The 144179-nt window shown below is 42.5% G+C and overlaps 1 protein-coding gene, 3 long non-coding RNA genes and 1 pseudogene across 5 annotated transcripts; 2 read left to right on the forward strand and 3 right to left on the reverse strand.

Moving 5' to 3' along the window:
- Positions 1-1859: 1859 nt before the first annotated feature.
- Positions 1860-6447, reverse strand: LOC119864717. The gene is made up of 3 exons (XR_005368254.1): positions 6236-6447; positions 4197-4366; positions 1860-4096 (listed from the first exon to the last, which is right to left on the reverse strand). It is a non-coding gene; the product is annotated as an uncharacterized LOC119864717 (long non-coding RNA).
- A 46873-nt stretch (positions 6448-53320) lies between these two features.
- Positions 53321-89899, reverse strand: YWHAZ (tyrosine 3-monooxygenase/tryptophan 5-monooxygenase activation protein zeta). 2 transcript variants are annotated; one of them, XM_038555215.1, is made up of 7 exons: positions 89771-89899; positions 88907-89090; positions 85654-85958; positions 58520-58643; positions 57471-57634; positions 57293-57388; positions 53321-55415 (listed from the first exon to the last, which is right to left on the reverse strand). In XM_038555215.1, the coding sequence occupies exons 3-7, from the start codon at positions 85945-85947 to the stop codon at positions 55356-55358; spliced, it is 738 nt and encodes a 245-aa protein (XP_038411143.1). In that variant the 5' UTR covers positions 85948-85958; positions 88907-89090; positions 89771-89899; the 3' UTR covers positions 53321-55355. The 2 variants fall into 2 exon arrangements, with proteins under 2 accessions (XP_038411143.1, XP_038411142.1); XM_038555214.1 differs by lacking the exon at positions 89771-89899 and adding an exon at positions 89410-89540.
- LOC102154179 lies at positions 65226-69258 on the reverse strand (annotated as a pseudogene).
- Positions 89900-89935: 36 nt separating the features above from the next.
- On the forward strand, positions 89936-107639 carry LOC111098493. Its single transcript, XR_005368440.1, has 3 exons — positions 89936-91328; positions 106131-106225; positions 107583-107639. It is a non-coding gene; the product is annotated as an uncharacterized LOC111098493 (long non-coding RNA).
- A 31802-nt stretch (positions 107640-139441) lies between these two features.
- LOC119874429 lies at positions 139442-140490 on the forward strand. Its single transcript, XR_005368439.1, has 3 exons — positions 139442-139535; positions 139972-140123; positions 140374-140490. It is a non-coding gene; the product is annotated as an uncharacterized LOC119874429 (long non-coding RNA).
- Positions 140491-144179: the final 3689 nt, after the last annotated feature.

The following is a 144179-nucleotide window of genomic DNA, read 5'->3' on the forward strand; positions in this document are numbered from 1 at the left end:
CACCTGCCCCCCATCTGCTGGGGGACCAGGGAACCCCACAGCCAGCAAATGCCACAGAATTCTCTCCAGACTCCTATACATATTGTCAAGGCATCTCACCAATCTGTTTTCTATGGTACTTTCCTTTTTTTTTTTTTTTTTTTTTAAGATTTTGCCTATTTATTCATGAGAGACACAGAGAGAGGGGCAGAGACATAGGCAGAGGGAGAAGCAGGCTCCCTGCAGGGAGCTCGATGTGGGACTCGATCCTGGGACCCCAGGATCATGACCTGAGCCAAAGGCAGGTGCTCAACTGCTGAGCCACCGAAGCATCCTCTCTATGGTGCTTTCCTGCACGTGTCTGTCTGCCAGCTTGGACAGACACTCCCGGAGGGTACAGACTGCTCCTGTTCATCTTTGCAGCCCCTACAGCACCACGTCCAGTGCTTTCTATGAAGGTATATAGTGGATGTCTGTTGCAGCCAATGCATGATCATGGATGATGTGAGAAGGCTGATGAAATTATTCACCACGGATGAGATTTTGAACCTTAAAAAAAATAGCTCAAGTCCTCCAATAACAGAAATCACCTTAAATGAATGCCCACCCCAATGGTTATTTGGAAGCTGATTTATGCAGCTCCTTAAAGCCTATCATTTCAGTGCAAGAGTTAAACGTGTGTACTGTATAGTAAGAATCCCTGGGGTGAACCTGAGCCCCAATATCTATTAGTTCTGTGACCTTGTGGCAGGAGACAGGTAATCTCTGGCTCAGTTATGAACAATCACAGTATTCATTCCATAGATTTGTGAAGATTCAGTAAGTTAATTTTCATCACCTGCTTCACATAGCTCCTGGCACACCGTCATGGCTCAATAATGGTTAAAAGCTGGGGACCAAAGTGACAATGCCTCCAGTTCAAACCCTTCTCTGTTTAATTTAGACAGGTTACATAAACTCTCCAGGCCTCAGTTCTCTAGTCTGTAAAGTGGGGATAATGCTACTTAGTTCATAGGGGGAATAAGTGACGTAAGCTACCAACCCACGTTAGCTAATATCAGCATCACACTTCAGTCCTTACAACATTAAGCAAACAGCTCGAGGACAGAGTGGTCAAGAGATCAGGCGTCGGTCATGACAACACATTCACAATATTGGCAACTCCTCATTTTTCTTTAACTCCTTACTTTTGTATGATTTTGTAAAGCAGTTTATATTTATTATTTTACTTGGATCCTAAAGCCCTTCTGGCTCATTTTAATCCAGAGGATGCTGATAATTAGTAAAACAAATGGTTTCAGGCTTCCTTGTTCCATCAGAGGACAAGGAAAGCCAAGAATGAAGGTAGTTGGGCAAAGGAGAGAAAGGAAGGAAGGAAGGAAGGAAGGAAGGAAGGAAGGAAGGAAGGAAGGAAGGAAGGAAGGAGAGGTGACGAGTCGTAAGCTCTATCCTTCAGCGGTGGCTCCTACCCTGTTCCAGTTGGTGGAATTGTTCATGGCTCTTTTGAAAACACAGTGGGAGCTGTGAATACTCACCCAGAAAACTATACATGAACACAACATTTTCACAGCATTTGCACAGGGTCAGACTGCGATCTGGTGCAAGCGATCATTTGCGTCCCTTTCCAATTAATTTCTTAACAAATGCTTATTTAATATTTACTACTAGTGGCAGAGAGAAGCTAATTTTGTATTCATAAAACTCATGCTTCTCTTTGTGCTTGAGATTAGAATTTATCACATACGCACAGTTTTCTGAACCTCTGAACTTCTTTTTTTTTTTTTGTAAGATTTATTTATTTATTCATGAGAGATACAGACTGACAGAGAGGCAGAAACACAGGCAGAGAGAGTAGCAGGCTCGTCCCAGGAGCCCGATGCGGGATTCGATCCCAGATCCTGGGATCACGACCTGGGCCGAAGACAGGCACCCAACTGCTGAGCCACCCAGGTGTCCCACCTCTGAACTTCTTTAAATGTTAAATAAGTGACGAATTTCTGGCAGTCAGCACAGCTCCATGAAATACGCCATTGGCTGTGAACATTAGGCAGCTGTCCCCTGGCTGGGCACCATGCAAAAATACTCAACAAAAAGGATTCCAATGAGGGATGTTCTCTTTGTTTGCTTGAGGCTGAGAGCAAGGGCAGCTCAAGTGTTTCCGCTCAGGCACCCTAGTTAGCAGGTACCATCTTTCTGATTTATCCTCATGCTGTCTGGGGGCACTTTACAGACGAACACCTCAGCACCGGCTCACCTACCCATCCTTTAATACAGAGTACGGTTCAGGGCCCAGGTGAAGACCCATGGGCTGAACAGTCAGGTTTAAACACCAAGGAGCTCAAGGAGCTCAAGGAGCTCTTCCTATATGCAAATGCCTCACTCCTCACCTGATGTTCAAGGTGATGGCATTAGGGGTGTGAGGGGGAAACAATAGGAAAATTGTGACTCTACCTGCAAGCCAAGGAGAGGGGATTCATTATGCCTCCATTGGAGGCTTTGAGAAGGCGACTCAGGTCTCAGCTGACTCAGGACAGCTGAGAAGCCGGCTGTTCCCGGGCTTCCACACTTTGCCTGCAGTGCTGACATCCCTGAACGCAGGTCTGAGCCACCCCCTCTGCCAGTCTGGGCAGTGTCTCTGGTTTAGATACTAGGTCGGGGCACAGGCTGTTTAGGGCCCAGGGAGAGCATGCTGGGGGAGCTGAGGGGCATACTTTTAAGTCACGTCTTGGGAGACGAGCACAGGAAGCAACTGGTAGACCTCGGGCCAGGCTGGAGAGGACAGTGGCGGGGAGGCAGGTTAGCTGAGAGAGCTGGGGTTGGGGTTGGGGGTGAGTTTTCTCATCAGCTTTCACAGCCAGGAATCCACAGGTCTAACATGACCAAGATTTGGTTCATCCCCAGCGCACAGGGTGCTGCTAGTCAGCAAGTTCACGCTGCAGTGAACGCTTTGTGTAGGCCATCAGATCAGCGTCAGAGGGCCGGGGCCTCCCGGCTGTCTGGCTTCGGGCGTCCAGGTGGTTTTGCTGATGCTGACCAACTCGGCGATGGGGCGGCCAGAAAAGAAGGGCCTCCAGGCTGCTCCCTGGCCGGGTGGGCAGCAGGATTTGTCTGTACTGGGACAGTGACACACCTCAGTGGAGAAGGCAATGCTCAGTAAAGCAGAGGCCCTCCCCGCAGGTACCTGCTTCGTCTGGGAACTTGCAAGAGATGCACATGCTCAGGCCCACGCAGGCGCACTGAAGCAGAAGCTCTGGGGTTGCGGCGTGGTGTACTAGTCCTCCCAGGGGATTCTGATGCACTCCAGTTTGGGAATCACTGAGATGGGCCCCACAGTCATGTCCTACCTAGCCTGCCTCCTCCATGTGCCTTGGGGGCTCCTGTGGGCAGGCAAGGATCTAGTTGTGCAATTGCAAGATTCCCCCCAAATCACACAGCTACCCAGCTTTCACTGTTGGGGATCAGCACAGGCCAAAAGGTTATCTCTTCACCCTGCCCTGCCCACAGCAGCCACGGGTGGTGGGACTCAGGAGTGTAAGTGGGAAGGCTGTGTGCCTGAGGCGTACGCTGGTCTCAGCTCCAGGAGCTGAGGAGACTGGGCGACCCTGCACTCGTCCAGGTCCTCAAGGAAGATGTGGCCAAGGGGCTTCTGGGCAGGAAGGTGGGGTTACAAATGCAGGCAGGAAAACCTGCTTCCCTCACCCCTTCCGGTGGCCCACTTAATCCGAGATAAAGGAACAGGGAAGGTGGCCTGACATTTCTGTGACTTCCTGGTGGCTGAGGCAGGATTAATGTTCCCTGCTAAAGACCCCAGGCTTTGACTAGCCATGGGGCACCCTGTGCTTTCGCCTAGAGCCAGGGGAGCAGTACAGGGGCAGAGCAGACTTTATCAGCTCCAAGACGCAGAAGCAGTCTGTCGGACTACACCCAGCAGAGGTGACTCAGCCCCCAGGAGTCCAAGAGCCTAGAGAGACAGAGGAGCACAGAGGTCGCACCTGCACCTCCTCCGGAGGGCCCACATCACTCAGAGGGCAGGACCTGCAGTCATGATGCTCCAGCAGAGGAACCAAATGAGCACAGAATGCAGAGTGTCTGAGCAGTTGGTCTTCATCCTGACCCTCTATTTACCGGAACAGATTCCTTAGCAGCATTTCCATCGGGAGAGTTCAAAATAAAAACAACCAGGAAAACAATTCCCAAAACAAAGTTCTACAGCTTACCAGTTTTCACTTTTAAGTGTCCATTTGGCTAGAGGGCAATACTGTCTTTGCAGAGTGGGATGGTGGAGCATCCAAACCCTGGAGTCAGGCTATCCGCGTTTGAAGCCCAGCTCTGCCATCCACCAGCGGCGAGACCTTAGTTCACTAACCTCTCTGGTCTGTTTCTCGCTCTGTAAAACAGGGTTGTTAATAATAGCCGCCCCCCAGGGGCATCATAAAAATGAAATGAGTAAATATTCATAAGATGCTTAGAAAAGTAGTGGGATCCCTGGGAGGCCCAGCAGTTTAGCGCCTGCCTTCGGCGGCCCAGGGCGTGATCCTGGGGTCCCAGGATGGAGTCCCGAGTCGGGATCCCCGCAGGGAGCCTGCTTCTCCCTCTGCCTCTCCTCTGCTTCTCCTCTGCCTCGGTCTCCCTGTGTTTCTCATGAATGAATAAATAAAATCTTTAAAAAAAGATGCTTAGAAAAGTAGCTGGCACATAGCGATGTGTGCGTGTTAGAGGACTGTTAAGCGCAGTATGTGAGTTTTAAGTAAGGTTTCAAGGGAGTCATGGTGGCCTTCCGACGCGTCCGCAAGGCTAGGCTGAACTACATTTCCCAGGACTTCCTTGGCTGCGGGCTCTGCTTAGAGCGGCCACGAGGGAGAGTCTGCAGCAAGGACCGGCGGGGGCGGGGGCTCGGCTCCCTGCGTGCGGCGCGGCGCGGCGCGGCTCGGCTCGGCTCGGCTCGGCTCGGCTCGGCTCGGCTCGGCTCGGCTCGGCTCGGCTCGGCTCGGCTCGGCTCGGCTCGGCTCGGCTCGGGAGTCCCGCCGGCTCCTCCGCGGGCTGAGCACCGCCGCAGGGCTGCAGCGCCCCGCCCCGCCCCGCCCCGCCCGGCCTCCCCCCGCCCCGCCCCGCCCCGCCTCTCCTCGCCCCGCCCCGCCCCCCGCCCCGCTTCGTCTCCCCCCGCCCCGCCGCCGCCGCCCCGGTCCGTGACCTCCCGACGCCTGCCTCGGGACTTCAGGCTGGTCGGGAAGTTCCCAAATCAGAGCGCTCGGAAAACAGGGCAGAAAGGGATCACGTGAGGAGAAATAATGTCCTCGGGCTGAAGGGCATAAATCGTCACAGCAGAATGTTCGTGATGCGCCAAGGACCGCTTCTGCCGGGCCAGTGCCGGGGGGGGAGGGGCGGTGGGGCAGCCCCGAGAAGGGCGGCCCGCCCGGCGGCGACAGCCAGGCCGGTTCGCGAACAGGGGACGAGCGCGCCACACCACGTGCTCCGTCCTCGCCCGGAAGAACCCGGGATTCCGCGGCCGCACGCGGGCCGAGCGCAGGCCCCGCCCCCGCCCCCGCCCCCGCCCCCCGGTCCCCGCCCCCCCGGGTCGCCGGGCCCGCGCCGCCAGACCAGCAGCCGCACCGGCCGCGGCGCGGGCAGCCACGCTCTGGGGGACGTGGCGGGAACGCGGACCCCGAGGCAGCGCGGCCGGCGGACCCGCCCCGCGGGGACCGTGTGACACGGTGAACGCCCACGCGAGGGGGAGACACGGCGGGAGGCCGCTGACCTTCCGACCTCCGGGCCGCAGCAGCCCCGGGGGCGACCCCGGGTAACCCGAGGGGGGCAGGGGCGAGGGGCGCCCGGCACGGTCGCGGGGAGCGCAGGGGGAGGCGCCGGGCGGCGGTGGCAGCGTCGGCTGCACCAAAGGTTTGAAGCTTTGACTCCGCGATTCCACCGCCGGAATCCACTCCGCAGAAGCGCTCGCAGCCTCGTCGTCCGCCAGGCGGGGGCCCGGGGCCGCAGCGGCTCCGACCCCCCACCCCCGGCGCTGCGGGAGGCCCACCCCACCCCACTCCACCCCCACCCCCACCTCCACCCCATCCCCACCCCACCTCCACCCCACCTCCACCCCATCCCCACCCCCACCTCCACCCCCACCCCACCGCCACCCCCACCCCCACCCCCGCCGCCGGCCGAGCCTCCGCGGACGCGGCCTTCCCTCCAGACGCCCGCCCCGGAATCGGGAGCTGCTTGCCTTCTCTTCCCAGGCTAGTCTACTTTTACATACAGTGTTCCTTTCAGAACAGGGCTCGGGCCCCCCGTCGAGCCCTTTTACTCCAGAGTGGACACCATCGGTTGCCTTAGCTCCCCCGGGACCGCGGCCAGACGCGGCCGCTCGGCTCCCCCGCGGCACTGCCCTCCGTCCCGGGAGAGCCGTCAGAGGGGTCAGCAGCCTCGGCTTTGGAGGACAAACATCCTCTGTGTACCAGCCTTAGTCATCTGAACTCGCCCACACTTGTCACTCTGTCACCCAAGTCAAAATAAAGCACTTCTAGTTCAAGTCGCCTCTTCCGGAGGGAGATGTCTATTTGATCCCCCAATGAGACCTGTGATTCAGCTGAGAGCCGACTCTGCTCTGTGAATGTTTCGTGTCACTCGGTGTTAGGCAGCCTGCCTCTCTCTCCTCCTTGGGATCCAGTGCCAAGTGTTGAAGATGTGGTCGCGTGCAGTTTTAATGTAGAGGGACAGGGTGGCAGCGTCACCTCCTCTTCCTGGCTCCCCTGGCCCAGGAGAAAGGGCAGGGCTAGCGCTGGCTTCCTAGGCCCGGAAACACGCTCTCGGTCCCAGGCTACGGCCTCCCGCCCCCCAGGCCTCTGGTCCAAGCTGCCTTGGGGTATTGCCCACCCATGAAGCTGCTTTCCTAAGTTTACTCATAGGAAGGGGAACCGGTGGGGGGAAAGGGCTCTTCATGGAACGCAGATCAAACGGAAGGGCCTGCAGAGCCTAGGTCTGCACACACCTTTCTATGGCTGATGGGGAGAATGTGGACACCTGCAATTCCTCTTCTCTGGTTATCTGTTGTTCACTGCAAGCTGCCCCTTCCTCTGACAAAGCATGTTCCTTAAGGGCACCTGGGTAGCTCAGGGCGTGATCCTGGGGTCCCGGGATCGAGTCCCACATCGGACTCCCTACATGGAGCCTGCTTCTCCCTCTGCCTGTGTCTCTGCTCCTCTCTCTGCATCTCTCATGAATAAATAAATTCATCTTTAAAAAAGATTTTAAAAATTAAAATCTTTAAAAGAATCAACATATTCCTTAATCAATGCCATGTGAACTGTGGCATTGACCCCAATCCCTGGTGCAGGACAAGTAGGATCAGGAAAGACACAGCCTGCTTGGCACTGCATGATGCCTGCAGTCACGAGAGCGGGCCTGCTAGCAGGGCAGGGCTTCCCGGGGTCGCACAGGGACTTGACAGCACCCAGCAACATGCAGGTGCACCGGGCCACGCAGCAGACAGTCCTACAGGTCTCTCCTCCTATGCCTGCTCCCCTCTGAAGGTCAGAAAGCAGATCTTATGACCCCTGATTTATACAGGGGCAGCCTGAGGTACAGAGGTTAAGTGCCTTATCCCGGGTCCTGGTCATTAAGCGATGAGACTGGGATTGAAATCCAAAGTTATCTGACTGTAAAGTCTTACTGCTTTATTCCATGTGCTCGCTGCCTTACTGAACAAATGTGGCCGGGCAACTACCAAGGATCCTTGACACCTTTTAAGGACTTCAAGGCTATGAGGAAGGAAAAAAGAGCCAAAAGGCGTTTCTTCTCAGAAAGCTGGGGGGAATATGCATGCCCTCTGGAGCTAGAAAATGAATGTGTGAGTGGGTATATGAATGTGCTCGCCGTATTACAAACAGAGCCACCCACCACTGCTTCCTCGTGAGTTTTCTCTTCCTTCCTACCCTGTGGCCCACCTCCGCCATCCCCATGGGGTGCCTGCTCCCTTTCTTGGGCAGCATGTTGAGGGAGCCCCGAAGTGCGCACCCTGAGTCCCAAGACAAGTCAGACCCTCAGGAGCTCCGGGTGCCTCTTCTCTAGGGGAATGAGAGGCACACGTCCAGAGGTGTTGTGAGGCCCAGAGGTCAGGCGCCTGCAAACAGCCTGGTGAGCATGCGGCGTGGCCTCCGGAGGATGACTTTGGGACGATTATGGTTTGTGGTTCTCCATCTCTCCACAGAGACCCGGCAGAGACCTGGCTCTGCCACAGGGACACTGGACGGACAGGCCTGGCCCCTGCCTCTCAGGTGTGAAAGCGCCCCACGGTGTGCGTCCCTTCTCTCCTGGTCACCCCTCCCATGCTGACGCTGCTAAATCACCCCCAGCAACGAGAATGTCACAGACAACTCCGAACTGCAAAAAGGGAAGTTTATTCTACTGAACATAACTTGGTTCATATCCTCATTTCTGGTCTGAGAGACCAATTCACCCCCACCTTAATGACGTTTTCCTCCCCACCAGCTAGTAGACATTGACCTCCATCCTCGGAGACAGGGAAGCTGCTCTTCAGCACCGCCCCCTTCCCCACATTTTCCTTACTCTGTGGTTTGTGCCAGGGCTTGGCATATTTTGTCTACAAAGGGCCAGATATGAAATACTGCTTTTGTGGAACATTCTGTCACTGTGGCAACTGCTTGACTCTGCTGCTGAAGGAGAGCAGTGCGTACGATGTGTAAATGAGTAGGAGCAGCTATGCTCCAATAAATTTATGTAGGTGGCAGGCTCTAGTTTGCCAACCCTTGGTTTATGGTATAAACCCTTTGACCTCAGTCTTGGAGACTTCAGCTTCTCCTACTTAGAACCAGGGTTTGGAATCCACAGGACCCTTGTCTCCCTCAAGCCCTGGTCCTCGCATCTTTAAGCCCAGGCTTTAAGGTTACTGCTTCTCTACTGGGATTTAAGAATGCCTCCTTAAAAATCAGAGGACAAGAATTTGGCGCCCGGTCCTGCCAGGATGTGCCCCATCTGCCCTGAATTCTGCTACCCTAGTGGGGCAGAGGGTCCCTGGCGTAAGGATGCATGCCGGGAGAGAACAATTCCTGGTCTCTCAGCTCTTAGCCCACTATTGCCCTGGTTCTCAAAGTGTGGTCCACAGACCAGCAGCAACAGCATCCCCTGGGGACTTGTTAGAAATGCAATCATTTCCTTCCCAACGCACACCTACTGATCAGAAGCTGCGTGGGGCTGGTGGTGAGCGATTCTCCACTCCCTCCAGGTAATCACGATGCACCGCGAGGTTTGTGAGCCCCGCACCACAGCTCTGCATCCTACACCTTGTTTTTTTCTTGCCTTTATAAATTTGTTCATGCTATTTCCTCCTCCCAGATGCTTCTCATGTGTCTCTGCCACCCTCCTTCGAACCATTCTACCTCTAAAATTCATCTAAATATTGTGTAGTGACTGTGATACGTCACAAAGTGTCTCCCTTGTTATTTACTTCTTTTCCTTTATACTTTATGCATGTTAATGCTTTGCCTTTGTAATGGACCAAGAAGCATCTTGCAAATAAAAATCGTATCTTAAACATCTTTGCAGCTCTCGCACTACCTAGGAAACTTCCTATCTCTGGTCAGTTTCCTAGAAAGTATTTTGAAAAAGGATTTCAGAGCTTCTGATTTATTTATTTTATTTATTTATTTATTTATTTTTGAGGCAGTGCCCTAAGGGAAAACATTGGGGAAGACAGGACACAGAGAAGGAAAAAGTACTAAGCAAGGATATGGTTCAGGTCAGTGCTAGCCATGATTTCGAGGAGCATAAACCATAGCCCATCGAAGTCAAGGGGCTGGTAACTTATATGCTTGACAGTCAGCCATGGATCATGGGCCACCCTGAGTGTGCCACTTCCTGGGTGATGAGGTGCCTGTTGGTCGAGGACACTTCTCCAGAGAGGGTGGCAGCTGTAAGCCATTTGCAGCCACCACACGTAGCTGCTGTGGGACGAGCACCTGGACCCAGGCAAGGGGGATATGGGCAGGACTATAATACTAGCCTTGTCTTCCGCAAAACAAATGTTCAATAAATGTTTGTGATGGATTGACCCCTTCTACATAAAAGAGACTACCACTGTAAAAGCTACCGCTGTGGAAGTTCTCTCACTCGTCCTCATAAAGCATTTTGTGGACATACGTTTTTGAGGAACACCAGACTCACTCTGTGAACTGGAACAGGAATGGCCCAGAGTCCATGCCTCCCTACAGACAGCGGTGAGTAGGGGCACAGGGGTGCGTAGAAAGAGCAAAGGGAGCATCTGGAACCATTGAGAGACAGGAGGAAAAGTTACAGCCCAAGTACCACAGCCCTTCTTGAATAAGTGCAATTTTTGTGTTTCATCTGGAGTATGAATCATTTCCCACTTTCTTCCCCTCAGCCTTCCGAAGTCCAAGTTAACCAGGATCTCCAGATGGCTCACCCACGATCAGGTCTCCTTTGATTGTTCTAGGAGGATTAATTAGTCACCACCATGAGTACCAAGTCCAAATCAAGAGGCAATATGGCAGAAAAAGAGAGAGGGAGGGAGATCTCGCCTGCCAATGAGAAGGCACAGAAGACTACAGAAGGCACGTGGATTACACAGATGGCGTTGCCATTCAGGAGCTCTTCTCAGAAATGCCAATGTAGGTTGGACCAGGTGTGCTGCACAGTCCAACCTGATGATTCATGGTCCTGGCCGCACCAGAACCACCTGTGGAGCCTTAAAACATACCGATGCCCAGGCCTTGCCTGGGACACTGATGTAAGTGGTGCATCAGACCTGATTTCAAGATTTCTTTTTTTTAAAGCTCCCTGGATGATTTCAGTGAGCACATAGTGCTGAAAAATGCTATTGTAGTGTCTATTTGTTCAAACTGCTGTCAAGATTTACAGCTTTTCCCCCAAGTATTTCTTATCATCTGCCCAGTCCTGTATTGGTCTCTACAAAAAAAAAAAAAACAAAGAAATATGAAACTGGAAGGAACAAAGGATCTAGGTAGTCAAACGGTTTGGGCCCAACTTTGCCACTTCCCAGCTGTGTGACTTTGGGGAAGTCACTTAAGTCCCTTGGCTCTCAGTTTCCACACCCCTAAAGAGCTAGGGAAAGGGCCCAGAGGTACGAAAATGAGAAAACCTGGGGTTTACTTGTTCCTCAGCTCTTAAACCATCTGAGCCCTCATCAAGAACTATGAACTATTTCCAGAATTTTCCTTCCTGTTGGAGCAGTGACATGCATTTATTTCTAAAGCTTCTCTTGATAATTCAGTGATTTACTAGAGTCTACTCCTGATAACTCCACAGCTCTGATTCTTCTTCCTCTGCCTCTTTGCTCATGTTATTATGCCCTCCTCATGGGACCTCCACCTTCCCAACCACTGCCCATCCCTTAAATGTCAAGGCAAGTCCCTCCTCCCCTAAACCAATTTTGGGGATTAAATCCTTTGTCTTTTTTAAGATTTTATTTATTTATTTGAGACAGAGAGAGAGAGAGTACAAGCAGGGGGTTGGGAAAGAGGGAGAGGGAGAAGCAGGCTCCCTGCTGAACAGGGAGCCCAAAGCAGGGGCTCCATCCCAGGACCCTGGGATCATGACCTGAGGTGAAGGCAGACGCTTAACTGATTAACCAGCTAAGCCACCCTGGCGCCCCTTGGGGATTAATTCCGATCACACCTACTTCCCCCTCATCTTAGTAGCTCATTGTCCCCCACTGCCACAAGTGTTATTTTCTCCTCTACACAGACTCCTTAAGGGTCCTAAGGACAGGTGTTCTCACCCTTCTATCACTCTCTGCCAATTATGGAACATGTCCAATGTGCTGGGCACTGGCTAGGTGCTTCATTTCTGTTATTTCTAATCCTCAGAGCAACCTGTAACAGAGGCTGTCCACACTGCACAAAGGAATGGAGGCTCTAGAAGACCACATAAGCTTATCTGAGGTCCTAGTGTAGGATCAGGGCTCAGCCCCAGATCTGTCTGGGTCCCAAACCCATACTTGCTCCACCACTTGATGCTGCCCCTGCAGTAGAACATTTCTCAAATGATGAAGATTTAAATATCCATGAGGAGGGGCACCTGGGCAGCTCAGTAGTTGAGCATCTGCCTTCGGCTCAGGGCATGATCCTGGGGTCCCGTGATGGAATCCTGCCTCAGGTTCCTTGCATGGAGCCCACTTCTCCCTCTGCCTGTGTCTCTGCCTCTCCGTGCGTGTGTGTCTCTCATGAGTAAATAAATAAAATCTTTAAAAATGAATAAGTAGGGCAGCTCAGGTGGCTCGGCGGTTTAGCGCAGCCTTCAGCCCAGGGCCTGATCCTGGAGACCCGGGATAGAGTCCCACGTCGGGCTCCCTGCATGGAGCCTGCTTCTCCCTCTGCCTAACACTCTCTTACTCTCTCTCTCTCTCTCGCTCATGAATAAATAAATAAAATCTTTTTAAAAAATTAAATAAATAAATAACCATGAGGAAATATAAGTAATACCTGTATACATGACAGCTTGAAGGAAAAACAGGGAAATCTCTTTGGTATCTCCTCTAAACAGGAGATTGTCACACCGACCCAGCGCCAGCCTGCACATTTGCCTGAGGTATTTGCCAATAAAGCTTTCAGATTATGTCCAGACTGACATAGCCACTGAGCTGACATAGAGATTCTAAGTTCCTTGAGGGGGTGGCATTACGAAGCAGCAAGAGAACAGGACTAAAATGAAGAGTCCTGGGTTCTAATCCCATCCACCTGTGCTATGAACTTGTGTGACCTTGAATAAATCCTACAACCTCTCCGGACTTCCATTTTCCTGAGGACAAAAGGAAGGGGTGAAGCTACATTAACAGTTTCAGACCTGGTTTTGAGAGGCAGAACCTTTGTGGTGGAGGCATCCTGATTGAAGGATGGGAAGACAAGGAGCCCCATATCCTTAGGGACCCCACTTCTCCTTCCAGGAAATCCCAGAGGTGACGCCAGGGACCTGTTTGAAATCCACTGCACTAGAAGATGTACCAGAAAGGCCTGCGGTCCTATCTCTCACTTGCTCCAGACAACCCCTTCAAGCAGTATTTTCTGCACTTGGGTGCTTACTGAATACTTTCAGTTGATAAATGGAAATTGCTCCTGGATAATGTCCACCAGGCACATTTTCCTCCTAAGTACACTGCTACTTCCTCCTCCCTGATTTCTCCCCGCATCCTGTCATTGATTAGTGCTACTTGGCAACTTTGTCTTAATTTCCAAACCTCTCTGCCAAATTCTTCTTTCCTCCTAGGATGAGCTGGCTTGAGGGCAATGATGCCTATGTCCATTGGGGATTCTAAAAAGAAGGGACTCCCAAAGTATACATTTTTGCGATTCCCATGACCCTTCTCTACCAGAAGCCCTTGGGCCACCTCCCTCAGCCCTGAAGTGGAAGAGTACTATTTACTCTATCAGTTAAGCCTGCTTCGAACCCCATTAAAGGAGGAGGAGACAAGTGTTTCCTGATCAATGATCCCTTTATTAAACTTTTATACCTTGCAAGCTGCTATGGGACCTAAATCAAAATCAGGAGGTTATGGCTACAGGGAGAAATAAAGGATTGTCTCCAACTCTTCTGTATCAGTTTGAGTCTTCTCAGAGGGAGATACCAAAATGGATTAGGGGTACCTGGGCCGCTCAGGTGGTTAAGTGTCTGCCTTCGGCTCAGGTCACAATCTCAGGGTCCTGGGATTGAGCTCCCTGCTCAGCAGGGAGTCTGTTTCTCCCCCTGCTCATGAGCGCTCTCTCTCTCTCTCTCTCTCTCTTTCTCTCAGATAAATAAATAAGGGTGCCTGGATAGCTCAGGTCATGATCCCAGAGTCCCTGGATCCAGCCCAGCTTTGGGCTCCCTGCTCTGTGGGGAGTCTGCTTCTCCTTCTCCCTCTGCTCCTCCTCCCCACCCTGCTCATGCTCTCTCTCATTCATTCTCTCTGAAATGAATAAATAAAATCTTTAAAAAAATAAACAAAATCTTTAAAAAATGAATACAATGGGATTAGATGCACCAGCAGCATATTACAGGAAATATCTGTAAAGGATAAAGGGGAGGGATAAGGAGTAAGCCGGGGAGGCTTCAGACCAGGCACAGGTCTGACACCTGAGAAAGCACAGCGGGAGGAAGAGTGGAGACACAATACCTTCAGACTGCAGTGCAGTCTTGGCCGGGCAATGAGGAGCTCCCAAGCAAGGTGGCCCTCTGGGCAGGCATGCCCAACTCCACAATCTCGGTCATGCTCATCACTACATGGGAACAGCCCTGTCAAAGTGTGCTCCTGGAGTGAGCACCATGGTGCTCAAGACAGGGCAGCTGGAAGCTATCAGTGATCTTAAGCACCTCACGGTTCTTTTGAAAGCAAAAGAGAGGGGAACACACTTGGCTGCCACACCCACACTCTTGATTCAATTGATTTCACCCAAATGACACCCCCCCCCAAATTATAGCACCCTTATCAAGGGGGATACAGACTCTGTTGGATGGTAGCCCATTTGCTGTCTCTGGGCATAGTCAGAGATGATTAGGTGGCAGGATCTGAGGACCTGGAAGTGTCCGATTCTCTCAAAACATCCCCAACCGTCACCAGATCTGCTCTTGGACCTTTAAGCCATCATGTTGGGTGAAGTCCCTTTTGCAGTGCGGATATAATGATAGCATCTCCCAAACTGAAGAGCACATTTCAACTTAAATCCCTTGAAATTTGATTGCACCAGGACAGCAGCTCTGGAAAAAGCCTAGGAAAGTATCATTGTATCATTTCTCCCTCTTATGGAGGGGAAATTGAGGCTCAGAAAGGCTGAAGTGACTGGCCCAAAGTCACAGAGTTAGTAAATGACAGAGGGCTGGATTAAGTGCAAAGTCCTGGCCCCCTTAACTCACTCAACAAATGTCTACTGAGCACTAAGAATACAGCTATGTCTTGTTGACAGATAACACTTCTGCCTTGGGGAAGCTTGTGCTGTTGTTGGGAGAGAGAGGCAATAAAAATATAAACCGATTCATCTCAGATAGATAAGTGATGAAGAAAATAGAGCAACGGGACTAAAAGGGACAGAGAAAGGAGAGAATTGCCCCAATAAGGGGCATTGGGGGAAACTTCTCTTAGAGAAGAGCATGGTTGTGGAGAGGATCATGCCCCATGGCAGGAACAGGCTGACCTGGGTATGGCAATGGGAGAGTGTGAAGATCTAGGGAACAGGGGCAGGAGATAGGCCAGGGAATTAGCAGGGACTTTGTAGGTCTTGATGAGTTTAGTTTTTATTCTAATTTCAGTGGAAGCCAATTTATGAGACATGCTAACACAGAGGGCAAATCCTGCTAGCTGTCATATTTTCAATAAGTTTCTGTACTGGAGGTGAGAACCCATCATCCAGGCCCCTCCAGCTATAAAGATGATCACTAACTTGTTAGGAAGTGAATCACTTCACCTAGAGGATCTGTTCCTGGGGAAAAGGGAGGAGAGAAGAACAATACTACTGTCCTTCCTCACTCTCCACCCTTGCCCTGCAGAGTACTCAGGCTCTCTCTCAAAATCATATTTCTTAACCTTGGCTCTCATTGGAATCATTTGGAGAGTTTGTGTGTGTGTGTGTGTGTGTGTGTGTGTGTGTGTGTGTGTGTTCAAGTAAGCCTGCTCTTAGCAATTCTGATTTAACTGGTCTGAGTTGAGAGACTCAAATACTAATGGACAACAGCCAGACCTTACACAGACAATAGAACTCTGACCTACCATCTTCAGCAACCAGCCAAGAAAACCAAACCACAACCTTTGTAGCAACTGGCCCCAAACACTCAGAACTTATTCAATGTCTGCCAACTTTCTTAATTTTAGCCCCTGCTTCCAACTTAAAATCAAACAGGGAAAGTCAAATATGTATCCCTAACCAATCGCATTGGATGCCCCACTTCTAGTTAGCCTACTTCCAGCTTCCCCACTTTAAAAACCCCAAACAGGGCATATCTGAAAGCCTTCCTTTTTCTCCACTCCTCCACCTGCCTTTGAGTCTCTAACAAATGAAAGTGATGGTAGTGTTTGATTCTCTTGCTGGTGCAAGCTCTGAATAAATAGCCTTTGACTTTATTTGATTGTTCTTCACTTACTTTCACAGGATGCAGCTCAGGAATCAGGGGTTTTTTAAAGTTCTGGGAGGCCTGGGTGGCTCAGTGGTTGAGCATCTGCCTTTTTTTTTTTTTTTTTGAGCATCTGCCTTTGGTTCAGGGCTTGATCCTGGGGTCTGGATCGAGTCCCACATCAGGTTCCCTGTGGGTAGCCTGCTTCTCCCTCTGCTTCTGTCTCTGCCTCACTTTCTCTGTGTGTGTCTTTCATGAATAAATAAATAATGTTTTTAAAAAAAGTTCTCCTAGCAGTTCTAATGTACAGCCAAGGTTGTGAACCATGGCTCTAAATAGGTGGTTCATTTTTTAAAAGATTGATTGATTGAAGATAAAGAGAGCGAGTGAGCACACGTGCATGTAAGCACTCATGCATGCAAGTGGGAGGGAGGGGCAGAGGAAGAGAGAGAGAAAGAATCCTCAAGCCGACTCCCTGGTGAACATGAAGCCAAATGCGGAGCTCCATCCCAAGACCCTGAGATGATCTGAGCTGAAATCAAGAGTCAGACACTCAATGGAAAAAGCCACCCAGGCAACCCTCTAAATAAGGTAGTTCCTAAAGTTTAGTCCCCAGCAAATCAGCATCACCTAATAACTTGCTACAAATACAAATCCTATATGGCTTTTATTATTTTCAGGCAATTTCCTTCTATTCTCAGTTTGTTGGGAGTTTTTATCAAGAAAGGGCACTGTATTCAAATACTTTTCCTGCATTTTTGAGATGATCATGTGATTTTTATCCTTCATCCTGTTAATGTGAAATGTAGTAGTTGATTTTCATATATTGAACCATTCATTGCATCCCAGGAGTAAATCCCACCTAATCCTGGTGCATGCTCTTTTTAATGTGCTGTTAAATTCACTTTGCTGGTATTTTATTGAGGATTTTTGCATATGTATCATCAAAGCTAATATCATACTCAATAGTGAAAAACTGAAAGCTTTTCCTCTAAGATAAGGAAACAAAGCAAAGACGCTTGCTAATTCTTGCTACTTCTATTCAACATAGCACTAGAATTTTTAGCAAGAGCAATTTGGCAAGTAAAAGATATCCAAATAGGAAATAGGAAAATGTCTGTTTGCAGATGACATGATATTATATATAGAAAACTCTAAAGACCACACACAGGGACACCTGAGTGACTTAGTGGTTGAGTGTCTGCCTTTGGCTCAGGCCATGATACTGAGGTCCTGGGATAGAGTCCCACATTGGGCTCCCTGCAGGGAGCCTACTTCTCCCTCTGCCTGTGTCCCTGCCTCTCTCTCTGTGTCTCTCATGAATAAATAAATAAAATTTTAAATAACTAACTAACTAACTAAATAAATAAATAAATAAATAAAGTGTATGTGTGTGCATATACACTCATATACATTAGAATTAATAAATGAATTCAGTAAAGTTGCAGGACATAAAATCAACATGCAAAAATACATTGCATTTTTGTACACTAATAATGAACAATCTGAAAAGGAGATTAGTAAAATAATCCCACTTATAAGAGCACTAAAAAGAATAAAATACTTAGGAATAAACAACTAAGGAGATAAAAGACTTCTTTTTTTTTTTTTTTTTTTGATAAAAGACTTCTATCTTGAAAACTACAAAACATTGATGACAGATATTAAAGAAGACACAAATAAATTAAAGACATCCTCTGTTCATGAACTGGAACAGTTTTAATATTGTTAAAACACCCATACTATCCAAAACAGTCTACAGATTCAATGCAATCCCTATCAAAATCCCAATGGTATTTTTTACAGAAATAAAAAATAATAATAAAATATTCATATGGAGCCACAAAGACCAAGAATAGCCAAAACAATCTTGATCAAGAAGAACAAAGCTGAAAGTATCACACTCTCTAATTTTGAAATATGTTACAATGCTACAGTAATAAAAAAAAAAGTATGGACTGGCATAAAGACAGGCATAGAAACAGAATAGAAAATACATACACAGTCAACTGATCTTTGACAAGGGTGCCAAGAATAGACAATGGGGAAATGATAGTTTCTTCAACAAACCATCAGGAACATGCAAATAAACCCACAATAGGGTATCAGCTCACACCTGTTAGGATTGCTATTAGTAAAAAAAAAAAAAAAAAAAAAAAAATGAAGAGGGGAGGGGCAAAAAGTTTTGGCCAAAAATATGAAAAAACTGGAACCCTGGACACTGCTGGTGCAATGCAAAACAGTGTAGCCACTATGGAAGACAGTATGGAGAGTTCTCAAAAAATTACAACTAGAACTACCATGTGACCCAGTAAGCCCACTTGTAAGTATTTATCCAAAAGAATTAAAATCAGAATCTCAAAAAGATATTAACTAGTACTCTAATGTTCATTGCAGCACTACCCACAATAGTGGATGTGGGAGTCACCTAAATGTCCACTGACGGATGAATGGATGGAGAGTATGTGGTATATACATACAATGAAATATTATTCAACCTTAAAAAGAAAGAAGGAAGTCCTGCAATTTGTGATAACATGGATGAACCTTGAGGACCTTATGCTAATTGAAATCAGCAGTAATAGAAAGATAAATATTGCATGATTCCACTAATATTAGGTATCTAAAATAGTCAAATTCATAGAACCAGAGAGTAGAATTGTGATTACAAAGGGCAGGGAAGAGAGAAATGGGGAGTTGCTAATCAATGGGCATAAAGCCTCCGTATACAAGATGGGTAAGTTCCAGAGATCTTCTGTACAATACTGTGTCTATAATTAACATGTAATGTTATATTGTACTATTATCATAATAAAATAATACTATATTATACACTTAAACATTTGTTAAGAGGGTAGATCTCATCTCATGTTAAGTGTTCTTACAACAATAAAATAACTAGGAATTTAAAAATAAGATAAAAAAGAAATTCAAATCCTAAGGCAATACAGGACCTACTGAATCAGACACTTTGGGGGTGAGGCCCAGCTGTTTTTAGAGCCTCCAGATGATTCTGGTGCCTGCCACAGGTTGCAAACCATTGCCTAAGTAAATTCAGATACTAAATAATATTTGAAGGGTCACCAAATCATTAGATTCCTTAGGGTACCCATGTGTCTTCATGTTGGAGGAATGTTATCTTTACCCATGAATAATAACTTATTGAGCACCTACTGTATGCTCAGCACTATTCTAAGTGCCTCACATACATTAAATTTTATAACAATCCTGTGAGGTAGAAACCATTATTGCTCCTATTATTCTTCCTATTCCTAGCAGGATCTGAGCCTAGGCAGTCTTGGCATAAAGTGTCCCCCTTCTGGCTCAAACTCTCGGGGAACATTTAGCCCACTGCCTGGCACAGTGTGTAATAAATTCTCATTAATTCAGAAAGTGAAATGTCAAAGATATGGGTCTTGAAAGGCCCTCATCTCAACTCTGGTTTTTCACTGTTCTTCCAGAGTGTATCTTGCGATTCAACTGAGCATTGCTTCCCAAGCCCGTCTCAGCACCGTGTGAGGTATGTCGAGCAGGACTTACTTGGGACTGATTCGCTCTTTAAAACAAATTAGAGCAGTTGGCGCCTTCACCGACCCTCCCTTGCATTCAAATACTCTCTTATGAGGAGGAAAGTGAGTCCTACTAAGGGAGCAGAGGTGGTTATGGCACTTATGAGCCATCCTGGTGCTCTATTGTGCCTACAATGCTTGTCTCAGGAGACCCAGTCTCAGAACTACTTAGCTCAATCAAGATTCTTAACCTTGAGGGGTCAAGGGACCCCTTGAGAATTCAGGGAAAGCTGCTGCCTCTGTCCTCATTAAAATGCACATTAAGGTGCAGGACTACATAAAATCCCATGTAGTTTGGGAAGGGCAGGGATCCCCTGAAGCCCATCCCTGAATCCCAAGTTAAGAAGCTCTGCCACAGAAGCTAGACCAGCCAGGTACTTTAATCATCCTTCCAAATTCAGGCTCAGCCTATTAATTTGTAATGTAACTCCTTACAGAGAGGATATTTCTCTGTAATACTGAAATTCATACCCTTTCTGATTATGCTCTGCCCTTGAGACACTTATGAAATTAGCTGTAGAGACTGATTTGGATGGGCAGGCACTATTTCTCACCTGACATGGGATTATATCAGGAGTATGCCCTGCCTGGGGTACAGACTAATGTATCTCTGAAAATTCAAGTTCAAGCCCTCATCCTGATTATAATGGAAACTCTGTTCTTATTAAAAGGTTGTCCTACCCCAAATAATTTCTGAAACCCCTGAGAAATGGTTACACAATCTACAATCAATCCTTCTAGCTGCTTTTTGGGCTTCAAAAAGCACCCCACCACCTTCTTGGACAGCTGTTGTGCTGGTCAATATATGAAGTGCTCCATATATAACTTATTCCACCTGAGTAAGTCAGCAGTTCAGTAAGGAGTTTCCGTAATTTGAAGAGTCACCGATATTATCCCACCCTGTGGTCATGGCTGCAGCGATGCATGGGGATCTTAATCATCATTTCCATTGATCAGTTCTTCCAGATAACACATTGCTTTATGTATTACTCAAGTGATAGATAGTAAAGACATTCCACCGAATCAGGATCTATGGAATAGAATTGCTCATAAGCTCACTATTCAGGAACATAAGTATATAAATACAATGTATTTACTTATGTATTAAACCATTCAAGTGATAAATGACCTGTAATGATTTCATGTCAGCATACATTACATACATTTCCTCCAGCTCTTCCCAGCAAGACAATTCTAGTCCACAGATTAAGGAGACAGGAGTAAGGGGTCATGATAGGAAGGGCTTGATCCAAACACATGTCCCTTCTATGCTTCCCCAGAGCCTGAGTTTAATAATTGCAGTACACATGTACCCTAGGGGAGGGTACCTAACTAGCTGGGTAATTGTCTCACTCTCTCTTGTGAATGTGTTTAACTAGACAGCTATCCTCCCAGAGGCTCACAGGTCATTCACAGCTGAGAGACTAGAAAGATTAATTGGAGGATTGAAAGGAAGCCCTAAGCAAAACTGGGAAACCATAGCAGCCCCTTGCTCAGGGCAGCCAGAGAGCAGTGAGTATCCGGGGACTGAGGCTCCCACCAGATGGGAATGATGGAGAAAGGAGAGAGACAGGATGTCTAAGACAAACTTCACCTTATCCATATTTAAGTCCAAGGCCATTATTTCTCTTTCCAGACTCACCCAAGATGTGCCTAAGCTAACAAAGGCCTATTTCTACAAGGGTCAGGTGAAACTTCTTTCCCCAGACCTTGATGTCATTCAGGTTCTGCCTGACATCTTCACATTGGACCTGTGATAAAATGCACATTTTCTAACTCATTCTACAATCCCTTGCAAAATAAATCACCCCAAACTTAGTGGTTAAACAACAATCATAGCTATCTTGAGTAACTTTTGAATTAGCTATTTGAACCATCTATTCTGAAGCTAGAGACAAAAATTATCTGTAAACATTGAACTCAAGTCGTTTTGCTTTTTTTTCTGCAGAGGTATGTATGGGTTAGCAATTTTGAAACTACTCTCTATATTCTAGGATTAAGAAAATAAGACAGGGGCACCTGGGTGGCTCATGGGCATCTACCTTTGGCTCAGGGTGTGATACCGGAGTCCTGGGATCGAGTCCTGCATCGGGCTCCCTGCAAGAAGTCTCTCTCTGCCTATGTGCCTCTCTTTGTGTGTCTCATGAATAAATAAATAAAATCTTTTAAAAAGAGATGAAAAGAAGACAATATATCATGTATGATAGGAGCCAGGTTTTTCACTATTGGAAAAGGAAGTCATAAATATGGAAAAAGAGAGAGTTAAAATGAAGCTCTGTGATGTTGGATTGGAATTAGAGATACCAATATAAACTTATGGTTTGAATTAATGGTTTTTAATACAGAGAGACAGTTATAAAATAAAGTGTGTATGTGTGTATGTACCTGTGTATACAGACAGATACTTCCAAGGTCTGTACAGCCAAAAAGCAATGACACTCCAATAAGCAATAGGCTTCCCTGGCACCCAGATCTTGGTTTCTAAATACCTTCCCCACTAAAAACAAACAGGGCAGGGCAGCCCGGGGGGTTCAGTGGTTTAGCGCCGCCTTCAGTCCAGGGCGTGATCCTGGAGACCTGGAATCAAGTCCCACGCCAGGCTCCCTGTATGGAGCTGCTTCTCCCTCTGCCTGTGTCTCTGCCTCTCTCTCTCTCTCTCTCTTTCTCTCTGTTTCTCATGAATAAATAAAGAAAATCTTTTTAAAAAATAAACAGGGCAGCTTAGGAAAATGGTTGATTCCAAGGCTGGGTGGAGCAGGAGCAATCAAACATGATAGCCCCCAAAGGCCAAATCTGGGACAATTTAAGCATCAGAATAATTCATGACAGTAATAGATTATTGATTCAAATAAAATTAATTTGTTAAAACTGATTAAATGGGGTAAAAGGAAAACTTACAGTAGAATATTATAAGGAATGATGAAAATTAGAATGTTAACATTTGGCAGTCATCATGGCAATAACTGGTTCATCAACTGAATCATCAATAGATACTAAAGCTAGTGTATCAGTGTCATGAGAAACAGGATATTCACGTGGTCTCAACATACCACTCTGTGAGGGCTACCTGGGTAGCTCAGTTGGTTAAGCATCTGCCTTGGGCTCAGGTCATGATCCCCAGGTCCTGGGATAGAGCCCTGCATCAGGTTCCCTGCTCAGCCAGAGGTCTCCCTCCTCCTCTGCCCCTCACACCTGCTGTGCTGTCTATCTCTCTCAAATAAATAAAATATTTTAAAAAAACAACAAACAAAACCCACAAACAAAACAAAACATACCATTATTAATTAGAAAGAAAACTATAGTACGTTTATATGGACAAAACCATCAGAACACCATCACAGCCACATTCAAATTTAACATCACCTGATCCCTTCTCTCATATTCCTGCCAAAAATGTATAGTCTGAAGGTAATGAGGAAACACCACATAAACCCAAATTGAAAGACATTCTACAGACGAACTGGCCAGTATGTATTCTTTGAACGTGTCAATCCCATGAAAAACAAAGAAAGGCAGAGGAACTGCCTGCCATACTCCGCCTCCTATACCATCCACACCCAAGGACTGAGCAATAAGAATGTGTGTTCTGAATAAGCAACCTTGGGCACCGTCCCACCTGTTTGTAAGAAACCTGTGGATTCGTTTGGTCGGCTGAGATGAACTCAGAGCTTGCCTGGGCGGGGGCCTTGTCTCAGGGAGCCCCCAGCCCAGTGAGCCTACAAAGGAGAGCACAGTCGCAGGCTGATGTAGGTAGTAATCTAAGGGCGAGTCAGCTATCACCGATTGCGTTATTGCCTGCATGTTCCCTGTATGAAAGCAAGAACGTATACATTTCCTGGAGAACTTTTTGCTAAAAGGTTAAATTTCTTTTTAAATCTCACCCAGAAAACCCAACCACTCCGAATATCTGCGCTCCCGTCTGGCCCCGCCCCCGTCTGGCCCGCCCCCGTCTGGCTCCGCCCCGCCTGGCCCCGCCCCCGTCTGGCTCCGCCCCGTCTGGCCCCGCCCCCGTCTGGCCCCGCCCCCGGAGCCCCTAGGCCCGGGCAGTGCTTAGGCACTGGGTCTGCCTCCCCGCCGCGCTCTCATTGGTTAATGTTCCCTTCTCTTCGTAATATCGCTTTCACCTGTAGGGTTTGTTCGGCCGGCCGCCAGCCCTCCTCCTGCCTCTTCTTACAAAAAGATCATTGCAGAGATTAAGAGAAAATAAGTGGTTGAGAAAATAAGTAGCCTTTCCCAAGAACACTGAAGACCTTTAAAATTGTGCGTAGCTATCTCCCCATTAGGTCACGCAGGCCTGGAAACTAGTGAGGGGTTTTAAATCTCTCCAAAGGGAACGAGAGTGGAAAATGTACAATTTAAACCAAAATAACCCCTCTTGCGCCCAAAGAGTTTGATGTGGTAGGAATGTGCCTTCAGCCCCACTGACATCCTTCCTAGGGAAAGTCGAAGCTAGGTGGGGAGCCACCGCGGAGGCGCTACACACCGGAGAGGGCTGTTTTTTGAGTGTCTCTGGCCTTACAGATTAGAGAACCGTGCTCTGTTTGGGTTATTGTTCCGGGGAAGGGGTGAAAACATAGGGAAGCAAAACAAACGTTGGAATAGAACTTGTGAGTTGTTTGAAATCATTATGTCTATTCACTTCACACAAATTGAATTTTTGTTTTTAAACTTAATACTTAAAAGAGTCCCTACTCCTTAAAAATAAACATGTGCAATGGTCTGAATGTTTGTGTCACTGCAAATTTCCTATGCTGAAATCTTAACCCCCAAAGCGATGGTGTTAGGAGGCAGAACCTGGGGAAGTACCTGGTTGGTGAGGGTGGAGCCCTCATGGGTGGGATCAGGGACCTTGAGAAAGAGAACAGAGAGCTTGCTTGCTCCTTCTGCCCTGAGAGGTTACAGTGACAAGACCACCGTCTCTGAGGAAACAAACCCTCAATAGACACTGAATCTGTTAGTGCCTTGATCTGGATGTGCAGCTTCCAGAACAGTGAGAACTAAATTTCCGTTGCTTATTCGCCACCTAGTCTATGGCATTTTGTTATAGCAGCCAGAAAACATGGAAATCCCAAAATGTGCGTGACTGATGACTCCTCAGTTAAAGTTGTCTCCCTGAGGCTGGAGGGCGCGAGTTAGACGCTTAGTGCTATGTGGCGCTGACTGGGCCCCTAGAAGGCCCTTCTCAGTGTGGCTCTGGCGTTCCCAATTCTGACTTGATCTTTTTCAATCCCCACATCACCCTCTGGAGGAACGGAGTGACATCACTGCTCCTCCAGTATGCCAGGTTCTCCTGTCTTTCTGGCAAGGAGGATTATGCTTCGTTGCCCCCTTGAAAGAAGGTTTGGCCACTTAACTTGCTTTGGCCAATGATATGTGAGTGAAAGGGACACATTTACTCCCATGCGAGCTCTGTCTTTTCTTCCTACAGAGATCTTGGAAGCAGTGCCTTAAGACCAAGGCACCTTGGAAAAATGAACCAACCCATGGAGAACAGCTTCCCTGGAAGATATCTCCACAGTAGACTTCTTTGCATGAGTAAGAAATGGACTCTAGGGGGATCCCTGGGTGGCTCAGTGGTTTGGCGCCTGCCTTCGGCCCAGGGTGTGATCCTGGAGTCCCGCGATCGAGTCCCACACAGGGCTCCCTGCATGGAGCCTGCTTCTCTCTCTGACCATGTCTCTGCCTCTCTCTCTCTCTCTATCTCTCTCTATCTCTATCTCTATCTCTCTCTTCTCTCTGTGTGTGTCTCTCATAATAAAATCTTAAAAAAAAAAGAAATGGACTCTAGTGATATTAAGCAACTGAGATTTCAGGGGACCTTGTTACTGTAGGGTATAATAAGCTTTGTTCAATATTACACGGTGGAAATGATCCAAATGCCAGTTCTTGTTCCAGTGCCTTGGATGGTCTGGCTTTTTCCACCTCCTGCCCCTTTGGAAGCTAGCCACCATGTAAGAAATGCAGCCTTGCTGAGACCACTGTGGGAAGTCAGCTACATGCACGGGCCCTAAAGGACGAGACACTACCTGGGAAGAGAGAAACCAAAGTGGGCCACACATTTGAGTAAAAAGTCCTTTTGGTAGTGAATCCTCCAGTGGCACCACATGACACCATATAGAACAGAGATAAACCATTCAGCCACACCATCCATGAAGTCCTGACTTGCAAAATAAATGGTTGTTTTAAACCATTCCGTGTCAGGCATTTTGTCTCCCAGCTGTAGATCACCAGAATACTGAATAACAAATATTTCACAGTGGACAACAATTATTGTTTAAATTGCCCTGTATTTGGGATATAAGTCACAGCTCAGGCTTCTATAGCCTATTAGTTCCAAATCAGATCAACATCAATGTCGAAATACAGTAGCTCTGAGCCCCCAGCCCCTTGATTGCAACTCTGTAGACCCTGTCATCATCCTTACTCCGATCAGTTCTCCCAAGTTACTTCAAGGAGCCCATAGGTGCCCTCAAACCAGTGTGTTAGTATCAGTCACCATGAGGTGTTCAATGTTACTTCTCTTGTGCTCTAAGTACCACTCATTCCCGTCTTCTGCCTGAGATACCACCAAAAACTGCTCACCACCACAGCCTCACTGGTCTTGTCACAGGGGCCATCTCTGGGTACTGTTGCTAGGGGCTGCTACACAATATGCAGCCACCCTACTGTTTCTCTCTCTACCATGTACAAACCAGCAGTGCCAGGGCAACCCGGGGGTGCAAAGGAGCCATCAGAGGAATGCCATGATCCTTCTCCCAGCTGCCTAGCCAAGATGCCCTGTTTGAACAATTCATAAGCATCTTACCAAAAAAAGCAACAAACAAAAACCTATATGTGTTCCTACACACAAAACCTTTTGCGCATGGTGGAGAACTAAAAGAATTCTTAAATACATCTTTCGTCTTAGACTTTTGCATCTATGTCCATGCTGGCCAGCAAGATACAGATGCGGAAAACTGCAAAAGCTAGAAGGTGTCCACACCAGATAACAGGAAGCAGCCTCAGAGAAAGAGTAGAAAAAGTAAATGCCCCCGAAGGCAGGGGCGCAAGGAGAAGGAGTGAAGGGGAAGGCATCCAGCCCGGAGCAGGATTCTCCAGCACTCAGGGGCAAGGCTGTAAGTGCCTGCTTAATAATGAATGGAACCAGTCAGCTCCCCGAGGAATCCCTGAAGCCTCTATTCCTGAGATAGTTGAATTATTGATGGAAAATATGCGATGTTGTGGCCTGAGCTGACAGCTGGAAGACAAGCCGACAGCAATTGAAATTGATTCTGGCCCCAATAAAGTGGAGGCCACTTTCTGATTTTCAGAGATGCTCAAGCCCCCGGGCAGAGATGGTGAGGGGGTCCTGGTTTTCCAAGGGTCCATAACTCTCCCTGAGGAGACATTGGCCAGAGCCTGGGCTTACCCAGTGCCATTTCTTACTTATGTGTGAGTCCCTGGGGACTCCTGTTAGTTCCTCCACGTATTTGAGCATTTCTCTACAGCTCCATGCCCCACTGGGGTCTGCTGGGTCTGGCTGACTTCTGGTTGGAGCTGGGGCTTCCATAACAAAGAACCACAACCTGGATGGCTCAAACAACAGAGCTCTATTGGTTCAATTCAGGAGGCTGGAAATCTGAGATCGAGGTGTCAGTAGGGTTGGTTCCCTCTGAGGGAGGTTCTGTTCCAAGGTTTTTTCTTCGACACTAATGGTTTGTTGGCAATCTTTGATATTTCTAGATGGGTACATGCCTTTCCCCTTCTCATAAGAACACAGTCATGTTGCACTAGGGCCCACTCCATGACCTCACCTTAACTTGGTCAAGTGTTTGATGATTCTGTTTTCAAATAATTGTCCAAATAAGAGTCCAAAAGATTCTACTCATTTTGCAATAGATATCAAATCAACACATTGTACACCTTAATTTTACACAATGTTATATGTCAATTATATCTCAACAAAGCTGGGGAAAAAGAGGCAGGAAAAAATAATGAACCCATTACCAAGGACAATCACATTTGTGGGACTGGGGGTGGTTAGGGCTTCAACATCTTTTGTGAGGATACAATTCAATCTGTAACCAAGCCCTTTATACCCGACCTGGCTTTGTTTTCTCTGCACTGACTCCTGGTCCCCATCAATGTAGAAGACTCTACATTCTACCTATCTCTTGGCCCCAAACCAGGGGCATCCTGGTCACTCCTGGAGCTCCATGCCTCATCTGTTCCCTGGCCCTGGCTTCATAATGCCCACTCAAGTGAGTGCTCCAACCCTGAAGGCCCAGGATCCTTGACAATATGGAACACCATGTCATTGTCATCAATCTTGCCAGCCTCTCAAGGACTCAGACCACTCCTGGATACATACTATGTGCAGGAACCAGCCCAGTCAAAATGCTGGACCTCACAGAAGGTCTAAAGGGTAACAGTCAACATCATGGAAGTGTATTTGCTACAATATGCATGTTGTCTCACAGGCTAGCAAAAAGTCCTGGATTTTCTCAGCCCCCGAGGTCACCACCAGAGCACAGAGCTAGCCCTCAAAGGACTTGTGTACTGATCCCAGCTCCCACTGATAATCATCTGAGTGACTTTGAGCAAATCACATAACCTCTCCGGAACTTCCTTCCCTCATCTACAAAACATGTGCACTGAACTAGGTATCTCTAAGCTCTTCAGCACTAAGAATTAGGACAGGCAGGCAGAAATCAAGCAGGAAGTATGTGTGATGCCTAGTGATATGTTTTCCCAAGGGGCAGGTCCAGCACACTGCCTAGAGTGTGAAAGATACCCAACTGATATTTGTTGACTAACTAGAAGGATCAATGAATTAATGAAAGTCATAGATGTTTGATAATGTTTTTCATAAGTTCCAAAGTTTTTACCTGGTCAATGACAAGTCTGAGGAGAAGGATTTCCTACGGTCGTGTTGACCACCCAAATAGACAGACTGGGGAACCTGAGGTTAGGGATCCTGGCCGGGAGATCTCCACCGAAGGCTTTCCTGAAACAAATTTTGTCTTCCCGTTCCTCTGCTACTCTTTTCCCAGCTACTGCTCACTTGTTTTTGTGTAGACACACCCGCTCTCTCTGGCATTGACTCAATGGCTAAAGCATGGGAAACTCTAGCATTTAACCATGGCCCCATCCCAGGAAAATTTCCCAAGAAAGGGGAAAAACACGGGAAGTGAGGGAAACACTGGGGCATGGCATCAGTGTACTTGTGTGTAAGGGGCAGAATTCAAGAGAACAAAAACATCCCCCAATGATTAAAAAAAAAAAAACCCTGAGATTTTCTTTCTCCTTCTACAACTTCTCTTTGTTGTGCCTCTCCCAGCTTCTAGAAGCAGCCCCCCTTCTGCCGCCCAGGGAGAGAAAAATGAGAAGGTGGGACAAGTACGGGAGAGATAGAGGCCGAGGAAAGGAATGGACTGGAGAATGATTAACAGAGTTCTGGAGAGTTTTTCCCCTTTACCAGGAAAGGGAGAAAATTATGTACAACTGGCATCTCTACAGAAGAGAACTGGAACACTCTAGCCTCTCCCTGCCCGGCCAAGCCCTTGCACAACTACCCTTTAGATGCTCCGCCTTTCAGAATTGCTTCACCCGGCCCTGGGTCCCAAGACCTCCCTCCTTCTCTGGATAAGTGCCTCGGGGCTGGCAGGGGATGGGGTACAACTTCACTGGGGGAAGCAGGTATTGGAAGCCAAGGGGCAGTGCAGTGCTGGTATTGGGGAGGCGAAGATGGGAAGGCAGGGTCTCCACCTGCCGGCAAGGCTGTCACAGAGACTCCACGGCCACTCTGGGACCCACAGAAATGAGCCTACATGGGAGCATCAGGAAGCTTTCACAAAGAAGTTGAGACTTGGAGAATAAATAGGTGTTCTCCAAGTAGAAAAACAAGGAGGACCTCCCGCCAAAGGACAGCACGTGCCAAGGAGCCCTGAACATTCTATCAACCAGAAGCAGTTCAGTGTGGCTGTGCTGCACGGCTCAAGGTGCGAAGGAGCAGGCAATGAGGTCAGGCTGAGAGCTTTGGACTGTTACTTGAGGAGGACTCAGTGAGGTTTGTAATCCAGGTGGAGCACTACTCAAAATGACGCAAGTGGAAAGACAAGGAGTCACTGAGTCTAAATGTTTGTGTCTCCCCCTTCTTCACCCCCAGATTCATGTGTTGCACCTTCATGCCCAATGTGATGGTATGTGGAGGTCCACAGGGCATGAGGGTGGAGCGCTCATGAGTGGGATTGGTGCAAAAGAGACCCTCAGAGCTCTCTTTCCCCTTCCACCAAGTAAAGCTCAATGGAGAAGTATACAACCTGGAAGAGGGCCCCTACCTGATCATGCTAGCACCCTGATCTAGGACTTCCAGCTTCCAGAACCATGAGAAATAAATTTCTGCTGTTTATAAGTTACCTGCCAGATGGTATTTCACCATAGCAACCCAGCTGGACTAAGATAGGAGCCAAGAAGAGAATGCAGCTGTAGAAATAGCATGATGAGGTGGCGGTCAGGGACTTGGTAGTACCTGGCCACTGGACAAGTTCCTGAATCTCTCTGGGTCTCTCCTGTGAAATGGGTATAACAGAATCTGCACTTCAAGGCATTGTGGTTATGAGAAATCATGCAGGTGCTTGGCTTAGAGGAGGCCCCTCTGTGCACAGAAGCCATGAGTAGCTGTACAGCGGAGACCTACTTAGTCACACTGAGATTGTGCTAATTCAATTATCTCTGATCACCATCCCCCCTCCAAGAAAAAAGTGAAGAGGAAAAAAGGATTCTATTTTACTTATTTTGGTGAATTATGGATGGCCACAAACTCTTTGACACTCCTCCCATAGGTAGGTGGGTTCTGTGTCCCCTTGGGCAGGCTCTGAATATCCACACAAAGGAATAGTATTTAGCCTATGGAGTGAAGCACTGATACATACTACACATGGATGAACCTTGAAAATCCCATTGGTAAGTGAAAGAAGCCAGACTCAAATGGTCACATCATCTATGATTCCGTGGACCTGCCGATTCCTTAGGCAAATCCACAAAGATAAAAAGCAGGTCGGTGGCCGCCAGGGGCTGGAGGGAGAGAGGAATGGAGAAAACTGCTTGATGGGTCTGGGATTTCCTTTTGGGGTGATAAAAATGTTGTGGAACTACATAGACGTAGCAGTTACATATCATTATAAATATCCTAAGTGCCGCTGAATTGTTCGCTTTAAACACCAAACTAGGGCCAGCCCCGGTGGTTCAGCGGTTTAGCGCCGCCTTCAGCCCAGGCTGTGATCCTGGAGACCCGGGATCCAGTCCCATGTCGGGCTCCCTGCATGGAGCCTGCTCCTCCCTCTGCCTGTGTCTCTGCCTCTCTCTCTGTGTTTCTCATAAATAAATAAAATCTTTTCTAAAAAAATAAACACCAAACTAATCACTTAAAAATGATTAATTTTATGTTATGCGAATTTCACATCAATAGAAAGAGTAAATGTAGTTGCTTTTGTGGAGCATAAAAAAGTACTAATCATAGTTTGGGGATCTTTTCTTCCCCGCTCACATAGGGCTTCCAGAAACATTTTACATTTGTCAAAAATGACACATGCTGGCCTGTCACGAGACTGAGGGCAGAATATGAGAATAAGCCATTTTCTTTGAGCAAAATGCTAAAATGATTTTTATCATATTAATTATTGGTATATACCCAGAATATTGGCCATATGTATATATATTCTGTCTCCACTAAATGTGAACACTTAAAATTTGGAGATTCCGCTTAGGATTCTGCAGAGAACTGTTTTCTCGTTAGGAGCGTGTTGATTAGAGGAAAACACTTTGAAGAAAAGACATCCCACATGTTAATGCTTGGGGGGGGGGTGGGGGGGAAGTGGCTAATAGGAGCAGGGAAGGAATGAAGTTTGCTTCTGTTGCATTCAGCATTCTCCGTGGTGCTGAGGAAGGTTGAGGTAGGTGGGAGTCACTGGGAATGCTTTGGCAATGAGCTTGGGGAGTTGAGGGGGAGTTCAGGGAATGGGGACACCACAGAGTTCTGAGGCCTGACACTCATGGTTTTGTGAGGGGTCATGGACCCAGGAGAGCACCAGGGAAACAAGCGCTGGTGCATACTTTGAGGACAGTGCTGCCCTCATTCCAGAGAGCCAATGTCCTTTAAAACTTTGCACTAGATTTGCTGATCCATCCCTAGAGTGAGATGAGGGCTCTCAGGGGTGGCACTAAAAGCTTTCTTCGAGGATTGCCTTGGTATTTTGGGGATCACACAACTTATTTCATAAAGGTGGAGGTAAATGCAAGGATACAGGAATACTCCGATTCAGGGTCAGGGGACCTGACTTACAGCCTAGTTATGTGACCAACTGGGCAGTGTCAGGCAAGTCACTGAATTTCTCCGCTGCCCACCTCTGTCAAGCGAGGGGCAGCCCCAAACATCTTCACCAGCAACCAATGTCACATTTGCATCGTTCTAAGAAACACACAGTTAGGCCGATCGGGTCATCTATAAGCTAGAAGCCTGGGGATGAGCATGTTTTATTTTTTATTTTTTTAATTTATTTTTTATTGGTGTTCAATTTACCAACATACAGAATAACCCCCAGTGCCCGTCACCCAATCACTCCCACCCCCCGCCCTCCTCCCCTTCCACCACCCCTAGTTCGTTTCCCAGAGTTAGCAGTCTTTACGTTCTGTCTCCCTTTCTGATATTGCCCACACATTTCTTCTCCCTTCCCTTATATTCCCTTTCACTATTATTTATATTCCCCACATGAATGAGAACATATAATGTTTGTCCTTCTCCGACTGACTTACTTCACTCAGCATAATACCCTCCAGTTCCATCCACGTGGAAGCAAATAGTGGGTATTTGTCGTTTCTAATGGCTGAGGAATATTCCATTGTATACACAGACCACATCTTCTTTATCCATTCATCTTTCGTTGGACACCGAGGCTCCTTCCACAGTTTGGCTATCGTGGACATTGCTGCTAGAAACATCGGAGTGCAGGTGTCCCGGCGTTTCATTGCATCTGTATCTTTGGGGTAAATCCCCAGCAGTGCAATTGCTGGGTCGTAGGGCAGGTCTAGTTTTAACTCTTTGAGGAACCTCCACACAGTTTTCCAGAGTGGCTGCACCAGGTCACATTCCCACCAACAGTGTAAGAGGGTTCCCTTTTCTCCGCATCCTCTCCAACATTTGTGGTTTCCTGCCTTGTTAATTTGTCCCATTCTCACTGGTGTGAGGTGGTATCTCATTGTGGTTTTGATTTGTATTTCCCTGATGGCAAGTGATGCAGAGCATTTTCTCATGTGCGTGTTGGCCATGTCTATGTCTTCCTCTGTGAGATTTCTCTTCATGTCTTTTGCCCATTTCATGATTGGATTGTTTGTTTCTTTGCTGTTGAGTTTAATAAGTTCTTTATAGATCTTGGAAACTAGCCCTTTATCGGATACGTCATTTGCAAATATCTTCTCCCATTCTGTAGGTTGTCTTTTAGTTTTGTTGACTGTATCCTTTGCTGTGCAAAAGCTTCTTATCTTGATGAAGTCCCAATAGTTAATTTTTGCTTTTGTTTCTTTTGCCTTCATGGCTGTATCTTGCAAGAAGTTACTGTGGCCGAGTTCAAAAAGGGTGTTGCCTGTGTTCTCCTCTAGGATTTTCATGGAATCTTGTCTCACATTTAGATCTTTCATCCATTTTGAGTTTATCTTTGTGTCTGGTGCAAGAGAGTGGTCTAGTTTCATTCTTCTGCATGTGGATGTGCAATTTTCCCAGCATCATTTATTGAAGAGACTGTCTTTCTTCCAATGGATAGTCATTCCTCCTTTATCGAATATTAGTTGACCATAAAGTTCAGGGTCCACTTCTGGATTCTCTATTCTGTTCCATTGATCTATGTGTCTGTTTTTGTGCCAGGACCACACTGTCTTGATGACCACAGCTTTGTGGTACAACCTGAAATCTGGCATTGTGATGCCCCCAGATATGGTTTTCTTTTTTAAAATTCCCCTGGCTATTCGGGGTCTTTCCTGATTCCACACAAATCTTAAAATAATTTGTTCTAACTCTCTGAAGAAAGTCCATGGTATTTTGATAGGGATTGCATTAAACGTGTACATTGCCCTGGGTAACGTTGACATTTTCACAATATTAATTCTGCCAGTCCATGAGCATGGAATATTTTTCCATCTCTTTGTGTCTTCCTCAATCTCTTTCAGAAGTGTTCTATAGTTTTGAGGGTATAGATCCTTTACATCTTTGGTGAGGTTTATTCCTAGGTATCTTATGCTTTTGGATGCAATTGTAAATGGGATTGACTCCTTAATTTCTCTTTCTTCAGTCTCATTGTTAGTGTATAGAAATGCCATTGATTTCTGGGCATTGATTTTGTATCCTGCCACGCTACTGAATTGCTGTATGAGTTCTAGCAATCTTGGGGTGGAGGCTTTTGGGTTTTCTATGTAGAGTATCATGTCATCGACGAAGAGGGAGAGTTTGACTTCTTCTTTGCCAATTTTAATGCCTTTAATGTCTTTTTGTTGTCTGATTGCTGAGGCTAGGACTTCCAGTACTATGTTGAACAGCAGTGGTGAGAGTGGACATCCCTGTCTTGTTCCTGATCTTAGGGGAAAGGCTCCCAGTGCTTCCCCATTGAGAATGATATTTGCTGTGGGCTTTTCGTAGATGGCTTTTAAGATGTCGAGGAATGTTCCCTCTATCCCTACACTCTGAAGAGTTTTGATCAGGAATGGATGCTGTATTTTGTCAAATGCTTTCTCTGCATCTAATGAGAGGATCATATGGTTCTTGGTTTTTCTCTTGCTGATGTGATGAATCACATTGATTGTTTTACGAGTGTTGAACCAGCCTTGTGTCCCAGGGATAAATCCTACTTGGTCATGGTGAATAATTTTCTTAGTGTATTGTTGGATCCTATTGACTAGTATCTTGTTGAGAATTTTTGCATCCATCCATGTTCATCGGGGATATGGGTCTGTAAATCTCCTTTTTGGTGGGGTATTTGTCTGGTTTTGGAATTAAGGTGATGCTGGCCTCATAGAAATTTGGAAGTACTCCATCTCTTTCTATCTTTCCGAATAGCTTTAGTAGAATAGGTATGGTTTCTTCTTTAAACATTTGATAGAATTCCCCTGGGAAGCCATCTGGCCCTGGACTCTTGTGTCTTGGGAGGTTTTTGATGACTGCTTCAATTTCCTCCCTGGTTATTGGCCTGTTCAGGTTTTCTATTTCTTCCTGTTCCAGTTTTGGTAGTTTGTGGCTTTCCAGGAATGCGTCCATTTCTTCTAGATTGCCTAATTTATTGGCGTATAGCTGTTCATAATATGCTTTTAAAATCGTTTGTATTTCCTTGGTGTTGGTAGTGATCTCTCCTTTCTCATTCATGATTTTATTAATTTGAGTCTTCTCTCTCTTCTTTTTAATAAGGCTGGCTAATGGTTTATCTATCTTATTAATTCTTTCAAAGAACCAACTCCTGGTTCTGTTGATCTGTTCCACAGTTCTTCTGGTCTCGATTTCGTTGAGTTCTGCTCAAATCTTTATTAACTCTCTTCTTCTGCTGGGTGTTGGATCTATCTGCTGTTTTTTCTCTAGCTCCTTTATGTGTAAGGTTAGCTTTTGTATTTGAGTTCTTTCCAGTTTTTGAATGGATGCTTGTATTGCGATGTATTTCCCCCTTAGGACTGCTTTTGCTGCATCCCAAAGATTTTGAACGGTTGTATCTTCATTCTCATTAGTTTCCATGAATCTTTTTAATTCTTCCTTAATTTCCTGGTTGACCCTTTCATCTTTTAGCAGGATGGTCCTTCACCTCCACGTGTTTGAGGTCCTTCCAAACTTCTTGTTGTGATTTAGTTCTAATTTCAAGGCATTATGGTCTGAGAATATGCAGGGGACGATCCCAATCTTCTGGTATCGGTTCAGACCCGATTTGTGACCCAGTAGGTGGTCTATTCTGGAGAAAGTTCCATGTGCACTTGAGAAGAATGTGTATTCAGTTGAGTTTGGATGTAAAGTTCTGTAGATATCTGTGAAATCCATCTGGTCCAGTGTATCATTTAAAGCTCTCGTTTCTTTGGAGATGTTGTGCTTAGAAGACCTATCGAGTATAGAAAGAGCTAGATTGAAGTCACCAAGTATAAGTGTATTATTATCTAAGTATTTCTTCACTTTGGTTAATAATTGATTTATATATTTGGCAGCTCCCACATTCGGGGCATATATATTGAGGATTGTTAAGTCCTCTTGTTGGATAGATCCTTTAAGTATGATATAGTGTCCCTCTTCATCTCTCACTACAGTCTTTGGGGTAAATTTTAGTTTATCTGATATAAGGATGGCTACCCCTGCTTTCTTTTGAGGACCATTCGAATGGTAAATGGTTCTCCAACCTTTTATTTTCAGGCTGTAGGTGTCCTTCTGTCTAAAATGAGTCTCTTGTAGACAGCAAATAGATGGGTCCTGCTTTTTTATCCAGTCTGAAACCCTGCGCCTTTTGATGGGGTCATTAAGCCCGTTCACATTCAGAGTTACTATTGAGAGATATGAATTTAGTGTCATCATGATAACTGTTCAGTCCTTGTTTTTGTGGACTGTTCCACTGAACTTCTTCTTAAAGGGGAATTTTAAGAGTCCCCCTTAAAATTTCTTGCAGAGCTGGTTTGGAGGTCACATATTCTTTCAGTTCCTGCCTGTCTTGGAAGCTCTTTATCTCTCCTTCCATTTTGAATGAGAGCCTTGCTGGATAAAGTATTCTTGGTTGCATGTTCTTCTCATTTAGGACCCTGAATATATCCTGCCAGCCCTTTCTGGCCTGCCAGGTCTCTGTGGAGAGGTCTGCTGTTACCCTAATACTCCTCCCCATAAAAGTCAGGCATTTCTTGTCTCTTGCTGCTTTAAGGATCTTCTCTTTATCTTTGGAATTTGCAAGCTTCACTATTAAATGTCGAGGTGTTGAACGGTTTTTATTGATTTTAGGGGGGGATCTCTCTATTTCCTGGATCTGAATGCCTGTTTCCCTTCCCAGATTAGGAAAGTTTTCAGCTAGAATTTGTTCAAATACATATTCTGACCCTCTGGCCCTTTCGGCGCCCTCGGGAACACCAATTAAACGTAGGTTTCTCTTCCTCAGGCTGTCGTTTATTTCCCTTAATCTATCTTCATGGTCTTTTGTTTGTTTCTTTTTTCCTCAGTTTCCCTCTTTGCCATCAACTTGTCTTCTATGTCACTCACTCGTTCTTCCACCTCGTTAACCCTCGTCGTTAGGACTTCTAGTTTGGATTGCATCTCATTCAATTGATTTTTAATTTCTGCCTGATTAGCTCTAAATTCTGCAGTGATGAAGTCTCTTGAGTCTTTATGCTTTTTTCTAGAGCCACCAGTATCTGTATAATAGTGCTTCTGAATTGGCTGACATTGAATTGTAATCCAGATTTTGTAACTCTGTGGGAGAGAGGACTGTTTCCGATTCTTTCTTTTGAGGGGAGGTTTTCCTTCTAGTCATTTTGCTCAGTGCAGAGTGGCCAAAAACAAGTTGTATTGGGAAAAGGAGAAAAAGGAGAGAAAGAAGGAAAGAAAAGAGAAAGAGAAAAAAAAAAAAGAAGAAGAAAAAAGAAAAAGAGAAAGAAAAAGAAAGAAAGGGGAAAAAAGGGTGGGGGAAGGAAACAAATCAAAAAGCAAAGCAAAACAAAACAAAAAAAAGAAAAAAGAAAAAGAAAAAAAGAACCACGGGGGAGTATCTTCTGCTTCTGTGTACTTTAAGTCCCTTGACTTCCCCCGGAACTGGTCCGTCCAGCTGGTCTTCTGGGGGAGGGGCCTGCTTGTGCTGATTTCAGGTGTTAGCACTTGGGGGAGCTGCTGTGCCCCTGCCTGGTGCAGGGCCCAGTGGGGGTTGTTCACCCCGTGAGGCCGCAGGAGGAACCACCACCGTGGCAGCGGCAGCTCTGGAGCCCTGGATTCAGCCCCCACAGTAACTCCGGAGCTCTCCGTCTGCAGGGCCTGGAGGCTCCGGGCGGGGCCGCTGATCTGCTCAGCTGGGGCAGGAGCGTCCTTGCTGTCCTGGGCCCTCCCGGCCTCTGCCTGTCCCGGGGGAGGCCGGATCCTGGGCTGTGTCCCCGCGCCCTGTGCTGCGGGGCCTGCGCTGTTGGATTTGCGCTCCCGGCCCGCAGCCCCCTCCGCGGAGCCGCCCCCGAGCCCCCCCGAGCTGCTCCCGCCCCGCAGCCCCCTCCGCGGAGCCGCCCCTGAGCCCCCCTGAGCTGCTCTGGGTCCCGCCGTGCGCTGCAGCCCTTAGGGAGCTCGGCGCACTGTCCCGGGGCGCAGGTGTCTGTTAGTGTCCCCGGGAGCCCGAGGGCATCTGCTCCCTCCTGGGTCCTGCTCTAACTCCCCGCGAGCCCCTTTCCTCCCGGGAAGGTCGGTGCAGCTCCTGCTCCTCCGGGACGGGGCTCTCCTGTCCTGGGGACACTCGCCCCGGCCTCAGCCCGGCTCCTCGCGGGGCCCCTCCCCCTTGGAGGCCTTTGTTTCTTTATTTCTTTTTCCCCGTCTTCCTACCTTGATAGAAGCACGAACTCTTCTCACTGCAGCATTCCAGCTGGTCTCTCTTTAATTCTCAGGCCGAATTCATAGATTTTCAGGATGATTTGAAGGTTTTCTAGGTAATTTGGTGGAGACAGGTGACTTGGGGACCCTACTCTTCCGCCATCCTGCCCCTCCTCAAGCATGTTTTATAAACTATAGAGAGTATGCAAAGGTAAGGAATTTTTACGGGAGCTTGAAAACGCAGGCACATTTAATTCTCTTGGTAAACAATCATGACTGAGGCAACAGATCTTCAGTGAGCTCTGTGCTGGGTGCTGGGGATACAGAGAAACTAGGATAAGCCCCTCCTTGGAGAGTCTGGAACTGGGAGAGGGAGAGCAGCACATGCCATGACAGCTGGGGGCCACGTTGGTGTTGCACTTGTGCAGAGCCTGGGACACTCATTCGGTCTGAGTCTCAAAGGATATATTCCAGCCAAGGCTCTTGTGGCTTCAAGCAGTAGAGTCTCTTCAAACTAGTTAAAGTGAAAAAGAAGCTTTTGCAGTGTTGAATGAGGAATCTCACGAACCCAAGCTCAGGAAATGAGCTATGCAGCCCTGGGTTGTTAAATTAGAACGAGTCCCTGAAAAGACTAGAAGCCCGGTACCTCCCCAACCCCCTTCCCCTCCTTCTTCTCCCCTCCTCTCTCTCTCTCATTTCTCATTCCCTCTGTGTCTCTTCCTTTTTCTGTAGATCAGCTTCTTCTGCTTGTTCATCAGCTTGTAAATAGTCCCAATACGGCTGCCATAGGCTTCAAGCCTAGAATCCAGATAAAGTTCTAGTTCCATTTTTTGTTTTGTTTTGCTTTGTCTTTGTTTGATCAGTACCTAGCCACAATTGACAGAATTAGTTCAAATGCTAGAAGGAAAGAGCAATCTGATTGATCCAGCTGAATTCTTCAATTCAGGACACCAAAGTCACTAGCCAGCCGGCAGTTAGCTATTTGGGGCTCAGGTGACCCACCTCTAGTCCCATCGCCAGAGAGATGGTATTTGGGACTCCCTCTTCCAAGGGCTATGGGCCAGGCAAGTTACCCAGGAGCGTTGGTGGAGTTGTTGTTTAATCTGGTAGGGAAGGGACAAGAAGAGAGATGGAACGGAAGGAGGGCACCCCTAGCAAGAGAGCCGCGCATGGGAAAGCCTGGAGGTGGAAGGCTCGAGGCTGCTGGGGGCTCCCGGGGAGGCTCGGGGAGGGCCGCCTTCCTGCCGAGGCACCGTCTGAACTAACTATACATCTGACAACCACCAGGGCACCAGCCAGGCAGAGCAAGCAACGGCTGTGAACAGCTGCGCGGCCGAAATGCCTGAAGGTCGGGCCTGCCTTTATTATAAAACGCGTCTGGTTGCTTCCTGTGTCTAGGGGTCTTGGTCTGGCTGAGGATGTTTAGAAGCTGCTCTTCCCTTTCTCAGGCTTTCTGAGAATTAAGAGAAGGAGGGAGCTGAGTGTCGGGGCCCCACTGGAGGCCACAGCGAGTTCTGCGTGAGTCAGTAACTCAAGCGTGGGAAGTTTCTGACAAAGCTTCTCAGCCTCTGGCCCTGGCTGTTCGTACAGATGACTCATCGGAGTTCCTCTCTGCCTCCTTGGGGGAAGCCAGCCTATCTGCAGCTGAGTGAGGAGGGGTGGGGGCCAGGGGAGTGGCAACTGGTACTTGCAGAGCATTTCCTATGTCCCAGGCACTGTTGCGAGCTGCCATGGACATCATCTTATTCAATCATCCCATATACCCGGTGAGGATTCTGTCCCAATGCTCTGGTTCCACAGCCCACATGCGGATCCACTACATGGACTTCCCATTCCTAACATCCTCAGAGCCCACCTAATTCATAGGAAGATCTGGGTACAGTCATAAAAACATCCAACACTTGGAAATAAGGCAGCTGAGGTGGATGGCTGCCTTTCAATCCTTTCAGTATCAGAGCAGGCAAAGACCCTCCGAGGATTGTCCAGAATGGTGCTGTCCAGTACCATTGCCATTAGCCAGCTGTGGCAGTTGAGCTCCAAAATGTGGATGGTCTGAATTGAGATGTGCTGTTGGTGAAAAATCTACATTGGATTTCAAAGACTTAGTATGGAAAAAAAATTGTAACCTATATGATAACTTATGTTGATTACACGTTGAAGTGATAATATTTTGAATATTCTGGGTGGAATAAGATACATTACTAAAATTAATTTCACCTGTTTCTTTTATTTCTTTTTTAAAATGCAGCAACTAGAAAATGTAAAGCTATAATGTGGTTTGCATCATATGTCTATTGGAAACATCGGTCCAGTACACTGTGGTGCATTTCATTTTTTTTCCAATTGATCAGCAGTTCCAGGCTTAGAGTGAGGTCACTTGCTAATTTGTATATTTTTGTCCAGTAGAGATGCAGGTAATTTCTGTTAACTAGAACAGAAAACCCCTTAGATTTATGGCCTGTGAAACATTAACTAGTTTTATATCTAACCAAGCAAATGTATCTTGATATTTTATTGTTAATTTGCCTACAAATAGCTTAGCTTTTCATATGTCCTTTGTACTGGTCATAATATCTTATTGGTTCCTTCATTAATGAATGAGTCTTCAAAAATTCTCAATCCATCTTCATTTTATATTTGTCTAAGATTTGTGATTGTTATCTTTTAAAATAGCACCAATAGAAACAGAATGTAAGCTACATGTGTAATTTAGAATTTTCTAGCAGTCACATTAAAAAGTTAAAATTAAAGTTGAAAGTCATAATTAATTTTAAGCCTGGGTGGCTCAGTGGTTGAATGTCTGCCTTTGGCTCAGGTCGTGATCCTGGGGTTCTGGGATCGAGTCCTGCATCAGGCTCCCCACAGGGAGCCTGCTTCTCCTTCTGCCTGTGTCTCTGCCTCTCTCTGTGTATCTTTCATGAATAAATAAAATATTTTTTTAAAAGTAAAATTAATTTTAAAAGTGTATGTTATCCAACTCGATATACCTCAAAGATGATCGTTTCTACATGTCAACAAGATTAAAACATCATCAATGAAATATTTTATATTCTTTTCCCAGCCTTCAAAAATATAGTACATCTCACTTTGGACTAGCTACATTACAAGTTCTTAATAGTTACACATGGTGGTGGCTGCTACCATATTAAACAGGGCAGTGACTCTCTCCTTAGAAGTAACAGAATATGGCCAACAAATAAAGGTAGCTTGAGACATCCAGGGTTCGTATGTGAGCTGGAAGGCTCTGCAAAGACAGCACAGGTCCAGGGGGAGCAGGGATGTACCTGGTACTCTAGTCCAGTCCTCAGGAAAGCCTTGACTCACCTTGCACTCTGCCCACCAGCTACATGGCCATGAGCCAGTCACTCCCATTCTTTGGTTCTGTTCCCTCATTTGTAAGATGAAGGGGTTGAAGATCCCTTGGAACACTTACGGCATTGATGTGAAAATTCTCTGAATGTACTTGGATAGTACATTCTGGGGAAGGAAGCTCTTGGAAGTTTCCAGGTACTTTCAAGAGTCTTCTTCCTACCCTTGGGTTTGCATTCCACGATCTGTACAGTGCGTGGTATGAGGAGGCTGGAAACCAGATCTAGAGCTGCCTGCACAACCAAGAAGTGGCTGCTCCCTTTGGGCAAGCGAAGAGATACGAGTTAAGACACGAAAGGTTTCAGGCCCGCAGGCTTCCAGTTATCTTCCTCTGTGGCCAAAGAGTGTATTTTGTGGAGCGAGGGCAGGGGGGGTCGCTTGCTTCGTGGAGTTCTATAGTTAATCTAAAGCAATAGAAGATAAAGGAAGTAAATCTCTTCTGAGGATCCACAAGGGAGTGTGAAGGAAATTAGAAGCGAGTGTATGACAAAGACCAAAGATAAACTGCATACTGATTGCTCATTTAAGGAGCTGTAACTAAAAAAAAAAAAGGAGCTGTAACTAAGTCTTGACTTCTGTAGGTAAAAGTCACTGGAGCCTTAGATTAAGACAAGGGATTAATCTGTGGATGTTCCTTTTAAATAAATCAATGAGGGGAAACCAAACTGGATATGCCTTCCCCAACCTAACAAAATGTATGTCACGATGGGACCCACAACTAAAGAGCAAAGAGAGCTTCCTCGATGTAATGTGAAACTGGCCCCAGCACACAAATGAATGGTAGAGAGACACAGAAGACAGAGCCCAGCTATGCCAGATGGTGGGCAGCAGCTCTAATAAGCAGGGGAACTTACCTACAAGGCTTGTCTTGGGTGGCTGCAAGAGGTGTAGATCTTGGGATGCCTGGGTGGCTCAGCGGTTGAGCGTCTGCCTTCAGCTCATGGTGTGATCCTGTGGTCCTGGGATCGAGTCCCACATCGGGCTCCCTGCATGGAGCCTGCTTCTCCCTCTGCCTGTGTCTCTGCCTCTCTTTCTGTGTGTCTCTCATGAATAAATAAATAAAATCTTAAGAAAAAAAATGAGTAGAGCTCCGCACCGGCCAGCTAAATCTTTTTTTTTTTTTTTTTTTTTTTTTAAGATTTTATTTATTCATGAGAGACACAGAGAGAGGGAAGCAGAGGGAGAAACAGGCTCCATGCAGGAAGCCCGATGTGGGACTCCATCCCAGGACCCCAGGATCACTCCCTGAGCCAAAGGCAGAGGCTCAACCGCTGAGCCACCCAGGCGTCCCCGGCCAGCCAAATCTTAAAAATGTATACAATGGCCTTAACTGGGCTCAGTCACGTAGACCTGTAAGGGTTCTCCACATCACAGCACTATCTTAAGACTGTGTCCTTGGAGCAGCCTCTGGGAGTGGGGAAGGCAAGAGGAGCCCACACTGCAAGGACACAGGAGGGAGTGAGGAGCCTCTGATGATTGGGGTCCAGCTCTCGGGTCAACCAGAGGCCTCTCCTCTCCAAGACCCCTCACAACAAGAGCGGTAGAAAATCAGTGGCATGCCTTGTGAGATGCTAGAGCAGTCACAAACTATCTCCCCCACCACTGCCTGAAATCCCATCGTTAGGGGTGCATTAAGCACTCCTTCGTGTCCTGAAGGATTGTCTAATTTTAGGAGTTCTCTGTCACGGTGCATATAAATCTGGGGGCACCAGCAGCCTCAGGCTCCTCAGTTCATGGATGGAAGCAGAGGGCAGCAGAAGCAGCTCACGCCTCAGGGCCCCAGTGCCTGAAATAAACAGCTCTTTCTCCCCCTGATGCTCCAGAACCAGCTCCCTGGTGCTAGAGGATATTTGTGACTCCCCAGGGGAACATCCAATGCCCTCTGCATTTTCTGGGGTCACTTCGTGTCTTCTGGGGTCCCTTCTCAGTCTGCCTCTCCATGCCCATTGCTTGCCCTCTGCTTCCATGCTGAAACCTTGATTTCTCCAGACATGCTTTCCACCTTCTCCTCCCTGTCTGTTCGTGCTTTCCCCTTCACCAGGCCTGCTCTCCCTTTGCAAATTCAGGCTCCAGCTCCATTTGGCCAGCTGGGATGTCTGATGTGGAGCAAGCCAATTAATTAATCTAAACAATTTTCTCTGTCAAGATGAAGAATTTATCAGCCGCATTAACCTCACAAGGTCGTAGTGAGAAGTTCCCGATTGTAAAACTGGTTTAAAATGTCCAAGTGCCACACAAACGTAAAGGATTACCATAATACTGGTGTTAAAGGACGAGCAAACACAGGCACATAAGGTAATCTTGAATATTTAAAGTCTGTTGTGATGTCTTAGAAGGAATTTGGTTCATGGGATTGCTAATTCTGTAAAATTGTGCCTGTGTGAAAGGTGTCCCATCACTTCCCCGCAAGGCAGATATGTTAAATGTGAGAAGGGGAGAAGAGCCTTTGGTACTTTTACCTTGTTCCATTTTTATCATGAAAATCTAATAATAGTTCCTCTGGACTTTGCTGGATAGACCCACAGTGGAGTTTTTCTTTCTTCCAGGCCAAGAGTCTTTGACATGGAAAACATTGTATCTGAAGTTCTAGAAAGATGATATGAATAAGCAATGACTTTTTTCTCTCTGTGTTTCTGTCTCCAGCTTGTACACCTGAAGGACAAGAGGCCCAAAGCAGTGAGAGCAAAAGCCATTAGTTGCTTGAGAACCCCCAGTCCTGTCTGTGGGGATCGCAGCTTCTTACAAATCCCGTTCCGCTTCTGGAAGGATGTCTGATCCCAAAGCCCATTGTTAGAATCCTTTTTTTTTTTTTTTTTTAAGGATTTTATTTATTTATTCATGAGAGAGAGAGAGACAGGCAGAGGGAGAAGCAGGCTCCAAGCAGGGAGCCCGACTCGATCCCAGGTCCGCAGGATCACGCCCCGGGCTGCAGGCGGCGCTAACCCGCGGCGCCACCGGGGCTGCCCTGTAGGAATCCTTTTAACACATGAGGAAACTGGGCTCACAGGAGAGTCGTCACTTGTGCAAACTCAGAAGCCAGCCGTGGGAGGTGGGACCGAGGCCTGATGGCCCCAGTGGCCTAGGAGGAACGCTGAACACCGCGTACTAGATTCTTTCAAAGGCTGTTTTATTCCCTTATAATCTAAACACAGGGGAGCTTCAAAGACTGCTGCCAGGGCCCGACCCCGACGCCGACCCCGACGCCGACGCCGACGCCGACGCCGCAGGGCTAGGGCTGCTGGGGCTTCCGACGGGCAGCCGAGTCCAGGAGCCCCGTTCCGGAGTTTTTATTTCTTAAGATTCGAGGACTCACGGTCAGTGTGGGAACAGCTGGGGACTGCTTCTCCCCCACCTGAAACTGCTTTTTCCGAATCAGAGCCGGCAAACCGCCGCTGGGTCTGCTGCGTCCTCTCCTCCGTCTCCGACCCCGTCTCGCTTTTATGCACACACGCCCGCGCGCGCATGCGCACGGGCACACAGACGCCGGCCCTAGAAGCTTCGTTTGCATCCGTGCCTTTCACCAGCTAAATGTGGCTCTAGTCCCAGGCTGATCAGGTCATACTTAGAGATGAGCTCTACATTCTCAACGAAGACTAAGTCGCAACAGAATCCTGAGACACAAACAAGCATCAGAACTATTGCAAGCATGTGAAGGTAGATACCGCATGACGGTTGTAGGTTAAATGAGCAAAATGTAGGTTAAATGTCCTCGTGGACATCAGGGAGCAGAGGGGGCCACAATTCTATGCCCCCCGGTGAACAAGAACAGGCCCCACCAACGAGAAGATGGACATTTACAATAAAACTGACCGTGGACTAGAAGCCAAGTGCATTTATCTTTAAAGTCCCTTCCAAATTAATAACTTGAAGGGCTATTAGTTATCAATATCCCTAAAAACATTTTTAAATATTAAAAACCAAATAGCTGTTAAAATACAAAATTATTCTGGAAATAGGGCCTTGGGAGCAGATTACCACATGAGATTCACTCTGTCCAACTCAACATTTTGTTAGCACCTATTCTAAGTCCTATGTTAGCTATTTACAAATTTTTATTTTTATTTTTTTAAAAGATTTTATTTATTCATAAGAGACACAGAGAGGGAGGCAGAGTCACAGGCAGAGGGAGAAGCAGGCTGCCTGCAGGGAACCCGATGCAAGCCTCCATCCCAGATCCGGGGATCACGCCTTTAGCCAAAGGCAGACGCTCAACCGCTGAGCCACCCAGGCATCCCATATTTACAAATTTTTTAAAAAGGGAAATCTTTTCTGTTAGCACACAGGGGGGTTGTGGTTTATTTACACTAAGTGTCTAGTCTGTGCCAGCTTCTATGCCGAGTGCTGAGAGCAGAATGATCAACAAAACAGGATCAAAAAGGACATAGTTGCTGCCTCTAGAAGCTTTGATTGCAGTCTGGACTAGAGACAGGACCTGGCTGGAGGGTCTGCAGAATGCCCCCCCTGCGGAGGCAGGGTGCACTTCATCGTGGGATCCTCTCGCACATGCAGGCTCTAGCTGCGGGCAGTTTTTGCCATCAGGAGTTCCTGCTGGCACAAGTGGTCTGCTGTTAACAAGGGGAGTGCGGTGGTCTAGCAGTTTTACGTGTATAATTTTAAGCCAATGAAAATGTTGAATAGATAATGTGTCCTCCATTTTCTTGAGAAGCTATTTTTCTTTAGTAGCATCAATAATGGAACAAAGAGATATCATGTGCCTCATTTTGCAATGCTCTAAGGACATCACTTCAGTAGCATTCCTGGGAAAAGTGCATAACCTGAAACTGGTCGGGGAAACATCAGGATAAAACAAAACAGGACAAAACAATGGGACGTTCTATAAATTAATTGGTCATGAAAGACAAAACTGAGGAATTGTTTCATATTAATGGAGACTAAGGAGACATAAACAATTATATGCAGCTAAAGATCCTAGACTGGACCTTAGACCCAGGGGAAGTTTTCTTTCTTCAGCCACGAAGGACACCAATAGGACAATCCCAGGTTTGAATAAGGTCTGTAGATTTTTTTTTTTTTTTAGATTTTATTTACTTACTCATGAGAGACAGAGAGAGAGGCAGGGACACAGGCAGAGGGAGAAGCAGGCTCCCTGCAGGAGCCCGATGTGGGATTCGATCCTGGTCTCCAGGATCATGCCCTGGGCCGAAGGCAGATGCTCAACCACTGAGCCACCCAGGCATTCCTGGTCTGTAGATTAGATACTAGTATTGCATCAGCGTAAACTTTCTGGTTTTGATAATTATATGGTTTTATATGAAACTATCTTGTTTTAAAGAAATAAACACTGAAGTATATAGAAGTAAAGAGGCCTCATATCTACAATTTACTCTCAAATGATTCAGGAAAAGATACTTGTATATAAACAGTAATAGGTTTTGATGTGGAAAATCTGGGTAAAGGGATATGTACACTTCTTTGTACTATTTCTGCAACTTTTCTGTAGGTCTAAAATGTTTTTAAATAAAAAAGAATATTAATATTTCCTATGATAGTTTAGAATACACAACCAAAGAAGGCCTTTAACTGCTAATCACCTAAAATTCCACAATTTTGAATATAACTTCCTTTGAAGAGGAGCCACTCTCAATCCATTATATGATCCAATCAAGTTACTTAAAATAAGATGCACAGACTATATTAAGATCTTAAAATATGAATTTTTGTTTCTTGGTAAGAGAATGAAAAGATTTCATTCTTTGAATATATATAATTCCTAATGGTTAGGGTTCTTTGAAAAACAAGCCAATCAACCAACAAGTAGGGAGTAGGAATATGTCTTAGTTTATAGAGCTGGATTTCAGTTCTAAATCGGACTACCTGCCATATTATTCAATTACCTAGTGTCATTTTGTTTTTGTTTTTTTCAGTGTCCTATTTTTTTTCATTTTGGCTTCCATTCTTTCTTTCATCCTCTTCATATCAGACGCATTTGTGTTACGGTTTCTTTCAGAGGACTCTTTCACTCAGTTCTCAGTGTACTAATCCTTCGGTTTATCATTTACAGACTGGCCATTGTCACTTTCCACCAGAGCTGAGCTTGTTGACAAGGGAGGATGGAAACCTAGGTGCCCTTCCTGTGCAACATCTCCTCCCTGTGTCCGGTGGCTGGGGGCTGTGGTCAGCTTCCTTCTCCACGGCCTCTTCCTCCTGCAGCGGCTGCTGCATGCTTCCACCCGAGTTGTATTCTGTGGGGACCAGAAAGGCCTAACTTGACTGGAAGGGAACTGGCCATTGTTCTCCTCTGCCCGGGACAGATATTAAAGCCTACTTTCTCAGTCACTCACTGATCCTTTGGAGGCCACTCACCAGTTATCTGACAGCTGCTGCTGGACTGTCCCTCAGACTCCAGCATGAGGATTCCGTCCAGGCATCCCTTTTAAGAAGTTTCTGGTCCTGCCCCTCGCTCACTAGAAACATGTCCGTCCACCTTTGCCTCCACAAACCTGGAGAGAGCAGGCCATTTCTAACAGTTACTTCTCCCCTCTGCAGTCAGCAAAGCCAGCTAGACACAATCTTTTGACTGGAGAATGTCCAATGAGCCGAGGTAGTGTCACTGTGTCACAGATTAGATTTCAGAATATTCTGTGAAGTGGCCCCATTGGAACACCCTCCCCTCCTTCACTGAGCAGTCAGGTGATGATGCAGAGGAATGCCTAGCACGCCAAAGCTTTCTCCAAATTTTTTCATTTCCAAATTTTTTGGCTCTTTAACTTCGACCCCTTACAAAGTTCTCTAAGAATGGAATAAGGTCTCTAAAAATTACTTTCTGGACAGCTCCCTTGCAAATCCTGGGAAAGAAAAAAAATAACAACCATATTATATTTTACCTAGTACTATTTAAGGATTATAAATTCTGTACTTTTGGGATCCCTGGGTGGCGCAGCGGTTTGGCGCCTGCCTTTGGCCCAGGGCGCGATCCTGGAGACCCGGGATCGAATCCCACGTCGGGCTCCCGGTGCATGGAGCCTGCTCCTCCCTCTGCCTGTGTCTCTGCCTCTCTCTCTCTCTCTCTCTCTGTGTGACTATCATAAATAAATAAAAATTCAAAAAAAAAATTCTGTACTTTTAAACTCTCATGGTCAGATTTTTCTTACAGAAAAATTCAGTTAGATTCCTGAATAGTCCCAGAGGAATATAAGAAACAAATAATGAAAATCTTAAGACTTGGCTATACATGAGGTGTGATAGATGTCTCAGGGATCCAGGACTAAATGCAGTGCATTTCCACTAAAGGTTAAAAAGTGCAGAACCTTCAGATAGTCTGAATTCGCTGAAGTGGTTTGGCTTGTAGGATAAAAAAATTCTTCAGGCCCCACAAGGATAGGCCATGTGCTACTAAAACTTCTTACAGGCTTTCCGGCCTTTCATTTTGGAGAGCTGTACTTTTCACTTTTTTCAGTGTTTCCTGATGAAGCCTTCCCAGCTGTCCTTCCTCTAGCCAAATCTCCAGTTCTTGCTTCCAGCTCCTCCAGAGTCAAATGGAAAGGACCGTAGGACAATTTTAGTGTGTAATGAACAGGACAGCAATTGACCATCTTGTGTGCTATTTCAATTAAACAAACTTGGTGACTATTTTTCATATTTTCTCTGCTAATCTCATTACCATCAACCCTTTGACTCCCGAATTTACTGGCCCACCGTTCCCCTTTAGTTCCTTTCTTTGTGACCTCTAGTGCCCTGAGCTGGATTAACATAATCCTTGTTTTATCCATTCTTCAACAGATTGCTTTCTAATGAGTATTTGTGAACTCACCACACCGTTCCCATGCTAACATTACCTAATAACTTACATTTACCAAGGTCCTGCCCTAGCCTGTCTCCCTGCTTCTCCATTAGTAACCTCTATTCTAAATTTTGTCTCACTCTTATCTATGGTAAAGTTTCATCACATATATGTATGCCTAAGCAAAGGATCTGCTCATTTTTGAGCTTTATAAGGGTACCATACCGTATGCTAAGTAGTTATTAAAATGTTAACAACTTGGCCATAATTGATTTTTTAAAACTTTATTAATGAGACACAGAAAGAGGCAGAGACATAGGCAGAGGGAGAAACAGGCTCACTGAGAAGCCTGATACAGAACTCGACCCCAGGATCCCAGGCTCACGACTTGAGCAGAAGTCAGATGCTAAACCACTGAGCCACCCAGGTGCCCCCAGTTGATTTTTCACTAATGAAGATTGTTATCATTGGGTAAAATAACTTTGTTCAATGGAGACTTGGATTTTCATTGTTTTGCTTATTCAAATAGTGCAGCTGTGAATTTCCGGGTGTACATACCCAAGTGTTCTAGGAGATACACCCAGGAGAGAATTGCTGAACTATAAGGATGTGTATGTCAACTTTACGAGATAATGCCAAATTATTTTCTAAACTCCCATCCCTTCCAAAAGGATATACTAATTAAACTCCCATCTCAAAAACAAAAACAAAAATTTGGTATGACCAGACTTCCAAATTATACTAATTGGGGGGTAAAATGGTGCTGTGGTCCTGTTTGCATTTTCCTGGTTAAACCTTTCATGTATTTACTAGTCATATATTTCCTAGTCATGTATTTCCTCTTCCACAAAAATGCCTGTTCAAAATCTTTGCCCACTTTATATAGGCATATAGGTTACTTTTTACTTGCAGCTATCTAGTAAATTTTTATACAGTTAAATTTATATTAAGGTTCATCTGAGTCTGAGTTTACATATAATTTTCCTAGTTGAATTTTCTGCATCCATTTTGAGAGGTTTCCTCACGAACTTCCTCACGAAGTTATCACCTACATCTTAGAATATTCTTAACTCATTTTTCTGGATTTGATTTTGTACATGCCATGATTTACAAGCGCAAATGGCATTTTTTAAAAAAATACACAAAATCCTAAATTCTTTTTCTCGTCTTGATATAAAATACTGAAATAGTACCTGTTTTTTTTTTTTTTTTTTTTTTTCTTTTTAAGACTTTATTTTTATTCATGAGAAACAGAGGCAGAGACACAGGCAGGCTCCATGCAGGGAGCCCAAAGTGGGACTCCGGGATCATGCCCTGGGCCGAAGGTGGTGCTACACCACTGAGCCACCCAGGCTGCCCAATAGTACCTGCTTCCAAACTAAACCAGTCATTAATGTAGAGAACCTGTTAAAAAATAGGTAAACTTTATCCTTAATCGCCTTGCTTTGGGATTCATCTGCTGAGCAGATCCACAAACTTGTTTTCCAGACTGTAGTTTTAGAAATAGCCTTGACTCAAAATGTAGTCTCACACACCTTCCTTTTGCCAAATAGTGTTCCCCATTCCCATAGACTTCAGTAGTATGCACAATCACTACAGCACACGGGAGCCTATTCTTTCTACAGTCCCTCACTTGTGGGTGCGTGTAAGTGGTCTTTGAAGTTCTCATGACTTGATGCCTTCATACATGCTATAACCTTTGTCTGGATCCCATTCATTCTGCAAAAGCCTTGACTCAAACATAAATCAGAAAAGTGGCTGGCCCAAACCAACATCCAGTGACAAAAAAATCTCAAGCATAAAAAAAAAATCTCAAGCATCTTCCTTAAAATACTGATAGGTTCTAACGTCTGGAATTGGAACACTTGACTGGTTAAGCTTGGGCTTTAAGAAATTTGACAGAATGCGCTTAAATATGGAAAAAAAATAGTCATTATCAACTCAGTTTCTGGCATCATGAGATCAATAACAGCTTTGCCTAAATCTATCCACTTTCAATTTGTTTTCTATATCCAAAGGACACATAGGCTTGCTTGTCCAGGATGATGGTTAGACATTCTTATAAACTGAGTAACTATGGAAGTAATTTATGGTAATGATACAGGCCAGGCACAGAGGTCTTCCAAAAAGTTAGCATGCTGAGCCTTGATGTGTCGGTAACTTTCAAGTTCTGAAATACTTGGGGGTTGACAGTCATAAATAAAATAGACTAAAAAATTGAGGTTGAATAGCATGATCAGATTATGATGAACTCTACGAATTTTTCGGTTTTCAAGTTTTTAAAGCAGATCTATCATGATGAGACGTTCAATGTTTGTCAAGTACCGTTTTCCTAAGAGGCCTGTTGTGAAGTTTCTTAAAATATCTACACAGACCCAGCAGTACCTTATTTTTAGACATTTAGTCTCTTGAGGAGAGCTAGATTAACCAGTAGGACTGTAGCTGCTTTAAGTTGTACTATAGAGAACAGAAGAATATTTTATTGATATTAATTTCACATTTGGGAGAAGACTCAGTCTAGCCACCTTCCACCCCCAATTTCAGCCACCACTTTGAAACTGTAGATGTGGGCAGCCCAGGTGGCTCAGCGGTTTAGCGCCACCTTCAGCCCAGGGCGTGATCCTGGAGTCCCACAATTGAGTCCTGCATCGAGCTCCCTGCATGGAGCCTGCTTCTCCCTCTGCAAGGAGAGCTGCCTCTCTCTGTGTCTCTCATGAATAAATAAAATCTTATAAGAAAAAAAAAAAACAAAAAAAACAAAACTGTAGATGTTTCAATTCCACCACTTAGTTTCCTACATACAACAAAATAAAGCAATTTATGCTTCCTTGATCTTTCCCTACAGGAATGTGTCAGACTATCTCTGAGCACATAGCACTATTTAGAAAGTTCCTAACATATTGTAGGGTCTCATGCAGGGACTATGATGTACTTCCATTCAAATGAAGTGCCATTCTCCCCTAATGTAGATATGAAACTGTTTCAATGACGCGGCCACTACTGAAAAGTCTCCAAAATTCTTGGATTTATACCCAAAGGCTATGTAAGACTTTTCAACATGTTAAGAGTTCAATTAATCAAGGTTTCACTTGCAAACTGAGGTCTAATCATAAATAATCTAAGATTGCAGATTCCAAATTGGCCATTATTAGCTTTAAATATGCTTTGGGTATGGCAGGATTGTTACTATTTTGTAGGGAAGACAGGAAGGAAAAAATATGGACACCCTACAGTTAAGCTACTTGACAAACGTTCCTCTAAATCCTCTTATACTACCCTCCCCCAGTCCCCACACACCATTTCTATGATCTCTAAAGCATGAAGTAATAGCAGAGCTATTAAACAAAAAAGCTAAAAGGACCATAGGCCAGAGCTTCAGCCAAGTCCAACCTCAGTGATCCTGCTCTCAATGCTGGCTCCTGTCTCAAAGGAGAAGTGTGAAGTGGACATGTATCTTTTTTCTTTTAACAACTCCAGTACTACACACACAGAAAATACATTGCTGGATTCTCCAAATTCCTGGAAATATTACCATTATATTGACAAAAACAGACATGAAGCCTGGATTTGGGACAATTAAAAAAATGTTATAAAAATTTATTATTCAAATCCCAAGGCAAAAAAATCTCAGGTTGGAATCCTCCTTCATCTATTGGGCACTAGTACGTAGAAACATTAGCAGCTATTATTTATTAAGTATTATCACAATTTCAGAATCAAACTAGTTTTAGAAGACTAATGCACATAAATAGGCAAATGTGACAAGCTTTAGATTTTATTTATAATTTATACTTGAATGAGATCCATCTCCTCAAGTCTAGTTTAATGCTCCTCAGCTGTAAATGATTACTTCGTGTCCTTGGCCTGGGGGTCAGGAGAAATCAGTAAAAAAAAGCCATTAAGATGATTATTTTGCCCCAATGCATAAGAGACTTTTTTTCTCCTTGAAAGACCCCAAGGCCACCATTGCACTTTTATTTGAATGTAGTGGGACAACTGTGCCAAAGGGCTGATATTTCCCAATTTAATCTGAGGTCATAATAAAACAAGCAACAAAACAGTGTTTGGGATTTCAGTTTCTCAACCTTATCATCAAGACTCACTGCCTCCCATCATCAATATTTATTGAGCATTTACAGTGTACTAGGCACAATAGAACATACAGAAAACATTGTCCCTGCTCTTGTGGAGCTTACATTCTAAAAGAAAAAAAAAATACACCTCTTTTAAAATGGTATTTTTGTTTGGTGTTTTCTGCAAGGTACTGAGGAAATAGTCTGTAGGGTGAGCTTTGGGTATAACTTAGCCCCATCATTATTTAAAGAGAGGAAGAGGAAGGATTTTAAAGGCAGACAATGACAGACCATTCAGGATAGGTAGGGCTTACAAGGAGATAAACACAATCTCATCAACTAAGGAGAGATTTGCTGCAGTAAATAGGATGAGGGAAATAGTTTGTGGGATGCAAGCAAAGGAAGCAAGGTATCCTTAGACATTGAGTGGAGCCAGAAAGATCATGCGGCCTTTTATCCAAGTACATGGCCACCAAGTAGGAATGGTTGGTGACAAGACAGAAGGCTAAAAAAGGTAATCCTGTGCACCTGACAGAAAGAATAAAGGATCAAAATTGAAGGCAGGCTATAACAATATCAAGAAATTCTTAAAACCAAAGTGATTTGGAAGCACAAAACTTAGTTAATGCTACCCAATGTCATGATGGGCCAAGAACATTGTGGCTTCCTAAGTTAGAAAATACCATATACCAAAATTTTAAATGGAACGCATTACTTTTTTCCAATCAATCCCCTGTCTCTGAAAAAAAGCTCCCCCCCCCCCCCCCCAGGGTAGGGGAGGAATATGGGACATGGTTGGGAACAGTAGTAGTTATATTAGTAGTATTTTGTTATGATAAACTTTGTATTTAAACTTGGTAAAAGCCCATTAGCTGCCAAGAGGGAATAAGGAATAAATTTCCAAAAATGTACAATTTCCTTTAAAGAAGTTTCAGAACCAAGAAACTAATTTACATGAAAAGCTGTAGAGAAAGTAGTTGAAAAGTCCATTCATAAAACTTTTATTCCACTTACATGAACTTAATACACGTGTTCTTAACAATTATGCTTGGATTGTTCATGAAAATTTCATAAGACATTAAACAAAGCTAGCCATCATCTCAAGTTATTTCCCTGTTAACTATTTTTACAGCACATGCATGTTAGGCAAGTATCAAAAAAAAAAAAAATCACAAAAGCAAAAAACCAAAACAAAACAAACAAAAAAAAACCCTAAAAAAAAAAAAAAGTTAAATACATGGGATTTTTGTTTTGCTGCTATGCTTGATATACATAAAGTAATGGATATCAAGCAATTCATTTTTACTGCATCTTTACTTGTACATTTGTTCTTAGGTTAGTCTAAAACATTTAAATACAAATAAAAGGAGTGTAGCAAAAATAATGAAAGCAAACAGCAGGTAACTTTACAAATAATGGAATGTGAACCGTTTCTGCCCTTATCCAGAGTAAATTGGGTCACAACTAAAGGAACACTTCTGAAACTGTAGTCAAAGGTGTGCACATTGAGAATGAGTATTCCACAGATACTTGTGGTTCACATGTAGTATCTATGGGATACCCATTTCTACTACAGCCTTGTAAGTGCTCTAAACCTTAAAGTATCCACAATAACTACACCTGTTATCTGGAACCAATTATCCCTTTTACTCCCCACCAGGACAAACCAATATGTAGGCAGTTTTCTTTGCTTAGACATGGAAGCAGTTTTAACACTGGCCCTTGTGAAGCCACAATGTACCAAAAGTACTATGCCAAACATTTATAACTAGTATAAAAATTCCACATCCCCATATTGGCCACCTCAAGATGAAAACAGATAACTCCCTAAATGTTAACTGGCTCTACTCCCCTAATATTCAACATAAAAACCACATGGGAAATATAGAAATTCAAATAGAAGTAACATAAACCTGTCATAAATCGTAAACAAAAAAAACTATTTGTGGGACAGCATGAATGACAAATGGTCTACTGTGTAAATTTTAGAATGAGGCAGACAAAAGTTGGAAGGCCGGTTAATTTTCCCCTCCTTCTCCTGCTTCAGCTTCATCTCCTTGGGTATCCGATGTCCACAACTGGTAAAAGAAGGAAAGATTTTTCAGCATGTTTCATTTTGAAAAAAATCTTAATAGATTTGTTATGGTATCAGAATGTAACCACAGCTTTTGCTGAAAGCTTTCTTTAAAAGATCATAGCAATGAAGGTAACTTCAAAGATACAAAAACACCCTCATTTTCTCCCTAACCACTGTATAAACATCCTAAGTACAAAGCAAGTTGTCTTCAAATAACAAAGTCAGATATAAGAAATTCTTGGATTATTATACATAGAAGAGAGAAAATAAAAAACACAAAAAAGCTTTAAAATACTAAGTATTAATAGCTACAAGAATATCAGACTGCTCTGAAGAGCCCCAATATGAGCAATGGATGTTTAAATTAATGTTTAAATTTAATGTACATAACTATAATCATCTTAATTCAACCCATGTTCAAGCTCAGACTGACTACTTTCCCTCAGTAAAATTTAAGATTACCACTTCAAAGAGAATTTCACATTCCATGAAATCCAAGAATGAAAATATCAAGTCTAAATTAAATTCCTAATTTAATTTTTCTTATGTTTTTAGCTTAGAAAAACACATTTTGTGTATCTGTAAGATTCAAAATAAATAGCCGAACAACAAACAATATGGTCAGAACCCAATCTTCTAAGAGGTAAAAAGTGAAATGTCCCATAGTTCTTACACAATGTGGTTCCAAAAAACTCTTTGCTGAGAATTCTCAACACTAGAATATAGACCTGGTTTGGAAAACGCAATAAACTAGAATAAAGCTGAAAGTGACATGTATAAAATGATACAGTTTTCAAGCTCTACACTGCAGTCTTCACTCCTAGCTCTTACTACCTGGGCACCGCAGATACTTCATAATTTTTTCACCTAAGCCTCAAAACTTCAAAGTTAATATTTATCTGAAGGAGCATGGAGAAACCTGTGGGACTAAAGAGACATATCAACCACTTTGCAAGGTGTAGACTATTTGGATCCCAATTCAAATAAAAATTTTTTTAAAAAAGAAACAACTGGAATTTGAATACTATTTAGATATTAAACATTATTAAGGAATTACTGTCAATTTTTTCAATGTAATAATGGCTGTGGTGGGTTTTTTTTTTTTTTCAGTCTGTAGTATGCTAAGAACAATAAGCATGACATCCCATAACAAGTCATTATTTTTTACTAAGAGGCTAGCTAGGCAAAATAGAATTCTATTTGAATTTCACATAGAATATGTGAAATTTTGTTAACTGAGGTTACTGACAGAGTACCATAGCTGTATCAATATGGAAGCAACTTTACGGTCAAGAATACCATTTTTAATGGAATATAAACAATGTAAACCTGTATATTTTTGATAATGAAACTATTCTATTCTATGGCTAAAATGGAAGAAATGAGAACACCCAAATTGAAATGGAAAATAAAAACACCCTATCACATATGAGGGGAGTCTGGAACTAAGGTGGGTTTCTGGGACAGTGGTGGGTTGGTTGGTTAAGGTGTCATTTTAAAATTAGTGTCAAGGGCACCTGGGTGGCTCAGTGGTTGAGCATCTATCTTTGGCTCATGTCGTGATCCCGGGGTCCTGGGATCGAGTCCTCTATCAGGTTTCCCCACAGGGAGCCTATTTCTCCCTCTGCCTATATCTCTGCCTGTCTGTGTGCCTCATGAATACATACATAAAATCTTTAACAATAGATATGTAACTAATCAAAATATACATTTTTGGTCCTTGATCTAAGATTTGTTTCTATAAGGTGGTTTTTCTTCATAGCTTTAATAGCAGATACAATTTTACATTCAATAAAGAAACTAGAAATATGCCTTATAATAATCTATAAAACATAATTTCAACCACAGTGGCCATTCACGATGCTGTAATGTACTTACTGTCAAGTTGTCTCTCAGTAATTGCATTATTAGCGTGCTGTCTTTGTATGACTCTTCACTTAATGTATCAAGTTCAGCAATGGCTTCATCAAAAGCCTATGATAAAAAAAAAAAAGTACATTTCAGTGCTCAAATAATAAGGATTACTAAATTTTCACAAAACAAGTAAAATACATACTGTCTTTGCAAGAGAGCAGGCTTTCTCCGGGGAGTTGAGAATTTCGTAATAGAACACAGAGAAGTTAAGGGCCAGACCCAATCTGATAGGATGTGTTGGTTGCATTTCCTTTTTGCTGATTTCAAAAGCTTCTTGGTATGCTTGTTGTGACTGATCCACAATCCCTGGAAAATAAAACATTCCAAAACATACTGACAAACTTTGTACTTCATCTTCACCTCTCACACCAACAATACCCTTTACCATCCAACAATATCCTCTGAAATATTAAGCTGTAACAACCTTAATTAAATGAGAATCTTAAAAAAAAAACAAAAACAAAACAAAACAAAAAACTTCTCCAGGAACACTACACTAGCCATTGGTCAATGTCAACACAAAAATAACTCTTGCGAGCATCTCAGAATTATTGTTTTTTAATAACTTGTGTGCACAGGACGCCTGGGTGGCTCAGTGGTTAAGCTTCTGACTTCAGATCAGGGCGCCATCCCGGGGTCTGGGATCAAGTCCCACACTGGGATCCTTACGGGGAGTCTGCTTCTCCCTCTGCTTATGTCTCTGCCTCTCTCTCTCATGAATAAATAAAATCTTTTAAAAAAAGTAACTAGTGTGCACTACTCTACAGTTATGCTGTGATCACTATCTCTTAAAATTTGAGTAAACATTCCTATGCCCAAAATTGGCTTTTCAGCAAGCATGCACTTTAAAATACCAATATTAAACAGTAGCTGTACATTCTTAGGACTTTATAAAAAGTTAATTACTGGGGTGCACAGGTGGCTCAGTTGGTTAAGTATCTGACCTGATTTCAGCTCAAGTAATGATCTCAGTGTTGTGAGATCGAGCCTACGTGAGGCCTGTTTAATAAGATTTTCTCTCTCCCTCTTTCTGCCCCTCTTACCTCTCTAAAACAGTGAAAAATTACTATTCTTCATTTAGTGCTCTAAGCAATTAAACAAAAAACCCACAACTGTTTGCATTTCAGTGACACTACTTCCATACTGTTATTTGATACAAGTTCAAGAAACACGTTGAAAAACACAGTATACCTTTCTTGTCATCACCAGCAGCAACTTCGGCCAAGTAACGGTAGTAGTCTCCCTTCATTTTCAAATAGAAGACTTTGCTCTCTGCTTGTGAAGCATTGGGGATCAAAAACTTTTCCAAAAGAGACTTTGCAAGAAAAGAAAGTCACAATAAGTCTAAATTATTTACAAGACTGGAAAAAACTTAATTTCTCAATTGCATACTGTATGTAGCCTGTTATAAAATTTTAATACCCAATTATTGCCAGTAATACAACTGTTGAATGCAATAGGCTCATAATTTGTGGTTTAAAAGCTGAATGCTTTGGATAGCAATACTTGAAATGTGAAGTTAGTGTTGAGTTTATTAAGGATACATTTTGAATATGTAACCTTCCCCACATACTGCTTGCTATTTACATACTGATAAAGATCACATGCTTCACTGAATGTGAAGCCATGGGAGCTCACAACAAGCTTTTTCTAACAAGTTGACAAATTTTCTATTTTCAAGGTAGTCATTAGAATGGAAAGAACACAAGAGGGGAAACTTCTGGGATTATGACTCAAGCAAAAACCAACAATGTTAATAGACACTACCAGAGTCCCTAACAGAGAAAGCAGAACAAAATTCACTTCATTTAGAAGAATACAATTCAAGCAAAACCTCACAACAGGTAAAAAGTTGTTCAAAGTCAAAGTTATATTGTTCCTAAGTAAGAGAGTGGTATGGAGCACCTGGGTGGCACAATCAGTTAAGCATAGCACTCCTGTTTTTGACACAGGTCATAATCTCAGGGTTGTGAGATCAAACCCTGCACCAGGCTTTCCTAGCTCAGCCAGGGCCTGCTGGAGATTTTCTCTTCCTCTCCCACTTGTTCTCTCTCAAATAAATAAATCTTTTAAAAAAAATATAGTGGTAGACAGGTTTATGAGATTTACAGATCTGAAGAATAAACCTTTAATTTCTTTAAAGTGATTTTGAATTAATAAAATACATATTTACAGATCACACAAGATAAAATTCCATCCTATATAATTCTAAAACTATTAACAATCTGAAAAAATATTCAGATCATTTTATTAAGGGGAGATGGCCCAATATACTGGTGATTTTTTTTTCTCTTAAGGGGAAAAAAGATAATTCCAGTAGTACAATTAGGTAAATGTTAATAGAAATATTCAAGAAACAAAACCATTTTCCCCATGCCCAATTTTCCTAACTAAAAATACCCCAGGAATCAAGGTGAGTCAATTTTCAATCTAGCTTAGCCCCAAACTAGTCCCTTTTAACAAAGAAGAGTTATCTAATTCTTGGTTTCATCCTTCTGGCAGTCAGTTTAGTCTGTATAGCATCTACTTATATCCAAAATAGTTTGAAGTTACAGGTACCCAGATGTGGGTAGGAGTAACATGGCAGTAGGGCCAAATTGCACTGCATTATAGGAAGGGGTGCAAGATGAGAAGTCAATTTACCATTATTTCCTGTGGTTAATTAACCAATATTTGAAACTATTGGCCTAAAAATCAGATGAACACTTTCGTTAGGATAACAAAAACTTTATTACACCACTGACTATGGCAGCTCTTTTGGGATATGTCTCAAAAACAGAAGATAGTTCAATTTAATATAATAAGTGGATTTTTAACTTAATATCAATTTTTCATTTAAGAAACAAATGACCAGGCCTTTTCAAAATTTTTATCTTAACACAAAATACATCATTCATCCAACTCTGGAAGATAGTATAGCATAACAGTTTTGGAGTCAGTCTAGGTTTAAATAGTGGCATTCCACAGTTCAAAAGGGTAAATCCTATTTCTGACTGGTTAAAGGTTAGACAATGAAGTCTAACTAGAGAAAAAGTATAATATGACTAACCAGAATTCACAAGTAACTTCAAATCAACAATAAATCAAAAATATATAAATTTAAAGAAGGCTCCAGGGCAGCCCTGGTGGCACAGCGGTTTAGTGCCGCCTGCAGCCCAGGGTGTGATCCTGGAGACCCGGAATCAGGTTCCACGTCAGGCTCCTTGCATGGAGCCTGCTTCTCCCTCAGCCTGTGTCTCTGCCTCTCTGTGTGTGTGTGTGTGTGTGTCTCATGAATAAATAAATAAAATCTTTAAAAAAAAAAATAAAGAAGGCTCCATAAACAAGTCTTTGGCTCATTTACATATATAAGATTATACTAAAATATTTTCAAATAAAACAAGTGACAATAACTGAGCCCAACCATGGAAGTTATTTTTCACGTATGCACTTCTATTTCATATTTCACTACTTCAACGTATTTTTCATATTCACTTGAGTCTTCACTTAAACGCCCCTGTGCTAAGCACTGAGATTGTAATGGTGGGCAAGATTGTCTTTAACTTTGTGGATAAGTGGTCTAGTCTAGCAAGGAAGACAAACGAAACTAAGAATAACATTACCTAATCACATCCTTCACTTTTCAAGGACTTTAACCCATTCTATGTCAAGATTAAGGCCACAAACACATGCAATTAAGAGTGAATTCCTTAAGATGTAAAACTTTAAGGTACACCAACTTACAGAAGTTACTTAGGCAGTGTGTCAAGAAATGTTACAACCCATCTTTAGCTATCCACCTTTTATGAATCCCTAAAAACATTGTCTTACACTAGAATAAGGAAATTTTTTCCTTTTCTCACAAGGAAAAAATTTTAAACTGTAGTTAAGCACTTCTTCCCCCAAAGTGAGCACTGTATTGGCCATAATATCAAAAACTAACAAAAACAACTTTAAGGGCAGCCTGGGTGGCTCAGTGGTTTAGAGCCGGCTTTGGCCCAGGGCATGATCGTGGAAATCTGGGATCGAGTCCCACGTTAGGTTCCCTGCATGGAGCCTGCTTCTCCCTCTGGCCTGTGTCTCTACCTCTCTGTTTCTCATGAATAAATAAATAAAATCTTTAAAAAAAAACAACAAAAAAAAACTTTAAAAGATATTAACCAAAAACCACAAGTAATAAGAAGGCAAAACAGCTTAGTCAATAATAGCAAGACAATAATAGTCAAAAAAAAAAAAAAAAAAAAAAAGTCAAACAGCTTATTGGCCTAATGAAAGACCAAAAGGACCAACAGTTAAGTATCAACAGTGGAGAATGTTTCTAGTGAAATGCGGACTACAGGTTGAGAAAGCAAGCTCATTAAACTGTACGCTACAGACTATGAGCAATTCTATGTCAGTTATACCTCAATAAAGCTGTTACAAGTAAAAAGCAGAGAATGAGATGAATGGCATACTTTTGTCTGTATCTTTTGATGACATTCACTAAGAACCGTTAAAACTTAAAAAACAAGGGGCAGCCTGGGTGGCTCAGCGTTTTAGCGCCACCTTAAGCCCAGGGCCTGATCCTGGAGACTGGGTATGGAGTACCACATCTGGCTCCCTGCTTGGAGCCTGTTTCTCCCTCTGCCTGTGTCTCTGACTCTCTCTGTCTCTCATGAATAAATAAATAAAATCTTAAAAAAAAAAAAAAAAAAAAACCTTAAGAAACAAGTAGACTGGATATTAAAGATTAAATAAAGAGGTTAACACTTGTTTCAACAGACTAGGAAAAGGGACGCCTGGGTGTCTCAGGGGTTGAGCATCTGCCTTCGGGCTCCGGGTGTGATCCCCAGTGTGAGTCCCAGGATCTAGTCCTGTATCGGGTTCCTTGCATGGAGCCCGTTTCTCCTGTCTCTGCCTGTCTCTCATGAATAAGTAAATACAATCTTTTAAAAAATTTTAAAAAGCAGACTAGGAAAAAACAGAATTGTGGTAGACAATCTCCAAAGATAGCATCCACTAAAATTCCCTTGCCATCCCTGTTCGCATATGCCATGCCTTCTATCAACATGTGGAATTTATTTCCTTTCTCCCGAATCTGAGCTAACTCTGATGACTTGCTTTGACCAAGAGAATCTGTAAGTGACTGAGTTCCATTTCTGAGCCTAAAATCCTTAAGAGGACTGCCAGCTTCCCTTTTTTGCTGTTGGAACCCTATGTCAGCATATAAAAAGTCAAACTACCCTACTGAAGAAAAAGGCCAAGATGGCCCAGGAATGGAATGTTAGGTAAAGCCATTTGAATATTTCAGAACCCAAATGCAGCAATGAGTGACTCCAGCCAATACCATATGAAGAGCTGCAGTGAAGGCAAATTACAGGATCCCAAGAATAAACCACTGTTTTAAGTAACTATAAAAATACTGTTTACTGTTTTGAACAGTTATGCAAAACAAGGCAGGAAAAAAAATTTATAAGGTTATTTCAATAATAAAGATGACTCTTCTGACACGTAAATTATTTAATTTGATCCTTCCATAACCCTAACCATGAGATCCAAACTAAATTACCCTACAAAAGACAATGGGGCCCAGCTACATTATGTAATGTACTCAAAGCCACAATTAACTTGTGAAGGTACAACTCCAACTAGGCAATCTCACCTATACTACTAAAATCATGGTACATTTTTTTTGTCTCAATAGGGTGTGCTATGCCTACTAAAAAGGATAATGTCATTCCAAGATCTTAATACAATTAGGAATCAAAATTAAGGAAAATTATTCAGTTCAATAATGTACTGATGAGATAAAATCTACAGTATACTGCTTCTTTAAAAAAATGTATCAAGACAAGGACTGACAAACGGGAATATCCAGGAAAGCAAGAATGGTAAAGAAACTAGAAAATACCGTGTAGATGGAAAGAATTATGACAAGAATGGCTCTAGACAAGACTAGTTAAGTTTCACAAGAGGCTGACTTCTGCTCAATAAATTTATGAGTGATCCAAACTTGGAATAAGCCAGCTAGTCAGTCAAAAAGTCAGCTCCACCTACTCTTACAGAGATTTTAAGGAAAAATAAGGTGATCCTTGGGTATTTTATAGAGATTCATAAATCAGATGTGGTTTCATTCAACTCTAATGTAAGATATGGGAGATACAGAGTTTATTCAATTATGTTAATTTTAGCACTAAAGAGGCAATTAAGTATGTTAATTTGTCAAATTGACCAAAGAGAAACAAAATCTACATTTTCCAGATTTAGAAATTACAAGAAAAGAGGCAAATATAAGGGAGAAGACCAAGATGGAAAAAAATACAAACAAAAGGAAAAAAGGAAGCAGCACTTTCAGAAAGCAGTAATGACAAGGAAAAAATTGGAGGTGAGCAAATTTAAAAGTCAAATAGAAGAAACTAATAGCTATTATCAAAACATACAAAAAGCTATTATCAAAACAAACAAAAAGCTATTATCAAAACATACAAAAACTAAATATACAATGAAACCTTCTAAATTTCATTCATCTACTACAGTACAATGAAAGTGAGGATTACTCTGGGATACTCTGAGAATCTAATTTCAAAGAAGGACATAGTATGAGACATTACAACTTCTAACCATGAAACAAAGGTTAGGATGACTACTAATGTACCTCCACCTACAAAATCCTTTGTATAAGGTAGTACATTAACTTTTCTTTTTTTTTTTTAATTTTTTTTTTCAATTTTCATTTATTTATGATAGAGAGAGAGAGAGAGAGGCAGAGACACAGGCAGAGGGATAAGCAGGCTCCATGCACCGGGATGCCCGATGTGGGATTCGATCCCAGGTCTCCAGGATCGCGCCCTGGGCCAAAGGCAGGCGCCAAACCGCTGCGCCACCCAGGGATCCCAGTACATTAACTTTTCTAATCTAAATCTAATTAAAATGGAAAAGGATATTTAAGTCAAACACAAATTAAAGAACATCTTACACTCTGCATTGAGGCTACATTATGCCTCAACATAGATTATAATTGCATTATAATCTATGCCATCTTGCTAAAATTTAAAAATTCAGAGTATTGCCTCAGCAATTTAAAAATCTGTTTTTAATGACAATCATTGTCTTTTAAAAATATCATGGCCAATATTTTCAAAAATATCTACGATTAATCTGTGGAATCAGAGTTAATGCATATTCTGACTTTATACAGTAGTCATCCTAATAGTGTTAAGTAGGATAGGAAGCAGCAAGATGCTACTAGGAGCCTGTATCCAACATCTTTGTGTAAATGGTTCATAATCTAGTGCTAAATGATATGGTTAAGAGAAGGCACCGAGGGATGCCTGGGTGGCTCAGCAGTTTAGCGCCTGCCTTCCGCCCAGGGCGTGATCCCGGAGTTCCGGGATCGAGTCCCATGTTGGGCTCCCTGCATGGAACCTGCTTCTCACTCTGCCTGTGTCTCTGCCTCTCTCTCTCTGTCTCTCATGAATAAATAAATAAAATCTTAAAAAAAAAAAAAAACCCTTATCTAATCAATGGATAAATTGTATGATCCTTGAGATCTTAAGAGATAAAAATTTTTCTCTACAGGTACAATTAACCTCTTAGGTTGTGAAAACACTTACGATATATGGCATCAAGTAATGACCTTTCCCCCCAAATCAGTCAATTTACCAGGGCAGAATACATTAGCAAGTTTCTAACTCATGCTTTGATCGAAGGATGATCTATGTATCATATCATCAATGCTTTGACTTTGGCATGTATTCAAAATAAGGAACCATATAAACTCACATGTTATCTAGTTCTGACTGCCCTTTCTGGGGTAGGCTCAACCTGCCTCTACTAACAAGAACTTAAACATTCAATCCTGACTATGGTCTAATATTTTTTTTTTTGGTCAAATAATTCTAATAAAAGGTTATAAACTGAAAAATCTATCTCTGATATATTAGATCATTGGTGCTTTAGTATGATTATAGACTGAAATTAAGAGGAAAAAAGCAAAACTTTAGATAACAATTACACTAGAAACCAACTAAAACACTACTACCTGAATTGGTAGAACCAGACCCTAATCTCTAGGTATCCAAGTACTTCTTTGGAGCAACAGCTTGGTTTAAATAAAGCATAAACTTAAATCAGACAGACTCTGAACGTCCCTCTCATTACATTTTTTTTTTTAAAGATTTTATTTACTTATTCATGAGAGACACAGAGAGAGAGAGAGAGGCAGAAACACAGGCAGAGGGAGAAGAGGCTCCATGCAGGGAGCCTGACATGGGACTCGATCCTGGGTCTCCAGGATCAGGCCCTGGGCCAAAGATGGTGCTAAACCACTGAGCCACCAGGGCTGCCCTCATCATTAATTTTGAAATATCAGGCAAATTAATCTCTCAGAGCTAATCTATAAAATTAAATGAAAATCTACTTACATAAAATGATCAAAATGAGTACTTCAAAAGGCTGCTATGAGGTCTAAATGAGAGTATAAATAGGAGAGCACATAGGGACGCCTGGGTGGCTCAAGGGCTGAGCATCTGCTTTTGGCTCAGGGCGCGGTCCCAGGGTCCCTGGATAGAGTTCCATATCGGGCTTCCTGCATGGAGCCTGCTTCTCCTCCTCTCTCTTCCTATGTCTCTGCCTCTTGCTCTCTGTGTCTCTCATGAATAAATAAATAAAATTTAAAAAAATAAAAATAAAGAAAGCACCAATCAGTTCCTGACAGAGGAGGTACTCTATTCAAATATAAGGTATGAAAGCTTGACATTCAAAAATCTGCTTTAGTGCTCTTGTAATCTCATTTTTAATATTCTGAGTTCAGTTATCTAAAATTTGTGTAACTATCAAGAGGTGTGGAATAACATACAAAAGGCTTTCATTTTAAAACAGGACTGTCTTATCAAAGGAAAGGTAACATTTTCCTTATTCTTTTTATGGCAGACTTGTAAAGCACATAAACTATGGAGGTAAACTGCCTAAATTCAAATCTTAGCTCACTGTTTACTAGCTGCAACATCTTGACAAAATTCTGAAATCTCCCTGGGCCTCAGGTTTCTCATTTGTAAAAGGTAGGTATTATTAGTAGATATAATATACATGGTTGTTGTGAGAATTAAATGAGTTAATATATAGAAAGATTTAGAACAGAACAAGGGTTACCTTTGGAGAATAAAACAGTCTAATCTGAACCAGCATTCTCTAACCAACTATTTTCTTTCAAGTACTGTGTAAACTAATCAAGAAGTCACATAGGAAACATTTGCACTATAGATACTAACTTTATTTTTTTTAGACTATTTATTTACTCATGAGAGATACACAAAGAGAGGCAGAGACCTAGGGAGAGGGAGAAGCAGGCTCCCTATGGGGAGCCCGATGTGGAGCTAGATCCCAGGACCTCAGGATCACGCCCTGAGCCAAAAGCAGATGCTTCACCACTGAGCCACAGGTGCCCTAGAACACTAACTTTAAAATATCACCTTAACCAACCAACCCACCACCGTCCCAGAAACCCACCTTAGTTCCAAGACTCTCCCCTCTTATGTGATCTAATTTCCTTAGGTTTAAAAAATGCTAACTTATTCCTCTAACCATAGTACTTATTTTTTTTAGAACAAAAAATATTTTATTAAAACATAAGATTTAAACAAGTTTCCAGACAACCCATACAAAATGGTCACAAGCTTTTTCTTGAAGGAAGGATTCTACACTTGACAGCAAAGTCACAATGTTATTAGTGAGGGCTGTAATGTTTGTTTAATGTTCCCATTTTGGTTCAATCAAGTTTGTCCATCTACAGCATCTAAATCGAGTTAGACTTGGCTAGAGAGCATATTCTAAAGAACTGGCTAGCTGCTTTTAACCAATGCAATTAGATCACCATAAAAAGGGGGAAAGGAGGGGCAGCCCGGGTGGCTCTGAGGTTTAGCGCCACCTTCAGCCCAGGGCCTGATCCTGGAGACCCAGGGTTCGAGTCCCATGTCCGGCTCCCTGCATGGAGCCTGCTTCTCTCCCTCTACCTGTGTCTCTGCCTCTCTCTCTCTCTCTCTCTCTCTCTCTCTCTCATGAATAGGTAAAATCTTTAAAAGGGGGGGGGGAGCCCATAAAAATAAAACTACCAATCCCCCTCAAAAAAATTTAAAAAATAATAATAAAGAAAAACAACTGCAGCTAACCCTGACAACTACCTTCATTCACAGTGCTTTATACTTAAACCATGATGGGGGAAATGAATAAAAGCAGAGGGGCCACTGCTTTTAAATGTTTGACAACAATCCAGATGGTACTTCTAGCCTCTGCTCGTGCTTTACAACAGTGAATCAGGACAAGATATAGATTTGCTAATGTGCATTTAATCACCAAAGGACTGAAGATGTCTGGGCTTTTATTCTGTAATGTTTCTAAGACTGTGTCCATTAAATGCAAACAAAAAAGGAAGAAGTCTTGGCAGAACAGGAGCACACTTGATGATCAGATCGATTTTCATTTTTTTTTTAAGATTTTATTATTTATGAGAGAGAGAGAGAGAGAGAGGCAGGCAGAGGCACAGGCAGAGGGAGAAGCAGGCTCCTTGCAGGGAGCCCGACATGGGACCTGATCCCTGGTCTCCAGGATCAGGCCCTGGGCCGAAGGCGACACTAAACCGCTGAGCCACCTGGGCCGCCCTCGATTTTAAATTATCATTCACGGCATATAGCCTCGTCCGTGCTCTCGCTGTTTCTATGGCTTGGGCTTCGCTGGTCTTCCACTCTTCCGCTACATCATTTGCTAATGGATCATCTGGATTGGGAACACTTAACAAAGCCTGGATCGATAGCAGAACTGTGCGGACCTGCAGTGCTGGGGACCACTTATCTTTCAAAATATCTAAACATATTTTTCCCAACTTGCCTACATTAGGATGATAAATTTTGGTCATGAAACGTACTGTAGGGGCTGCCACCGGGTATTCCTCTGGAAGGAATACTTCAAGTTTAAAAGTCCCTCCCTCAAAGGGGGAATCCTGGGGGCCAGCAGTGACCACATGAAAATACAGGCGTTGCTCTCATCTGGCTTTAATGCCAGGTTCTGGTTCTGCCAGCAAACACTGGGTTTCCTTGATAATCCTGCGGGGCAGCCCAGACATCATGCCATTTGTTTTCTTTCCTTAAATTGACAAGTTCACTTCCTTCATTTTCAAGATGTCTGCCAAATACTCAAGCCTAAATGATCATAGCTTGCCTGTCATTTGTTGGGAGTGTTCTGTGGGGGAAGACAAGGGGACAGCTTTTTCAGTTCACCATTCAAATGATCATAAAACTTTCCCTGGAAATAGCTGCTATACTTCTCATTATGCCTCACAAAATATTAAAAGATATCTATAGGGGCACCTGAGTGGCTCAGTTGGTTAAGTGTCTGTCTTTGGCTCAGGTCATGCTCTCTGGGTCTTGGGATCAAAACTCATATTGGGATCCCTGCTCAGCGGGAAGCCTGCTTCACCTTGTCTCTCTCTCCCTCTGCTTGTGTACACTCTTTCTCAATTAAATAAAACCTTAAAAAAAGAGAGAAAGAGATTACCTACATTAAGGACTACTAATGATTTTATATAGTTTCAAGGACAGTAAAGCCAGTCTCCACTTCCCCACCCCCCCAAAAAACTGGATGTATAGTGGTGAGAACTATATAAATTACTAATACAGTAATGGTGCCTCTACTATCTTTATTAGCATCAAGACCAGCAGTTTTTGCTTGAGTGCTAATGTCCACACAGTGAAGAGTCAACGGTGACTTAAATATTATCAGGAAAATAGTTGTGACCTCATGGACCACCCCCTCATCCCCTAAAAGGCGTCCACAGATCACTCTTAAGAACTACTGATTTAGGTAGGAGTGCCTGGGTGGCTCAGCTGGTTAACCATCTACCTTTGGCTCAGGTCATGATCCTGGGGCCCTAGGATAGAGCCCTGCATCTGGCCCATCTGGCTCCCTGCTTGGCAGTGAGCTTCTCCCTCTCCCTCTGCCTGCCACTCCCCCCGCCTGTGTGCCTTCTCTCTGAAAAATAAATAAATCTTAAAAAAAAAAAAAAAAAAAAAAAAAAGAACTGTTGATTTAAAGTAATCTGTGCTAAATATCACCCATCTTTCAATATCCAGCTCTAATTCCATGCTCTCCCTAAAGCTAATTCTCAAAACTACTCAGTTTAGGCCTATGTTTTCTGTATCTCTAGTAATTTAGTAAAGGACTTCTTTAAAAAAGAAGATTTTATTTTAGAGATACAGCAAGGGAGTGAGCAAACAAATGAGGGAGCACAAACAAGGGAAGAGCAGAGGGAGACGGACAAGCAGACTGTGCTTAAGCAAGAGCCCAACACAGGGCTCAATCCCACGACCCTAAGATCATGACCTGTGCTGAAATCAAGAGTTGGGTGCTTAATCAACTGAGCCACCCAGACACCCCCAAGAGCTTTTAATTAAAGAAAAAAGGAAATATCCTAATGTCAATAATGGACTAGCTAAATAAATTATATTACACCCATACATAACACTAGAAAACATTTTTTAAAATGTGTGTCGATATGGAATGAAGCATTAAGACATGCACCATGTATATATGTGTGTGCACTGCTGTGTCCACACTTTACAGCATACCTTGGGGTTTTGGGGGTTTTGTTTTTTAAAGATTTTATATTTAAGTTATCTCTACACCCAACGTAGGGCTCTAACTTACAACCCTGAAATCAGGAGTCCTGTATCTACTGACTGAGTCAACCAAGGGCTCCCAAAATACTTTATGATCCTAATTCATGTATCTTCTTCAAGGACAGAATTGTTTGCATGGGAACCATAAATTCCCAGGATACAACAAACAGGACTAGGACTAATACAGATTACCTCTGAGCAGATAGGACAAAAATCAGAAAATTTTTATTCTTATTTTTTTGCTTCATATCCTATGCTCTATAACACCTAAATTATTATCCAGAGTAATTATAATTTAAAATTAAAAGTTCTAAGTTTATACCTTTAACTTGTCACATATGTAATCTTTTCTTAACCTTCTTATAGGCTCTTTAAAGACACATGTTTTATACATATTAACATATTAGGTCCTTAAACATTAAATCCCCAGGCTGAATTACATATGCATAGTTAGAACAGCTTCATTTTAATATAAGAAAACTAGAATAATCTTGAGAGTAAAGGAAATAATCTTAGCTCAGCCACCTGAAGACTATCAAGAGTTTATCATTTTTTTAAAAGATTTTATTTATTTATTCTTGACAGACACACAGAGAGAGAGAGAGAGGCAGAGACACAGGCAGAGGGAGAAGCAGGCTCCATGCAGGGAGCCTAACGTGGATCACACGCCGGGCCGAAGGAGGCGCTAAACCACTGGGCCACCAGGGCTGCCCAAGAGTTTATCATCTTACCCAATTTCTAGTTGAGACAAAACGTGATAGAAATTCTTAAGGTTGGTACTGTTAGATAATGATTATTTTGCAAAGAGTAAAAACAATGTATTGCTTCTCTAAATACCTAAGAAACTGCTAAAAATGACAAGTGTTTGGTTTCTGTAAGCACATATACAAATAACCCTTGAATAACACGTTTGAACTACACAAGTCCACCTATAAGTGTTTTTTTTAGAGTACTGTAAATGTATTTTCTTAATAACATTTTTTTTCTAATTTTAAGAATACAGTGTACAACACATATAACATACAAAATATGTTAACAGATTATTTGTTACTGGTAAGGCTTCCAGTCAACAGTAGGCTGTTAAGTTTTGGGGGAGTCTATCAATTTTCAACTGCACCCCATCCCTCACATAGCGCAAGGGTCAACTATATTCAGAAACAGCAGCCAAGGGGCAGGCTAGGTACATATATATCCTAACATGGTTGCAGGACTCCTGGAAAAGCTCCAGGTTTCTTATGTAATTATGACCCTAAAGGAGGCTAAGGGAGATAAAAATCCAACAGAGATAGGGTCTTCTTGTGTTTCATCACAGCATTAATTTCAAAGCCCTCCTTCCAATTTTATCCCAGGAAAATGTCTCTAATGCATGAACACTTCCTACCCCACCACTATTCCTTAGATTTTCTTTAAATTCAAGGTCACTTTTTCTTCCTTTCTTTTCCTTTTTTGAAGATTGTATTTATTTATTCATGAGAGAGACAGAGAGAGAGAAAGGCAGAGACATAGGCAGAGGGAGTAGCAGGCTCCCTGCAGGGAGTCCACAATCCTGGGGTCTGGGACTCCAGGATCACGCCCTGAGCCTAAGGCAGATGCTCAACCACTGAGTCACCCAGGGAGGTGTCCCTCCCTCTTCCTTACTTTCTTAAAAATTAACAAATACCTATTATAAAGTATTTATATATACATTTATTTCAGCCCTAAAGAATAGTCACTATGCACTTAAGTTAACTTACTGGTCTATGTGCTGTGACTTGGGCTTGCCAATTACTATACATGAAGCCAGCTAATGAACAACGTATTTCAAAGGAAATAAGTTACAGAACTGGGATATCTTCCCCCTTTCTTTTCTTTCTTTTTTTTTTTTTTTTTTTAAGATTTTATTTATTTATTCATAGAGACAGACAGAGAGAGAGAGAGAGAGAGAGGCAGAGACACAGGCAGAGGGAGAAGCAGGCTCCATGCAGGGAACCCGACGTGGGACCTGATCCTGGGTCTCCAGGATAACACCTCAGGCTGCAGGCGGTGCTAAACCGCTGTGCCACGGGGGGCTGCCCTCTTCCCCCTTTCAAAGAGTTAATTCATTCATCAGAAAATGACATAACCCATTTAGAAAGTACTTTGGCAAAATACATTCTGTTCATAACCTTTGGCAAAACATACTATGGGGTGTCTATCTTTTAAAAAAAATTCAACTGATTGATACTTTCTTTTGTATCACAGGGGGTTTCTAGAAGTCCTCAGCAGTTTAATGTCCCATCTAAATATTAATTGGTAAAGTGGCAGGATGATAATATGTGTCTCCTAGAGAGCACAATATCACTTCCAGGAAATGGAATTCTTCCCCCAAAATGCACAATCTGAATTACGAGAACTCAGAGAAAATCAAATTGAGGGATAGTCAACAGAATAATAGGCTAGTGCTCTTGAAAAAAGTGGCAAAATCACAAAAGGGAAAGCAGTTAAAAATTGATCCAGAATAAAGGAGAATAAGGAGACAGGACAATGAAAAGTGTGATCCTGGGTTGAATTCTGGACCAGAATTAGGATATAGTGGTACTATCGATGAATAAATTCTACAGGTTATACAGTTTTATTTCAACAATTATTTCACAAAAAATTGATAATTATACTGTGGTTATATAGGAGATGTTAACATTTAGGGAATCAGGTAAAGGATATATGGGAAATACTCATATATTTTTCCAATTTTTTCCCAAGTTTGAAATTATTTCAAAATGAGAAGTTAAAAAAGACAACTAGTTAAAATTTAATTACCATATGTAAAAAAAGGTTATTTTCTCTTTGGGTTAATATGTTATATAAAATATGTTTTGGGCAGCCCCGGTGGCTCAGAGGTTTAGCACCACCTTCAGCCAGGGGCGTGATCCTGGAGACCCGAGATCGAGTCCTACATCGGGCTCCCTGCATGGAGCCTGCTTCTCCCTCTGCTTGTGTCTCTGCCTCTTGCTCTCTCTGTCTCTCATCAATCAATAAATAAAATCTTTAAAATATATGTTTTAAAGAAAAATCTTAAAAAAAAAATCTTTTTTAATAGTATTTCTAGAACAATGACAATACCAGTGATTTTGTTCTCCATCCTCATATACTTTTTGTGCTCAATTGTGTTTTTCAAATTTCCTTACTGGATTGGTAAGTGCTGATGCATTTATAAACAAAAATACAAGGGTTAGAAAGGAGGTTCTTACTTTTTCTTAGAGTATTCCACCAATAGCGCCAAATTTAATTTCCATTAAGAAAAATATACATAAAATGTCATTAGCAAACAGTAAATAGCCCCCAGAATATCAAAGCAAATGAACCCCTAATGAGACTTTTATGGACTGCAATTTGAAAATATGCCTGGAGTATGTCTCCTTTGACTTGACCTCACCAAATATGTGAATGGGAAAGATCAAGCTCTCATAACCCATTCCTCTGTTTTAGACTGTACTACCATGGCCCTCTTCCATGAAAAGAAATGAAGAGAGGTTAACACACAGATAAATGGCTTTCATACAAATCATGCATGAAAAATTCCAGTGGTTAAAAGAGAAAAGGGGGCAGGAAGCTGAGGCACAAAGGCTTTCAAATGAGATTCTCATTATTTCCATTTAAGTATTAGAATCCTAAAATATAGTCTAAATTTGAAGCCATTGTTCTTAATGGAATTAAAGAGGTAATTTTTCCAGTTATCCCAACAATCCCCAATAACTCATACTTGTAGGAGAGTAAACATCATGTCTCAGTCTACAACTAAGGTGATACAGTAAGAGATAGAAAATATTATGTTTAGGGTATGACCTAATAGAAGTCACTGAACCTCTGAGCTTCAGTTTCTTACCTGTGAAAATAAAAAATCTAGGGTGGATGCTTCTTCAAGCCTGAAGTTCAATGATTCTATAAAGTTCAACTCCCAATTTATTATTATAAAACTTGCAACATTCTGAAGTCATTTTTAGCAATAACCTCAACAGGAAATTTAATTCCAATATTACAGCACATTGCGTAAAGTCAAATTTCTAGTCTTGCGAATTAAGCAAGAATAATTCTGTGCAGAGAATATTCCCAGAACTTTCACTTTACTCTGCAGAGCCACGGAGCCTTTTATCATTCCTAGATCTAAAAAAAGCAGGCTTTTTTGTTGCCAATAGGAGCCCATCAACTTGGAAATTAGTCTCTTGCTCCCCCTTGTGGCTGGAATGGACTTATTTCTTTGAACTGCAACTTAGTTGCTTCCAACCAACCAATTAGAAAAATGCTTCACCAAAAATGCTAATGAATCGGGCTGTTTCAAGAACTAATTTGCAGACATTTTGACTTAAACTCACCTTCCTATGCTTTATTGATCTACAAGAATAAAATTTTAGGTGTCCTATGAATAAGGTCATTTAGTATGAAAAAACAGAGCTACTTAACTTTCAAGGATGGGATCAGAGAGAATTCTAATCAATGAATTCTAATCAATCACTTAACTGAATACATTTTCTATTAATAAATAAATGGCAAATCCTCACCATTTAACTTCTATAAAGTCAACAACTGAATTAGAGAAAACCACGATATATTAACCTTGGTGTTTAAGGAATATTAAAAATCAAAAACGTAATCCTAATTCCTGCTGACAGCTATAGTAGTTGCTCCCTGAAGTTTTCTCCCAAAATGAATCAAAAAACATCTGCAGAAAATGCTGACAGCCTGGTGTTCTAGAACATTTTGTATGCATTTCTGAAAAATCAGCTGGTTGAAAGGACTCACAGTTAAGTGGGATGAGGAATTGCTAAGTTAAATCAGGTTCAGAGGAACGTCTGGGTGGCTCAGTGGTTGAGCGTCTACCCTTTGGCTCAGGGTGTGATCCTGGAGTCCTGTGATCTGGAGTCCCGGGACCAAGTGCCATTATCGGGCTTCCTGAATGGAGCCTGCTTCTCCCTATGCCTGTCTGTGTCTCTGTGTCTCATGAATAAATAAAATTAAAAAAAAAAAAAAAAAGTAAATGGTAGGAGAATTTACAGAGCACTAGGTGTTAACTGCTAAAATTGTTCTGACATGCTTAGGGGCTTTCCTCTTCCTCCTCTGACGCAGAACCCTTTTTAGAGTTGGCATCAACCGTGACCTGGGCTGGTCGCTAACCAAGTATTTCCACCACAAAACACTTGTTTAAAATGCCTCATTTTTCATAGTTTTTTAATTTGCACATGCACACTCTATATTATTATGAACTTCCTAGTGGGACTAGATATTATCCGTTGCTTTTTTAAAAAAGGTGAAGTCTTTCACATTCAACCAACATGAAGTCTTTGTTATTTGTGGTTGTGTTCATTTTCTTAAGTTGTCAAGATTTTTTTAAGAAAAGGGGCTTTTGGGCAGCCCAGGTGGCTCAGCGGTTTAGTGCCACCTTCAGCCCAGGATGTGAGTCTCCCAGGTCGGGCTCCCTGCATGGAGCCTGCTTCTCCCTCTGCCTTTGCGCCTCTTTCTCTCTCTGTCTCTAATAAATAAATAAAATCTTTAAAGGGGGGGGGGCTTTTAATATTTATTATACTTTTTAATAGCACAGGGAGCTTATAAAATAAACATTAAATATAAGAAGTTTAAGCAGTTAATCAAAATTCTTATATTTAACCTCAAAATTAATTAAACAACACTGAAGTGACCATCAGAGATACAAAAAAAGGTTAAGCAGTATATTTGTTATTTAATATCACCATGGGTGTGTATTCAGTCAGTAATTCTCAAAACATCCTCAAGGTAGATCCTCACTGCCATTTTGAAGATGGGGAAATAAAGCTAGAGATGGAATAACTAGCTCAAAGTCATAAAATGAATAAAAATTTCAAACTCCAAAAGTTTGCACAGCTTGTGCTAGATTCTACCATACCTTTAAAAGGTAGTACATATTTTAGTTTCCTTTATTTTTATTTTTTTTAAAGATTTTATTTATTCATTCATAGACACAGAGAGAGAGAGGCAGAGGGAGAAGCAGGGAGCCCGATGTGGGACTTGATCCTGGGTCTCCAGGATCACACCCCAGGCTGCAGGCGGTGCCAAACCGCTGCACCACCAGGGCTGCCCCAGTTTCCTTTATTTTTAGAAAAATTACACGATTATTCTTCAAGTCTTATCCCTTTGATCCAATTACTTTGCCTGATAAGCCTATCAAATAAAAACAACCAAAGGGGAAACTGAAAAGTAGTCCTCAATATATCACTATTTCTAAACATCTTCCAAACACCTTAGTAAAGTACTCAAATTACTGAATTGAGAACTTGTTAAGTATATTAGAGCCTTCCTATACATAATACTGCCCTCAACTGTCAATTCCATAGAACTGCATTTTAAAAATAATGCATTTGGAGGTAAGATTTTAATGTCCCTGGGTTAAATGTGGTCCAAGCAGGTCTACGTTCTAAACTCTGGGCAATGGTGTTTATTATGTTTTCAGAAGCAAAAAAAAATATGAGCAGACAAGTTCATCAGTCTTGGATCAGCATGCAGGTGTTTTTCAGAAAAGCATTTGTAGGGCAGCCCGGGTGGCTCAGTGGTTTAGCGCCGCCCTCAGCCCAGAGCGTGATCCTGGAGTCCCACGATTGAGTCCCGCATTGGGCTCCCTGCATGGAGCCTGCTTCTCCCTCTGCCTGTGTCTCTGCCTCTCTCTCTCTGTCTCTCATGAATAAATAAGTAAAATCTTTTAAAAAACAATTCAAGTAAATGAAATCCCAATACAAGAAAAATTGAACACTCCTTGCAAATTAAATTCAATTGAGTCTTTCCTATATTAAAATAAATAAATCAACAAGCGTATCTACCTGCAGGTCAACCCAGTGAGCAAAGTCTTCTTTTATTTTGTTTAAAGATTTTATTTATTGATTGATGAGAGATACAGAAAGAGAGAGGCAGAGAAACAGGCAGAGGGAGAAGCAAATTCCATGCAGGGAGCCCGATGTGGGACTGCATCCTGGTACTCCAGGATCACACCCTAAGCCGAAGGCAGACGCGCTCAACCGCTGAGCCACCCAGGCATCCCCAGCAAAGTCTTATTTTTATTTTGGTCTACTTAACTCTACACACTAACATTTGAGAGATGGTCCTTACATTCTCTACAGTTAACACCACTGTAAGCCATTATTTTTATTTGGGGGAGAAAGGAAGAATGCTCACAATAAATCCTGTGAAAAGAAGGGGCAGGGACCCCTGGGTGGCGCAGCGGTTTGGCACCTGCCTTTGGCCCAGGGCGCGATCCTGGAGACCCAGGATCGAATCCCACGTCGGGCTCCCGGTGCATGGAGCCTGCTTCTCCCTCTTCCTGTGTCTCTGCCTCTCTCTCTGTCTCTCTCTGTGTGTGTGACTATCATAAATAAATAAAAAATTTAAAAAAAAAAAAAAAAAAAAAAAGGAAGGGGCAGCCCGGATGGCTCAGCGGTTTGGCACTAACTTCAGCCCAGGGCCTGATCCTGGAGACACAAGATTGAGTCCCACGTCAGGCTCCCTGCATGGGGCCTGCTTCTCCCTTTGCCGGTGTCTCTGCTCCCCTTTCTCTGTCTCTCTCATGAATGAATAAATAAAAATCTTTAAAAAAAATTCCATGAAAAGAAAGTCACAAAAAGTTAATATGCTGAAACCTTTTAGTAATCTATTCCAATATAAACAAATGTGCGTATCACAGAATCATACTGATATCAAATCAGCTATACATCCATACTTTGTTGCCTCAAGAGTCACACTGCAGCAATAAATAATCCAAGAGAACACAAAAGAAAACTCTGGCAAGATACAAGACTATTCCATAGGGCTCCTGAATGGCTCAGTTGGTTAAGTTCTGCCTTCTGCTCAGGTCATCATTTTAGGATCCCATTAAGCTCAGCAGGGAGCCTGCTTCTCCTTCTCCCTCTGCCTGCAACTCCCCTTGCTTGTGTGTGCGCATGCTTGCACTGTCAAATAAATAAATAAAATCTTAAGAAAAAAAGACTATTCTATAACATTACTACTTATGTCACATTATCTTACCAGAAAATGCACAACTAAATCAATGACAAGTGGTACTACATTTTTCTGATAGAAGTTTTTCATTCAGAAAGGATAAATGAAGAATGACCTACTGCACAAAAATGTGAGATGCTGTGGCTAAACATGCCATTCCTCCCAAGCCAAATTCAAATTTGTGTTAAAAAATATGGATATGCTTAATATCAAATTAAATACCACAAATTTCAGTGGTCTGTCCTGTTTTCAAGGAGAATGAAGCTAATCCTCTGAAGTTGAAAAAAAAAAAAAAAAGAACAAGACTGGGATGCCTGGGTGGCTCAGCGGTTGAGCATCTGCCTTCAGCTCAGGGCATGATCCCCCAGTCCTGGGATCGAGTCCCACATCAGGCTCCCTGCATGGAGCCTGCTTCTCCTTCTACCTGTGTCTCTGCCTCTGTTGTGTGTGTTTCTCATGAATAAATAAATAAAATCTTTAAAAAAAAATGAACAAGATTAAATTCTAAATCAGAGTAATGAAGCAGAAACCCTCAGGCCATAAATATGAGAATTCCAGTGGTTTGCCTTAGGACATAGTAAGAACAACTAGAGCCAAAGGCTCTATTGGATTTTGGCAAAATCAACTGGAACAGAAAGAAATCAGTGTTTCACAGAAATAATCAGAGCTGTATGCAGCACAGAACTGCTAAAATTAAGTCGACAGAAAAGACAGGTAACTTAAAAAAAAAAAAGAGAACTCTGGCTTTTAGCATACTGAAACTTACAGCAATTTTAAATCCCCTAAAAAGCAGTGTTCTCAATGTAAAACTATCATACTAAAGAACTACAAGAACCAGGATGAAATTCCTAAAACCTGGGATCCCTGGGTGGCGCAGCGGTTTAGAGCCTGCCTTTGGCTCAGGGCGTGATCCTGGAGACGCAGGATCAAATCCCACGTCGGGCCCCCGGTGCATGGAGCCTGCTTCTCCCTCTGCCTATGTCTCTGCCTCTCTCTCTCTCTCTCTCTCTGACTATCATAAATAAATAAAAATTAAAAAAAAAAAAAAAAAAAAAAAAAAAAAAAAAATTCCTAAAACCTATTATAATTTCAATGGATGATAATAAGTTTTTAAGTGTTTCACATCAGAACATCTACAACTTTTTAAAAGAAAATTTCTCATACACACATATATTCTTCACTATGAATATACCAAGGATCACCTACTTTGGGATCAAAAATGTGTAGTCAAATTAATCTCAATAGCCCAGTAACACTATAAAGGCAAAACTATTTCATATATTGGGTTCCCCTTATATGCTAGAAATACTTATCAGCTATGAAAAAACACTATATTCATGGGAGGAAAAACCCTAAATCTTTCATAGGTTAAAGCCTCAATTACAAAAACAAGATTAAAATATAAACAATGATTAACAAACTATATAATGGAGGACACTGAGAATCTATTCTGATAATAGTAAAAGAAAATGAGTCCAAAAAACCAGACTATATGGGACGTCTGGGTGGCTTGGCAGATTGAGCGTCTGCCTTTGGCTCAGGGCGTGATTGTGGAGTCCTGGGATCAAGTCCCATATCAGGCTCCCATGTAGAGCCTGCTTCTCCCTCTGCCTGTGTCTCTCTGCCTTTCTCTCTCTCATGAATAAATAAATAAAATCTTAAAAAAAAAAAAAAAAAAAAAGAACCAGACTATAAAAGATCAAATCTTCAAAAAATCTGTAAAATTATAAAAGCGGATTTTCCTTATAAAAACAAGAATTTTTGCATGTCTACCAACCCACTTTTTAAGAGGCAAAATTTGGTGTCACTTTCCATGGGCTTTCAAGTCCCTCACTCTTTAGTTTGTAACATTAACTAGGCATTATACTAGGCATACATATTAGTACAGTACGATCTAACCAGTACCCATCCCTCCTAGTCTCATCTCTTGCAAAATTATCGAAAAAGGCTTCTTTTTAAAAAATATTTATTTATTCATGATAGACAGAGAGAGAGAGAGGCAGAGGGAGAAGCAGGCTCCGGGAGCCTGACGCGGGACTCGATCCCGGGACTCCAGGATCACGCCCTGGGCCAAAGGCAGGCGCCAAACCACTGAGCCACCCAGGGATACCTGAAAAAGGCTTTTAAATAAAGGAAGCAATGTTCCCATTTAATGTTCTAATAAAAAGATCTAGAATGCAACAACTCTTCTATAAAAGCTTAATGTGCTAGATTAACCAATTTCACTTAATTGATAACCTGGATTATACTATGCTCTTCACTCCTAGGTAAGCAAACATGATAAACACTCATGATTTAGGCCTAAATGCTTGAGGACAGATTTTTCAGCTACTCTCTGGAATCTCCCCCCCTCAGTTTCTATCAGCAGTTACTATTTCTTAAGATACCTGATTAACAGTCCAGTATTTGTTTCCAAAACCATGCGACTATACTGGCTGTAATTACTTAAAATATTATTTACATGATAGGAAATACAAGTGTGAAAAAGTACGTTACTATGAAAACAAAATTGAGTGCTTTGGATAACTAAGGTGGGTTTTTTTTTTTTTTGTAACAACTAGTTTTCAAAGGAGTTCTATACAGAAAAATCACTTGAGTTGAAAACTAAAAGTTTAGAAAAATTAGACATTTCTAGAGGGAATCTTAACTAACCAACTGCTTAGCAAACATTAGGTTCTCACTCTACTATGCAAACTCAAACTATTTTATAAAGGACACACTTTTAGGGGTAGTTAGCAAATCATGTGAAAACACTTTGGCCTCACATTAAAAATGGACAAAAGAACATGTTTTAATTTAAAACAAGTATTTAAAATAAATAAATAAATAAATAAATAAATAAATAAATAAATAAATCAAATATTTAAAGCAAGTATGACCACATACTTAAACTCTTTTTCATTTAACCAATTAATTAGGATGCTTCCACCGTACCACTATTGAGGTATACCGCTAGGATTTCTTTACTAATAAAGTTGAGCGTCTTTTATTTTATTTTATTTATTCATGAGATACACACAGAGAGAGAGAGAGGCAGAGACACAGGCAGAGGGAGAAGCAGGCTCCATGCAGGGAGCCTGACGTGGGACTCGATCCGGGTCTCCAGGATCATGCTCTGGGCTGAAGGTGGCCCTAAACCACTGAGCCACCCAGGCTGCCCAAAGTTGAGTGTTCTTAAAAGAGAAAAAGTGAAGAGCAAAATTACTCTTGGTGAGCTATTAAAACTCTAAGGTAGCTTATAGCTTATTTTTCACCTTTCTAGTTCAAAATGCCTCTGTGGGGGCTGCATACAATTTCTTCCTTTTTCTTGAATAGATTAAGAGTTGAATCATTATTTCCTAAGTGTGCCTGTACTACCTATACTTGAGATTTTAACACACTCTAATTCCACTTTTGAACCCTTTTATCTTTTCCTTAGCTCACTCTTAACACGCTAATAATAATAATCTTCACAGCTCATCACTAAAACTAAACATCTCCAAGTTAGCTATCTTACTAGCACAGGTGAAAAGATTCTTAGTGAAATACTACTATACTGAAGGATAGGAAGAAGCCTGCTGCTCTTAATCAAATTGTTGGTTATTCTTCCCCTTCCCACCAAAAAGCAAACACTTGCCTTTCTATTTCCATTCTTTTATTTTCTTCAATTTCCACATCATATACCTCAGACTTTCCAACTATATAAAACACCTCAACAGGTGAAATACTTACTGCTTATCATAGTAACTCTTCAAAAAATACTGAATTTTATTACCAAAAAGGTTCTGTCCAATATATTCCTCCCTGGAAGAGACTGTAGATATCTATATGCCACAGAAGGTCTTCGTATTTTCAAACATACCAAAGCCATTTGACAAAAACATGTAAATATATTAAGTAGTAAAGATGAGTGTAACACTAGAATTCTTTTGAGAAGCCCTTATTCCTTTCTTTTTTCTTTTAAGATTTTATTTATTTATTCATGAGACACACGGCGGGGAGGGGGGGGTCAGAGACACAGGCAGAAGAAGCAGGCTCCATGCAGGGAGCTCGACATGGGACTCGATCCCGGGTCTCCAGGATCACACCCTGGGCTGAAGACAGCGCTAAACTGCTGGGCCACCAGGGCTACCCGAGAAGCCCTTATTCCAATAAAAGAGCTGCCTAGTGATTTTCAGCTTACAATTCCATGTAGCGGTTTTTAAAGCCCAAGGCACGTATTAATATATTCAGAGCAGCAAAGGCCCAAAAGTTACCTGGTTTCCTGGCTTGTTCCTGCTTAATGGCAGTTTGTAGGCTATAGATAAAAACCAATGCCCAGCAACCACACCTTAAAACTGTCTTGGACAAATAAAAATGTAGAGAAGCATAAAAAATGGAACTCAAGTTAACTGAGTAATTTATTATTACTCAACTACCGTTGCCAAGTGTTTGAAATGATAGAATCAAGATTTTACTGCTTCACCTCCTATAAGCAGTGTTTTCAGATTTTTTAAGTAAACTCTGGAAAATATACTGGTCAGTATGGAATCTCAACCCCACAAAAACACAGTTTTTATGGCTTCTTGGATCTTTTAAATCCTATTTCTGGACTCCGGAGTTAGGAGACTCCTGATTTTCATTTTCCATAACAATCCTATGCGGTAGACATACCTATTACCCCATAATCCTATGGGGTAGTCTCTCAAAGGGACTAAATGATTTCCTTAGGCCTTGCAACGATTAGATGGTAAAAAGCTACTCTGACTTAAAAAGGTGGTGTTCTTCTTACACCACTACATTCTTTTTTGAGCTGGAATTAGGTTTTCTAGTATGTATTTTGTCATCTCATGCTCAAGACAAAACTATCCAGTTTTTGGCTTCTTCTTGTGGGTTTATACAGAGGAGGGTAGTAGAGATCACTAGTGTGGAGTCCTTGCCCCACTACCAAGAGAGCTTTTGGTCTAAGATCTATCGGCAGGAAAGGCAGATAGCATTGGTTCACATACTGCAAACTTCAATTAATAACACAGGGAAGAGCCCCAAGTTCTCTTGCAAAAAGAAAAGTCCATGTTGTGAAGAATACACTTGTGACCATTTTCCACAGTAATGCTCTAAAACTCTTGTACAAAGTACAAGACTACCCTTTCTCCACTTAGTAAATGATATAAACACTTGATAAATCCACGTAACCAGAACGGCAGTAACCATTTGAGAAGAGACTAAAGAGTTCTTCAGAAAAACTTAGCTCCTTTTTATGGGAAGAGGTCTTGGCTAGTATGATATAGGTGCTCAACAGAACAATGCAGTCTAGTTTATCACTAACACAACAGACCAGTAAGTTTAATTCTGAAAAGGGATTACCCACTTATTTTTCTCAAATGGAAAAAAACCAAAGTTCAAAAAAAAAAAAAAAAAACCCAGAAAAATATGATTATGATTTTTACCATATAAGATCTTAAAATATAAACTTTCACTAATCATCAAGTACATCAAAAAATTTTTTTCTCTAGGAGAAAGGTCAGTTCTGCTATATTTTATTCTTACATTTTACTCAAAAAGGGGAAAAGGAATTCTATGCAAGATGTTTCCAGAGCCAACATGACCTGTATGAAAAAAAGATAGGCCTACATGAAAAAGAACAACATCTGTAAATAATAATAATCTGAATTGTCCAAGATGAAACAGAAAAGGCCTTGGAAAATCAGCAGTGCTGCTGACCTAGTTCTATTACCCTCTTTTTCATAAGAAGCCTTTTTCTTTATTTACCCAGCAAATACTTGAATAGATACTATATGTTAGGAAGTATAAACTATACAAGTATCACTAGAGCAGAGCTGAAAGATTTGCTTTTAGATCACTAAAAGACCAAGGCTGGAAGCAAAAATTTGTTTAGCTTTTGTATGGTAAAGGAATTAAATTTTCATGTATCTATAGTCTTAAGGTGGAAACTTCATTTAGACTTGGTAAAATGAATGTACTATTCTGATGGAGAACACGGGTAGGCACCAATATCAAATCCCCTTAATAATCATATCAACAAAGAAGCTATTTACAGATCAATCTAAGTATTCCCATCCACTGACCCTATGCAGTATTTTTGTTTTTTGGATAAGGAAACCAAAGGGAAACAAAGTTAAAACTGCTACAGTCTTTTCCTAGGAAAATCCTTGCAATGACGGAATTTTTATACCTTGTCTGGGGAAAACATGCAAATACCTACCTGGGATAGCAAAGAAGCTTGTTAGTAAAGAGTAAATGTTATTACTATATGCCCTTTTATTCCTAAGATTGGCTTTTGTCTTAAATTATAACTTACAACAAACTCTTGTATTATCTGATCAGGTGCAATAATTGGAGGAAAAACACCAGAGCAAACAAAATTCAGTAACATATACACAGCTATTAGTCACTAAAGAGAGCAAAGGAGAAAAAACCCAGCACATTTTTTTATTATAGAAAGATATATTTTTGAGTTTTAAATATTCTTATTACCTTAGCAAACCACAGGAGAAACATTTGTTATTTAGCCTCAATAAAAACATGGAATTCCTTTCCCATCTTAAATAAATGATACGTATAAATGTAAAAATTTAAAAAACGAAAACAAAAAACCAGGAGACATTACGTAAGGCTCTGTGAGCCCATGTTAAGTTAAAAAATAATCACTCTTTAAAAGACACCCTGAAGAAAATATCATTTGAGAAAAGTATTTTAATTTAGGACTTAAAGCTATCCCATTAATAATTAAAAACTTGTATAAAAGAATCTTAATACCAACACCAGCTTAACAAAGCCCCAAACCTAAAACCCCATCATAAATAATCCTATATTGCTCATTAGTCTTTCCACGAAGAAGTTTCAAAGTAAATGTGCACCTGGATTTCTGAGTCCCAGAATCAATAACCTGTCCAGAGAAAATGGGACAGTCAATACAAGAGCCCTACCATATTGAGACCCAATGTGTAACGTGAAGTCCTGCAGGTAATTTAGTAAAATCACTCCTGGTTCATTAAAAAAGAAAAACTATTAATGTATATATGTTATATGTTAAATGATTGGATCTTCTACCATTTATCCTAAGATTTAAACTTTTCTGAGAAATCTATCATTTTAAGAAAGATTAATATGAATTAAAATGCAATGTTCAATTTTTTAAAGTTTTTTAGAGAAGCAGTGCTTCAACACAGTATTTACTAAATTCTTAAAATATTTGAAACTAGAAAAATCATTTGATTTACTCTTTTATTGTGGTTGTCAGTGTTCAAAGTTGATTTTAACACTTAAATGCAGAAAGAGGCAAAAAGCAACTCTGAAGCCACAATTTTCTGCATAACTGATACTTTACACTATAGTGGCAAAACCAGGGAAGGGTATTTTGTCTACAATGAGTCTCCCATTACGTCTCTTACGACAAGATGTGTAAAACTCCTGCATCTACTGACGTAGTTAAGAAAATGAGCTCTAAAACTACTGCAAATGTTTTAACCACAAATGAAATAAGTTTTATTTATTTCATTTAATAGAAAATACACTACCAGTCTTTTTCAGTCTACCTGAACTGATAATCAGTACTGGATTTATTTTATACAAATTTAACTACAACTGTTTTTAATATCTTTTAGTAAGGACTCCTAGAAGACTTCAAAATTTAGAACACTCAATTTTTTTTAAAGAAAGGAAAAACCAAAAGAAAAAAGTTGAGAGTAACATCTGATAATCATTATAGGAACCCTAGCTTATAACGAAGCTGGACTGAATGTTTCTCACCAGTACATCATTGCAGATATCTCTTAGCTCGGTCTCAATTTTCTCTCTGTATTCTCGAGCCATCTGCTGTTTTTTCTCAGCACCTTCCGTCTTTTGCTCAATACTTGAGACGACCCTCCAAGATGACCTACGGGCTCCTACAACATTTTTATAAGCAACTGAGAGAAGATTCCTCTCCTCATTGGATAATTCAGCTCCTTGCTCAGTTACGGACTTCATGCAGGCTGCCATGTCATCATATCGCTCAGCCTGCTCGGCCAGTTTGGCCTTCTGCACCAGCTCATTTTTATCCATGACTGGATGCTCTGTAGGGGGAAAAAAGTAGCATTTAGACATTTTTTTTTCCATCAAAATGAAAGGCTCAAAGTTATACCTTTTGTAAATAACTATTAATACCTCAAACCTCACTGCCTATAGAAGAGTCTTCACACGAGGAATTTAATACCTCACAAAAGTATGACTGACTAGAATGGGGGAGCCAGACATACTCAGCATTCAGGGGACAAATTTAAAGCCATTAACATAAAGCAAAAGAGAAGCAAAACTATAATTGCATGAAATCACCTTTGTTCAGAAGATTCTAATTTCACATAAAGCCAATGTATATTGGCTCAAAATCCAACCCTTACCTTACCTGGCCAAAATCTCAATTCCAATATCGTAAGTAGTCCAAAATTAAGCAGTTTTTTTTTTTAGTGAAAGCATTGTTGACGAACATTACAACCTCTACCGTACTTCCAGAATCATGATTCAGGTCAGTTTAATGTAATTCATGGCTTTTTACTTTAATAATACATACTATTGTTGTCAGAAGTGTTTAAGTTTAAATGTTATCGGTATTACCCCCACCCCAAACCCATTGATCTCTGCAACACTTGCCAGCTGATCACAGCGTGACAATTTTCTGGGAGAATGGGCCAAACTGCTTGATTTAAGGCACTGTGAACATAAAACAAGCACCCACAATCGTAGCAGACCCTAAAGTCTCATTTACCTGTACCTTATTACATGCATAGATGCTTAAAAATTACATCTATGAGTTGTGCAACTTCTTTACCATCATATATATAGGAGCACTAAAATGTGTATATTAAGTAAGAGCTTCTAGTGTGAATACTGTTTTCCATGTAACTGTTTCCAGTCTACATGTAGAATCACTGCATTGTTTCTAGTAGCCAAAATTTAATTATCACTTAAGCTGCCTTTACCATAACTTCTCACCTAGCTCTCTCATTTTAAAGCTCCCCAGACCTTTCCATTTACCCTATTTTTCTGAAAGATATCCTTTTGAAAGGTGCTAAAATAGCACAGAAAGATACTAACCCGTAACTGATCCCACAAAATAAATTATTTTAAGATAAATATACAGCCTGAAGTGCTCTATTAAAAGGTGAACAGAAGAGCCAATGCCCCTCTGAGAACTGACAACCCAGTGTCACAACCTTTACCTTCCCAGGGAAATCCCATAATACTTTTCTTTTAAAGTCAAACCAGAACAGCTTGCTTACTTGCGAGATATACCGTATCAATGCAAACCTATTTAAAATGTAAGATCACATACATACCCGCCACCCACACACACACACACACACCCTGAAATTACAAATTTCCCCCTTAGGAACTCAAAATGCTTTCAGATTAATGGTGCTTCTAACGAAAAATTATCAAACACAAGTACAAAGGTTTGTCTCCCCAGCCCCTCGAGTACGAGGGAAGTGCAGCAGGCTTCTCACAGAGTAACCAGGGCTCCAAGGCCTCGCCTCGGTCTTGCGGCGAGCACTCACCGCACCCATTTAACCCTTAACCGACGTGAGACGTCGAGCGAGGTGAAACGAATGCGGACAGACCTTGACTTTCAAGTGCAAACCCTTCCGTGCGCGCTCTCCGCAGCCACCCTTCCTTGGCTCCGCCCAAGTCCCCGATTCTCCCTCTTTGTCATGGCGGATCTGTGTCAAGGAGCCCAACCTACTGCTGAGCGTTAATTCCCCCCACCAGAGCGAGAGGGAGGAGCAGCGCGCCCCCGCCCAAGCAGGGGGAACGGGGGGGGAGCCGCCCGCCCGCCCCGGGGGCAGAGACGCCAGCGCCGCCCGCAGAAGCGGAACCGCGGCCGGCCGGGCGGCGGACACACCCCACTCTCCCACCCGCGTCTCCGCCGCCACCGGACACCGCTGGGGCTCATTTTGTCCAGAAGGACGGACAGCTGCAGCAGGTGGGGGAGGGGGCGAGAGCCACACCCAGGCGAGCTGGGCCACCGCCGGCTGTACGGCTCGGCCTCGCCCGCCCCCAAGGGGGCCACGGGCTCAGGAGCGAGCACAGGGACCCTCACGTTCAAGCCCACCCGGCAGGCGAGCAAGACGCCAGCCCACCGCCTTCCCCACCCCCTCCCCTCTCCATCCCCACCGGGGCTCGGAGCCCCCCACTCACCCCGAGGAGAAAAAAAAACGAAAAACAAAAAGCCACTCAGCCCCATCCCCCACCCCACCGAGGAACCCAGGAAATTCGGCCCCGGTCCCAAGCCAGCCCCACCCCGGAGCCGGCTCCCCATCGGGCCACGACGAGGCCTCGCCTCGAGTACCTGGCGGGCGCCGCCGGGCCGGCCTCGGCTCGCGGCCGGGTCCCCAGGCCCTGCCCTGCCGCCGCGCCGCCGCCCGGGTGGGGGAGGGCGGGGAGGGCTGGGAGCCGCCGCCGCAACGCGGGGCGCGGAGGCTGCGCCGAGGAGCGGGCGGGAGAGGCAGGGGGAGGGGAGGGGAGGGGAGGGCGGCGAGGGGAGGGGGCGGCCTCACCTGCGCCACTGCAATGCCCGCAGCCGCCGAGCCTTTATCTCGGGCGGAAGCGGGGAGCCGGGCGGCGACAAGGAAGGGGGCTCCGGGGGCGCCGGGGAACGGGTCGCGCCCCGCGGAGCCTCGGTCACCGCCGGGAGCCGGCGGCCGGGCGGGTCCCTGGGGATCTCGCGTGTGGGTGCCCCTTCCACCCCCGGGGACGAGGACCGGGAGCCGGCGCTACCCGGGCCAAGGCGTCGATCCGGAAGCAAGTAGCCCGAGGCAGCCCGAGGAGCCCGAGCCGCCTGCCCGAACCCAGCGGAAAAGAAGCCGCCGCCCGTCTCCGCCTGAGGAGACTCCGCCTCAGCCCAGCGCCGCTACCGCCGGGCGAGCGGGGCTGAGGGGCTGCGCGGCGGGGACGGCCCCCACGCTTTCAGGAGGCAGGTCCGGGAAGGGAAGAAGCGGGACGGGGCGGCGGCGGCCCGGTCTCGTACCTGTGTCCGGAGTGGGTGGCGGCGGACGGACGGGCGCTCAGCAGTCTCTGGGCGGCAGCGGCGAGGCTGAGACTCTGTCCGCGGATCTGGCTGCTCACAGGCTACAGCGGCTCCGCAGACACGGGGTTTCCTCCAATCACCAGCCCCGACAGCAGGGGCACCACACGCACGATGACGTCAAACGCTGCTATGGCAACCGTTGATTGGTGCCCACAGCTCCGGGGGCCCAGTGCAACCGCCGCTCCCTGGCGCGCGCGTCCTGCCCGCCCGCGCTAGAGGGCGAGCGGGGGAGCGCGCCGCCTCTCCTGCTACCAACGCTCCTCCCCGCCGCGCTCAGCTTCCAGCTTCTCTGCTCTTGGGCGAGGGAGCCCGGCCGGGAAGCTCCTTCCTTTCTTTTCCCTCCTCTCCACCACTACCTTCCTACCTCCCCTTCTCGAATCCCCCCAACCTCCACGGGCTCGCTCTTCCTCTACACCAGCAAGGAGATTCCTCCCCACCCCCACCTTAGCTTTCGTGCGGCCCTTCTGCGCCTGCGCCAGTCACTCCCTCTCGAAGGGGCTCGGGTTCGGCAACATCCGGGACCTTTCACACCCCCCACCCCTCCCCGCGCCCAGGCCCGCCCCGCCCTCCGTGCTTCGCGGGGGTAACTGCCTCCCGGGCCGGCCCGGGGCTGGGTTACGCGGGTGGCTCCGCAGCTCCGGCATTGTGATCCGGATGTGGGGGTGGCGGGGGAGGGCGCGGTCCGGCGGCCGGGAGGGGCGGTGTGGCGCGCTTCCCCCGCGCCCCGCAGCCCGCCGCGCCCCGTCGCCAGGCGGGGCCGACCTGAGCGCGCGGCCCCTCCCTGCCTCGCCGCCGCGGCTTTACCTGCTGGCGCGCCGAGAGCGGCCTTAGACCTTTTAAGGCTCGGGACAGAAAGTGAGGAGTCCGGCCCCGCAGGATGGGTTGAGTGACGGGAAAGGTTTCCAATCCGAGACTCGGGATCCGTGCGCAGTGACAGCTGCGGGGGGACAATGGCGGCGCGAGGTGGGGCGGGTGGGGCGGGGCTGGCGGGAGGTGAGGCCTGGGAGGAGAGGCCGCCGCTTGGAGAAAGCCTGCAGCTCCTGCGGGGAAGCGGCTCCCTTCTCGGGTGGAGGGTTCGGGTGATCGTGGAGGCCTCAGCGCGAAGAGAGGCAGCGAGCAGAGGTCGGACGGTACCGACTCGTTTCTTGGAGACTCGATGGTCTCTATCCAAATAAAGCGTCCGCTTGAAGACATCGTGTTGCAGTGATTTAAACACAGATTATTGCCGGGTTTCTCCTGAAGCAGGGTGTGAGGGACGTGGTAGTTCCCAGCGCCCCGGGTAACTCGGCGGGCAGTGGAAGAGGGCTGCAGGCAGGGCCAGGAGCAGGGACCTGGAGCCGAGAAGAGGGGGAAAGAGGAGAGCGGATATTGCAGGTGCCATACCAACGGGCCAACCCAAACCGGCAGAGCCTCCACCCAGTCAACTTAAGGAAGTTCAAAGGGAGACATGCACAGTGTAAAATGCCTCTGCCTCTCCTCCCTTTAAATGTTGGAGCTAAGATGTGCTTGGATGACCTGCAAAACCAGTTGCAAATCTCACCTAGAGTGTATAGTTAGCAATGAGAGCTCAGAACTCTGCCTACTATCCTTGGCAAACTCCATTTGGTCTTACTGATTTTTCCAACATACCCTTTTAAAAAATCCTTTCATCCTAATAAGTGTACTCTTTAATGCCCATCCTTTTATTTCCGCCGTCTCCCATCTACCTCCCCCATCGTAACTATCAGTTTGTTGTTCTCGGTAGTCAAAAGTGGGTTTCTTGGTTGGTCTCTTCCCCCCCCCCCCCCCCAACATATCTTTATTGAGCATCTAGTAGGGGGCCTGCCGTAAGGCACAACTGACAAAGAAGACTCACAAAACAGTTCAGCCTCAAGTTGTGCAGAGGATTGAATTTATCACCAGCAGACACATAAAATCTTTCCTCACTCTTCCAGCTCCTTGTCTGTTCTGTATGTTGTTGGACACACTGTTTCTGCCACAGACCATTTTACAAATTAGTTTTGCCTGAGGTTCCAGCTGGCATTTAGATAGTAAAGTATAAACCCAGAAGAGAGTTTTCCAGTGGCCAGTTCAGTTCAGGGTGTTTTATTTTCTCCCAATTTTCTGCATCAGAGCAGATTCATACTAGACTTAATGGATGAACAAATTGATCAGGGTTATTTTTTCTGAGACATTAGAGTCATGGTACTTTGACTCCCAAGTAAATTTTTTCAGAGAGTGACTCACTTAAAATAATATTTCAACACCCTCCCCTTTTAAAATTTGTCTTTGGTTTTCTGCTAGACGCGGCACCAGAAATTTGACAGAAATTAGGGGTGCCTGGCTGGCTCAGTCTGAAGAGCACATAACTCTTGATCTCCAGGTAATGAGTTCAAGCCCCATGTGGGGTACAGTGATTACTTAAATAAATAAAACTTTTTTTAAAAAAGATATTAAAAAATAATAAAATAAAAAAATAAAAAAGATATTAAATCTTACTTAAAATGGAAGTTGTTTCTCTAATCTCAATTATGTGTCTAGATAGAATATATGCCTTTTTTGTTTTAGAGGACATTTAGGGATCTCTCTGCACCAATAAATTGTGGATTTGCTTTAGGAAACAGTTAAATTAGGTGTTTGCTTCTTGTTTTAACTAACAAGGCATGTGCGTGTGAAACAATAGGAATTACTGGATTTTACATACTCAAGGAATTTGAGCTCATGAAATAAAGGTGTAATAAGGTTGCAGGGAAACAAGAATAGAGAAAGTCATGAAGGCCCCACGTGATAAGTATTTTGAGGAATAGGAACATAATGGCAAGGATAATGGCAAAACAATAAAGAGGCCCTATGAACTTGAACTAAGGAAAACTACTCAGAGAATTTCATGTAGCCTCACCTGTTTTATTTTCTTCCCTGCTCAACTTTGTTGCTTCAGTCAACTTGCTCAACCTTCTATGCCTTAATTGCCACATCAATAAAATACTGGTAATAAAAACACTTAACTTGTCAAGTGGTGTTGAGGATTAAATGCAATTTTCTATATGTGTAATATATAAGATATAGGTATCTTATATAAGTAATTATAATTATGTAGGACCTATCTTATTACATAATTATAAGAGATATACAAGTAATTATAATCATATATATATAGCTTAGCAACATTCCTTGCACAAAGTAATTGAACTATGATTATTCATTTATAAGTGGACATATCTGATGTCTCTACTGTTCAGAGTTGTGAAGATAAAATGAATGATATATTTGAAATGTCCTTAAAAAGTGAGGGCACCTGGATGGTACAATCAGTTAAGCGTCTGACTCTTGGTTTCTGCACAGGTCGTGATCTTAAGATCGTGAGATTGAGCCCCTTGTGGGACTCTGCTCAAGGTACACCCTGCTTGAGATTCTCCCTCTCCCAATGCCCCTACCAGTTGTGCTTTCTCTCTCAAATAAATAAATAAAAATCTTTTTTTTTTTAAAGTGGGATATAAAGGTGTTCCCTCTGGAAACACAAGCTTGTGTTAGTTTCTTAGCACTAATGAGACTTAAGGGATGAGACAATAAATAGGCTCCACTCACCTACAAGGGACAGTCATGACCTCTTCAGATCTATGTTATACATTAAAATAAGAGTTCAGGGGAATTTGCAAAGGCGCATTATTCAAATTGGAAAAACCTCAAAAGATGTACTCTACTGATGAAACAGCAGTTACATGATCTTTTAAGTTTAATTACAATTTGGTCAGGTTATAATCTCACTCTTAACATTATGATTTAATTGGAGAAATGCAGCATAGTGCAGCGGGCTTTGGAATCAGAATTGGGTACAAATCTTGGTTTGTCTATAAGAGCTATGTGACCTTAGGCTAAATTGGACATACTAATACCCAATTCCATCAGATTATTGCAAGCATTAGGTAGAAAGTAAGGAGAGAGCTCCACATAGTGCTCTAGATCACAATCACCTATTGTTGGAATAATCTGGAGTTTGTGGTAGAGACAAACTAGTTAGTTCTTCACCAAACCCATTCTGCTCTTTCAGAGCCACGCTGGATTCCATGGCATGGGTCTCCCTTGCTGTTCTGTGTGGCCATGTGAGTAAGCACTAACTAATGTTATATGACCAAAGTGATATGGTCCACTTGTAAGCCTGTGCCATAAAATCTTCTGATTTGAACCTCTGTTCAGTCCCTGAAAAGAACTGTCTGCCAAGTGAATCGAGAGGATCTCAAGGCTTTAGAGGAGAGTGGGAACATGAAATGAAAGGAGCTGAATCTCTGAAAACCTATTCCCTGATCATTTTAGACTTTATTGAGGGATAACTTCTAATTTTTAAGCCATTGAGATTTAGGTTTATCTCTTGTAACAGCTATCACTATAATACATGTAAATGCCATTGGCAGTCCAAAGCATGGGAAACATTAAAAAAGAAAAAGAAAGGAAAAAAAAAAAGGGAGGAAAAAGAAATGAAGTTAAGGAGTAAGTAAAAGTAGCATTTCTTCTCAATTCTAAATCAAACTGATAGTCTCACTACTTACTCTCTTTTAAAAATTTACTATTTATGTACAAAAAAAAAAAGAAAAATAGAGCTACCATATGATCCAGTAATCACACCACTGGATATTTACCCAAAGAATACAAAAACGCTAATTTGAAATGATATATGCACCCCTATGTTAATTGCAGCCTTATTTACAATAACCAAGATATGGAACCAACCCAAATAGCCATAGATAAATAAATGGAGGAAAAAGAAGTGGATTCAAGAAGGGATGTTACTTAGCCATAAAGGAGAATAAAATCCTCCCATTTACAGCAACATAGATGAATCTAGAGTGTGTAATGCTAAGCAAAATAAATCAGAGAAAAACAAATACCATATGATTTCACTCATATGTGGAATTTAAGAAACACAACAGGAGGGACACCTGGGTGGCTCAGTGGTTGAACTTCTGCCTTTGGCTCAGAGCGTCATCCCAGAGTTCCGTGATCAAGTCTCGCATCGAGCTCCCTGCACGGAGCCTGCTTCTCCCTCTGCCTGTGTCTCTGCCTCTCTGTGTCTCTCATGAATAAATAAAAATCATTTTTTTTTTTTAAGTAAAATCTCACTGGAGACAAGAAAGCATTAAAATAGACTCGATTGGGGAACCCTGGGTGGTGCAGCGGTTTAGCGCCTGCCTTTGGCCCAGGGCGCGATCCTGGAGACCCAGGATCGAATCCCAAGTCGAGCTCCCGGTGCATGGAGCCTGTTTCTCCCTCTGCCTGTTTCTCCCTCTGCCTGTGTCTCTGCCTCTCTCTCTCTCTCTCTCTCTCTCTCTCTCTCTCTCACTGTGTGCCTATCATGAATAAATAAAATAAAAAAAAATAGACTGTTGATAATCAACACACTCTAGCCCTATGTTCTATGATATTTTAGTCATAGATGGGGTTTTCTGCGCAATGATTTAAAAAAAAACAAAAATGTTAACAGAACCAAACTAATTTTGAGCTCTCATTTCATACATTCATCAAGCACTTAATGAGGACTCACAGGTTAGGGGTTATGTTGCTCACTAGGGATAAAAATGTGTAGATCATGGTCCCTCCCTGAAAGAGCTCACAGTTATCAGGACAGACATTGACACCAAATGCAGTAACAGTGAAGCACAGTGAAGTAACAGCTAGTTGTGTTTGAATCTGAGCTGTAAGCACTATCCATAGAAAGGTGAGGAAGTTTCCCTGAAAAAAAAAACTCATACTCAAGCTATAAATTACTGATTTGATTATCAACAGAGTCTATTTTAATCCTTTCTTGTCTCCAATGAGACGTTTAATTCCCCAGTGAAATTTTTAGTTTCCTTGAATTCTTAATTGATAGGTCACTATATGATAGACATCATGTCTCTTGCATTCTATTAAGGACACAGACATTTTCTAGAGTATTCTTTTCCTATAGTAAGTTACTTTAGATATATGCTCTTCATTGAAATCTTCAGTTAGTGCTCTGTTTCCTTGAACTGTAGAATTTTTGGTTGCTTTTATGTTGTAGTGATGATTGTTTTCCTATTACATGTCAATGAGGGAAGTTCCTTCCAGTCTGAGTTGGCCAACTGATAGATGAAATTTCCTCTGCTTCTCTTTACCATCCTCTTGAGAACTGTTAGGTCTTAAGTTGTAGGAAGGTGCAAAGACATGCTCCTTTGGCGAAAACCTAGAATCCAGGAGATGTTTACATTTACCACCTGTTGAGTAGCTACCATGGCAAGATCTTGTCCTGACTCACTGTCCAGTTGATTGCAATGAGCAAAAATTATGTTGTCAAGAATCAGAGGCTATCTGTGGTTGTTTTGCTTTGTTTTTCCTGTGGTTGTTTTTTAATGAGCTGTGATAAATGTAAAAACTACAAGCATGGATACTATGGGCTCTTACTGTGATTCCATATGTTCCTTTGTCTGCAACTCCTTATTCCTGGGGCCAATCCATCACATTTTAGGACCAGCCACCTCTGCCTCCCTAGCCCTCTGTACTTTTGTTGTGCCTTCTTTGGGGATTGTAGATTCTGACTGAATAACAGTTTGAAGGCTTAACTTCTACCTAGCAACTCTGCTCTTCTTTTTCCAAACATTTTTTTGAATTTTTATTTTAAGTAGGCTTCACACTCAACATGGGGTTTGCACTCACAACCCCTGAGATTAAGAGTCACATGCTTGGGACGCCTGGGTGGCTCAGCGGTTGAATGCCTGCCTTCAGCCCAGGGCGTGGTCCTGGAATCCCAGATCAAATCCCACATCGGGCTCCCTGCATGGAGCCTGTTTCTCTCTCTCTGCCTATGTCTCTGCCCCTCTCTCTCTCTCTGTGTCTCTCATGAATAAATAAATAAAATTAAAAAAAAAAAAGAGTCACGTGCTCTACCTACTGAGCCAGCTAGAAACCCCTGTTCTTCTTTTTCAGAGGATAAATGATCCATGATAAAGTTTCTAGGTTTAGCTTTCCGTACTGTAAGTGAAAATTCCTCTTGTTAATGGTTGACTCCTATTTTTCACAAACACTTTCATGGCATTTTAATGGGAAGATGAATCTTAGCTTGACACCATTTTTAACATCTGTAAGTCTCCAGTCAATTGTGTATACACACTCACACACATACATAATTTTATTTTAAAAAGAGCCAACAGGCCCCAAATGGAGTCAATTGTGCTAAGCCCATGTCACTAAACCAAGACTCAATCCCTAATGTAATTGCATTTTCTCTCTCTCTTTTTTTTTTTAAGAATTTATTTACTTACTCATGAGAGACAGAGAGAGAGAGAGGCAGAGACATAAACAGAGGGAGAAGCAGGCTCCATGCAGGAAGCCCAATGCAGGACTTGATCCTGGGATTCCAGGATCAGGCCCTGGGCCAAAGGCGGAAGCTCAACCGCTGAGCCACCCAGGCATCCTTGTAGTTGTATATTCAACTTTTCCCGAGAATGTAATCTTACCAGTCAGTCTGGAATTTCCTGGTCAGTACTACTGAGGGAATCTACCTGATAGACCCCCCTGCCCTATCCCCAAAAGGAAGGTGACCTTGTCTGAAACAGCGGACTCTTTGCTTCTAACCCCCTTTTGTTTTATCCCTTCCTCTCTGCCTAGGAAAGTCTTTCATTTTGTAGAGTTCAGTGGAGCTTCTTTCTTTCTTTTTTTTTCTTTAATTTTTTATAAAGATTTTATTTATTTGACAGAGGGAGCACAAGCAGGGAATTACAGGCAGAAGCAGGCTCCTCGCTGAGCAGAGAACACTATGAGATATGGGAGCTCAATCCCAGGACTCTGGAACCATGACCTGAGCCAAAGGCAGATGCTCAACTGAGTGAGCCACTCAGTAGCCCCTGGAGCTTCTTTCTATATGCTAGATAGGGTGCTACCCAATTCATGAATTGTTGAATAAAGTCAATTGGATCTTTAAAATTTACTCAGTTAAATTGTGTTTTGATTTATTTTTTATTTTTTTTAAATATTTTATTTATTTATTTATGAGAGACGCACACAGAGAGAGAGATGCAGAGACACAGGCAGAAGGAGAAGCAGGCTCCATGCAGGGGACCCGATGTGGGACTCGATCCCGGGTCTTCAGGACCAGGCCCTGGGCTGAAGGCGGTGCTAAACCGCTAAGCCACCCGGGCTGCCCCAAAGTGTGTTTTTAAATATATATGTATAGAGTTTTTTTTACATATAGTTAGTAGAATTTTTTTTTATTGCAGTTTTACATTCACAGCACAATGGAGAGGAAAGTACAGAGATTTCCCATATACTCCTGCATAGCTCCAATTCATGCACGGCCTCCTCTGTTTTCAGCATCTCATACCAGAGTAGCATATCTGTTAAAATTCATAAAATTGCTTTGTTAAAATTGAATGGTATATTTTTGTCAAAATATATTCACAAATCATTATCAGCCAAACTCCAAAGTTTACATTAGGGTTCACTCTTGGTGTTATACATCCTATGGGTTTTGACAAACGTATGATGACATGTGTGCACTTACAGTAACATACAAATCATGTCATAGCATATATGCACACCATACAGCATCACACAGAAACCTATGCCCTGCCTGTTCATGTCTCCTTCTTATCCAATGGCAACCACTGATCTTTATATTGTTTCCATAGTTTTGTTTTCCAGAGTGTCATAGAGTTGCAATAATAGGATATGTAGCCTTTTCACATTGGCTTCTTTCCTTAGTAATATGCATTTAAGATTCCTCTATGTCAGGACGCCTGAGTGGTTCAGTGGTTGAGCATCTGCCTTCGGCTCAGGGTGTGATCCTGGAGACCCAGGATAGGGTCCCGCATGGGGCTCCCTTCGAGAAGCCTGCTTCTCCCTCTGCCTGTGTCTCTGCCTCTCTCTCTCTGTGTGTCTCTCATGGAAAAAAAAAACAAAACAAAACAGATTCCTCCAAGTCTTCTCATGGCTTTCCTTCATAGCTTTTTATTTCTTCTTAGTGCTAAATAATATTCCATTGTCTGGATGTACCACAGTTTATTTACGTTTGTTTCCAGGTTTTGCCAATTATGAATAAAACTCATCTACTCTGGAGAAATACCAAGGAACACCATTGCTGTATCATATAATAAAAGTGTGTTTAGTTCTATAAGAAACTGCCAAACTGTCTTTCACAGAGACTATACTATTTTGCATTCCACCAACAATGAATGAGAGGTCCTGTTGCTCCACATCTTTGTCAGCATTTCATGTAGTCATTGTTCTGGATTTTGGTCATTCTATTTTTTTTTTTAAGATTTTATTTATTTATGCATGAGAGATGCAGAGAGAGAGGCAGAGGGAGAAGTAGGTTCCCCATAGGGAGCCTGATGTGGAACTCAATCCCAGAACCCCGGGATCAAGACCTGAGCAAAAGGCAGACTCAGGAGCCACTCAGGCTTCCCAATTATGGCCATTCTAGTTTTGGCCGTAGTGGTATCTTGGTCTTCGGCTTCGTTGTTGTTGTTTTTCTCACTGCTTTTTGAATTTGCATTTCCCTGATGAGATATGATGTGGAGCATCTTATATGCTTATTTGCCATCTGTATATCTTCTTTGATGTGGTGTCTTTTAAAGTCTTTGGTCCACTTTTTAATCTGGTTGTTGTTTTCTGACTGTTAAGTTTTAAGAGTTCTTGTGTATTTTTGGATAATAGTCCTTTATCAGATATGTATTTTGTAAATATTTTCTCTTGTATCTAGCTTGTCTTCTCATTCTCTTGACCTGTTAAGTATTTTAATGTATCATAGAGTCACATTTTGTAAAAACAAAGGTAAAGATTTTAATTTGGTGTTATGTATTAGAAGAGCTTTTGGAAGTTACCACTGAGATTAGTGGTGCAAAAAATGAAGATGCTTGCTTAGAATACGTACCAGGAATTTTGTCTGAATTCAGGAGTCATTTAATTTGAGAGGTACTCATATGCACAAAGAAAAATGAAAAAAATACAGGTCCTACCATGTTTGTTCATCCAGTGGAGCTTGTCACTAGTTGACAATGGCTTAAGGAACGTAAAGGCTGCTGGGAGCTCACAGTTTCAAAAGTGCATAATTTATAATTCAGAAGTGATCAGTGGCAATCATGGAGTAAAAGTTCAGAGAAATAATTTTTTTCCTTTCTGACATGTATTTTGGTCCTGGAGTACCCAAGAATAAGCAAAGGGAACATTTGGAATTCATTAAGGATTTAAAATACAATAAGAATGCATATATATCAGAAGATACTTAAAAAAAAAAAATTCCCCCCTCTAGTAAAACAGGCATCTGGAAAAGGAATCAAGGGCAATGTGAATTTCTGGCAGTTTTCCCAGAACCTGATATAAAATTTTTCCTGGACCTAAGAGCAGAATTTCTGTTTTCTAGTTCTCCTGGTCTTCCTCTGGGGCAATTGCTCTCAACTTGAAATTATTTTTAGGAGGAGTTCACACACTTTCTTGGCCATGAAATCCTCAGGATCCCTGAAATATTTCAATATTTCAGCAACTTAATAGGAAATTTACACCAAATCCACTCTCTAGGACATAAGATGGTTATTCTGGGTAAGTCAGAGATGTGTGTTTTTGACATGACTAAGTTTCATACAGTTAATGCCCCACTTATTTGTTAAACATTGACTTTTTTTCAGTCAGGCTAATATATAGTTAGTAGGCTTCAGGCTTGAACAATTAAACAATGAATAAGTAACAACTAGAGGAACATTTGAATTGGTAAGCGATCAGTAGAAGGAAAGGACACAGGAGTAGAACCATTACTCTCAACCACCATTTGTTAAAAGATCTATCTAAGCAGTTTATAAGAAGAGGTCACCTTCCTTTTGTGACTTTTCCTATCACAGCAGCACAGCTAGCAATAGCTTATGCATGGAAACAGCATAAATAAGTCAAAATGTATCAGCGAGGCAGCATCTGTAGATAGGAGAGGGTAAGGATTAAAAACAGTACAAAGGTCAAGCTTTAGAAGGAACAATTAACCCTGAGCTGCTGACAAAAAAAGACTTGATTGTTTTATTGGACTGAATTGAGAGTCAGAGGTCAGGGAGAAGGAGAAGTGGGTGTTGTACTTGACCAAAAATAAAGGGAATGTTAAACGCAGAGAAAGCATTTAATGTCTTCTGCATAGACAGAAAGGAGAGCATGTAGTATCATGAGGCCTTGGTTGTGATATCCCACTGTTCTCCTTTGCTGAAACTTATCAATGGCCTTTCTAGAAGGGCAAGTAAATATTATCAGGACCAGGGGATTCTGGAATGTCAGTGAGACATACAACATTGACCATGGATAGCTTTCATCATCTTTGGGAAAACAGAACATTATCGATGGATCTGGATTCTGGAAAGACCACATTTATTCTTTTTATTCTTTCATTCATTCTTGAACAGATGTTTATCGAATAGCTCTTTTTTTTTTTTAACATTTATTTATTTATTTGAGAGAGAGCCAGAGCACCAGCAGGAGGGTCAGAAGGAGAGGGAGAAAGAATCTGAAACAAATTCTGTGCTGAGCACGGTGCCTGACTTTTGGGGCTCCACTTCACAATCCTGAGATCATGACCTGAGTCGAAACCAAGAGTCCGTTGCCTAACTGACCATGTCACCCAGGTACCCCTGAATAGCTCTTTAAATATCAGATATAACCTGCTAAGAGTGGAAAGATGGAAACAAAAAAGAATCTTCTGGATCACAATGGAGTCATATTTTAGTGGAAAAGGTACATATGTTCTGTTAGCCACATTCTTATAAATAATTGGTAAAGACTGGAAGAATGGAAGGAAGAGGAACAAATGGGATTTTATAAGAAGAGAATAGCATTTTGGAGATTACCAATACTACTACATATGAATAATAACATGAATGAATGAAATTCACCAATGAACACATTCTCAGTATATATCTAAATCCAGAAATTCCAGGAACTATTTCTCTACTAATTAAAGCTGAGTAAGTTTTCTTTATGTTGATTTCTCTGCAAGGAATCCTTTTTTTTTTTTTTTTTTTTTTTTTTAATGATAGTCAGAGAGAGAGAGAGGCAGAGACACAGGCAGAGGGAGAAGCAGGCTCCATGCACCGGGAACCCGACGTGGGATTCGATCCCGGGTCTCCAGGATCACGCCCTGGGCCAAAGGCAGGTGCCAAACCACTGCGCCACCCAGGGATCCCTCTGCAAGGAATCCTGATAGAGATTTGGTTACTGATGAAATGAAATAAGGAAGAAAAGGAGAAGTGAGACAAGACTTGGATAATCCAATTATGTATAAACACTGAAAATAAATGGGATATTGTGATTTTTGAAATATTTATCTTGATTCAGGGGACAGATTCAAGACATTTAAAGGGCCACTAAAATTCAAATATCGGGGTGCCTGGGTGGCTCAGTTGGTTAAGCATCTGCCTTTGGCTCAGGTCATGGTCCCATGGTCCCAGGTCCCAGGGTCCCAGGGTCCTGGGATTAAGATATTTTGCTGAGCTGGGAGTTTGCTTCTCTCTCTCCCTCTCCCTCTGCCCCTCCACCACTCATGCACGCACACACAGATGTGCTCTCTCTCAAATAAATAAATAAAATATTTTAAAACATAAAATTCAAATATCATCTTCATGTCTATTTCTGAAAAAAAATCTATATAAAGATTATATATAACAACAAAACCTAATATTTTATAAAAGCCAAAATTTAATCCCTTGTTTCTTAGATCATTTCCATAGAATTAAAAAAAAAAAACAGGTATACTTAAAAACTACATATCAATAATAATGATGTGGGAAACAAAGAAAAAAGAAAAAAAATACATTTCCTTACTGCCCACAGCCCATTGACAAGTTCTTTAAATAGCATAGGGACCTTACCCTGGGAGCTCAGCTGCCTTGATGTTGACACTTTGCTAAAGGCAAACGATAATCTTAGCCTGACCCCCAGCATCCTGTAAGTCTTCAACATGTAAAAATTCCTTTGGAAGGGGAGCCTGGGTAGCTTAGTTGGTTAAGCACTGGACTCTTGATTTAGGCTCAGGTCATCATCTCAGCGTCCCAGAGATCCGGCCCCTGTCAGGCTCTGTGCTCAGAAAGGCATCTGCTTCTCTCCCCCTTTCTCTTCCAATCTACTCCCAATCTACTCTATTTATTATATAAAATAAATAAAATAAAATAAATAAAAATTCTGGAAATTTCGTTTATCTCTACCCCCAGAATACACGTTAGGAATCATCCTTTAAGCATATGGCCCACTGATACACATCTGAAGGATCTCATAATCATTTACTAAAAACTAATAAATGACCTTTTCCTAACAGTAGCTAGCTAACCCCCTCAGGGTCCTGGAAACCTTGTTTCCAAAATATCTTGGAGGCCTGTGCTTTCCCTAACTCCCTTCCCAACTTGAAAGTACTTAATAGGCCTCTCCTCATGACCCCATGCTGTTCTTTCTGCCCATGGTTCCTGTCCCCCTGCTGTAATAGAACCACCTTTTTGCACTGAAAACATCTCAACAATTCTTCCTTTGCTGTCGGCTCTGAACCTCAACCTTCAAACCACATCAATAATAGTTTTTTTTCAAAGGTAATCTCTATGCTGAACATGAGGCTTGAACTCACTACCCCAAGATCAAGCATTGTGCATTCCACTGACTGAGCCAGGCTGTGCCCCAATAATAAGGGTTTTTTAATTGCTACTAAAAATGAGGCTTTTTTTTTTTCTAACAATGTGTCTTTATCTTAATAATTTAGCACCTAGCACAGTTTCTTGAAAAAATTATTTCTATGTTTACTGAATGAGTGATACCTCAATTAATGAGTATTGGGTGTTTTTAGATTCTTTTATAGAAAAATTGTATTTCTTGTTCAGAGCTTTCAAGATGACAAAGGCTTGAGAACCTTTAAGAAGAAAATGTAGGGATCCTTGGGTGGCTCAGTGGTTTAGCACCTGCCTTCGGCCCAGGGCGTGATCCTGGAGACCCAGGATCAAGTCCCACATTGGGCTCCCTGCATGGAGCCTCTTCTCTCTCTGCCTGTGTCTCTGGCTTTCATTCTCTGTGTCTCTCATGAATGGATAAATAAAATCTTAAAAAAAAAAAAAAAAGAAAAGAAAAAGAAGAAGAAAATGTAAATGTGGCTTGTGGAGTCTGTAAGTTTTGTCCAAACTTAGTAATACTGGGGATCCCTGGGTGGCACAGCGGTTTGGCGCCTGCCTTTGGCCCAGGGCACGATCCTGGAGACCCAGGATCAAGTCCCACGTCGGGCTCCTGGTGCATGGAGCCTGCTTCTCCCTCTGCCTATGTCTCTGCCTCTCTCTCTCTCTCTGTGTGACTATCATAAATAAATAAATAAATAAATAAATAAATAAATAAATAAATCAATCAATCAATCAATCAAACTTAGTAATACCAATACTAATTAATATTTTTTCTTAGTAATATCAATACAATTTTTTTGTATTTTTTTCTTAGTAATAGTAATCCAATTTCTAATATACAGTGGACACAGTGCTACCCAGAATAAAGACCATATTTCTCACTGCCCACTCAGCAAGATGAACCTTGTAAATTAAGTGATAAGTGATAGCCAAGAGGAAAAGAAGAGGTTTCATGTGAGATTCCTGGCAAGTGTCCCTAAAAGAAAGAATGCCCACTGCTCTGTCCCCTTCCTTTTTTTTTTTTTTTTAAGATTTTATTTATTCATGAGAGACAGAGAGAGAGAGAGAGGCAGAGACACAGGCAGAGGGAGAAGCAGGCTCCATGCAGGGAGCCCGATGCGGGACTCGATCCCAGGACCTCAGGATCATGCCCTGGGCCGGAGGCAGGTGCCAAACCACTGAGCCATCCAGGGATCTCCTGTCCCTTCTCTTTCCTGATGGCCAGAATGTGGACCTAAGGAGGGTTCAGGCAGCCAACTTGGACTGAGGTGGAATTCTAAGGAAAGAACAGCAAAGCACAGATGGCTTGGGGCTCTCACAACATGTGGGAACTATGGTACTAGCCCTAATCAGCATTTTTGTTATTGTTGTTAATGAGTAGAACCTTATAATTACCCACTGATAATTTGGGGTTTATGTCATTGAAGTCAAGCCTAATCCTAACCAATAATGATATAAATAGCCCTAAAATGGTTATCTATTCTATATACTTGTCATGGATACTATGCCTCAAGGTTGAAATTCATCTTCTTCTGCCTTTTTTTTTTTTGGGGGCTATAGATGTCCAATTGATCTAGAACCATTTTTTGGAAAGGCTATCCTTCTTCCATTGAATTTCTTTTGTACTTTTGCCAAAAATCAGTTGGGCATATTAGTATGGGTCTATATAGTTCATTCTTTTTATTACTGAATAGTATTTCATGTATGGACATACTACATATCTTTATTCATTCACTGGATTTTGGACGTTTGGTTGTTGTCTTTGTTTTCGTTTTTGCTTTTGCTTTTGGCTGTTAGGAATAAAGCTGCTGGGAACACATACCAGTTTTTATGTGGACAGATGCTTTTTTTTCTCTCGGATAAATATCTACGAGTGGAATTGTAGGATTGTATGCTAAGTATATGTTTAATTTTATAAGAAATTGGGACGCCTGTATGGCTCAGCGGTTGAGCGTCTGCCTTTGGCTCAGGGCGTGATCCCAGAGTTCTGGGATTGAGTCCCACATCGGGCTCCCTGCATGGAGCCTGTTTCTCTCTCTGCCTGTCTCTGCCTCTCTCTGTGTGTCTTGCATGAATAAATAAAATCTTTTTAAAAAGTTTATAAGACATTGTCACACTGTTTTCCAAAGTGGCTGTACTATTTTACATCCCCAAAAGCAATGTGAGAGCTCCAGTTGTTCTACATCCTTGTCAAACCTTAGTATTATTGTCATTCTCTTTGATTATAGCCACTCTAGTGGGTGTGTAGTGCTATCTCATTGTGGTTTTAAAATGCATTTCCCTAAATGACAGATGATGTTAGGCACTTTTTTTATGTGCATCTTAACCTTTTTTCTCATTTTTAAATTTTTTGGTCTTACTAGTTTTGTTTCTATAAAACACCAAATAAGTGTTGTTGTTGTTTTTTTTCTCCAAATAAGTGTTTTGAGGGAGCTTACCTTCAAAGAAAACTTGAAGTAGTTCTTCCCAGGTTCAAAGGATCCTAGGTCTTTCAGAAAACAAAAGTTGCTTCTCATTGAAAAGAGAGAGAGAAAGAGAAAACTATTGTAATTTATCTGGTGTATATATTTGGATTTCCATGTACAGTACTAAGTTGTTAAAAGGAGGATATATAACTAAAAAAACATAGTGCTTACTGCTCATTCTTTGGTGACTTAAAGTAAATGTGATGTTTTGTTGGTCATACTACTAACTAAATGTTGAAGGAATTAACTGCTTTAAGCCAGTGTTTTAGCATTTTAGTGAATAACTCTTCTTGTAATTTTTCATACCATTCTTTTTTTCTAACTTTGAAAACCCTGTGTTGCAAAAGATGTGTGTTGGGACATGCTTTTCTCTTTGTGGCAATAAATGCCACAGATCCAGAAGGTGATGGCACTGGAGAGGGATGGAGGAAAGTGGAGTTTTCCATCTTGCTTTTCATTTCAATCCAGTAGATTAAAGACTGGTAGTAGATTTGAGACCAGGGTCCACCAGGCACTACAAGATATGATGCCAACCCAGGAGTACAGGTTAATCACACTGTAAAAAGTGTTAACATACTGGCTAAAATAGAGGGCAATTGTCTACTTTCACTGCTATAAATCAACCGTTAAAGCACATTTCACTAAAATAAAGAATTCTTCAGGCATCAACCTCTTTGGTAGTGAACTGTGCTGCCTCAAAGACTGTAGGTTTCCCATCATTGGAAATATTCCCACAAATGTTGCATAACATCTGACAGGAATGATGTGGAAGTCTACAATTGGTTAGATTGTTTAAAATATCTTAATTTTATTTACAGGTTAATTTGATTGCATCACAACTCTTAGAGGCAGTTGGCATAGTAAGAAGAATGGGGTATAGGGCAGTCCTGGTGGCCTAGGGTTTAGCACAGCCTGCAGCCCAGGGTGTGATCCTGGAGATCTGGGATCGAGTCCCACAACGGGCTCCCTGCATGGAGCCTGCTTCTCCCTCTGCCTGTGTCTCTGCCTCTCTTTCTGTGTCTCTCATGAATAAATAAATAAAATCTTTTAAAAAAAAACTAATATGAAGTAAGTTTCTTTATTCTTATTTTACAGAAAACAGAGACACACAAAATTGAAGTAACTCACTCAAGAGTCTTCAGTTAGTAAGAGGCAGCACTGGAATCCAAACAAAGCCAGATTCTGACATGGTATGTTAACCACTATGGTCCCCTGCCTCCCATCATTATTTGTACTTGTTTTCTAAGCTTGAACTACTCTAAAACTCGCTTTGCCCTTAAACCTGCCCTCAGCTATGTTTGCAGATATCATTGCATATATTATCCTATAAACTTATTGGAATCTAACATGTATAAATGTGGACAATATGTGATCTGTTACGCATACCTAGGTTTCCTCCCCTATAGGCCTAAGATCTAAAAGCTGATTTCTTCCAATTGATATTTCATTCAATTAAAAAATATCCAAAAGTTTCCAAGGATTAGTGTAAAGGATGAATATTGGTATTTGCTAATATTAATTTTTAATTAACATATTGAAAAGAAACAAACAAGTTTGAGTATTATCCTTATAACTTTTGCTTATCTCTTTTCTTTTCACTTTGGAGCTTTTTAAAATTTTAATTTTCAAACCATAATTTTTATTTTGTTTCAAAATTAAGATCCCCTGCAATACACCTCTTAGTGGTTCCCCTTTTCCATTTTAATCTGGCTCCTACCTCAAAGAAATAGATAGGTTCTTGTTCATGACCTGAAGGACAAAGTTCCAAACCTATAATAGAGGGAGGAAATTACAGGAGTAGGGGCTATGATAGTCGCAGAGAGAGAGAGAGAAGCAGAGACATAGGCAGAGGGAGAAGGAGGCTCCATGCACCGGGAGCCCGACGTGGGACTCGATCCCGGGTCTCCAGGATCGCGCCCTGGGCCAAAGGCATGCGCTAAACCGCTGCACCACCCAGGGATCCCTCAAATCTATTTTTTAAAAAAGATTTTATTTATTTACTAATGAGAGAGAGAGAGAGAGAGAGAGAGAGTGAGGCAGAGACACAGGCAAGAGGGAGAAGCAGGCTCCATGCAGGGAGCCCTGACATGGGACTCGATCCAGGGTCTCCAGAATCACACCCTGGGCTGAAGACGGCGCTAAACCACTGAGCCCCTCGGGCTGCCCTCAAATCTAGTTTTTAAGTATGCTTTTAAGACTTTACATATTAGGGGAGTGCACATATTTGGTATAGAATGAATGGTATTGTACACAGTTCTATTTATATAGAATAATTTTGAATGAGATCTGCTTGACACAGGGTCTTGCTAATTAGATTGTGAACTATTAGAGTCAGGGACAGTTTTCTTCTTTGTATCACCTGAAGCAGGTGAAGAATTTTGAATTCTTATTGGAATCATAGAACCTAGACTTTACAATCCGTGTGGCCCAACCGCTCATTCAATAAATACAGCCTTTTGAATAGGCCAGTGCCAGGATGTTCCCATTTCAGACAGCAACTAATTTGACTTCTGTTGAATATTTCTTTTCTTTTCTTTTCTTTTTAAGATTTTATTTATTCATTCATGAGAGACACAGAGAGAAAGGCAGAGACACAGGCAGAGGGAGAGGCAGGCTCCCAATAGGGAGCCTCTGCGGAACTTGATCCCAGGACTCCAGGATCACATCCTGAGCCAAAGGCGGACACTCAACCTCTGAGCACCCCAGGTGCCCCCTGTTGAATACTTCTAATTGTTATTTTTTTCAAGTGAAAGAAAGAAGAAAGAAAAAAATTTCGATATTGAACCCAAACCTGGAAGTTTGTACCCATTTTTCATTTTTTTCATATGATGGTTATTCAAATTTTGAACATATCATTTGTGTTTTCCTTTACACCTCTCCTCTCTCAGAAAAAGTCAATGGCTCTTTCCACCATTCCCAGCTGGACATATGAGAATCACTGGGACAGGCGCAGGATCTCAGAAAACTTTTTCAAACACCACCACACATCCTGCGGTGGGACTCACCTTAGGGTTCAGAGAAGAGAGCCAACATCACAGCCTAGATTCTCTAAGAAATAGAGGCTGAGAAAGAGATGCGAGTACAAAAGGCTTACTGGGAGGGAAGACTTACCAAGGAAAAGGGGAGAAAGCAGAACTGGGCAGGCAGAGCAGTCAAATCATCAGACCTGACCACGTTGGCCAGCCCCAGGAGCAGCGGTGTCGCAGAGATGGCTTGCTAGAGGAATCTTGCATTGAGGGGAAATGGCTAGGCCTGTGCACCACCATCTTGTTCAGTTATTGACCAGGGATCCTCCCAAGAAGAGTGTGACCTTGACCTGAAAAGCTGAGGCAGAGACTGACGGAGCCGACAGCTGGAGGCTCTTGGACAATCATACCCCCACCATTGGACAGCGAGTCATTTCCTGAAGTGGGCTCTGAGCAACACATGTCTGTCTGCCCTGAATGGGGACGAATGGAAGAACCTGACAAAGAAGTCCTGAGAAGTCTTGATGATTGGTCAGATATACAGGCAAGAGGTTACAGATAACCCTCATGGCTAGAACAGCACTGCCATCAATAGATATAGCGTGGTTGGGAAAAAACCTCTTCCCACCATACCCACAGCTGCCTTTTACTGAAAGCAGCCGAATTCTTTTCTGTAGAAGTTGTCATGGCTTGTGCCTTCTATGTTGAGTGACTAACCGTGCTCTTTAGCTGCAACTGATAGGGCTAGCCAGGGAATTGATCCACAGCCCTAGGCAGCCACAGGTAGGCTGAAGGTGGCTTGATGTGAAACTGTCCATTTTAAATGGGGACAAGCCAATTCAACACTCTCATTTTGGAAGGCTCAAACATGAAGTGTACAAGGAGAGGTTGAAGTGGCTGCTCAGGCTGTATACTAAGGTCACTAAGCTACTGTTCTTCTTCTCTCCTGCTGCACTGAGCTGCCTAGGGAGCAGAGGTACCTAGAAGCTCTAAAGAAGCAACAAGTTCTTTGCTACCCAATATCCTTGTAGTGAATCCCAATCATCACAGGTGATGTGGGCATGTCACTTCCTTAAAGAGTATTTTTTTTCTTTTTAGAAGATTTTATTTATTTATTCATGAGAGACACAGAGAGAGAGGTAGAGACATAGGCAGAGGGAGAAGCAGGCTCCCTACACAGAGCCTGATGTGAGACTCGATCCCAGGACCCTGGGATCACGCCGAGTCAAAGGCAGACGCTCAACCACTGAGCCACCCACATGCCCCAAGAGTTTGTTTTTTAAATTTCATGATGAGGGACACCTGGGTGGCTCAGCAGTTAAAGTGCCTGCTTTCAGCCCAGGGTGTGATCCTGGAGTCCTGGGATTGAGTCCCACGTCGGGCTCCCTCTATGGAGCCTGCCTGTGTCATCATCCCTCTGCCTGTGTCTCTGCCTCTCTTTCTCTCTCTGTTCTCTCATGAATAAATAAATAAAATCTTTAAAAAAATTTCACGATGAAATTATTATTATTGTTATTATATTATAATATATAATATATAAAATAATTATTATTGTTATTATTAGCACTGATGGTTATTTCTTCTTTGTAAAAGCAGGTAAAAAGATGGCTTGGCCCTGAGCCTTGCAGAACTGTCCTGTAGATCTTGGTTTGGGCAAATTTGTGCATCTTAAATATATCCAGCTTGCCTCCTCACCCCCTGTGGTTATTTTGCCCACAGCAGGACCTGTCCCATCTCTCAACTTTGAATGGTAGGCTACTCTGCCTTCTGTACTTTTATGGCATTCCAAAAAACTATCAGGCTACCCAAAAATTTCCTAAAGTGATTATTTTCTGCATAATATGTTTCTGCATTATTTTGCTCCTTTGCCCCGAGTTCCAAAAAGATAGAGTAACTTGTGCAAACTTCTACTTTTGCTTCACCATAAAGCAGTCCCACTGTTTGTTTCATCATTCATTCATTCATTTATGTTTATTCATTTTTGCACACCCCACCCCCACCCTGACCCTTATATGTAGCCTGTCTGAAGAGTTCGAATACATCGAGTAAGCAGATGTATTTCAGGATCTTTGTGATTCTCCCTGCCCCTTATACTCTCAGTCATGCCACTCAGGAGCCAGATGTGAAATGTGTATGTAGCTTGGACATGACAAGGCCAAGCCAGATAGAATAAAGGATTACAGTTCCACACCAAATTCCAGTGTGCATGGAGCTTCCCCCCATACCACCATGCAAGCAATTCTTGGACATCAGCTGGATGTCCTACAATTCAACTGAATTCTGACACTATGTACTGGAAGCTTCCACGTGTTAAGGGTTCACCTCCACAAGACTGCTCTGTCCCCCCATCTTCAGACTCCAGCCACAAGTTCAGGTTATCACCTGTGCTTCTGACAAATGGGTTGTAGGTCAGAGGTTCCATGACACCCTTCTTAGGTGGAATGGCTTGCTGGTGGGACGCCTGGGTGGCTCATCAGTTGAGTGTCTGCCTTCGGCCCAGGACATGATCCTGGAGTCCCGGGATCAAGTCCCACATCAGGCTTCCTGCATGCAGCCCACTTCTCCCTCTGCCTATCTCTCTCTCTCTGTCTCTCATGAATAAATAAATAAATAAAATCTTTAAAAAAATAAAAAAGAAAAGGAATGGTTTGCTGGAATGGCTTAAACTTTCACTTATTAGATCACCAGTTTATTATAAAGAGAGAGAATTTAGGAACAGCCAGATGGCAGAAATGCATAGGATAGGGTATGGGGAAAGGATCAAGGGGGTTCTGCACCCTCTGGGAGTATGCCACTCTCCCCAAATGTCCATGTGTTGACCACATATTCTCTGAATCTTGTCCTTTTGGGTTTTTAAGGAGGCTTCATTACATAGGCATGATTGATGAAATCATCAGCCACTGGTGATGGATTCTACCTCCAGCCCCTCTCCCCTTCCCTGGAAATCAGGGAGGTGGGATTAGAAGTTCCAATAGTCTGATCTCTAGGTTGGTTCCCCTGGCAACCAGCCCCCATCCTTAGGTACAGTCCAAAAGTCACCTTATTAATATAACAAAAGACATTCTCATCAGTTTGGAAATTCCAAGAGTTTTAGAAGCTCTGTTGCAGAAACGCAGGACAAAGACTAAATATATATTTCATCTTATAAATCACAAGACCACAGGAATAATTATTTGCTGTGTAGAAGGATTTTTGTTCCATTTTTTTAAAAGTAAAAATATTTTCACCACAGGATCATCTTAGAATGTGTCCATGATGCATTTAAACTTTTTGATTTACAAAATTTGAATTTACACTTCACTTTTCTCAGAAAGCAGCTATCAAGTTAAGTAGATACAACATGCTTGAAATAATTGCTCTTCATAATTGCAGATGACACATACTGATAGCTTTGCTATTCTTTTTTCTTTTTTGCTTTTATATGGCTGAAAATACTTGAAAAACTGAAGAAACACCGACGCATGATTTAAAAGAGGCCAAGAGGCTCTCAAAATGAGGAATGAGGATCTAAAACAATCTGTCATTTTATGTTATGCAAACAATAAACGCAAGTCAGTTTTACACCAGGGGTAAATGAGACATAGTGAAAACACCTCGAGTGTAGGATACTCCTGTACAGCAATGTGGAGATGGTGGGGCAGGCATTATTTGCCCCATTTGGTGAAAGGAAAAAAGCAGAAAAAAGTGTTTTTCTTTTGCATTTTAATTGTTTTAGGTAGCTATTATTTTCACAGGATTCAAAACTCAAAAGGTCCTTTAAAAAAAAAAAAAAGGTACTATACAATATGCAGTGAAAAGTCTCCCATCCCAGGGGAGCACTTTGAGCCTTTCTTGGGTCTGACAGGCATCTCCTTGCCCACCACTCACCACCTCTATTCATAGGCTCATTCAACAGATATTTACTGAGAACTATCTAGTGCGAGGCACTACTTGAAGGTGAAAACAAAACCCCTGATCACCTGGAACTGACATTTTAGGGGCAGAGAGGGCAGACAACAATGAAAAATGAAATCGACAGTGTATCTGATAGTGAGAAGTGCCATCCAGGATAAAGTATGCCAGATTGGGGAAGGTGCTATTTTTAAAGGTTGGTCTTGGAAGGCCTTTCTAATGAGGACATCTTTAAACAGATACCTGAAGAAAGTAAGCAAGGGAGACACATGGCTCTTTGGAGAAAACTTACTAGCTAGAGGGAACAGGAAATGCAAATACATATTCTAGGAAGACTTGTTTCTTGGACTGGTCTTCTGTAAGAGCAACTTCTGTTTCTGTTCTAAAGGGAGGCTCATGGGAGAAATTGCCTTCTCAATATTCTATTTAAATCCTAAGGTTGAACTTGAGTTGGTCATAGTGTTGTCTCTTTTTCAAACCTAACAATTATGTATTAATTGGGCCATTAAAAAAAGATTTACTTATTTATGAGATAGAGAGAGACAGTGCAAGTAGGGGAGAAGCAGAGGGAGATGATCTCAACTAGATTCCCCATTAAGTGCTGAGCCTGGAGCCAGACTGTGGGGCTCATCTCACAATCTTGAGATCATGACCTGAGCCAAAATCAAGAGTCTGCCACTTACCTGCTCAACCAACTGAACCACTCAGGCACCCCTGGGCCATTTACGTATAAGAAAGGATTGTGGTATTTTTGTTTTTTGTTTTTTGTTTTTTTTTTAAAGTAAGTTCTAGACCAAATGTTAGATTTGAACTCATGACCCCAAGATCAAAAGTCATGCTCTACTAACTGAGCCAGCCAGGCTCCATAAGGAAGGATTGTTTTTATATAGGTGTACTTTGCTTAACTAAGCACTTATTTTTGGTGGTGGGGAGAAATAAGATTTGTGTTGATTAGAGTTTTATAAATCAAATATTTTTAAAATATTATAAAATTCTGTACCAGCTATGAACCCAAGTATTGTGCATCCCTCTAATCTCTCTTCCTTTGGAGCAGTGGTTCTAAATGGAGACAATTTTGTACCCCAGGGTACATTTGGTAATGTCTGGAAACATTTTTAGTTGTGACAATTGCATTGGAGGAGAAGTTGCTGCTTGTATCTAATGGGTGAAGACTAGGTATTCTGCTAATCATCTTTTTTTTTTTTTTTTTTTTTTTATTTATTCATGAGAGACAGAGAGGAAGAGACATAGGCAGAGGGAGAAGCAGGCTCCTTATAGGGAGCCTGATGTGAGACTCAATCCTGGAACCCCAGGATCAGACCCTGAGACAAAGGCTTAATTGCTGAGCCACCTAGGCATCCCTGCTAATCATCTTATAGCAATGAACAGGACTGCTTCCCAAACAAAAATTATTTGATTCAAAATAGCAACAGTGCCAAAGTTGAGAAACCTTGCTCTAGGATGACAAGCTTAAGCTAAAATTTATAGGACAGGCAAGAGCTCTACCTTATGGGATCAAAATTTCATCTAGTGCCCAAGTAGTCCACACAGGGCAAGACCCAGAGGTCAAGTCTGACCTTGGACCCCAATTTTTTTTTTCAGAAGTCAAACACCAATTTACAAAGCCACTCAACCCCAGGAAGTCAACCTCCAGAAAAATTCACCTAGGCCCAGTGGACCTGCTGGCTTTCTTGCTTTCTAGCACCTTCTTTCTTTCTCTTTCAATGTGTGCTTTTTTTAGTCCCCTCTTTTGCCCTAGACAAGAGGTGTTTTCTTCACTATATTAAAAAATATGTTTGCATGCATTCAGGAAAGAAAAAAAATGTTTTAAATAGATGGCTATAGCAGCTTGTAAAATTGTGGTTTCAAGTTTTTCTGCTAAAAGCTTTTACAGAAGAAGTAATGGAGAGTGGAAAAGGTGTGAGTGTGAGGGGAGGAGCAGGATGATGGCATTGTCACCTAGGTAACAACTGTCTTCTGAGTGGAAGAAAATCATCCTAGCTGCTCAGCAGCAGGAGAAAAAAAGAGAGCGTGGTCTCTCTCTTCTCAGTTTCTTACTAGGTTTGGGAAAGTTTGGGAATGGGAGGAGATATTAATATTTATGTTGCATTCAGTGTCACTTTGTATAGGAATAACAAGCTGGGGGGAGAGGAAGTAGTTTAGATCTTACTTGAAATTACATATATACCCTTAGCAATGTGGTGTCCCTACGCCCTGTGGCATCCATATCTGAGCTGTTTTTCCCTCTTGTGACCGCAGTTATTATAAGAATAGCTAACTTTTCTATTGTGGGCTTAAAGGCAGATACTGTGTTAAAAACTACATTCATTACCTCATTTAATTCTAGGATACCTCTACAAGGTCCATATTATTATATTCTGAGAAAGCAGGGCTCAAGAGGTAAAATAACATGCTCAAGGTCACATAGTAGAAGTGGGAAAGAAACCAGGACTCCTCACAGCTGAGTTTTTAGGCCTCTCCCAAGTGCCTCTGACAGTTGTGACCTTGGTTGCCTTTCGTATTCTAAGGAAGCCCTGAGAATGCTCCCCATTCCTCTTTCTAAATGAAATGTAGGCATTTGTAACACAACTCGATGAGCTCTAAGGGTAGGAAATGTCACATTTCCCTCTCCTATACAGATCTTGACCTGGCACCAGATGACTATGCCTCTTCTGAACTCTTTGATATTTTACTTACATAAACCCAAAAGCATCAAATTTCTCTATGAATCTTATCTTTTTAAAAATATTTTATTTATTTATTTGAGAGAGAGCATGAGCAGTGGGGGGAGGGGCAAAAAGAGAGGGAGAAGGAGACTCCCCACTGAGTAAACAGCCCATTTGGGGCTCCTTTGGATCTGATTTACACACACACACACACACACACACACACACAGTGACTCTTAATTTCAAGTGGATTCCTATAATTCCATAGTACTTCATCCACATTTCTGATACCACATGCATCATGTTGCATTTAATTTGTTCAGCATATATATATTTGAGACCTTCAAATGCTAGGCAGTGTTCAGGTGCTAGGGATCCAGCCATGAATCAAAATGCAAAAATCCCTGTCTCATGGTGCTCCATTCTAGTTGGGGGAAAACTGATGATAAAATGGTAAAATACAAGACACATCAGATGATGATAAGTGGTAGGAGAAAATATTGTGCATAAAGGGTAGGACAAGTGGGAGAAGGGGTGTCATTGATGTACCTTTGTGCTTGCCTTCACAAGGACAGACACCAAACCAGTAAGTGTCTTGGACTCATTACCTTTCATACTGTCTGGCCCTGTTGAGGCTCAAGAAGTATTTGTTGACTGCACACAGCAGTCCAGTTTCATGGAGCTCATTTGGTATGGAAAAAGTTTGCCCTTCACAGTTTTGATGAAAGATGTATTGGTTGTACTACTAAAGGCCCTTCCAAGAAGGAAGTAACTATTTATTTTTGGGGTGGGTTCTCTGCTTTCTATGGTTTTATCAGGCCCCACTGTACACTGGCAGTTTTGAATGGAGCTACAGCAGAAGCCCACAGAGAACAAAAAATAGACTTGGTCAGCAATGATGAAGCTTATTCCTTTTATGGAAAAGATGAGAAATGAGAAATTAGAAGGCAAGAAATAATGCCAGAATCAGAAAAAAAGACCAGAAAGTGATGAACAGAAACAAGGGAGAAACAACAGAGAAAAATGTAGAAGAGAATGAATTGGTAGAAAAAAAGCCAACGCTTTGATAGGAGAAACCTACAGATCCTAACTCTAATGCAGCTCAAAAAGCTGGAGAAAGGACTTTGGAACAGGGAGAAGAAGCAGCCTCCACTAGGGAACCCAAGGCAGAGAATCCCAATTTATTTCTATTTTTGACTGATTGTAACTATTCCTGAAAGTAAGAGCTTATATCTCCTCCCACCTATTACAACGATCCCAAGTAATCTTCACAGTCCTTGACATCAGAAGGAGAAACTTTGGAAAGGAACACCTGCTAGACAAAACTTGTCTGTGACAGATGGGTCAGGAAGTGCAATGACTGTGGGCATGGTGGGTTCTCAATGGGGTTAGCACAAGTCCTTGCTGACGAAAGTTAGCAGTGGACCATACAAATAAACAAATGAGAAATTTTACTGGGTCTACATGGAAAGCTTTGCACAAAAATAGTCAAAAAAGCAAGGGTGAGGTCTCTTTTTAAAGACCACTTCAGGGGATCCCTGGGTGGCTCAGCGGTTTGGCGCCTGCCTTCAGCCCAGGGTGTGATCCTGGAGTCCCACGATTGAGTCCCGCATCGGGCTCCCTGCATGGAGCCTGCTTCTCCCTCTGCCTGTGTCTCTGTCTCTCTCTGTGTGTGTCTCTCATGAGTAAATAAATAAAATCTTTTTTTCTTTAAAAAAAAAAAAGACCACTTCATGATACTTTGAATGTATTTAGTGTCCGTCTTACATGGTTGAGAATTCTTGTCTATCTGAACATGGTGGCACAAACTACTCCTACTTTTTGACCACTCGTTAACCTGGAAGAAGAAGCAAAGAGATGTCAAATGCCTGTAACTCAGGTGACTGAAGTAGGTGGCAGTTGGCAGCCAGGTAGAGGGATGGAAAGACAAATATAGGTGGGCACTGGTAAGTGCTCCGTATTGCCCACCACAAAATGTCAAGGGCTCCTCCTCATGGTGGTACTTCTGTCCTCCCCTTAAGACATTACATTAAACTGAGACCATCAAAGAAGCTCCTCACATTCTCTAGAACCTTCATCATCTCAGAGGAATGGGGATTAGCACGGTCTGCAACAAATTTATCTCAGGAAAACCAGGTATTTTCATTTCTTTCATTCTCCCAAAAGCTCTAGGAGTAAGTAGAGGCATGAGATGGCCAAGTAATGTACTCTGGGTCTCACTGCTAATGACTGCTGGGTCAGAATTTGACCCTCGCCCTGACTTGTTTTGAGTTCTCACTACATGAGAACTCCAGGGTACTCACAGGAGGGCAGCTGCAGAGCACCTGAGAATATAAAAGGAAGCCATTTATGGTCGTTTGCCCAGTTTTATTTTTATTTTTTTCCCTGAAAACCACCCTAAAATTAAAAAAAAATAGTTTTGTGTTGGCATACTTAAAAAAGATAAGATACAGTTTAAGATGAGATATTCATAAGACTTTTAGCTGTATCTTCAACAAAATAACAGGTTAAAATGTGATTGTGAGATCCTTACAATGAATAAAATCCTACATCCATCCATTTATCTCTTCCATGTGTACTTCTCGATCTAGAACTCCCACAGCTGCCTTCTTCTTCTTCTTTTTTTCTTCAATGCATCATTGCAAGGAGCATCTAATCATTAGTCTCAAGAAATCAAATATCTGATGCTATCATATAAAAAATGTTCCTGGGTCCATCACTGATTCAGGGGCTGAGGGAAGGGTAATGACTAGACCAATTTGTATTTTCTGGAGCACTTACAGCCTACAAACTGAAAATGCATCCTGGCAGGAAATGCTTTAATTATTAAGATCAACATACTGTTTGCCTTGCAGACAGACTCTGAGAAAAGTCTCCCTTAGAGTTAGCCTATGACTGGGGAAGGGAATCTGCTTAAGTAGCAATCAGCCAAGTATTATCTTTCAAAATATTTACAGATTAACGGATAGAGAGGTCACAGTTTATAAGATATCAACACCCCAACGTATTTTTGGTTAGCTTGTTTCACAGAGAGTAGAAGTCAGAAAGAGAGCAGATATCAGCTATCAGTGTGGGAGACCCTGCACAAGACAGGGAGAGAGAGGTGACTGGTTTGCTGACTGAACAGAATGGTTGACAACAGGAAGGAGAGCTGCCGATGACCACAATAGGATGCTCTCTGCATGGCCCAAACTTGCTTCCTTGTGACATCATCAAGTTGGGTGCTCTCCAGAGCTACAGAAGATCCAAGAAAGGGATAAGGAACATAAAAAGCTATTCATAGGAGAGCTGCTGTCTTCAAAAGAAAAGAATGCGTAGGCCAAAACAATGTCATTTAAAACCCTAGCAAACTGATAGGAGAGGTACAGTCCTATGTTTAGGGCGGCTACATTTTAGTTCCTTAGTTTTAGAATATCTATACCTGATGGGGATGCTGTCTGCAAGTGGGCCTGAAGACTTGAAAGTGGGTTTTAAGGACACCTAGGTGGCTCAGCGGTTAAGTGTCTGACTTTGGCTCAGGTCATGATCCAGGTCCAGGGATCGAGTCCCAGATCGGCCTCCATGTATGGAGCCTGCTTCTCCCTCTGCCTATGTCTCTGCCTCTCTCTCTCCCTCTGGTCTCTCATGAATAAATAAATAAAGTCTTAAAAAAAAAAGAAAAAAAATGAAAGTGCATTTTATGCCACAACTCAAAGGTGGGGATTGGGGGGTGGGAAGCATTGCACTGGTGCCTTGGGTTTAAATGTTTCGCCTTTATCTTCAGTTGAAGTTAAAAGTACAGGTCATAGAAAAGCCTGATGGGATTAAAATAAAATAATCTTCATGCAACTTTGACTTAGCCCTGTGACAAGCTGCACCAATAGTTATGTACTATAAAGTAATATTTTAATAAATTCTGCAATTGTCTAGACTTATTTTTTTTATTGCATCACTATTATTATTTATATTATTATTTCTTATGGAATATTTTTTAAAAAATATTTTATTTATTTATTTGAGAGAGAGAGAACACGAGCAGGGGGAGCAGCAGGCAGAGGGAGAGGGACAAGCAAGCTCCCCACTGAGCAGGGAGCCTGCTATGGGGCTCAATCCCAGGACCCTGGGATCACAACCTGAGCCAAAGTCAGACGCGTAACCGCTGAGCCACCCAGGTGCCCTGCGTTGTATTTGTGTGTGTGTGTGTGTGTGTGTGTGTGTGTGTGTGCGCGCGCGCGCGCATTAAGAGTTTCAGCTTATTGGGACGCCTGGGTGGCTCAGGGGTTGAGCTTCTGCCTTTGGCTCAGGTCATGATCTCACATCGGGATGGAATCCCACATGGGGCTCTTTGCGAAGAGATTGCCTCTCCCTCTGTCTATGTCTCTGCCTCTCTCTGTGTCTCTCATGAATATATAAATAAAATATTTTTTTAAAAAAAGAGTTTCAGCTTATTAAAACTAAGCGTTTGCAAAAAACTACCAAATATGTTTACCCTACTTTGAACATCTCCATTAAAAGACAATTAGACCTGGACCTTCAAAGAATGGAAGTGACTCCAGCCTTTTTTAATCTCCCAGAGGTCTTGTGTAAAGCCAAGTGCCCCTGTGCCAGCTATCACTCAGGCAAAGACCTTGATGGATACAATAAAAAAAAAAAAAGACTTCAAGTTTATTTCCATTTGGAAGGTTGGAAGGAAATCGAAATGCTTTTTGAGAAGCAGGAAGTAGTCAGAGTGCTGCACAGCTCCTGGGCCAGAAGGCATGAGCATGAGTTATGGTCCTCCTGAATTTGTTTTAATTACAAAGCACATGTGGCCACTAATGTTGGGGATATGGTTTTACATTTTGCAGGACAAGAAAAGATTTTCAGGTGATTTGTCCAGATATTTGGTCTGGAATTCTTTTTTTTTTTTAATTTTTATTTATTTATTCATGATAGAGAGAGAGAGAGAGAGAGAGAGAGAGAGAGGCAGAGACACAGGAGGAGGGAGAAGCAGGCTCCACGCAGGGAGCCCGATGCGGGACTCGATCCCGGGACTCCAGGATCGCGCCCTGGGCCAAAGGCAGGCGCTAAACCGCTGAGCCACCCAGGGATCCCCCTGGTCTAGAATTCTGCATCATCCGGACCACAGGTTCTTTGTCCAGCTCTGCCTCTGACACATCGACCCTCTAAAACATGAACAGGAATCTGCATCTGTCTGTCAATACTTATGAGGAAAAATGCAACAATATGGCCTTTAGGAAGGTAAAGATGCGTTGTCCCAAGAGAAATCCTCAGTATTTTGAGATCCCCTGAGATGATTAAAATGCAGCAATTATAACTAAGAACTCTTCCTTGAACGGTTTGCAAAAACAAGGAATATGAGAAGATTGCTTATGGAAAAAGGTTATATTTGGCCAGGCTTTCTCCTCCTTTCTTTCTCAGCCTTTTTTCTGAAAATGGGTGGGTACTTCTTATAGTTATGGGACACTTAATGGACACAGCTTTTTTATAGTATTGATGGCTTATTCTTAACTTGGCTCCAGTTCCTCATGAACTGGCAAACCCTAAAAGATGCTATCAGCGGCTTAAAATTACATGTGTGTTAAAAAGTGCAAACAATTTAGAACAAAAATCAGCACATTTATAATTAGCAATGATTAATTTTAAAGGCAAAATATACCAAGCGTGATAATTTTGTGGCAAAACTAAATTACCCATAACGTCTTTCATATTCTTAAATAGGTTCTTTTTGACTTATAGAGTATGAAAATTAACCATTGATTTTATATTTTTTAAAGCCTCTATCCCCCTCTACTCCATATTTTTTTAAAGATTTTATTTATTTATTCATGAGAGACACAGAGAGAGAGAGAGAGAGGCAGAGGGAGAAGCAGGCTCCATGCAGGGAGCCCAACATGGGAACTCAATCCCTGGTCTCCAGGATGAGGCCCTGGGCCGAAGGCAGGCGCTAAACCGCTGAGCAACCCAGGGATCCCCTGATTTTTTTTCTCTAAAGGTAAATAACTTCCTGTCTCATGAATACTACTTTCTCCCCCCCCATGCCTTCAGTTCTTTTTGTTGGCAAGGAGGTTCAGCTTCTAGTGATCGTGTAAAAACTTGGCATCCTCTGACAGTGAGGACAAACAAGTGTCTAAGTCTCCTGGTTAGGTTTGGAGCCTCTGCGGGACCCACAGGGGTCCATCTCTGATTTGTCCCTCACCGCAGCCACATCCACATTCCGGATGGGTGCCAAGTAAATATTTGTTGACCAAAGCATCTGAATGAACACAAGTCATTCTTGAGGTTCTGTGAGTGTGCTTGTTATTTATTAAGCGCCCACAGTGGGTCAGAGAGTCAATGAATTTCAGAGCTGGAAGGGATTTTAACAGTGACCTGGTCCAACCCCTTCATTTTATAAACAAGGAAACAGATCCGGAGAGAAGGGCCCTGCCCAAGGTCAAACACCTAGAGCTCGGCAGAGCTGGAAACGAAAAACTCCCAGCCTAGGCTCCTCCTGCTTTCTGCTGCTGCAGCCTGCCTCAGCTGACCTGATCCCTGCCTGCTAAAGATGTATATATAATTGGATTAATACCACATTTTTGAAGTTTAAGATATTTGCATAATCAGACTGATGGAGTTGGGATCTGCTTTTGGATTTAGGGGGATGCTGATAAGAAGACAGAAATAGCAGAAAAATGGACACCCCTAACACAGATATTTTAAAAACTGATTTGGCTTTGTTGATCTTCTACTTTGTCCCCAGAAAGATGTTAAGAGGTTTTCTTTTTTTTTTTTTTTAAGATTTTATTTATTTATTCATGAGAGACATAGAGAGGGAGAGAGGCAGAGACACAGGCAGAGGGAGAAGCAGGCTCCATGCAAGGTGCCCCATGCGAGACTCATGCGAGACTCAAACCCCGACTCCAGGATCATGCCCTGGGCCTAAGGCAGGCGCTGAACCACTGAACCACCCAGGCGTCCCTGTTAAGAAGTTTTAAAAGGGGGACACCTGGGTGGCTCAGCGGTTGAGCATCTGCCTTCGGCCCAGGGAGTGATCCCAGAATCTGGGATCGGGTCTCGCATCGGGCTCCCTGCATGGAGCCTGCTTCTCCCTCTGCCTGTGTCTCTGCCTCTCTGTGTGTGTCTCTTATGAATAAATAAATAAATCTTAAAAAAAAAAAAGGAATTTTAAAAGGGACATACAATATCAAAGACTAAGACAAGTAAGGACGCTACAATGAAACAAGAGAAGTGACAGTAAAGAAATAAAAGTAGTAAAGTAAGTTGGGAACTAGAGCGAGGTTAGTGTACCCAGTACAGCCGAGCAAGGAGCAAGGAGGCTACGGATTCGCTAAGCCTCCTAACAAGAGGCCGGAACCGGTACAAGATTCCAAATTCCTGGATCAAAACCGGACCGGGCCCTGGAAAGGCACAACTAACTCTCCTTACTAATGAGGCCGGGAGAAGGTCCTCTGCGCGTCCCCAGATATCCCGAGGCGCCTCGGGATAAACTGGAATTGGAGTCACGGCCTTTCTGAGCTTTTGGTGAGCAGGCCACGCGCTCCCCAAGGGCCGGAGCAGACTCCTCCAGGTCACTCCCGCGCTGCGCCTACCGGATTCGCCGGGGGCAGAAAGGGGCCTGGGAATTGCCCCCAGGAGGAGGGCAGCATGCACCTTGGTGTCAACACGGTGCCCTGTGACGCGGCCTGGAATCATTTTCCTGCTCTTTGAGTGTCTGGGCCCGGGGAGCTGGCCAGAGCTGCGGCTCCCCAACGGCGCCCACCCCCCTCAGTGTCAAAGACCCCCGAGGGAGGCCTCTGAGGCCTCAGAGGGATGCCACCAAGACGGAAGGAGAACCTGAGGCCACCTTCTGAAATAGCTGTTTATCCTGAATGGCTGGCAGGATTGGTTAAAAATGCAGAAATTACTCCCTGGGCAAAAGGCAGAGGACCCTTCAGGGCTCTAAATATCCGGTATGGATGGATACTGGAAATGGAGATGGGGGAATGGGTAATGGAAAGGGGCTGAAGTCCTAGGGGCGGGGGAGAAGAAGGGAGCGGGGGCAGAGAAGCTTACAGTGGCTGGCAGAGACCATTTCCCCCTTAGTGAAAACACCAAAGGTGACACCTGGGTTCAAAGGTTGAGAGTAAAGGGAGTGGTCGCTTCAGCAGCACATATACTAAAATCGGAGAGTAAAGGCATATTTAGATTGCTTTGCAGTAGAGGCAGAAGGAAAGCTATGTTACAAAAAGGTGATTTGTATTTTAGCTTTTATTTTTCATTTTGTTTTCTTGTTTACTTAGGAAATTGCTACTGAGAACAAACAATAAGTGGAACCTGAACCAGCTCAAATGTTTAGGATGATATCCTTCCACACAGGGGAAAAGAAATACATGTGAAGATGGAACATACCTTTTTTTTTTTTTTTTTTTTTGCAGCTTTAAACTTCTTTTTGATCTTGATTACCATAATATTACATAATCATTGTGGAAAATGCAGGAAGTAGACTTTAAAGGAATAGAGGATAAAATCCCCTATAACCTCATCCATTTTATTTATTTATTTATAAGTTTTTATTTATTTATTCATGAGAGACAAAGAGGCAGAGACACAGGCAGAGGGAGAAGCAGGCTCCATTCAGGGAGCCCTAGGTCTCCAGGATCACACCCTGGGCCGAAGGCACGCACCAAACCGCTGAGCCACCCAGGCCTCCCAAAGTTTATAACTTATGACTATAAGGCTAAGATCCTGATTTATAGGGGCATCTGGGTGGCTCAGTAGTTGAGCACCTGCCTTCTGCTCAGATCCTGATAACAGGGTCCTGGGATTGAGTCTCTCATCAGGCTCCCCGGTGGGAGCCTGCTTCTCCCTCTGCCTATGTTTCTGCCTGTGTATGTCTCTCATGGATAAATAAATAAAATATTTTTTTAAAAAGATCCTGATTTATAGCAAATCTCTCAGAACTTAACTGAGCAAGTCCCCTTCAAGATATCTTGGGAGATAGTGACATGATACCACCCCATGTTTCTTTTTGCAGACTTAGCTCACAATATTTCTGAAATTTCTCCTGTGCTGTGGAATTACTTTCTGAGTCTATGGCACTTTCTTTTGAATATTATCAGATTGACAAATTCTCTCACTTTGAGGGTGAATTTGATATTTAGAAATTGCCAAAAATGATCAGAATTCAGATATGATGAATAAGGTACATGATCCCACAAGCTGGGCAATGTTTTTCGTCAAAAACATGTTGGGGTGCCTGGCTGGCTCAGTCAGAAGAGCATGTGATTCTTGACCCATGGGTTGTGAATTAGAGCCCCACGTTCGATACAGATAAATAAATAAATAAATAAATAAATAATAAATCATGTAAAAACGTGTTGTGTCCCAAATGTAATGAAATGTTTTTGCATGTGGTGAAAAGGTTTTGAAATGGAAATCTTTTAGTAGAAGGTAGATTTACCCTCTCTCTATGAGTCTTAATGAATTCTATAGTATGGAGGAAAAAATTATCTCTGTAGGACCAATTCATCCTGGGTTTTCTGACTTGTAATTACACTTTTGGTGGCTAAAACCTATTTGTTTTACAAGCTCCATGATAATTCCACTCTCTATTTCTAGCAAAGTAAAAAGTATTCCATATTCAAATATCTGAGAGTCACTAAGGAAATTGTTCTTACCCAATTAATGAGCTAAAAAAAACCATTACCATTATCTTAAGGTATAGGCTTCATGCTTTAATTACTCTGTTACCCATTTAATAATGCTTTTTCTATTCATTTCAGCCTGAACATTCTTTCCCTGGTTTCTACATCAATCTGGTAGCATAGAAGAGGAAATTAGATGGCTCTGTTTGTCAGTACAGATTGTTAATATTTCTGAAGGTTGTATCCAGACTTGTGTAGTTTTCTGAATTCTCAAGCTTGCATAATATTTTAAGTAAAGTATAACTCTACTTGGTGTCCTTTTATCATGTTTTCTTTCTATTTGACAGCAAAAAATTGCAAGTGTTTTTATAATTCAAGGATTTTAGTAAACATCTTGAAGAAGAGCCAATAATATTTCCTTTTAATACTTTTTTCTCTACAAATTCTTTTTTATACCTGAGAAGCTGAGATATAGAAATGGTGAAAGCAGGGTGGGTCCGTCCCCACCCCCCCTTCTTGATATCCATTAGTTGTCTTATTCCCTGAAGACTAATCTCTTCTCTTCAACCTACAAATGCCTTTCCCCTTTTGGTATGGTAAATTTCTGTAAAAGGAAAAAGAAAGTACTATCTGTGTATTAGGCAGCCATTAGACTAAAAAAAAGGATGTGGGCTTCTCTATGTATACATATGTTTGTATGTGCAGAGACTATTCCTGGAAATACAAAAAGACCTAGTAACTAACATTGGTTGTCTTCAGGAAGAGAGATGGGGTGGCAGAGGGTGAAGAGGGAAGGAAACTTGACCACTCCTCTTTTTTTGAATCTTTTGAATTTTTGGACGGTGAAGAATGCTTTACCTAATTGGAAAAAAAAAAAAAAAAAAAACACCAAAAAACCTACAAAACAACAAACAAACCTGTCAGTTTAAAAAAAAGAAAAGAAAAGAAAAATCAAGAACAAAGAAAAAAAAAACTTTCCATTGGTCTGAGTCTGGGACTTAGAGTGAAGATCAAAGATCATTCCCTTTCTTGCCACCTCCATTTCTACTTCTTCATTCCTTCTTTTACTCTGGCCAGCGCTTTTAGCTCCTATTGATTGAATGAGAATTTAGAACTCACAAGTAGCAAATGCATTAAGTATCCTCAAGCTGCCCCGAAGCTCTGCGGGATCCCCAGGAGACAGCCAGTGTCCTCCACAGAGCAGATGGAGGCCACCTCTTCTGATTTCTTCATCACAGCCCTAGTCTGGACATGAGCGAAGTAAATATCTTCTAATCAGTGTGTTTAAAACCGTGCCCTGGGATCCCTGGGTGGCGCAGCGGTTTGGCGCCTGCCTTTGGCCCAGGGCGCGATCCTGGAGACTCGGGCGAGTCCCACGTCGGGCTCCCGGTGCATGGAGCCTGCTTCTCCCTCTGCCTGTGTCTCTGCCTCTCTCTCTCTCTCTCTCTGTCTCTCATGAATAAATAAATAAAAATCTTAAACTAAATAACTAAATAAATAAATAAAGGGCCTTATTTCTCCAGCTCACTGAGACTTCGTGGCTAACAAGTGCAGGAGGCCTCCTCCCTAAATAGAAAATGATTGACCTCCCCGCTTTTCATTTCCTCTGCCCCCCACACCCCACAGCCTGGTTTAGGACTCTCTATTTCCGCTCCTTAGTGTCTGGCACAGCAAATATCTTTTGAATAAATAGATGAGTAAATGCATGAACGAAGATCTTGTACACTTGCTCTAACTTTACCTCCTAGCCACTATATCAGAGGATCTTGGTCTCTCCTAGGTTTCAGGGGTGGGTGAGGATTTCCCCAAGCCTTAGTAGTATGCCTGTATATATTTGATCTTCATAAATTGAATGACCAGCAAGCTGAAGAATGATGGCATCCTCCTGCTGCATAATGGGTAGACGCTATCTAAATTGAGTTGAAGTAGAAAACCTGTATGAAGAATAATAATCTCAAGTTCCACCTTTCAGAAATGTTATTTCTTGTCCAGTACCTTTGGTCTCTATCTTTTGGGTTTATTTTTCAACGGTTTGTTTATGAATGGCTACAATAGAGGCAGAGTTTTAGGTAAACAGTAATCTTTGAGAGCTAAACCATAAGAAAACACCCTATATTCTATGGAAAGTTTATTTATATAACATGGATATACTGTAAAGTTGGACAGACTGATGACAAACACTCATCTAAAAAGTTTTCGAAACATTGAAAAAAGTTGAAACTAAAAAAGATGAAGTTTGACAGGATTAAATTAAAGCTCTGTGTTTAGGTTAAAAAAAATCAATTGCTGAAGCAGAGGGTGGGAGAAAGTAGGCTTGGAAGCTATTCATATGGAGAAACTCAATTATAACTGACTCAAATGTTCAGCCAATGGTGTCATGGTGTGACTTTAGAGGTTAGTGCATTTAGATTACCTTAAAGACACCAAGTCTGGGGCTCGGGAAGTAGAAGCTCCTTTTGCTCACTCAAATCAGTTGGCTGTATCAAGGCACTACTTTCTAAGAATATCTACAGGCTAGAGCACATCTGGAGTAGTGATTTCCAAACTATGAGTTGCCACCTATGAGTGAGTATAAAATCTACTTAGCGGACAGCAACTAGCCTTTCAAAAAGTAAAACAGAACATGATAGGGTATTGTTTTCTGGAACTTCTGCTTCACTTACACGCATATACATGCATATTGATGAGATGTAAAATGCATTTCTTTCTGTGGGTCATAGTCAACAGAGCTCCAGAAACGCTGATCTAGGGAGAGATATCCAGATGGTGAGAGGGATGGACACCTGGTTATTTAAGAAACAGTTGTAACAATCAGGAATATTTAGCTTGAAGGGGAAAAGACTACAGGGTGACATAGAGCTGTCTTCCAATAGTTGAAGGTCTGTCATGAAGAGGAGAGAATGGCTTTGTTCTCTGTTATTTCAGGAGACAGGGGTTCAAGGGAAGGAGTTTTGAGATTGCTACACAGATAAACTATCTGACAATTGGAGCTGTCTGTCAACAGAACTGCAAAATAACACATTCTAAAAGTGCTTAAGTTTAAGACAAGGGACCGTCTGTCAGGGTTACTGCAGCAAAGTTTCTTATATTGGGAGAGAAGTTGAATTTGACATCTTTGAATGTCCCTTTCAACTCAAAGATTTGACCATTCTATTTGCTCCTGTGGATATGTCTGAATTTCTTTTTTCTTTTCTTTTCTTTCTTTTCTTTTCTTTCTTTTCTTTTTTTCTTTTTCTTTCTTTCTTTCTTTCTTTCTTTCTTTCTTTCTTTCTTTCTTTCTTTCTTTCTTTCTTTCCTTCTTCTAAGATTTTATTTATTTATTCATGAGAGACACAGAGAGAGAGGCAGAGACATAGGCAGAGGGAGAAATAGGCTTCCTGTGGGGAGCTTGATGTGGGACTTGATTCCCGGACCTCAAGACCCGAGCCAAAGGCAGATGCTCAACCACTGAGCCACCCAGGTGTCCCTATGTCTAATTTCATATATTATGTGCTTTATATCAGGTAATTAATTCAGCAGACACTTGAAACTAATCCTAATCTTATATGCTTATAATGTTCAGTGTCACACCATTTAGTTTTTAGTCATGGCGTATCTATTATTTCACAAATAATAACATTACTAAAGTCACTTGGATACTTGGCTAGAAATGAGATAGGACCTAGGCCTCAAGCTAAATCCTTTCACTGACTAGGATTCTAGGCTTTCCACTTACCTGTGGCAGCCTCTCAACCCTGAATATCAGCACTGACATTGTTTAGACTGTGACAGACTGCTGGATTCCCACCTCTGCATCTATCCTCTTCTTGCTCATAACAGAACTTCCAGTTTTTAACCTGACCATGATCACCTGTTGTAAACACCATTGTCTTCCAAGCTCCCTTGCAGCTGTATACGGTTAACTGGACTCAATTATGTCCAAGTAATATGAATGGAAGGTAGTTTCTGGAAAACTTGCCAAAAAGACAGCTGATATGTGCCCTTAGCTATTCTATCTCCTCTTTTTTCCCTTCCTCCTTCCCGTTGAGTGGATTTCAAACAGCCATCTTGAACTGTGAGGTGGAACCATGTGCCAAGGACAGCAGAGCCCGGGTCCCTGAGACCATGCAATTGCCATAACAGCCCTAGAGCAGTTCTTTTACAGGATGAGAGAGAAGGAAACTTCTGACTTTTTTAAGCCAATGTTATTTGTTTGCTCTATGCAGTTGAAGTCAGTCTTAACTGATAAGCATGGCTTTCTCTCACGTGTGGACATTAGGTATCCTGCCCTTATTTGTTGTAAATCTGATAGGATGCCAGATCTCCTGAGGTTAGAATTTTGGCATCTTAACATCTTCCATAATAGGTGAACACCTAATAACGGGCCAGTTTCTGTCTAGGTATTCCCAGGGTTAAAATGGGGGTATATTTGCAAGCAAATTGCTCTTTTAGTATATTAAATGCTTCCTTCCTTAGTAGCCCCAGTTAATGAGACTTCCAAAGCTCCTGACTCGGGCACTCAGAGAATTGGACCCATCCATTGCCCTTCTCCTCTTCAGACAATTTTTACAATAACAATAGTCCCCTCCCTCTTTTCCTAGTCTCAATTCATCCTTGCAACCAAACTGGACCTTGGTTTATCATCCTTATCATCATTTCACTGCTATAAAATGGGGCTTTCTGTGGCTAGGATTCTGGGCAGGGCCCAGATTTTAAAGAACCCAAGGAACTCATACAACCCTTTCCATTCTCGCAGGAAAAGGGGACTTTGAGATGCTCCTTGCATGGCCATATCACCAGCCTGGCTGAAAGATTACGTCAGAATTCTTGTGCAAAGGACAAAGAATGATGTGTAAGACCTGAAGATAGAAATTTTCTTTTCTTTTCTTTGAAATTTTCTATTTCTACTGCTGTTGTCTCTTTTCAGATTTGCCACAACAAGTAGAATCTGCTATATCTTTCAGTCAGTCTGATTCTATCCTATTGTAACTTATTCACATAATTTGAAATCACTATGATGTTTGAGGGTAATAGTAGACTTCTTGATTCAGGGCTCTACCCATAGTAGTATTCAGTAGTCTCTGGTGGTAATATTTTGGAACAAACTTGATATACTGCAAGTTGATATCAGACATACATGTCCTTCATAAATTTATACTGTTAGAGAAAAAGTAATAGGAAGGCAAGGCATTGTTTTGGGGCTGTGATTCACATAGCAGCCAGGGTTCTGATGATGCCATGAATTTGAAGGGCTTATGGTATTACAGAGCCTTGATCTAAAATCTGAGGTTCTGCCAAGATTTCTTTTAAAAGCTCATTTTACTTAACAGTAAAAAAAAAAATCCACATATTTAAATGATATTCTATGCATACGCCATAGGAGAAAAAGAATTATAATCCACTGAATAGCATAGCTAAAAATGTTTATTTCAAAGACAATCTAGAGTCTCTATAAGAAAGTTCCAAATTGGACTAAGAGTAGAATAAACATGGCTCTTGCAAAAGCATCTGGTGTGGTCCAACAGAGCCAATGGCGCTGCTCAAAGCAATTTCCATAGCCACCTCACACTTCCATTTTCTTTAATGCCTCAAAAAATCTTTAAAAATCATTTTTAAAAGACTCATTTATAGTGAAGCATTAAAGAAATGTTGGATCTCTAAAAATCTGACTCTGTAACACACATACTCTTACACTCACACTCTTCTCTTCCCCCACCCCCTCCTTTAAAATGAACTACCAGGCTATCATTCTCATAAAACAAACAAAGGAAGAAACCTAGTAAAGCAGAGTTGCTTCAGATCAAATTCTCTTGAAGTATTTTTCTCTTCTTTTTTTGGTGAATACCTTTAACATGAGAGATAGATGCCAAAACCACAACAGCTAAATATCCATAAAAGATGAAGTATGTCAAATGGTTAAGACAGGACTCTTTGGCTCCTATTTGGCATCCTTCTCTCACTTTGGACCAGATTTCATTTTTTTTTTCAGATTTTATTTATTTATTCATGAGAGACACAGAGAGAGAGAGAGAGACAGAGACACAGGCAGAGGGAGAAGCAGACTCTCTGCAGGGAGCCCAATGTGGGACTCGATCCAGGGATCCACCCAGGGATCCCCTGGATCAATCAGATTTCATACTAGCTTAGCTTCGCCAACTCTGAAGGAGAAAGCAATACTCACTTCTCGAAGATAGAGATGCATTATTGTCTTGATTTAAAGGGAGTCCATCTTCATACTACAAATGTGAAAATGAGAATCATTTTGACCCTGAATAGCTCGGTTATTTTAATACAACAAAATTCTAGAATACACTGTTGCTCACTGAAATAGTTTACTTCGGTGTAATCTGCACAAAATCATCACAAGGATCACATCTCATTTAAATGAGATGCCTCCGAAATTCTTCAGCTTGAAAAACTTCACTTACAGGAGTTTGCTGACAAAGAGGTATTTCTCTCCTGCCCCTACAGAAGCCTACATTACTCATTCTCAGCCTTTCCACTCCCAGGTGACTCCACCCAACATGATCACCAAATAAGGCAATCCTGCAAGTGACTTTTCCTTCTATTTACTGGAATTATTTAGTGAACAGGAGGATTTTTAAAGGGATAGATGGTTCTCTTTCCTTCTTAGCACTTTTGACTCATCAGCCAGGGAAAGGTTTGGAAGCATATTGAATAGTGGTTCTCAAACTTGGTGCACAGTAACTTAAAATTACTTAAGGAAATTTTAAAATACTGATGACTGATTTATTGGGTTGGGCATTGGGATTTGTTAAAGTTCCTCAGGTGATTATAATGTGTGTGTGTATTTTGGGCTGGAGGAGTTGTTGAGAACCACTATTAGCTCTTAAAATTTGTGTTCCTTTCATTTAAGAAGCCACAGCTGATAGCCAAATTAGCTGTCACTACTTGAGCACTCCCTGGGCCAACCACTCTGGGAAGCACTTCACATGTATGATGTCATTGTATCTTCCCCACAACCGTGTGTCAGGCCCTAGTGATAATCTTCATCATCAGTCTAATGCAGCAAATATTTATTGAACACCACTGTTGTTCTAGGCATTACTCTGAAAACATAGATGAGTAAGACATGGTTCATGTCCTTGAAAAGTTAATGATAGCAAGGACTCGTTACAGCCATAATACAATGAAGAATACTTTTCATGAAAGAGTACAAATTATTAACAAGGTTCAGAGGAGGGAGAGCAGACTACAGATTGGGGGTATCGAGAAAGTTGACACTGTAGGCCCAGTGGTGTGCTAGAGCCAGCTCATTCTGGTCTCTGAGAACTGATAGTGAAATTTTCAGAAATTTTGTGAGTCAGTTGAAGTCAGGTTGGTAGCTTGAAACTGGCCTCGGTGGGAGTATTAACACCACAAAAATTGGCAAAACGCTACAAATCCAAGCTCTTTTCTGTTCACAGAACTGGTTAATAAATATTTACCAGCACACTACTGATGGATCTTAAAAGATGTGTCAGATTTCATCCTGAAGAAAGGAGATGTTCCAGGTAAAAGAAGAGTATGATTGAGGACAAAGGGGATCCCTGGGTGGCTCAGCAGTTTAGCACCTGCCTTTGGCTCAGGGTGTGATCCTGGAGTCCCAGGATCGAGTCCCGCATTGGTCTCCCTGCATGGAGTCTGCTTCTCCCTCTGCCTGTGTCTTTGTCTTTCTCTCTGTGTCTCTCATGAATAAATAAAATCTTAAAAAAAAAGAAGACAAAGAATTGGGAGAGAATTCAAACTTACTCAGGTAAGAAAGAATAGTCTAGTCTGCCTGGAGTAAGATATATACAGGAGAATAATAGGAATTACAGCTGAAAAGCTGAGGGAGGACTAGATTAATTAATTCTAAAGCTTCCATATAAAATGTTTAGAGTCTGATACACAGTAGGTGCTTAGAAAAAGTTAACATCTTTTCCTTTTTCTTTCTCAAATAAAGATCAAAGTTTTGACATCTAAGGCTCTCTGTAAAAACCCTATGAGAGATTTTTTTTTAATGATGAGACTGAGAAACAGAAAGATTAAGAAACTGGGCAAGAACTGCAATTAATCACTGAGTCTTCTGGCAACCAAGTGAGCTGGATAATCACTCTGAGATGGTGACTGGGAGGATGGGGGTACCATTTGCAGAAACGGGGAGTAGAGTATAAGGGAGACCTGGCAGCAAAAGTGAAATTTGGGAGAGAAGAAGGGGCCAGAGGTATAGTTGGGAGGCCACAATTAAAGCTTGGTGAACAGGAGCCTCTCTTTTCTTTCTTTTCTTCTTTTTTTCTTTTCTTTTCTTTTCTTTTCTTTTCTTTTCTTTTCTTTTCTTTTCTTTTTTTCTTTTCTCTTTTCTTTTCTTTCTTTTCTTTCTTTCTTTCTTTCTTTCTTTCTTTCTTTCTTTCTTTCTTTCTTTCTTTCTTTCTTTCTTTCTTTCTTTTCTTTCTCTTTCCTTTAGAGAGAGAGAGCTTGTGTGCAGGAGCACAAGTGGGGGAGGGGCAGAAAGAGAATCCCCAAGCGACTCCCTGCTGAGTGCAGAGCCTGAAGCAGGGCTCAGCTAGATCTCAGGACCCTGAGATGATGACCTGAGCTGAAATAAAGAGTTGACCACTTAACTGACTGATCCACCCAGTGCCTTCACCTCCAATTTCTTAGGATCTATTAGGTGTGAAGGGCCCTGGTTTCTCTCTTTCTCATTCCACTCTTGGAGGCTGGGAGGCCATAGCAATTTTAGGGATCATAGAGCAATGGTAGTTCCCCCAAAGTACTAAGGATTCTGGGGACTGTACATAATGTCCCTGGAGGTTTAGGCCAATCTCTAGAAGCTAGGATTGTTCTTGGGAGTATCAAACCATAGTAGGTTCTTGAACTTTCAGTCATGACTTCAGTTTTCAGGGTGGAAAAACTCAGAACCAAGTCTTTCTGCCTCTCAAAACCAGGAGAACCCGGGGACGCCTGGGTGGCTCAATGGTTTAGTGCCTGCCTTTGGCCCACGGAGCGACCCTGGAGTCCCGGGATCGAGTCCCACGTCAGGCTCCCAGCATGGAGCCTGCTTCTCCCTCCTCCTGTGTCTCTGCCTCTCTCTCTCCCTCTCTGTCTATAATAAATAAATAAATAAATCTTTAAAAAAACAAAAAAAACAGGAGAACCTGAACTTTGGTTAAGAGAATGAGACAGATTTCCTGAATCCATCCCAGTTAGGCCTGACCACCCACACAATGAGAGCTATCTGAAAGGAGAAAACACATGCTCTTCATCTGCCTGTAACTGGTCCATGGCAGATAGTCCACCCCAGCAAAGCTCCATTAGCTTAAAGAATGGATTTGAGAATCCGAATAGTCTTTTTTAGACTGTTCATATCTCAGCACTGGTGGAAGTTCCAACCTACCACATCTTTTTTTTCCCCCTAATTTTTAAAAGTAGGCTAGATATCCAATTTGAGGCTTGACCTCACAACCCCAAGATGACGAGTCGCATGCTCTACTGACTGAGCCAGCCAGATGCCCCATCTCCTGCTACACCTTGAACAAACTTCTGAAGTACAAAGACTATCCAGGTGTGGAGAGCCCTGCTCCCTTCCAGAACCCTAACATACTCTGAAGAACATCTTTTAATCCTAGATTGCATTTAAAAATTTCTCGGTACAGATTGTTCCAATTAAATTCTTAAATGTCAAAAGTTTCTTAAAATAAACTAAATCAGCCATTCTGGATTACAGCCAACATAAATCAAAGTACCTAACCAGATGGAGATTCTGTAAACTAAAGGTAATAGCAGTTGTTCAGAGCTTAGGGCCTGCTGAAAAAAGCAAAAGGCATTGGATAGGTCATTTTTCCTCTTCCAATTGTTTTTTAAAATACAGGGTTACATCCTAATAAACAAATGAACCGTGTTTCCTGCAGCACCTGTTCACAGAAACCCCAAAATATGCCTGTGACATTCTGGAAAAAGTTATAGTCAGGTTAGCAAAACAACTGAATTTATTCAGAGTGAGAGAGGAATCTAGCAGCTGCTTGTCTAACCTGGAGAGAAGTGTGTGGGATCACTCACTGCATCTCCATCAGCCTGAGTGAGAGCACCAGCAAGATGCCACCTGACCCAGCCCAGCAGACATGGTCCTGCTCACCATGCCACTGAGCCCCAGTGGGATGCTTGACACTAAGAAGACACAGCTGTGTCAGTCCTGGTTTCCTGTACGACCACCACAGACAGAAACCCTGCATGAAGCCCTGAGTTCTTGTCCTGAGAGCAAAACATAATTGTTTGGAAAGAAGTGCTTTCTAATAACCTAAGGAAAGTGATTCCGTCACATATCTTGCTACCCTGCTGGGTGGGGATCCTGTGAGCTGTCAGCACCAATACCAGAGAAGTGGGGTGGAAAATGACTCAAGCCAAGGTCGGACACAGACAAGAACAGAGGCAAGTGTCCAAGCCGGGGCTGTGGAGCTGCAAGCACCACAGGGCACTGGGCAAGGTCAGTGTGGGGTCAACACCCCAAGAGGCCAAGTGGGAACAGGGGTACTTGGTTGGCGGACAGAAGGGGTAAAGAGGCCAGTCAGGGAACAGGAAGACCCCTCTTCTTTCTTTGCCTGGCTCACCACTGGGCATCCTTTGGGCCTGGGGTCAGACCTAATTTTTTCAAGGCATCCCCCATTGCAGGCAGGGTCAAGTGCCCTCATTCACTCTCCTATCACCCTGTGAGTCTCCTACATAGCACTCATAAAGGAAGTGATTTGTTGATGCTTAGCTGTGCATTCTTCCCTGCTAGAAGACTCTACAAGGTAGGCGGGGCTACATCTCCAGCATCCAGCATGGTGAGTGGCCCATTGTCAGCCCTCAGTACATATTTTGGGAGGAAGAAAAGAGTAATAAAGGGCACACAGGAGAACAGAGGGCTGGAGGAAGGTGCACTCAAAGCTTGGTCCTGTTGGGGATCTCCTCTCTGAAGTCTGTGGGCAGGGTCGCCAAGGTGGGTGGGTGTGGCTGACCCAGCCCTGCAGGTGACCCACGTGGTCGACCCTCCAGGGCAGATGGTTGAGAAACCCCAAACATGAATCTCTCCTGGAAAAAATAGTCTCATTTTATTTCTTGATGTTTCATCTCTTGATGAGGTTTTTCTTTCTCCAGTGTTCTGAGATGAAAACATGCTGTAACTTGAACTATAGATACTTGTCAAGGATGACGGTATGTTGAAGGAATGTAGTTAAAATGCTCATTAGGGATCATCTACAGTTGTAAAGAACAGGTTAGAGGAACAGACTCCCTTACTCCTTGAATTTATCTAGCAAGGTTTTACCAAAACAGGATGAACCTCTGAAAAAAAACAAATCAGCATTAAGACAAAAATCTAATGAAAGACACCTAAAGGATACAGGCAAAGAAACAACTTTAAGAAGCTTGCATTTTACAGGCAAACATGTTAAACAATAGCTTTGATACCCATAGAATTATTGACGTTGGGTATCAAATCGGTGGCAGATGGAAACCCGAGAGTGGAACAGTGACTGGGACAATGGGTTTGGGACAATTATCTGGGGGGGGGGGGGGGGGGGGGGGGGCGGGGAAGCAGTGCTCCTTAAACAATTTTAATGTTCTCACAATTTACCAGGTTGAATAGGTCTGGGGTGGGGGCCTGGGTTCTCCTTTTAACCATCTCCCAAGCTATGTCCATGCGGGTGGATTTTGGACCACATCTTGAGTAACAAGGCAGGAGAGCACTGCAAGAGGATGTCTGCTGTGGAGAAAAACACAGGGGTAAGCAGTAAATTCCTTGAGTGGAGACGCCGTCTCCAGGAATTTTGCTCTCCCCTGTAATCTCTTATGCACAACAAACACTCAGGTCTTTCTATTTTACTTAGATTCTTTGGGTTGCCAGGAATAAAGGGTCATTCAGCTTAGTTCAAGTGCTGAGGTTTGTGGTGAAGAAATGGCAAAGCAGTGAGGGTGATGGAGACTTCTGGAATACAGGATCTGTGGACTAGCCAGGCCTTGAAGACACTGGAACCCAATATCAAGGGGAATCTGGGGGCAGCTGGAGGGACCTCAGGGGCAGGGATTTGTGGAATTCATCACCCTCTTGCTATTCCTCGAAGGGCTTTCCTCTCTCACAGCTTTTACCACGCTGTGTTTCCTCATGATTTCCGCTTGTTCACAGCCTCCCCAGCACCACCTCTGACCCATAGCCTCTATCAGCTTCCTTTCAGCATCTGTCCTGCTGATAGCAGGGCCCCTCTCCTTCCTATTCAGGCTCTGGGGAGTGAGAATGAGACTGGCTTTGTGTCAGGCAGAACTGGTCCCTTGGCTTCTCTTACCTTGGGTCAGGTGTGCCCCGGGAGAGGATGGACGTGGAGATGGCCAGGAGGTCTGACCTGGATGCCAGGGGCAGGTGTGTGTTGTGTTCTAGGAAGGGCCTTTGGGAGGGGCAGGGGGGCAGCACAGCATGGTATTTGCCTCCTCCCGGAAATCCAGGGTTGGATTTCCAGCTTTTATGGTCTCTGGAGACTTACTTGCTTGCAGTTGCTCTCTGAGGCAAAAAATATCTTTCTTCAGAAAAGCACTGGGAGACTTCCTATTTGGAAAGTTCTGGTCTGTTCTACTGAAGTTGGGGGAGGAGTTGTTCATGTTGCAGTTTTTAAAGTTGGTAGTTTGGTTGGTGGTTTTCTGAAGGCTTCATTGAGGCTAAACCCCAGATCCCTTCCCACCGCTGCTGCCTATGGGAGACCATTGGCTCAGGGTCAATCTGTCGCTGCTCCTCGTGATGGGTTACGAGATGCACACCCATGCATATGCATACATGCATCATCCGGCCAGTCCTTCTATGAGTATTTATTGATCCCCCAATGTGCCAGGCACTAAAATCAGGCCTAGGGATACAGCAATGAACAAAAAAGAACATCTCTGCCCTCACAGAGTTTATGTTGTAGTAGGGACAGGCAATGGGTAAATATAACAAAAACATAAATTCTATGTTATGTTAAAAGGTGATAGGTACTTTGGGGGGAAAAATTACTGCATAGTTTAGGGGTTAAGAAATACTGGTGAAGGGAAGAGATGGGTTGAGATTTTTAGTAGCATTGGGAGGATAGGTGTCATTGAGAAGAAGACATCTGAGCCAGGAGGAGGTGAGGGAAGTCTTGAGGGTTTTCCAATATCCCTCAAGACAAGATGCTAGAGGCATCCTGGAGCCTTGTGAAACAGCCCTGAAAACACAGGGAATAAACAAAGGAGGAGTAAGTGTGTGACAAGTCAGGAATGTTCCATGGTGGTGCACCAAGGACGGCCCAAGGCAAATGTTTTAGGTGCAGTCACAGTGAGAAGATTTGAGAAACAAAGGTAAAAGCAATAATATGGAAAATAGTGGCAAAGCTGAGGTTCACTTCAGTGTCTTATTCTTTCAACTTTTTTGGTAGTTTTGAAATTTTCAAAATAGTTGGGAAAAAAAGTCTTAGCTGTGACAATGGTATCGTGGTTATGTAGGACAATGGGTTTATTATTAGGAGGTAAAGTATACAGGGGCAATGTGTCATGATGTTGGCAACTTTCTATCAAATGGCACAGAGATAGAGATAAAGCAAATATGGCCCAATGTTGCCAAATGCAAATCAAGCTAAAGAATGTCCTATAATGCGCAATTCTTGAAACTTTCCTATAGATTTGAAAAATTTCAAAATAAAAGGTTAGATTTCACCCTTAGGTATTTACTCAAGAGAAATGAAAATATATGACTATACATGGATTTGTATGTGAATGTTTGTAGCAACATTATTCATCATAGCTCCAAACTGGAACCAGTCTAAATGCTCATCAGTTGTTAAGGATTAAACAAAACGTGGCATGTCTATTCAGTAGAACACAACTCAGCAATGAGGGATGAACTACTGATATATATGCTACCGGGTGGATCAACCTCAGAAACAGTATGCTATACAAAGGAAGTTAGAAGCAAAAGACCACATATTAGGTAATTTCATTTATGTGAACAATCCAGAAAGGGAAAAGGGAATGCAGATCAGGGATTGCCTAAGGCTGCATTGAAAGTGGGGTTTGACTGCAAACAAGCATAGAGCACTTTCTGGGGTGATGGAAATGTTCTAAGACTGGTTTGTGGTGATGATTGTACAACTCTATAAATTTACTAAAAATTATCACATTGTAAACTTATAGTGGATAAAATTTGTGGCATGTAAAGTATGCCTTAATAAAGGTGTTGAAAACAAAGCTAAAGAAAAACCTAAAGTTCATTTCTCTACCTGGGAATCTGATGATGAGACTTTATTCATTCAGCAAATATTTTTTTGAGTCTTACTATGCGCCAGGTACTATATGCTAAACCCTGAGGGTACAGTTTTGAGGTCTGATAAGCTTTACAAGCAATTTGTTTGGTCTGACCTGCCTGGGGATAGAGGTACAGACTAGATAACCTGTATTTCATTGGCTGCTTGCTTTATTTGAGTTCTAGGCAAAGCAAAGCCTGAGAACGAATGTGAGTTGTTTATTTGACAACAAAATGGCAACAAAATGGTGGCCTCAAAAAGATATGTTGGTGTGCTAGGCCTCACAACCTGTGAATGTGATGTTTGGAAAAAAGAGTCTTTGCAGATGCGATTAATTTGAAGAACTCAAGATGTGAAATCATCCTGGGGGCACCTGCGTGGCTCAGTGGTTGAGCATCTGCCTTTGGCTCAGGTCATGATCCCGGGGTTTGAGTTGCTTCTCCCTCTGCCTGTGTCTCTTGTGTTTCTTGTCTTGTGTTTCTTGTCTCTGTGTTTCTCATGAATGAATAAATAAAAATCTCTAAAAAAAAAAAAAATAGTGAAATCATCCTGGATTATCTAGGCGAGTCCTAAATTCAACGACCAGTGTCCTTAGAAGAGGCAGGAGAGGAGAAGATGTGGACAGAGGAGGAAAAAGCCACACCGAGATGAGGACAGAGATTGGAGAGATACAGCCATAAGCCAAGGAGCACCTGGAGCTGCCAGAAGCTGGAAGAGGCAAAGTCCTCTAAAACCTTCTGAGGGAGTGCAACTACCACCTTGACTGTGGACTTGTGGTCTTAGAACAGGGATAGAGTGAGGAAGTGAGACACAGAAGGGCGGCAAGCCAATAAAGGCAATGTAAAGCAGTGCATCTCGGCCCCGGGGGCTCTTCCAACAAACTGAAGAAAGAGTAAGAAAGCTTGAGCATCCATCAGCCCACTCCTTGCTGGTTACAGGAAACTCATTATTATTAATATCATTTTTGAATATTTAATGGAAGGATCTCATGTTCCCATTACATTTGTTTTACATGTGAGCTCTATAATCATACATTAAATCAACTATCTCCTTATACATAGGCCAGAAACGCTGCCAGGAGCAAATGCTGTATGGAGCCTAGATCTCCTGACTCAGCTCTTACGGCACCCAGGTCAGTGTAGAAACCTAGCAGGTGAACCGTTGGGTTCCTCTCTCCCCTTCCCCATCTCTCTTCCTGCCTCCTGGCCTCTGTTGTGCTCACTGCCAAACAGGGCTTCCCGCAGCTTTCCTTTCTGCCTGCCTGTTCTTTGTTGCTCCCAGCCAGCTATGTTCTTTTTTTGTTTCTTTTCTTCTGATTTCTCTTGGTGGAAGCCTGCAGTGCTTTTGGCCAGGACTGGGTGGGGAGCTCTCAGTGCCTGTCTGTATCATTTTTTAAGCTCCCAACATCAGACTTGGCATTACATATCCAGCTTCGGTCACCCATCACCTGGTCGCCACCACCCCAGTGAGGGCTCCAGGGATACCATTTGGCACAGAACAAATGAGCATATCTGAAATTAAAAATGAAAATGTATCTGGTCATATAAAACCCAACTACTTCTTCTCAGGTTGGGGAAGCTCCTGGAAATGGCATGTCTTTGCTTGTGGGTTCTTACCCAGGCCTCTTGGGTATGAACCTGGCTGTGGCCTTCCTCTTTGCTTGGCTGTTTACCTCTCCTATGAGCTGAGATCAAGACGGAAGAGCATCCAGAGGACTAAGGTAATTTAGTTTCTAGCCATCTTTGGCTTGAATCCTTCTGGCACCCTCTGACAACAGAAATAGCATCTGTACTAATGGCATTATCTTAGCTGGAAGAAGTTATTTTTTCAAATGCTCTAATAATAAGAGCTCTTATCTATTGAATGTTTGCCACACGCTAGGCTCTATGATAACTGCTTGGCATTCTTTATCAATTTTAATTCTCACAACAACCTTATAAAGTCATTCCTTTATCATCCTCACTTCACAGGTGAGGAAACTGAGACATGGGGAGTTCAAGCACACGTCTGGAGCCGCATGGGTGGAGGAGCTAAAATTCAAACCTAGGTCTGTCTGACTTCAGAGCATGTGTGTTGAACCTTCCAGGTGTGTGGCCTTAGATCACAAAAGTCCTGGTTTTTAGTTCCTTTTCAGAGAGAGTTAAATGGAGTCATTGAAAAAGCAACAGCTTCTGAAGTGTCCTTAGAAAACCCCACTGTCAGGAGTCAGGTCCATCAGAGTCAGTACGAATAAAGCAATGGGAAGCTGGCCAGCCAGAGAGTGGGGTTTTGCTGTTTAGGAAGACAGTATTGCCTCTAAATGGAGATTGGCTGAAATGGGCACTAGGAGGAGAGAGTGAACACTATGGACCATGGAGACGGAGAGGGGATTGAGGCCTGAGCTTCACAAAGACCATTCAGGGCAGCAAATGAGAATGAAGCTCGGAGCATAGGAGCCTGATACTCTTGAGGCCGTACGAAGAGATGGGTGGACTGTTGGCATTCAAGGCCCTATGATATGGGGTCATGGCTGCACGGGGTGTCAGTGAAACAGTGGTAACCAGGCAGATGGGAAGGTTTCCATTGTGAGAATTCTGGCCCAGCATGTTCTCTGCCTGAAGTGTAGCTTGGCCTCCTGTGTCTCCTGGATGTCTGGCTTTTATCACATAGGAACAGAGGAGAAAAATCAACTGGGTATATGGATAACATTTAAGTGACTCTGAAAAGTTTTGTGGCAACATGGACCTGTTTCAAGAATTATTTTTAACTGCAGACATTTGGTCCCAGCAGGAAATGAAACTTAAAAGGACAGTTATAATTAGGTCACATTTTGAGAAACTTATTACATTTTGCTGTATGTCCCAGGAGTAGTGTATCTTAAATGATTTTAGTATTTAGATTCAATCATGGCGCAGAATTCCATTTTTCTATGTGATAATGGGAAGCATCCAAGAGAAATTATGATAGCAGTATTAGATGCAAGCAGGGCAGGAATAAATTTAATTTGGGAGAGAAGAAAGAGGAATATCATATTATTTGTCTCCTTACTCCTCTCTCTTTCTTTTCTCCTTGGCTGCATCCTAAAACAGTGTTTATGGAGGGAGCCTGAATCATTTCATCTGTATTGTCCATTAAATGCCCCTTTATTTCTGCTGAGGGTGAAAATGTGACCAAAGATGACCCTGTCATTTCTCAAGTACAGTATCATGAAGCAATTTAGTGGAGGAAAAGGCTAATATCTCATTGGAAGCAAGAAAATAAACATTAACTATGACTGTAATAATGTTTCTGTGATTTCTGTACAGGTTGCAGAGCAAGGGCCCATGGGGGAAAGAGGAAGAAAGGTTGGAGGTGGGGTAGGGAGATGACTGACAAAAACAGGGGTCATACTGTTCTTCTGTGAAGAATGTTCCACAAGGACTTTACTAGATTGGAGACTGGAAGACCTCAAGGTCCTTTGCTCTGTGTTCTATAGACAAATGATGAGGTCTGGCCAATCTCTTTTCCCCCAAGCCATCCCATGCACCTGTAAAATTTAAAAAAGGAACACTAAAATATATCTATATAGCAGTGAATTAAAATGGGGCAGAGATGTTTGCTTCTGCTGACAAATAGGTAATGTATTCTTACAGCTAAGTATCCACCCACAGAAATGATTTTATTAGATTCTCCTTAACCCTTTTTAATATAAAAGGGTTCATAAAATCTGTATTCTTTACCATTTATCGGAGATTAAAATCATGATTTGCCTTGGATGAAGGGGTGTGTGGCTATCTACGAGAGGAAATAGGATTATGGAGGGAGATCAGAGCTACATGTACCAAAAGCTTCCTTGCATTTGTTTAGGGAAAAATGGCACAGTGGGTCCTGTTCCTGATGAGAGAAAGTATGAGGAGTCAGCCTTGGTAACCAGCTATATGAGGGTAAGTGGCAGCCATTCATGCAATGGCCATGGTGACGGCTCATACCTAGTGTCTCCTCTCCTTTTGGCAGATCAACATGTCTGCTGCTTCCTGCCTCACATGCTCTCCAGCTTGTACCTATTCTTCTATGTAGAAGTCAGAAAGTGTATTTTGCAGCCATGGAATCTATATTGGGGAAGATTAGCGGAAAAAATACTCAGGGATCAGCAGTTAATAAGCCATCTTATTTTCCATGTCCAACAGTTCCACTGATCTGGTGTCCAATCCATTCCATCCCATTCATTCCCATGCCATTGTAAGAGAAGGCCTTTCCCCTTTAGGTTTTCCTATCTGACAGATCTTCTTATGATCTGATAGACTATCCTGTTATTATTTAGTGATGGACGTGTTACAACTTTCAGAGTGTATACCAACACCTTAACCAAGGCACCACTAACTCCAATGCTTAAAGGATCCCGGCAAGTAATATGAGTGGGCACAGGCCAAGCAGGGACTAACAGAACTATAGAAAAGATGCCGCTTCATAATATGGGTATACGGGTCCAGTGTTGCCAGAATTTTCAAATCTTTTAGAGAGAGTTTAGGAATCTGAATTTTTATATGATCTCCTAATATTCAAATGTTGGGTAATCAATTACAAAATTAAATAACTCGGGCAGCCCGGGTGGCTCAGCGGTTTAGCGCTGCCTTCAGCCCAGGGCGTGATCCTGGAGACCCGGGATCGAGTCCCATATCAGGCTCTCTGCATTGAGCCTGCTTCTCCCTCTGTCTGTGTCTCTGCCTCTCTCTCTCTCTCTCTGTGTCTCTCATGAATAAATAAATAAAATCTTTAAAAACAATTAAATAACTCTTGCAGTCCAAAGAAATAGAACACACACACACACACACACACACACACACACACAATCTAAACTCTATGGTAGAAAATATCTTGGCACACCAAACTATTGTCAGTGGTTACCTTTAGGAACAGGAGTGGGAGTACATGGGGACTTTTACATTTTTCTCAGCATATTTTTATAGTGTTTGAATTTTTAAAAAATTCTTTCTTTATTTGAGAAAGAGAAAGAACATGAACAAGGGGAAAGGCAGAGGAAGAAGCAGACTTTCCAATGAGCAGGGAGCCAGATGTGGGGCTTGATCCTAGGACTCCAAGATCATGACCTGAGCTGAAGGCAGACGCTTAACTGACTGAGCCACCCTTATAAGACTGAGCTCTTATAGTGTTTGAATTTTTGACAATGAGAATACATTTATGTATTGCTTATGTTGTTATTTGTTAAAAAATCAGCAGTCTGAAAAAACACAAGTGACTTCTATTTAGGAGTTGGAAAACTCCAACATTTGAGAATGACTAGAGCTGGATGTTTAACATGGATGGGCAGCTTGATTGCATGAAAGACAGAAACCAAATGAAAAAAAGGAAGCAGGAAAAAAGTCAGGGAGCAGAAATAATCAAAAGCACTGCCAATTTATAAAAATAAGAGAACAAGAAAGGACACTTAGAAATGAAAAGTGATGAAGTGAACCAGGTGGCTCAGTCAGTTGAGCATCCGACTTTTGGTTTTGGTTCAGGTCATGATCTCAGTCAGGGTCATGAGACTGAGCCCTGTGTCAGGCTCTACACTGAGCATGGAGCCTGCTTAAGACTCTTTGTCCTTCTCTCTCTGCCTCTCCCCTGGCTTGTGTGCTCTCTCTCTCCAAAAAATCAAAAATAAATAAAAGTGCAATGATGGAATAACATTCAATAGAAAGGTTAGTAGATGAAATTAATGAAATCTCATAGAAAGGAAATGGAAGATACAGATTCGGAAAGTAGGAGAGAAACAATATGAAATTGAGAGTATTGATTCAAGAGTTTCACATTCACTGAT

This window comes from Canis lupus, chromosome 13, assembly GCF_011100685.1.
Source record: "Canis lupus familiaris isolate Mischka breed German Shepherd chromosome 13, alternate assembly UU_Cfam_GSD_1.0, whole genome shotgun sequence".
Lineage (NCBI taxonomy): Eukaryota > Metazoa > Chordata > Mammalia > Carnivora > Canidae > Canis > Canis lupus.

Coding starts and splice junctions, on each gene's coding strand:
- YWHAZ (XM_038555215.1), bottom strand. CDS start 85,947: ATGGATAAAAATGAGCTGGTGCAGAAGGCCAAACTGGCCGAGCAGGCT. Junction 57,389..57,470: donor CCTGCTCTCTTGCAAAGACA/GTATGTATTTTA, acceptor TTTTTATCATAG/GCTTTTGATGAAGCCATTGC. Junction 55,416..57,292: donor TACTGAGAGACAACTTGACA/GTAAGTACATTA, acceptor TTCTTTTACCAG/TTGTGGACATCGGATACCCA.